Here is a 131,400-nt window from a genome sequence, read left to right as displayed (position 1 = left end):
TTGTGACATAATAGCCTCAAGCCCTCGACACAACTAAACTAACAATCCGAGCGCCAGATCAAAGTAGTTCATGGAGGCAGCCTGCACAACCTCAAGGTATGTGCAATCTCAATTATAAATTATTTCCTTTTCTCATTAATTAGAATCTATAAGAAGTACTCTTCCTTTTAGTATAAGAAACGCCCTCTTGTACTTGCAACTATTAAATGACATGACCATAATGAGGAGGAAAATGGTGGGTCTACTTTAGAAGAGCATTTACTGAATTTGCTTAATCACGAAAGTCTATTACAAGCAAAGAGCCACAATTGGTGGGTAGAATTAGGGGATGTGGACACAAAGTTCTTTCATACTAAAACTACTATCAAGTATAGGCAAAATCACATTCCAACCCTGAAACATGAGCAAGGTCAAGAAATTACAAACATTAGAGAGCAGGTGCAAATGTGCAATCCTTTGTAGAGCCTTTTAAAAAAGATTAGTTTTTTCTGCAAATTCTCACATGAGGCTTAAGTTTTCTTCCATTGTACTGCAACAAGATCTTTACTAAAATCTACTATCACCTACAACTGTAAATTAGTTTTTAAAATACATCATAATATATATTATCATAGTTTTTAAAATACATCATAATATATATTATCATAGTTTTTAAAATACATCATAATATATATTATCATAGTTTTTAAAATACATCATAATATATATTATCATAGTATACTTATTTGATATTATAAATATTAGTGCATTTTCTATAAACTTGATCAAACTTTAAGAAAGACAAGGTTAGAATGTCTTATATTTGGAAACGGAGGTGGCATTATTTACTCCAACCAACCCCAAGTCCTAAAGGGTTATAATTAAATCAAGGAACAAAAGAGCAATCAATACATAAACCCATCTTTAGAGGATTCCAAGCAACCGCCGTTTAATCATGAAGATCCAAAAGGTTGTTTGAATTTATTTATTTTGCAACAACCAAACACAATCACATGGTTGGTTGAGATGTACTTACATCTACTATTGAATTTTTCTTTTACTTTCTGAAATACAATTCAGATCTGCATTTCTTTTCATGTAGTTGCTCCTCAAATCTACGTCAATGAGGAACCACCTCTTGGGACTTCTCTGGATCACAAGAATCTAAAAACATAGGAATAGGAAACAACATAGGACTAGAATACCTTGTCATGTTGAATCCTACAGAAATAAGAAGTTTTTGGATGTTACACAGGAAAGACACATGAATTTTCAGATTAGATGGTACTTAATTGGAGTTAGAAAGAAGATGCATTAATTGGACCTTTCAAAGGAAAATTTCCATGATGTTAGAACTCATGATTGAATTCCTTCAAAATTTGGAGGAAATATTCCTATCCTATGAGAATCCTTTGATGGTAATCCTATTATTCAAATGGTGTGTATAGTAATTATTCCTTACGACTATGATCCTCTATTTTTCCTGGAAATTTCCTATGATCCAAAGAAGGACTCAACAGGATGATGTATTTGTGAGAACTATACTCAAATCCCGAGGCTAATCCAACCTCCTTCCAAGCAATTCATATGTTTTTTATTTGTATAGTATTAAATATGGCCGGCATCTTAATCCTAGTTTTTTATGTTCCTATGTTTTTGAATCCCTATGACCCAAAATCGAAAGAAGTCTTTGGACTGTCAGTTTAATCAAGGGAGTTATTGGCGGGATAGGGCCGGGATCTGTTTGCATGCAGAGCGAGGCCTCTTTGATTTGTAGATTTCACAAACATAGGAATAAGAAAAACATAAGCATTGAATGTCAGAATTTAAAACACATGAATTTTCAATAAAAGCCGTTTGATTGCACCACGGAAAAATAAAGAAAAGAACTTACTTGAAGGATTATATCCTAGCCATAATTGTTATAAAAAAACAAGGAAAATTTCCCTTGATTTTTTTTGCAAAAAGGACATGGATTTATTATAAAGATTCACCAGAGGTGTGAATCATCTCAAACATAATAAAAATTACACTGAGATCCCAGAACCACCAGACGATAACTACCGTCGCCAGAACGAGCTAATGACATGCCATTGTCGCCGCTACCATACCAGAGCCAACATGACCTTTTCGATGATAGCCCATAATTCCTCAGGAACATGCCCCTAAGGACCAACGCCCCGTAGCTGCAATCGTCACCGTCGAACCCTTTGCATTGATCTAAAGAACGTGACACCATTTCTCGTTGGCGCGCACGCACGACAATAAACCTTAACCTTGCCGCCCTGAGGGGACGACGTGAACCTGCACCAGTGCTCCACTGATTCCGTCTTGATGGATGAACTCGAGGGAAATCTGAGCTCGGAAAACCTTCTTGGAGACGATGCATCGCCATTTGCCGAACGCCGCCTTCTCGAGGATTACACCATCTTCCACATGCCTCCCGATGGTAGAAGCAGCACTGGAGGGAAGCCGAGGCGAGGAGACCTTATTCCATGCCGCGTGGCCACCTTTGTTTTGCAGCCGCCAATCCTTGACAAACAAGACACCTATCAAAACCTCTGTATGAGGAAAACTATAGCTCCCACCGCTTAATAGAGACCTTCTTACAAAACTCCCACCGCTTAATCGAGACCTTCTTAAAAAACTCCACTGACAGAGGAGGGTGACGGCGAAGGTGAACCTCTAGATTGGTTTTCTATGGAAGAATAGAAACGGCTCATACTTGGAAATCGGTTGAACTATTTCCCCTTAGAATTGCATGCAAATTAGTTTATTAAAAAAAAATTCATATGGTTTCAAATCCTACAAGTCAGAGGAACAGTATATAGGAAAAATTCCTTAAAAATAGCAATCTCCAAAATTTCATGAAATTTCTTTTGAATCAAAAAAAAGTCCTGCGTTCGTAGGAGGGTAATTAAAACTTGAAAGAGAACCGCTTCGAGGCCAGCGGATCCCACGATGGCTGACCTGAGGTGCCCAACCCAAATGTCAGTGACTCACAAGGTTAGACTGCGGGGTCCACCCCGTTTCCCGTGGAGGCGCACTTTCCTGCTTCTCTCAACCCTTTGTTTATTCCTTTTCTACCTGCACGCTCGGCGTACCCAGAAGCTCTCCGTTAATTGCCTTCGGCCACTGGTGGTTGGACTTGGAAAGTTGGAAGCACCTCTGCTGCCCCTCCCCCCTCTGTCCTCCGCCGCGGCCTCGGCCTCGCCGCCGTAGAGCAATGGAGCGGCGATCCAGAATCCGCTTCTCGCCCTCCGAGGTATATGGACATTCGTACCCTCTTTCCCCACTCCTCTTGTCGCAGCAGGGCGGTGGGCGGTGTGCTTGGTGCTTCTGGGCCCCCCGCCCCGCCGCAGTATTGGTATTGGATTCCTTGTATCGGAGAAGGAAGGAGAGCTATCCCCGATTGGATCGGAAGATGGTTTACTGTTTGCTGTGATTCAATCGATCCGATGGCCATTGCGTTTTGTGCTTTGGGTTTTCTGTGTGTTATTTCTTTGCGCTCATTTTGCCTTTCCATCGGGGGGTCTCTTGGTCAGGGAAAATTCCTTTCCAATTGAGGGAGTCTATTGGTGTATTTGTTGCTGCAGTGCCTTTATTTTATTTATTTTCCATATATTTTGGCGTTGCGGGTGAGCGTTCGGACGATTACATGTGCCATCCATGTTTTCTCATGCATGCGAATATTGATTCTTGTTTGCATTGCTTTAGGCTCCAATTGCAACGCCAACGCATATGCGTTCATCTGCAGCACACCGGGAGCTACTGGTGTAACAATGTAGTCTCTGATGAAAAATCCGCAGGTTTTGGTTTATTAGGTGTGATCCCCAAAGGTGATCAATCCACGCAACAGTAGCAATGGAAGTGCTGGAATATTACGTTGCAGTATTCAGTTTGTACCCAGCAAATGATTCACTTTGATTCCTAGAAACAAAGAAACTCGAAACGTCAGACGTAATCTTGGTTGTGGTGATAAAATTGGTTGATGTGATTCACTCTAGGTTTTTTTTCATTATGCAATGTCTGACATGCGTGTTAAGCTGAGCTTATTTGTAAATAAAGAGCGAGAAAGTCTTTTCAGCTTTCAGTTCTTTGTCATGTACTTGTGATGATAAGTTGAATTTGGTGCTTTCATGAGGCTAGGGATCCATCACCTCCCGACCACTGAAAAGCTTGGCTAGAGCTTGATTTGGATTGAAAAATCTTTCTCGAGATTCCACATCTAGTGCTTCTACTAACAAGAGGAGCAGACATGGAAAACATGAATGTTAGATTCGAATCATTTGACACGATACATGGTAACCAGTGGCGTAGCCAGGATTTCGAGTCAGTGTGGTCCAATGAATAATTTTTTTTGCCACAATATCGCTAGTCGCCGGGGTTTTCTGATTGGCAGACGGGAAATTGAGAATTTGGGAGTAGCGGCGCCAGATTCGGGACGAGTGGAAGGCGAACGGGTGAAGCAGACTGGGGCGAAGCGCTGCTTCCTTCAATCGATCTTGATGGATCAGCCATAGTTGGGCCAGCTTTGCCTTCAGCCCATTTAGCTATCTGGTTGTCTTTAGAATTTTATTTACCGTTTGGTGTGATTCAATCGATCCGATGGCCATTGTGTTTTTACTTTGGGTTTTGTGTGTGTTCTTTTCTTTGCGCTCATTTTGCCTTCCCATCAGGGTGTCTCTTGGTCAGGAAAAATTCCTATCCAATTGAGGGAGTTTATTGTTGTATTTGTTGCTGCAGTGCCTTTATTTTATTTATTTTCCATATATTTTGGTGCTGCGGGTGAGCATTCGGACGATTACATGGGCCATCCATGTTTTCTCATGCATGCAAATGTTGACTCTTGTTTACATTGCTTTAGGCTCTAATTGCAATGCCAACGCATATGTGTTCCTCTGCAGCGCACCGGCAGCTATGGGTTGTAAGTTGTAACAATATAGTCTCTGATGAAAAACCCGCTAGGGTTTGGTTTATTAGGTGTGATCCCCAAACAGTGAGGATAAATGTTAGCTGAGGTGATCAATCCAATGGAAGTGCAGAATATTACGTTGCAGTATTCAGTTTGTACCCAGCAAATGATTCACTTTGATTGCTAGAAACAATGAAACTCGAAACGTGAGACATAATCTTGGTCGTGGTGATAAAATTGGTTGATGTGATTCACTCTAGGGGTTTCTTCATTATACAATATCTGACATGCGTGTTAAGCTGAGCTTATTTGTAAATAAAGAGCGAGAAAGTCTTTTCAGTTTTCAGTTCTTTGTCATGCACTCAGTGATGATTAAGTTGAATCTGGTGCTTTCATGAGGCTAGGGATCCATTACCTCCCGACCACTGAAAAGCTTGGCTAGAGCTTGATTTGGATTGAAAAAAACTTTCTCGAGATTCCACTTCTAGTGCTTCTACTAACAAAAGGAGCAGACATGGAAAAAAATGATGTTGGATTTCGAGTAACTTGACACCTGGCCTAGCTTGACACAATACATGGTAACCTTATAAGGGCACTATTTTTATATAGCTTATCCATTTTGGAGGGGTAGGGGGTGGATAGTACTGTCCAAACAAGTGCTTAATAGTTTGATATGAATCCTCTAAACAATGTACTATTACTATGCAAGTTATTGTTGTGCTATTTTGCACATACGTTTAACTCAGGCCTAACATCAATACTACCGGTAGACTATCATCTGTCCTTATTCTTTCTTTTGGACTTTAGAGTCTGGTCTTGTGACAGAAATAAATTTACGATGTTGGCATGTTCGTATATTGGGAATTGGCAAATGGCTGTTTGTTGACGTGACATGCCTCATACCTGTCTTTCGTTCTGTTTTTCAATGCTAGCCAATGCTAATTAGACGTACTTCTTGGTACAGATTGCCCGGATGGAGAAATTGGTTTCAAACAGGAAAGAGCGAGTCTTTGATGAGAATTTCTGCCGGAAGCTTGCTGAAGAATTTAAGTAAGTGCTGAATTGTGATGGAGTGTTCTAACTATCCATTTATTTCGAATCCTTAACCTAGGGAGCATAAACTTCTCTTGCAATTTCCGAGAGGCGCTCATAGAAGGATTGAAGTATTTATGTTGTTCTCTTTTCAATATGAATGATTGTGCCTATAAGGGGTGATTGAAACCTTTTCCTTTATATTTGTAAAGTACTATCTAATGTACTCCCTCCATCCCAATTTAGAGATCGTATTAGGTTTTAGATTTTTCCCGATTAAGTGGCGCACTGGCGCTGGCTAAAAAAACGCATCGGCTTTCACCTACGCATTAACTCCCCTGCCAAAAATTACGTCATAGAGCGCGGGGTGGGTTGCATTCAGCTAATTAAGGCATATGGCGGCTGATTTCGCATGCATGCAGCAGGGGCTTTGCGCACACAGAAGAAAGGCAGGATAAATGAGCGGCGTGATTTATGGATAACAATTACTCCTATTTTCCAGTGTTTTAACTACTCCTTGGTATTAGAGATTTTGCTAAAACGACCTCTAAATTGGGAAGGAGGGAGTAATATTCTGACTGACATTTCTGATACTTCATGTCATTTTCTGCTCTTGTGTGTAGTCGTTCTGCAGCCCGAGTCGGAAGTAGAGCACTACAGCCTACACAGGTATAACCTCTTCTTACATGCACTGTGTTTCATCACCAAATTGTATGACATCTCTTTCAACAGGTTAAAGGATGGTTCCTTGATAAGTTCCCAGCATCAACTACTAAACCTACATGCTTGCTTACTATTTCTGAAGAAGAAAAGACTTTAGCCTCGGAAGCAGATGCATTTGTTTCTGAGATAAAGACTCCAGTTTCTGAAGGAAAAGTTTTAGGTCTTGATACTAGTATTTCAAACAATGAGGATGCACTTTCTATGGATTTACCCAAAGGTAGTCGTGAGTACTAGTCTGTTAATTTTATGCCGGGTGCATGTACTGTTTACTGAATTTTTTTTATATGCTGGCTTCTTTTCAGATACTACAGATAAGGTTCCTGAACTAGAAAACTTGCAATTTGAGGCTAGGTCGTCAAAGGATTTTGCATGGTGAGTACTCTTTTACTTGCAACAACTATGTTCCTCCGTTCCTCTTTCTCCCTTCATCCATTCTAGTGTCTTCTGAGTAATCGACTGAGCCTAAGAAGCAAGCAAGATATCGTAGCTTCTGTTGTGCCTCAGCTTCTTTTGTTAGAAATACCTGAACATGTGCCATTCAACGTGACTATGATGGTGAACACATTGATTAATAACACGAGTCAATGCTGCATGTGGAGTAATATGCACTTGTCTTATTTGATTCTAGCTAATGACCATGCAAGACTTAAATCGTGACTGTTTATTTCCACATCTCTTTATAATGCTAGTAACAGTGTGTTAAACTTTGGTAGTGATCCTAGACAATGTTTGCAATGGTAAACCTGGGTGTTAGATATCATTTCTTTCTAGCTGTCTGGTTAGGATAGCTTGCACTTGCTTGCTGCTGTTAGTGCTTATCCCATGGAGCGTATCTTAATCGCTGTGCATGTACCCAAAATATGTGCTAGCATACTTTGGTTGGGTACGACTAATTGTATGTTCAGGTTTTTATCATTCTTTTGTTTCTTAAATTTGGCATCCAAACTAAATTCCATCACGTGGTCATTTGTGGTATGCAGGTACGACATTGACAATTTCATGGCACACAGGACGACAAGTTCCGGCGAAGTTGTAAGGAGTATAATTGATGTTGTAGTACCTGAGCATTTTTTCTTTTCGGTCCATGGCTTATTTTAACTGCTTTGCGTTTTCGGAAAGTTTCTACGGACAGTTTTCTCTTCACAGCCATTTCGTTGGATGAAGAAAGAATACTAAGGATATTGCACTGTGTTGCTTATTTCTTGTTGTTTGTACAACAGCAAACTCAATCTATATTGCATCCTCCTTATAACCCAATACTCTTACTTTGCTGTTTTAGGAAGTCTACGTAAGGTTTGCTGGATTTGGGGCAGAAGAGGATGAGTGGGTGAATGTCAGAAAGTCTATCCGCCAGCAATCCATTCCTCTAGAGTCCTCAGAGTGCCGAAACATTGCCACAGGAGATCTTGTCCTGTGCTTCAAGGTAATGGGCAACAATTATCTGGATTAGCATTTCATGAGACCTGGTGCCACTGGGTTTTGTTCTATTCTGCTGCAACTTCCTATTGTTCAGGCAGCCCCCCTCCTTCTCAAGTTATTTATTTTCTCGTTGCAATTTTTACATCAGGAGAGCAACGATGATGCATTGCATTTTGACGGGCATGTTCTAGATATCCAGCGGAAACAGCATGATATACGGGGATGCAGGTGTGTCTTCCTTGTCGAATATGATCATGATGGAAGTCAGGTATCTTGCTCAAGCCCCTGTCTCTTTCGGAATTATTATATACTGAACCTGGGAATCTTGAATAATGTAACCATATGGGGTGTTTATGTTGCTCTTTTCTGTTAATCATAATTTCAATGCTTGCACTATACACCTAATGTAGGCTGATCTTGAGAAACTTCCTGATTTTCTTTTCCAGGAGAGGGTGAACTTGAAGAGACTGTCCCGGCGGCCAAAGTACCTTTGATGGCTTGTGCTATGGTGGATCTGCTTGTTGCCGCTATTCGCGCTTATTGACCTAACAGGAGCCTCAAACTCGTCGAGACTGAACTCTAGTGTTGATGTGTATACTAACCACCCGCAGGAACACTTTTAGTCCTCTTTGGCACATTGGTACTGTAACGGCTCCTTGATAGCCATTTTTTGTAGGACACGTGAGAAAGTTGGTGGCAATGTGGGGAGAGAGTCGGATTCTAGCCCAATGTGTTGGCGCAAGATACCATGGCAGTGCTCACCATTCCTGACCTCTCTTATCTTGTGATTTGCAACTGTCTCTGAATGCTTGATTTGGACACTCGGTCTCACGAGGAAGTTGGCGCTGGAAACCACTAGTGTTGTTTTATGCTCGGCTGTTCCACTTCCACCGGAATTTACTGGTTCTGATTACTCCAAACCGGTCCATTTTGCCTAAGCGAACTAATATGAAAAAATTAGAGTAAAGACAGAAGCCCGTCTAGCTCAGTTGGTAGAGCGCAAGGCTCTTAACCTTGTGGTCGTGGGTTCGAGCCCCACGGTGGGCGCTTCTGATTTTGCCTTTTTTTTCCTAATGTTTTTTTTTTTTGCCTCGTACATGATCAAATATCTTTCTCGCTTGAGAACCAGCCCCGTCAATGTTACGCAATTGCTTTTTTTCAGCATGTATATTTTTTCTCGTATATTACGCAATTGTCAATGTTACGCAAGCATATGATCAAATATTTGCCATCCTTCCTGGGCGGGCGTCTCCGGCAGCTATGACTCGACGGGTTGTCCAGAACTAAAACAACTGCGTTCTCTGTCCAGCGAAAATACATGTAACAAAAGAGAGAAACCCATAGGATGCGAAGGGCTAAAATTGCCACAGCCGCATAGCTAAAGTTGCCATCACCGTGAACTAAAATTGCGACACAAAACTAAACGTGCCACTTGCGTAGGAAAAAATTACCACTGCCGCAAAATTTAAGTTACTGCAGAACATGTTATCACGACCATGCTCTTTCCGATCGGACAAACAACATGATGTTCGCTCCAGGAGATGAAAGATGAAACGTTTACTCCTTATAAATTGCGATAAAAGAAACATTAATTAACACATCCAGAGACATGTATGTAACTTGCAGGATGCATCACAATATTGTTATGACTTGCCATCAGGAGAGTATCAGGAATCAACTAGAATAGAAGAGATCCCAAAACATACATCAGGAATTCTGTTCAGCAAAAATTTGGAGGAATGGCAATGGCAAAAGGTTTCTAAAAACAAGGCTCCATGTCTTGTTGTCTGGCAGGCAATACTGACAAAAAAAACATTTAGAATGTTGCTTCCGACAAGGCGTTGGTTTCACCTTGGGCTTGAGGTGGGGCCTACTACCTACTCTGCGATGACCCTTTCAGTTTGTTTGGTTGGAGGGAGTTAGGGAAAGGGGATGTGAATTAAAGGGGTAAGTAAAGTTAAATAATCTGTTTGGTTAGCGGAAATGAAAGTTTAAGAGAGATTGGACATGAGAGTTGACTCGGCGTGGGTGCGGGATTCGCAGGCTGGCCGTTGGGGACGAAGATGCCCTGACAAGGGGGCCATGGAGGACCTGTGAAACGAGTTGCATTCAGAGGTTGCTGTCGAAAGAGGGGTTTTGAGCTACTGAAAGGGCATTTCTCTCCTAAGTAGTTTTGGTGGTGATGACAACGTGTTTTGTTATCTAATCTTGCGCTAAGCATTTCAGAGTTTATAAAGAACTCGACACAAGATGAATTGTGGACTCTCAAAAAAGGAAAGAAGCGTAATGGTGTTTAGCGGCTTTTTCGGTTGATTTGAGTCGTATGACATCCGTACTATTAAGAGGGGATCCACAAGGGAAGGTAACGGGTGAATCAATTTCACGTACACATCTACACCAAATTGCACCCACTAAAAAGCCTACCCAAAAAGGTGTGAGAAGAAAACATTTTTCAGAGTGTGTTCTGGCATCTCTGGTTTCCAGGCGGCGGAAGTTCCGGGTGAGCCTTCGTGGCGTCTTTGTGGTGTGGTGAGTTGGAGAATAGAGTGAGCCTTCGTGGCGTCTCTATCTTTGTGGTAGAGCACTTCTCCAAACGGAGACGTACACCGATCCCAATAGGTGGAACTCCGGTGAAATCTTCGTTTCCACGTGTGGTATCTTTTCCCCTTTACATTCTTGCTATCTATTGTTGCTTCGGCTATTGCATTTCATTTTAGGGTTACATTCATTTTAGAGAATCTAGTAAAGCCTAGCATTAAGTGTTGTATCTTTTAAGAAAAAAAAAGCTAAAATTTATTAGTTTTCTATTCACCTCCCCTCTAGTTGACCATACCGATCTTTCTGCTACCATGTTTCAACGAGGCTCAGGAAATTGTGCTCGATCCAGGACGTCTCACTCTCTGGTCTCCACTCCGTGGTGTATTTCCATGCACTCAGGGTGCTTCACATCATGAGATTGAGGTGCGTGCAGGGTGAATTTTTTTTATCAATGACGGGTTGTTTCTGCGATTAGAGGAGTTGCTGATAGGTTGGAGCCGAGGGCTCATCATTAAGCTGGTCGTGCACTCCAAGACCATTGTGTGGATTGATAGATCTTACCAAACCCGGAGAACCAAGTATATTGAGATCAAAGCACCAAGACTCACGGAGTTAAATTGCCACGAAGCTGATTTCGTGAGAATATTGCTCATATCATCAGAGAACCTGAGGATGGTGACTATTAAAAGCTCTGACATCGAAGACACTCCTTCGGTTGTGCAGTTCCAAGAAGAGTGTCCTGATGGTTGCTCATTCATCTATTGAATTTGCATTTGCTCTAAACGCATCAGGCTAGGTTTGCCGAAGTGAAGATGAAGGCGTCCAGTGACATTGCACGGCATCTGCATTGCCTTTTTTACGAAGCCGTAAATGTAATAGTTTTTTGAGAGCCATCTTGGTTGTAAACTTGGATGGAAACCTTAATGTGTAGATGGTGGTTTTGACACCTCCCTACTTTTGCCAGGCTGCATGCTTTAATCTGTAAATGTAACCGTTTTTTGATGGTCATCTTTGTTGTATGCTTCAATGGAAACCTTACTGTGTAGATGGTGGTTTTGACGCTCCCCTACTTTTACCAGGCTGCCTGCCGTAAGCTGTAAATGTAACCGTTTTTTTAGGGCCATCTTTGGGTCAGTTCTTCTCGGCGACCGACTTCTCTGAGAAGGTGCTCTCCCCCAGCTTCTTGGAGAAGCCGTCACCTAAATTTGAATAGGCTACCAAGTTAGTTTGGCCTAAACTACATTGGAAGTCTAACTAAATTTGTGATGCGGCTTCTCCAGTAAACTAGGTAGGGCAGCTTCTAGGAGAAGCCGAAAATACGCACCCTTTGTTGTATACTTCGATGTAAAACTTACTGTATAGATGGTGATGATTAAGCTATCTCTTATCTTGGTATTTTTCTTTCGTCTGACAAGGATGTGTACCTGTTGCTAGTATTACTGTAAATCAACTTCCGGATGATCGCCATTTCAAAGCAGTGATCTATTCAAACATTCAATTGATCTGATTTTACATTACTAAAAAGCTGGAACTTAGTGCAATGAGATCCTGGTTCAACTGGAACTGTAGCGCCAACCACCGTTGATCAGCAGTAGATGCCTGCTGCACAGGCTGATTTGACCAATTATATGGAAGCAAAAACGTCTATGACGGTGGCCGCACCAAAACAATAGTCGATGCTGCATCCCATGCGCAGCTATGACTATAAACGGACCTCTCACATCTTTCTCACGGCCCTCATAAAGTCAGTGAGCTGAAATATCTGAATCCGAGCAATCCCAAATATCTGAATCCGAGCAATCCCAAGTACTCCCTCCGTCCCTCTTTACGGGCCTTCTTGCTTTTTTCACCCGTTGCGAGGCAGCGCCAAGAAGGGGTGGCCTGGACTGCCTTGCCCTCGGAGGGCCCACATGCAATGAGTAGATCTGTCCAATGAAACGTTCCAAGGCACTGGCAGACCACGCGTAGATGGGCAGACAAGCCCATTTTTTTATTCCGCATGCATGCCGTAGACATGGAGGTATTTTGGTCACTAGAGGCATAAAAGAGGAACCGCGCCTCCAAAAGCTGGACAGCGTCGTTTGAACAAGACGCCTGGAAAATCAGGACGGAGGGAGTATTCTAGAAAAAAAACCATATCTGAATCACAAATGTGAATGGGCCAGTCTTGAATCATCGCTGCTCCTTCCTGGTCGCAGCGCAGCCGCAGGGCATATCTTCCCATCCCTGGCATATTCCCCGCCATCCCTCTCTGCGCCATGCGCATTTGCTGTGTTGAGCCGTAAAACTCCATCTTCTACCCACGTCCGACACATGATGCTCGCGTCCGTTCCGCCGCCCCCCATGCCTCCGGCCACCACACCGCGTGCAGGCTGTTCCTCTACCCCGCAAGCGGCCCATGTTACACCACGCTGACGACTGCGCGCCGCCACCCTCCCGAAAGCGCTCCGCAGCGCCCACGCCGCCGGCAAGTTCGCGGCAGGCGGAGCAGCCAGCTATGGCGAAGGTATTAAGGGAACCTTCGGTCGTGGGCAGCGTCGCGGTCCTGCTAATCTTGGAGGCCGCACATACGGAAGACTCCGTGATTGCTCTTCACGTGTTTGCTTAAATGCCTCTGTGATTTTACTAGCATTCTAATGCAAAACTGAACTGGTAAAGCCTGGCCTTGAACTGTTCAATGCATGAGCAATATGGCGCGGTGTCATTCACTATAGATTGACTTCGGACATTACATTTGTATATTTGTGGTATGTTCTAAGCCACCTTGGCCTTGGGTGATTGCAGGTTATCTTTATAGCACTCGATATGCGTGTCCTGTTTGCTCTATTACAGCTTGATGTGCATAGCAATAATAGCCTCCATGACGGCGATAAGGGGGTGGGATGAGGAATCGTCAAGCACAACCTTGCGGATCGCGTAGTGGGGATTGAGCAGCAAGAGAGCAGCCAGCTCGGGGAGAGGGGTCATGGCGCCGGAGAAGGCGTTCATGAGGGAGCACCGGCCGTCGCCGCCGTGCACGAGGAAGAGAGCGCTGTAGCGGGAGGAATTGGCGGTGTCTGGGGGGAGATGCACGTACGCGGTGAGCCGTGTTGTTGGCCACGTCCAAGAGGAGGGTGCTGCCGCCATCCAAGGCCAGCAGCCAGGGGAGCTGCTGCACCGGGGGCGGGGGCACGCGCCACGGCTGGCAGACGGCACGGAGGCGGACGCGGACGACAAGGCATGGGAGTCTGCCGAGGACGTCGCCCAGGAGCTCCGGCGGCAGGTTCGCCCATGCGGATTGGCCGCGCTCACGTTTCGCCATCACTCAACGCAACGTACTCCACCTACGAAAATTCTAATTTATCGGGGCCGAGATCTACTGGAGTTTTATCGCCCGTTGGTTTGCTCGTGCGAGATTCGTGCATCTGTTTTCAGGTTCTGTGGATTTTGTTGTGCATATCCAGGAGTGGGTCCGGCGGTAGCGAGGGACAGGCGGGCAGGTTCGCAGGACCTCACGTGATGTTGATTGGGGAAGTCAATGATACACCAACACATTTTTATTTTTGTACAAATTTTTTGAGGGTCCAAATGAATTTGGAATTTGTTGAAATTTTGAGGGTTTGTCTAAGATGGTGTTTCCCACCTATAGTAAAAGTTTCAAAAAGTTTCGAGCAAGTTCAAAATCTCAGCCGATCTCCCCCGATACTATTACTGCACTAACCCGTTTTGATAGTTCTACAAATTATTTGATGGTACAAACGGACTCAAAATTTGATGGTTGGTTTGAGATGATGTTTCCGGCCTACAGAAAAAGTTTCAAAATTTTTGGAGCAGATTCAAAATGAAACTTTCATTGAAACAGTAGTGCTGCAAGTTCAAAACGACCAAGCCGAGAATGATGTGTTTTACAAAGGTTTGAAATAGAATCTAACTATTGAAACGTTAGTGTCCTGAAGATTGCCGATTGAAACATTGGTGTCTCAAGGGAACGTTCTTATACAATTTCAATCATATAGGAATAAGTTCAAATCTTGCCGATTGAAACAGTAGTGTTTCAATAAATTTTCATATATACGGTCAATGAAAATATTTTGCGTCTCAATGAAACTAGTGTTTCAATGTTAGTTCAATATTTGACCATTGGAATAATGATCGGTGCTAACGAAATTTCAATGACTTGTCAATGAAAGTTCAATGGCACACACATATTTTCATATATACGGCCAATGAAAATATTTGCGTCTCAAAAAAACTAGTGTTTCAATGTTAGTTCAATATTTAACCATTAGAATAATGACTGGTGCTAACAAAATTTCAATGACTTGTCAATCGAAGTTCAATGGTACACACATATTTTTAAAATGATACATCAAGGAGAAGCGCATGTTTGGATTTTCAATGAGATATCTTTAAAATTTCAGAGCTAGCAGTACCTAGACATAAATGCTCGCATGCATGCAGTGGTCAGAGCTAGCACCAAAGTGCAAAGCAATTAATTATTTTCCTATGCATGCAATGTGGCTGGTCCCATGCCGGCACCTCCATGTGGTAGGGACAACGCCTTCCAATGGAACCTGTTTAGAGACAGCAGATGTGGATCCGAGCCCGAGCCCGTCTGGATCTCTTGTGGTCCTCGATGGTGTATACAAATGGGACTGCCTAAGCCTCAGTCGACTGAGAAAATGTGAATTCTCAGCCGACCAGCTTAGCCCGGCCACATTTCCCGATTCGTACATGCATGCAGCCTTGCCTTTGTTTTCTTTTTTGGTTTTCTCATTGAATTCATTAATGACAGCTGGTTTCAGATTACTAAAATTTAGAAATAGCACGAGAGATTTTATGTGTGATTTAAAAAAATTATGCATGATTTTAAAAATTGCACGTGAAATTTTATGCGCGCTTCTAAAAATTGCACGTGAAGTTTTGTGCTCGATTCTAAAAATTGCACGTGAAAATTTAGCGGTTTGAAGGGTAATATCCAATTGCAAGTTTCAAAATACATTGCACACAAAAAAACATGTGCAATTTTAGCTGTCCGAAGGTGCAATATCCAATTTTACATTTCAAAATCCAAATTTGCACACAAAATTTCACGTGCAATTTTAGCCGTCCGATGGTGCAATATCCAATTGTACATTTCAAAATCCAAATTTGCACACAAAATCTCATGTGCAATTTTAGCCGTCCGAAGGTGCAATATCCAATTGTGCATTTCAAAATCCAAATTTGCACCCAAAAAACATGTGCAATTTTAGCCGTCCGAAGGTGCAATATCTAATTGCACATTTCAAAATCCAAATTTGCACACAAATTTCACGTGCAATTTTAGCCGTCCGATGGTGCAATATCCAATTGTACATTCCAAAATCCAAATTTGCAAACAAAATCTCAGGTGCAATTTTAGCCGTCCGAAGGTGCAATATCCAATTGTGCATTTCAAAATCCAAATTTGCACCCGAAAAAACATGTGCAATTTTAGCCGTCCGACGGTGCAATATCTAATTGCACATTTTAAAATCCAAATTTGCACACAAATTTTCACGTGCAATTTTAGTCGTCCGATGGTACAATAAATCTTTGTGTCACATCAAACCGGGAGTCAACCGAGATATAAATCCTATTCTTAAAATTAGAACAACAAGTAAGAAAAAATAAGAACAAAGAAAATCAAGAGAGCGAAAAAAATTAAAAAGGAAGTAATGTATAAATATCCTGCATAAAAAGACAAACGAAACTCAAAAAATAGACACCCAGGAGTCGAACTCACAACGTCCACAAGTGCCGTGAGGTACTAACCATCAGGTCAAGTAGAACATCATAATTTAATTCAGTTGTCAGTCTATGTATCCTCCTACCTTTGTAACTGAACCGACTGAGAGATAATATTTCTCAGGCGACTGAGCCGTAGCAAATGTGTTATATAGATGTGTATGAATTGACAAATGAAGAAAGCTAACAATGTTGTATTGGATGAGGCGTAAAAACGTAATAGTTGAATGTAAATAAGTTATGTATTAATAAGTGTAATTAAGCATTCATAGAACTGACAAACAAAAATCCAAAGAACCGCATGTACACCTCAGAACGTTCGAGCGTTGATATAAAAATAAAAATAAAAATAATAGAACAAAAACCAAAAAAATTACGGTCAAAAGAAAAATAACCAGTTTAGAAAAGCAAACGGACACAGCACGCACAAAAAATTGAGAAAAAGAAAACCTACACACATCTCCAAGCCCATTCAATGGTCCAGACAAGTCGACTGAGAAATATAGATTCTCGATCGCCTGAAACCAAACAAATCGATATACAAATATATAGACGGATTTGCTAACAGAGTACCGTTCAATTCGTTTGCCTAGCAGCATCTCCAACAGCATCCGTAATCCTCGGCTCGCTCCGTTCTCAGCTGCTGCCACCTCGTGGAATCAATGTGCTGTGCCACTGTGACTGACAAGGGGTCCAGTCACCGAATGAAGCCGCAGCGACCATACCGCGATATACGGAGTCCGTCTATGTTCTTTTTTTTTCAGATGGTTGCCATGCCAGACAGACACAACCCACGCATATCCAAATCCCGCAGATCGAGTCTCCAATCATTCGCAAGTTGACACTGATTAGAGGCAGCTCAGAATCAACGTCAACCGCCTCTGCCAACCGGGCTTTGTAGCTGGACGCGTTTGCTTGCTGGATGAACTCCTTCCATCCTCCTAATTAGGCCGGACCTCATGGGAATTTTTGTTCACACGAAACAATCTTATGGTTTTAAATCCTGCGAATCAAAATTAGCAACGAGTATTTGCAAAAGGGAAAAAAAAGAGAAAAACACACACTCTGTGGACAAGTTCAACATTTCTAGAACCGGAAACTGCACCTGAAAACGATAGTCGCCCTCCCAAAACTCTTTCTTATTTATTCAGTCCTTTTCTTTTGGCTACGGTTAAAAGCACGAGGGAGTATACTACACCTTGAGCGATGCCTGTGGACTGGGTGCACGAGACAGCGGGGTAGACAGACGCGTCTTCCAAAGACCTGGTCTATGCAATTACTAGGTGACAACTAGTGCTAGGCAGTACTCGCACCAAAGTCTTTTGCTTAGCCTTAACACATACGGTAATGGAGATGGCAGTGGAGGAGGAACTCATTTTGCTGTGGTCACTCTCATTGCCTACACCTGGGTACATGGCTGTAATATTTCCTACGTTCCTTAAATTAGGGTGTATACTGTTTTTTTACTGATCATTTGACCAATAATTAGTATATTACTCCCTCTGACCCATATACTTGTCTCAAATTTGCCCAAATATGAATGTATTTATGCTTAAAAAGCGTCTAAATATATGTAATATTTCGGCAAGTAATTCCGGCCGGATGGAGTAATATTTTGGTATCATTGCATCCGTACTCAAAAGTCATACGTAGATGGAGTACTTTTTGATCAAATACTCGGTCAAAGGAAACAATATACGCCATAATTTAAGGAACAGAGGGAGTATTGTCGATCTTTTATTACTCCCCCCACCCCCCACCCCCAGCAAATTTGATCCCTAATACTCCGTAGTTCTTTCATGGTCAAATATGAAGAAAAAAAACCTTGTCTTAATATTACTACAGTTATACAGTAAAGCTCTTGGATGCCAGAGCTAAGTTAAACTTGTTTTTAGAAATAACAGCGTAGCATGGTAGTGACAATTTGTTTGCAAGATATAAGACTTAAATCACTTATCATCACATATGAATGAGTCAAGGAAATCGAGGACAAACTTACTGGTGAAAGTTTATGGATGGGTTCCATATATAATGGTCAAATTAAACATATGATACCGGTCTCTCATATATATGGGTGGTGAGAGTAACCTATCCAACAGAGGCAAAAATCCTTCAACAACTCAAATTAACCTGGCTTCGAGAGAACGCATTTGCTCCATCTCCGTTCCTCTCAGCTGTTGAGGTCTTGGGCAAGTTCAAGAGGTGTATGATGTTTTATCTTTACGTTTGCATATCTTTGTTATTTTTCTTGTAAGTTGATTTTCTTGGCAAAAATTGTACGTACCCCTCTTGCCTTTGGGGCTTTATTAATTTACAGTTGCTTGCAATGCCTTCTACTATTTTAGGAAAAATACTAACTCAAGAGGCTTTGGATAAATGAAGATGTAATCACTGATTTCCACACGATCATGATCAATTGAAATGTAATTTGACATCAGTTAATAAAATGGATGCCATGTATGGAGAAAGGTGGAAAATGAATGCATGTTTAGTTCACAAGAGAACATGCAAAATGCAAAACAAAATCAAAAAGCACATGTAAGCATAAGTGTGTAGTCTGAATTTACCAGTGAATTCAGAAAAAAATATCAACAACAAAAATCATGCATCCTGTTTACAGCAGCGGGCATTTTATTTTTTAAATAAGGTCACAAAAAAGAGAAAATTGTTCAAACACGCTTAGTACAAAATCCACTCAAAAACTTAACTCTTCCTAGTACTTGTTGCAGTTTTTCTCCTTCCCCTTTCTCTCTCCTCATCAGACCAAAAGCGGCACACCCCCACCTCCATCTCCTTCCCTCTTCCCACCAGCGAGACAGACACAAGAGGGAGAGAAAGGGGCAAGCTGCCCGCCGCCGCCGCCGCCGACGCGATGGCTCGTCTGTTCCGCGAATCGCGCCGCGACTCCGCCGCCTCCTCCTCCTCCAACGGCTTCGCCGCCCCGGCCGCCGCCACCGCCGAGGCGCTCCCGTCGCCGTTCCCTGACCTCGGCGTGCCCCTGTCCGCGGCGGACCTCCGCGAGGCCGCCTATGAGGTCCTCGTCGCCGCTTCCCGCACGACGGGCGGCAGGCCCCTCACGTACATCCCCCAGGTGGGTCCGGCCTCGCCCGCCTCCGTCTCCTCGGCGTCCTCAGCCAACAGCTCCTCCCCGTCGCTCCAGCGCTCGCTCACCTCGGCTGCCGCCAGCAAGATGAAGAAGGCGCTCGGGCTCAAGTCCTCCGCCTCGTCCAAGGGAGGCAGCCCGGGAAGCGGCGGCGGGGCCAAGGCGACCCCGCGCCGTCCGGCGACGGTCGGGGAACTGATGCGGGTGCAGATGCGCGTGTCGGAGACCGCCGACGCCAGGATCCGTAGAGGCCTTCTCCGCATCGCCGCCGGCCAGGTAGGATCTCGACTTGGCTGCGGTTGTTAGCGCGTGAAGCTAGGGGATTTGAGGTTAAATGTAGCTTAAATTTTGCTCATTTGATCGCCATTCGCTTCGTTCTTTGAATGTTGTTGGTTGTAGATCTGGGGTTTGTTAAGCGTGCCGCGGCAAAGGCATGGAGTATTGATCTGCGTTTTGGTCTAGTTTGGTTGGTGTTCTTCGGAGTTCGTTGGAGGTCTCACTAAACATTCAATATTAGGACGCTCATTTTCTGTTCTTTTGTTTTCCTTATTTCCAGTTGGGCTGAAACTCAATTAAAAAAATAATACGCGGCTTTTTCTCGTGAGGTAAAATAGTTATTTTCCTCTTCTTTTTTTGGCGTCGATCTTGCAGTTGTCGGTCGTGTCTGTTGCACTGAAACTTTGCCGTTCAAAATTTGCTCCTAGCTTCCCATTTCATTTAGTAGTACTTTCGGTTGATATTGATATGTTCTCTCAAAGTAATATGATTTGTAAGAACATATGAGTAATTAGTACGAAGCAGGGACTATGTTAGTGACACGATTCTTACCTTGACATGGGGTTTTGCTTCAGTACTGAAGTGTACTGGAAGGAACACGTGAAAATAGGAAAATATACAACAAATTTGGAGAAAGCAATGAATGGCATGGCTAATCAACTACGCCATGCAAAAAGACAGTCTATATTAAATGCATCCACAGTGATAAGAAGTTAATGATCTATAATACTAGAACTTATGGAAATTACAAGACTGTTATGTACATATGTGCATGATTGAAAAGACTGGGTAAAAAATTTGTTGGCCCTGAGTATGATATTTATTATTCCCAGTCTAAGAAACTATTAACTTGACATGCCATTGCAAAAGAGCTGGATTCCACTTGCGCCTCCACGAAACAAACATGTCTCTCTTTTTGCTGTTCCTTGTAAACTATCTTAAGACAATGATTTGACTGCACCTAAAAGCATTTGTGGAATTGCAGTCTAGTGCATTGGGCTTTGTAGATGAAAGACAACGAACTGTTATTGGATTGGCTTAGAAAAGAGCATGCACTTGCCAAGTTACAACATTCACACAGTGAAATTTGAAGGGTTTCTTTTTTGTTGCTTTCTTTGCGGGGATAAATTTGTAATTCATGTGCTATCCGTTGTAGAACTAGAATTATCATCTACGTTTGCCTTATTTTGATATGACGCGTTTTGGTACAAACCACACTCTGAACTTGTCCTTTACATCTTGAATTATATTTGCAATGCATTTTGATCATGGTTGACGAATAACTTCTCATCTTCGATTTAAGAAGATAGCCAGGTCAAACTGTATTGAGTGAGCTGGTCCTGTTGAATGGGCATTCTCGTACTATTGATGTTAAGCAGTAATAGATTAGCTGCATAACTTTGGTTTAACAGATAGTTTTGTAATATTCTCTTGGTTGGTTTGTGAACATGTAAACAATGGACAAGATACACACTAGCATCTTCATTTGTGTTGACAATCACATCCATCCTTCTGAACTGTTTTGTGATATTCGTGTTGAACTTCAGGTTGATGTCAACATGCCAATCCTGAACTATATGTCTTCATGTTTCAAGCTGATAATATGTCATCTGTTCATATTTCATGTAGAGATCGTAACTTCAGACAAGAGTTTTGAGTTTTAGATAGCAGACATTATCAGTTTGACGGTCGCACTAAATTCATATGTACATTGATGAAATAAATGTCCAATTTTGTAGTTATATCTTATATATACCAAGTTTAACTCCATTTTACAAACGAAAATCTTGTAACAGCTTGGTAGGCGTGCAGAAGCTATGGTTTTACCTTTGGAGTTCCTGCAACAGTTCAAGGCATCCGATTTCCCTGATCCCCAAGAGCATGAGGCATGGCAGGGTAGGAACTTGAAGCTTATTGAGGCTGGTTTGCTTGTTCACCCATTTGTTCCACTGAACAAATCAGACAGTTCTGCACAGCGGCTGAGGCAAATCATCTGTGCAGCATATGATAGGCCACTTGAAACTGGGAAAAATTCTGAGTCAATGCAGGTCCTACGCACTGCTGTCATGTCCCTTGCTGGAAGATCTCATGATGGAACTTCTGATGGATGCCACTGGGCAGATGGTTTCCCCTTGAATCTCCATCTTTACCAAATGTTGGTAGAAGCTTGTTTTGATAATGATGATGGCACTGTGGTTGATGAGATTGATGAAGTGATGGAGCTCTTGAAGAAGACCTGGGTTATTCTTGGAATTAACCAGATGCTTCATAATCTTTGTTTTGCTTGGGCATTGTTCAATCATTTTGTTATGTCAGGCCAAGTAGATATAGAGCTGCTTTCTGCTGCGGAGAATCAGTTAGTTGAAGTTGCAAAGGATGCCAAAACCTCCAAGGATCCTAATTACTGTAAAGTATTGAGTTCAACATTAAGCTCGATAATGGGTTGGACAGAAAAAAGACTCTTGGCTTACCATGAAACATTCAATACAAGTAACATTGAATCCATGCAAGGTATTGTGTCAATTGGTGTCTCAGCCGCAAGGGTGCTTGTTGAAGATATATCACATGAATACCGTCGTAGGAGGAAAGAAGAGACAGATGTAGCTCGCACTAGGATAGAGACATATGTCAGGTCCTCACTCCGTACAGCTTTTGCTCAAGTAAGTCCCTATTAGCTGAAAAGGATATATGCAGCCTTTACCTTGTCCGCTATTGGGAACAATGCTAGTTCATGAAAAATGTCTAGATGCTTAGTTTTTTTTTTTATTATTATTATTATTATTGTAAGCACGTTAAAAAAAATGCTAGTACAGTTTTGGTGACAAAGCAGTTAGAAAGTACACTCCCGTGACTAATCCACAAGAAACTATTTTCATGAAGTTCAATCATTACAATTAATAATCTATTTCTCTTACTAGATAATTTGAGCCCTTAGATCTTCAAAGATTGACGATTTTATAAGATGTGGTACCACTGTTATTTGACACAACTTTCGCCTGTACAGAGAATGGAAGAAGCAGATTCAAAGCGCTCGTCGCGGAACCCTACCCCTGTTCTGTCTATCCTTGCAAAGGACATTGGTGACTTAGCAATTAAGGAGAAAAATCTGTACAGTCCAGTATTGAAGACGTGGCATCCCCTTGCTTCAGGTGTTGCTGTTGCAACCCTTCATTCATGTTTCGGAAATGAGCTGAAGCAATTTATAGCTGGGCTTACAGATCTAACCCCAGACACAGTTCAAGTGCTTAAGTCTGCAGACAAATTAGAGAAGGATCTTGTTAATATTGCTGTTGAAGATTCTGTGGATAGTGATGATGGAGGGAAGTCGTTGATCAGAGAGATGCCACCATATGAAGCTGAAAACGCGATTGCTAATCTAGTGAAAGGGTGGATAAAAGAAAGAGTGGATAGACTCAAGGGATGGGTTGACCGAAATTTGAAGCAAGAGGTGCTTCTATTTTCCTTTACTACCAGATCTTATTGTCCCAGTATAATAATAGTAACCTTCACACTATAGTAATTGATGTTGCATGCTGATATGGCTGGTACTACTGCATGATTAAATTAGTCTATTTCTGCATATGCTTAATGCATTCAAGCGAGCTGCAATATTGTGTCTGGAGACAAATGTATGGCCTGCAATTTTCCTTGGTTAATAGAATGCACGTTGACCCCATGCCACTATGATTTGGTAATCAATTTTAATCTTGCACACCAACTAATTTTGTTCAGGCTAGTTAGGACCATAAGACCGAATACACCTGTGTAGTGTGTACAAAACAATATATATTGACTCATGCATCTTGAGATTACTCAGTCTGAACAGTCCTGTGTGGCTGTGTGAAGGTGATGGCAACAAATTTTCTTCCTCTATTGGAGCAAATATGTTATATGAAATTCTGCCGGGATCCAGGTATAAGATTTCTGTTCCACTAAACTTATCAGTTTCTTCTATGCAGACTTGGAATCCAGGTGCCAACAGAGATAATTTTGCTCCCTCTTCTGTGGAGATGCTTAGGATTATTGGTGAAACACTAGATGCCTTTTTCGAGTTGCCCATACCAATGCATCCAGCTCTTCTTCCTGATCTGACTGCAGGTCTGGATAGAAGCCTACAGCTTTATGTGTCTAAAGCAAAATCTGGCTGCGGTAAGCACCAGGCACATCAAGATGAAATTGTTTTCTGTAACATGGTGTTCTAGTTCTGAGTTGAATTTCCGTTTGTAATTACAGGAGCACGAAATTCTTTTATGCCCCAGTTACCTCCATTAACACGATGTGAGGTTGGCTCCAAACTATTATTCAAGAAAAAGGAGAAGCCACAGAATCCACAGCTTCGAGTATCACAAAATGGAGCAACCAATGGAACTGATCCCTTGGGCCTTCCTCAACTGTGTGTACGCTTGAATACATTCCAGTACATCCGGAGTGAGCTGGAGAACCTAGAGAAGAAGATTAAAACATGCTTGCGAAATGTTGAGTCAGCTCAGGCAGATATCACTGATGGATTGGATGTCAAGTTTGAACTCTGTCAGGCAGCCTGTCAAGAAGGCATACAGCACTTATGTGAGACGACTGCTTACAAGGTCACTTTTTACGACTTGGGTCATATTCTGTGGGACACCCTTTATGTTGGTGTCACTGCATCAAGCAGAGTGGAGTTACTGTTGAGAGAGCTCGATCCTATCCTTGAGACAATTTCTGGTATGGTACACATCAAAGTGCGGAACCGTGCTATAACCGCATTGATGAAAGCCACCTTTGACGGTTTCTTGCTAGTGCTTCTTGCTGGTGGGCCTTTGCGTGCTTTTACCCGCCAGGACTCTCAGATAATAGAGGATGACTTCAGGTCCCTCAGAGATCTCTTTTTGGCAGATGGTGATGGTTTGCCAGAGGAATTGGTCGATAAGGCGTCCTCCCAGGTCAAGAATGTCCTGCCCCTTCTAAGGACAGACTCGGAAGGCCTCATTGAGCGATACAAACGCATGATGGCTGAGTCAAATCGATCTGCCTCCAGGAGCAAGTTACCATTGCCACCGACTACAGGGAACTGGAGCCCAAATGAACCGAACACGGTCTTGCGAGTTCTATGCTACCGGCATGACGAGACAGCAACAAAGTTCCTCAAGAAAACCTATAATTTGCCCAAGAAGCTTTGATTCATGGATAACTCATTCACTGTACATTTTCAACTGCCGCTATCATGAAATTTGCTCAGGATTCCATTAGAGCCTGTGGCATGATCGACCCTGTGAGGAACACCATTGTAAAGGTCAGCGAGAGAGGAAGGTGTTACTTGTGCTCTTTGGTTTTCTTTTCTTCCTTCCTTTTTCTATTTGTTGTTGATTATTATATTATTACACATGTTTGCCTGATATAGTTCTTTTGCTGACCTTTTGCCTTCGCGCCGTTGCGTGTGTAACAGATATATCATGATTCGTTCTAGTAGTTTGCAACAGGTATATCCATCTTGTGAATAAGTCTTGTATTTTATATTGGCACGGTGCTGTTTAGTGCATTCTGACTTGTATTTTTGTCACTCGTTTGCTCCTTGCGGTGTTTGTAGAATTTTTTTGCAACTTTGTCCCCCGGGCATGTTCATGGATTCTGTCGTGTGATAATTTTTTTGACCCACTTGATAATGCAAATATTTTGTGCCATTGTTTGCACTGTACGTACCTGAAACAATCAGGGGCAATCTTATCAATGCTCTGCATCTGCAGTCAAAGCTGTGTGGTAGTTTGTTCCCAAATTGTAAGGTCATAATTTGGACAGAAAAATACCTTCGCCTATGGAAACATTCGCTAGTCGCGAGGATACGTATTGGCACAATGTGTTGGTGGCTACTTTTTGATCGACTTTCCTAAGCTGACGAGACCAAATCGTGGCATCTGCTGTTTTGCTAGGCTTCGTTTTGTGCAGGGGGTTTGTATTTCTTTGCCCATTGAATCCAGCTACACGGTTACGCGCCTCTACGAGCAGCAGAGGAGATCTAAGAAAGGAAATTAAAAGCTGTTGCAGTCCGAGTTGAGTCCTCATACGTTGGAAATCGATCTGCCATCGACGCGCCTTTTTTGTTATGTGCCATCGACGCGCCCTTGCCCCGCGCCCTCCTGCAATTTTCCACCGAGATTTCCTTCCATCTCGACTCCTCTCGCCTTTCCAATCTACTAGGTTGAGCCTCCGCGTCCTCGATCTGCTCCCCGGCCTTTGCCCATGGAGATCGTCGCGCACAGAGAGGAGCCCTTTTCCGTGCTCAGGCGGAAGCGCGCCGTGCCGATGTCGTGCGGCGCAGTTGACGGAAAGAAGCTGGAGCCCTTGACCGTCGGCAAGAAGACGGCGGTGCGCGCGCGGGAGGTCCTTGGGCAGCGGTTCCAGTCGGAGCTCGTCGCGGTCCGTCGACTCCTCAAGAAGGCGATTCCTCCCTCGTTGGCTCCTGGTTTCTTGGCCGCGGAGCCACCGGCCAAGAAGAGGAAGGCGTCTCCTGCTCCATTGATCCAGCGCGCAGAGGCGCCCAAGAAGATGACGGCGGGTGAGAGGGAGGAGCTGGCTGCCGACCTGGCCGAGCTAGCGGCGGAACTCCCCCATCACATCATCGAGCTCTTGAAGAAGAACAGCCGCGGCATCCACGGCGGCGAAATGGAGATCGATATCCACGCCGTCCAAGACGCCGCCCTCGCCGAGTTGCAGATGTACGTGGACAAGTTCGCTCGAGAGAGGAAAGGATCGCGCCAAGAAAGCAGCAAATCGATGGCCGAGGAAGAAGACGAAGATGTTGACATCCTTGGTGGTGTCTCCCCGTTAAAGATCGCGCCGGCACCGGCGCAGCTCGACGAGGAAGAGGAGGTGTTCGTGGACATCTGCGGCGACGCCTCACCGATGCCGAAGAATCAAGACTCAAGCAGCCCTGCTAGCTCAAGCGATTCAAGCGATTCTGATTCAGACTCAAGCAGCAGCAGCAGCTCCGGCAGCGACTCAAGCAGCAGCAGCGATTCCGACGGAGATTCAAACGAGAGCGTCAGCATCAGTCCATGTCCGGCACCGGCAGAACGCGCCGCCAAGCCGCCAATAACCGACCTGATCGCGCGTGCAAAGGAGTCCCTGCAAAGGCAGCGGAGGGAGAAGGCCCGTCAGGAGGTGCTCGAGACGGAGAGGGCGGCCATGCCCAGCAACAGCATTGATCAAATCGACCTGGAGTTCTTCGGCCTTGCTCGGCCTCAAGATCAGTACATGGTCGGCTCGCGCAGCTTCTTGCGCCCTCTTGGCCTCTTCCTCAAGGACGACGACCACCACCACCACCTGCAGCAGCAGACGAGCTTCTTCCAAGAAGAGGACCTAGAGGAATGGATTGGCTTTACGCCTCCTGCCAGCTGCCGTACCGCGCGCTCTCACGCTGGGGATGGATTGGCTTTATTGTTTTCAATTAGCTTAATTCTTTCGACAAATAGAGCTTGACCCATACATATTAAATCGCTCTTCCATACATAGTGACTAATGCATCCGACAACAGGTCTAGATACTGATTAAATCATTTTCACACATCGCTCCGACCAGCACTTCAACCCTAAAAGTAGTACATACAACTACATTACACGCATGACAAAATTTACAACAAAATCATAACATAACACCACCAAATCAGGACCAAGTCATAATTTACAATCTATACAAATACACATTCACATCTTGCCGTCATTGCACTGCCACTACCACAATCCTATCTCCATTGACAACCCATTATATTGATCAGTCCAATGTCTCTTAATGTCGTCACCATATAATTTAACGGACATTCTTGAAACTGTCACAAAGCTGAGTGTGGAATTCAGCAGTGGGAAAACAACATGGCAACTGAGATCAATAATGTGGTCGTTAGGGACAAAAATTATGGCAATTGAGCAACGGTAAAATAACATGGCAACTAGGATCAACTAATCTGGTCATTAAGGATAAAAAATATGGCAATTGAGCGGTGGTAAAATAACATGGCAATTAACATCAAATAATATGGTCAATAGACGTAAAAAAAATATGACAATTGAGTGGTGATAAAAGAACATGGCGATTAGAATCATATAATCTGGTCACTAGGTGTACACAATATGGCAATTGGGCGATGCTAAAGAAAATATGACAATTATGATCAAATAATCTGGTCACTAGACTAAAAATATGGCAATCGCAGCGATGGTAAAATAATATCTCAATTAGGATCAAATAATCTGGTCACCAGGAATAAAAAATATGGCAATTGAGCGGTGATAAAATAACATGGCAACTAGGATCAAATAATTTGGTCACTAAGGGTAGGAAATGTGGCAATTGAGCGGTGGTAAACAATATGGCCACTATGATGAAATAATTTGGTCATTGGGGATAAAGAAATATGGCAATTGAACGGTGAAAATAACATGACAAGTAGAATCAAATAATATGGTCATTAGAGGTAAAATATGGCAGTTGAGCTCTTGTAAAACAATGTGGCAAGTAGGATCAACTAATCTGGTCACTACGTGTAAAAAATATGGCAATTGAATGATTGTTAAACATCATGGCAACCGACTATATACAACATGACAACTAAGATAAAATAATCTGGTCATTAGGTGTAAAAATTATGGCAGTTGAACAGTGGTCAAACAACATCATGATAGATAGCAATTGGGTAGTATTTATCATGGCTAGTAATTTTCTCACTAAAATATGTGCATTGCATATAAGGCGGAATCCCGTGACGCGCATCCTGTAGCATGGCTGAGGAGTGAGGAGCATCCCATCATGAATCAGGATCAATGCATAGTCAACATGTACATCAACCACTGTTGCAACATGAACAAAAGCCAATTCAGCACTTCAATTCCTAATATTGCATATCCGGTACTAAGGAACAAACTCCAAAAGAAGGAATAAGTTATCACCTCAACATCAGGGGTCAATCCAAATTAGCAACACCTGAGGCCATCTGCCTCTGGAATGCGTATCTGTGGCTGTGCATCTTCTCAGTTCTTAAGTCGCGAAATCAAAATTAATAACTCTTCTGACAGCAGCTCATAATTTTGTTTCCCTGATCTGAGTTGAGAAGATCCGGAAGGAAGGAAGGGGGGAGAAACTAGGCATTGCGCCTCTCACCTGGGAGCTTGGGCACGGGTTAGTGCCCATTGCAGACGACGACGGTGCCGAACGCATCCACGGCCACCTCGCCGTCCTCCCCGTCGCCCCAAGACACTTTCCACCTCTCCTCCTCCTCCACTTCTTCTTCCCCGCCGTGACTGCGGCCGGCGATGAGGGGCACACACAACACCTCGATGCAGAGTCTAACACGCGGTGCGGCCTCCTCCTAGCAGGCGGACCCATACGGCGACTTCCGGACAACATGGATATGGGGGAGATGGTGTCCGCGCTGCTGTCCTCTTGCTGCTGCTCCGAGAGGGCGTTGACCAGATTAGGAGCACGACGCCGCTCTCGTGGTGATGGATCCCACGTCCTTGGAGCTTGGAGGCCGAAGAGGAGACGGTGCCGGTGGCGTTGGAGCCTCGATCCGGTGGAAGCGGTGGCCCTAGTGCTCGAATCCGAGGGGTACAGAACTTAAGCAGGCCCAAAATAGGAGAATGGTGCCCGGGGAAAGAGAACGGGGCAGGGGAGCGAGAGAGCAAATCTGAGGAGGAAGAGATGGGGTACGAGCAACGGAGGAAAAGAGGATATCGGGAATGAAGAGATGAGATCGGGGAGCCACGAATTGGCGCCGCCGTGTAAGACATGCCCCACGTAGATTGATCGTTCAATCTATTTTGACCGGAGCAGCACGATGCCCAGAGGAATACCTCCGATCCAATCAACGGCACACAAGCTGAAAAAAAAAACGACTTGTAATTTGCGAAACGTTCCAGGGACCAAATCGAGCTTTCGTGGGTTCGGTCAGTACATACTTCTCGGGAGGGTTGACGCCGCCGCCGCCTTGCAAGACCCACCGCTTCAGCTTCACCATGGACCGCGAGGCGCTGCGCATGGTGTGCTCGCCCGAGTTCTGGCGCATGGGCGTCCTCTGGACCCTCTCCCTCCTCTACTCCTACCTCCTCCTCTTCCTCCGTGGCCGGACCGACACCCCTCGCCGCCGTCGACCGAGACCCCACGCTGGCGGCGGCCGTCCCATCTGTGTCGTCACCGGGGTAAGCAAGAACCGCCTCTCAAGATGTTTGCACCAGTTTATTTCCGCTGTGACACTCCGCTTCGTGGTGTATGTGTCTGTGTGTGCAGGCGACGTCGGGGCTGGGCAAGGCGGCCGCGGCGGCTCTGGCACGGGAGGGCTACCACGTCGTGCTCGGTTAGTCGCGTGTCTCTTGTGGTGCTTGTGTGGACATTTCGTCGAACATTTGACGCATACTGTTAGTTTGGCCCAATTAAGATATGATGGTTATCATGGCATAGTGCTAGTTTGGTAGTTTCTTTCTTGTTTGTGTGGAATATCTAGTCTATACAAGTTTATGCTCTCATTCTTCAGCAAGAGCCCTGGACTGCAGGATTTTTCATTTCTGCGAACCCGTGACCTCTGATGAATCTGCAAACGTTTCATCACATTATTCACCAATTAATCCATAGATATCTGATTCTCTTCTGTTCCCGAATTCTTGATTACATTCATGTTCAGTTTTTTATTCTCGTCGAGTTGGTTCATCCTTATTGGGGAATTAGTGTTTTTGAACTAAAACAACACGCGTTCTATTTTGTGTCAGCTGGTCGCTCTACACAGTTGCTATCTGAGGTACTGTTTGGAGCTTGAGTTGGGTGTATGTTTGACATTGTTTAAACATTGCCATCATTGCTGCACTCTATGTAAAACAGACTGCTCGAGAAATTCGGAGGCAACAACCATATGCCTGCCTTGAAGAGTTTCAAATCGACTTATCATCCTACAAGTCAATAAAGAAGTTTGAAACTGCGCTGAAACAGTGGCTTTGGGATTCAGATTTGAAGCCTTCCATTCAACTTTTGATAAATAATGCTGGGATGCTGGCAAAATCGCAGCGAGTTACCGAAGATGGGCATGATGAGTAGGTGCTTCACTTTAAATTATTCTTGCAAGAGAAAACATTATTCTTCAGTTCACATGTTCTCTTAGTACCAGTGTCATGTCCTTTTTATGTAGACAACTCTCTAAGTGAATCTTAATGCATGGACCTTTCAGAACAATGCAGACAAACTACATTGGTCCATTTATCCTTACGAACATTCTTTTACCGCTGCTGAAGAACAGTCCAATACCTTCCCGAGTAGTTAATCTAACATCATTCACACACAGATGTGGTAAGTTTGAATCTTTCTTATTGTAAATGCTACACAAATTGTATGGACTATCTCCCAGCCTAGGTTGAGCAACTGTGCCTTGGGCATTTCGACATTACGCAAATATTTTATTACATACATTAGTTTGCATCTATTTGTGAAATATTCGCCCTTTCTGTGGATTTCTTGGTTGTACTAGCTCTATTGTTGAAATCTTGTTCAACACATATTGCTGCCTCGGCTGTTTTGAATCTGGTATATATCTCTGTACTAGCTTTCGCAATTGCTCTTGCTGCTGATCATTCTGGCTACTTGATCAGAACTTTGTTTCCATTCCAGATAGATCATGCCACCATTGTACATTTTCCCTTCTTTTCCCTGTGAACATTCTCTTTGATTAACACTTGCAATTTACATCTCCAGTGTCAGAAATTGACGTGTCAGAGGAAGAGTTGCGAGGAGTGAAGTTTGGTCAATGTTTAGTGAGGGGAACTTACCCCTTAGCTTCAATTTATGAGTATACCAAGTGTACGCCTCTTGCTTCAGTTTTCAATCCATGCAGCTCTTATCGAATGAAATGTAGTTGGTCTCATTTTCTCCTATTGCAGTTTGTTTACTGATGTTCTCATATGAACTTCATCGACAACTTCACATCTCTTCTGGTCTCTCTGTCATGTATGTACCATTAATTTGTCGTGTTCTTCCCTTCCATTTGATCTTCATGCAACCATGCTTGATTGAAATGATATTATGTTTACCAGAGCTTTTCACCCATTAGCAACCAAGTAAATCTCTACTGAAACAAGTATTTAAGTCGTTGTTAAGTTATATTTCCTGTACGACGAGATTATGACTCATTTATCGTACATTAAAGTTTTTCTGACTACATTTCAAGCTTCTGTGCTACCTAGAGCATTTCGTAATGGTCTATTATTTGAAGTTTGTTTATTTGCACCATTGAAGTATTGCATTCGATTCTTCTAGGGCTGCTGACCCGGGTGTGGTAGAAACACGCATCATGCGGGAGCTCCCTCCATGCCTTTCCCGGTTCGCGCTCTTCGTTCTGCGCTTCATGAATCTCCTACAGCAGCCGGATACTGGGGTTGATGCTATCCTTGACGCTGCGTTGGCGCTGCCTGTAACCTTCCTCATAAATCCTCACAAAGCTTCTGTCATTTCTCAACGAAAAATGTGGTATTGAGTATTGACATCCTGCTACCAACTCCGAATTGAGTTGTTTTTTATGTTTACTGTGTTGCAGGAAGCATCTGGGAAGTATTTCTTTGGTGGGAAAGGAAAGACCGTCAGGTCTTCTGTGCTGTCCTATGACGTGGAGGTGGCCAAGAAGCTGTGGGCAGAATCTTCGGCGTTGCTCCGGGACTATGAACTGAAAACTAATTAAACTAACTTGTAAATCTGATATCATTAAAAGTAGATGAATTCCAATTGAAAGTTAACCCAAGTATGATCCCTTTAGGTATACCAATGCCACAAGATGAGTAAATTTCATAAAACCACTACTCTAGGAGAGTTCGCATCAGTTTGCCACTGTTTTAGAGGTAATTATTTTCACTTTGCCAAATCAAGCCGATTAGCCCATTTAACAGTAAAACTGACATATTGGGGCCACATGGAAGATCCATGTTTTTTTTCCAAACCTCATGTTTTTCTCTATTTTCTCGGCCCACCCCAACTCCGACTCACTCTCTGGATCCCCCCCCCCCCCCCCCCCGCGCGGCTGCCCGCCCATGCTCCGGCAGCCTCCCCATGCGGGCGCCGCCTGGCCGCCCGCGTCGCCAGGAGACTCCCCGGGCCCGCGCCGCACCGCCCGTGCGACCGGACCGCGCCCGCTTACGCCCACGTTGCCAGCCCCCGCCGCACCGCTCGCCGTCGCCGCCAGCCGCCCGAGCCTGCCCTCACCGCACCGCTCGCCGCCTCCCCGCGCCCGCGCCTGCCCGCGCTGCCAGACCGCACCGCACCGCTCGTCGCCGCTGGCCGCCTCCTCACGCCCGCTCGCACCACCGCGCCGCCCGGCGGACCGGCCCGTGTGTGCAGGCTGATGTTGCTGCTTAACGCTAAGGGAAGAAGACGAGGGTCAAGGCATTAAAAAAAGGCCAGGGGTTCTTTGAAAATGGTGAAGACCTTGCATGTGGCCTCAATATGTCAGTTTTACTGTCAAATTGGCTAATCGGTCAGGTTTGGGTAAAGTGAAATTATCCCTGGAGTAGTGGCAAACTGATGCGAATTCCTGAAATGGTAGCTCTGTGAAACCTATCCGTTAGAGGAGTGGTTTTGTGAAATTTATTCATTGTATTTTCTATGCTTCTGATACTAGTGAAGTTGGGAAATTACCAAGTTTACCCTGGCACCACTTTTTTGACATGTACCCTGGCACCACTTGGATACGAACAACTGAGAGAGAGATTGGGCCAGAACCTGGCCAAACGCCGAGCCATCAAAACGCCGTGCCATGGATCGAATTAATTCCGTAGGTTTTACACGCACGTAGCTAGACAAGATCAGAGGAGACGGTATGTGCGTGTGCAATCAAAGCTGGCCTCTTGCATCTCTTTAGGCCTCCTTTGGCAGTGTTTTTCTAGTACTGGGAGTGTATTATTCTCCCTAGATCCAGAAACTCTTGGGAATAATTCCTAAATTTTTCACAAAACACCTATTTTTTAATTAAAAAAATCTTCGCATACTAGTGTTTTGTGGTGGAAGTATTGATTGAATACCCAGTGCACTTATGCCAGCCAAAATAAGGTCCTCCCCTTCCTCTCGCGCGCACCGGCGGATTCCAGGGGGCGAGGCGGTGGAGTCGGCCAGGTCGCTGCTGAGGAAGTTCGACAGCGGCTGGGAGATGGCGGCAGGCATCGGTGGCGTTGCGCTGGAAGGGGCAGCCGGTGTCCTTCTGCTCCTTGTGGCTCATCCTTCGTTGCGGGTGCGGGGCCTCTGGAATTGGTCCACGCTACTTGCATGATCGACATCACCAGCGATCGTGCACAAACGTGCTGCTTGGACTCCTTCTCTACGGACGGAACGAACGATGCATGGCTGGTTTGCTCGGAGAACATACATTACGCCGGTCCTTGTAATTCGGGGCAATCCACATTTTCTGCACCATCGGCCTACGATTTCTTCTTCCTTTGCTCCATTTTTGCAAGGGTTTCAACGTCTCACTAGACCGGGATGCACAAATTAATTAGAAACAAGATACCATCGTCAGTCCATGATTCGCATGTCCAGATCGCATGCATGCATGTGTTTTTCTGAATCGAGCGGCACATCGTTTTATTTAAATTCTCTTCTTTCTTGCGCTCGCCTGTACCAAGATCGCATATGTTACACAAAACATAAAAGTATACTCTCGAACTTTTCTGTATCATCTTCTTCCAACTATTACCTCCGTATGTCGTTTGATCATTAATTTGTCTCAATTTACTTTGCACTTTGATGATTTGTCATGTCTCGTGACACTTGCATGCGTATGCGGCCACTTGAAAGATGAGACAATTGCTCAAAGTACAAGGTAAAGTGAAACAAATTGTCAAAACCCCCGCATGAAGTATAGGTTTGATAATTAACTCAATTTCGGTGCCCTAAGGCATACTGTAAAGTCATACTTCATGGAGATTTCTGTAATAAGGCACAAAAAGAATAAGCTAATCGGCATTTGAGTTGGCAGCTCGGCGATGAACCTCCTCGCGCCACGCCGTCTCTTGCCACCGCCGGCGGGCGACCGTGCTAGCGTGCCCTCGAGCGTGTCGGTGCGGGTGATTCCCTCCCACCCCAATTCCCGCGAGGGGTAGTTCCGTCCTTGGCACGGTCCCGCGGGTGGGGACAGTTGTTCCTGCGGTTGCGATTTCGCCACGTCGTCCCGTTGATCCTTTGACGCGTGGATCCATTGGTGACTCCTCGAGGGGGCAGGCAGACGTGGTTAATCCAGGGGAGTCGCCTCGGATTCTTTAGTCGTCCCATTCCCCTCCCTCATCTCATTCTCATCTAGGGTTTACTGTTGATTCCTTGTTTGCCCACTTCTGGCGGCGTCCTAGTTCACCTCCTTCTCGGGTTGGTGTGCCTACGGGTGCATGGCGGGGGACTGTTGGTGGCAACCGATGTTCGTTTGCTCAGGTGGTGGCGACGCCATCTCGTGCACGATGTCTCTCGATGGTGACGGCTCGGGGTGGTTACAGCCAACGCCGTGACGGTTTTGGGGCTGGGCGCAGCCGTGGCCAAGGTCGTGGCCGTGGTCTTGTCTGGAACCGTGATCAGGGCAGGGAGGCCCCGATCCGTGGCGGACAGGATCAGGGGCAGGCCAGAGGCCAGATCCGTGACCAGAACCCTCAGATTCGTGGCCAGGATCTTCAGATCCATGGCCAGGAGCAGGGGAATGCTCGCTGGGAGGAAGCTGCTCAGACGACGCGGGGGAGTCGTCTGGGACGAACCAGTGGGCAAATCCAGACGGCGCGACGGCATCGGTGACCGAGACGGCACCGGTGGGTCACATCGAGGAGGTGGTGGTTGGAGATCAGCCGCCGCCGACTCGTCCGCTACCTTCACCGCGCAAACATCCTCGTGATGCCTCGCCGCCGACTGCTCTTCCTAAAGGTGCGTGCTCTAAATGTGGGATCCTTGGTCATGTTGTTCGGGATTGCCCTAGGAATTTTTTTGAAGATTGTTCTGCTCCCATGTGTGGATTCCAAGCCAAAGGGCAGGGTTTGTTCTTCATTCCCCCCATTCCTTCTGAGAAAACCACCAAAGACAAGAATTCCTCAGTTGTTATCACTGTGGTGGAGGGTGTGGCCACTGCACGGCAGGTTGAGGCTGCATTCAATCTTCTGTTTGCTGGTACCTGGCGTTGTTCTGCTCGTCCTATTGGCCCTGATCGTTTTGTGATGCGTTTCCCTAATGCTAAAAAAGTTGAGGAGTTTTCCTTTTTTAAGGGATTTGTTCTCCAGAACACTTCTGCTAAGGTGAATGTTGATCCCTGGACACCATGTATTGGTGCTAAAGGAGAAATGGATCAAGCTTGGGTGAAAGTGAGTAATATTCCTGGTGACATGCGCTCTGAGGCCGTGGTTGCTTTTGTTGGATCCTTGGTAGGCGTCACCTTGGACATTGATCCGGTCACCCTATCCAAACCTGAATATGTGCGTATCAAGCTCGGTTGTGTGGATGCCTATAATATAGCTGCATCTGCAGAGGGATACCTGGGTACTTTGCTTTATGACTTCTTCTTTGAATGTGAATCTGTGATTGTGAGTCACAAAAAGAACAATGAGAAGGCTACTGTTCTATCTGATGTCCGCGATCCTGAAGAGGTTCACACACCTAAGAGGCATCGTTTTAATGATCCTCCACCAAAATCTACTCCAACTAAAACTATGGGGGGTAGTTCATATGGAGGGAAAAAAAAGAATGCCACTGATATCCTTGCTGTTGATGAGGAAGAAGAGGAAGAGAGTGAAAATGCTTATAATGACCTGCTTATTGATACCATGTGTCAGGAAGCTGAATCTGTGGTGACTAGGTCTGAGCAAATCTTTCATGTGCTTCATGTTGTTCCTGAAGGCTTACATCTTCAGGTGTTGCTTGATGTTGGCCTATCCCCCTGGCTCAAGTCTGTTCAGCAAAATTTTCCTGCAGGGACTTTTCATTTACCCGCTGATGTGAGGGGTGTGATCCAAGCCCTATGTCCTGGTGTTGATTGGACTAGCTCTTCCCCTTATCAACTACAACGCTTAGGGTGCAGTGTTGAGTATATGCATGAGGACCCTGTCTGCTTCTCTGATAATGGTGGGCCATTATCCCAAGACTCTCAGCAAGCTGTTTCTGATGCTGAGCTTCCTGCACCTCTTGTGAAGAAGCCTGTTGCTCCTGTTCGCTTCAGTGACAGATTGTCTAAGAAGGCACCTACTCCTACTCTCCTTAAGGCAACTGCTCTTCTGCAGAAGAAAAACTCTGAAGGTATGTGCCCTCGCACTAATTCTTTCTCGCTTCTTGGTGATGATGTGATTATTTCTCGCGCTCAAGCTATGGGGGCTTTCATTCTCAATGACACGTTTTCCACTGTTAATATTTTGAAAGAACTTGAAACTGCCAGAGATTCTCTGCTTGCCAATAGACCTGTTGCTACTGTCTCTCTCCTTGATTCTACTCCTCCCCAATTTTCTACTTCTGCTGGTTCTGTTTCTGATCATGAGGATTTTCCTCCTGTTTATCCTGGTGATGATTTTACTCTTGTTTCATCTAGAAAGTTGAGAACCAGTAAGACACGGCTGAATCCAGCTGGTGTCATTGGGCGCTCCAGTGGAGGGTCTGCTATACCTAGTAGCTTGGCTCAACCTGGGAATGGGAGAGCTACTAGGAGGGGTAGGAAAAAGAAAAATTCATGATTAGTGGTCTTTTTTGGAACTGTAGGGGGAGTGGGAAGAAGGAAATGGGTGTATGTGTCAGGGAACTTATTTGGGACCATAATCTTGATTTTCTCTGCTTGCAAGAAACAAAAAAACCTGTGGTTAATGATGCTTACCTGAGGAAGTTTGACCCCTTTGATGTTTTTTTGTGGACTTGGCTTCCTTCCGAAGGAAAATCTGGTGGTATTTCAGTGGGTGTTAAAGAAAGATTCCTTTGAGGTTCATATGACTAAGATTGGAAAATACATTGTGCAGGTTTGTCTTTGGGACAAACAATTGAATTTAAAATGGAACCTGTTATCTATTTATGGTTCTGCTCATCATAAATTGAAGGATGAGCTCCTTGGGGAGATGTTTGATTTCCTGGCCTTGCAGGATGTCCCATACATTATTGGTGGTGACTTTAATATCATTAGGCATCCTGATGAGAAAAATCAAAATTACTGTCACTCTTATCATATTGATGATTTCAATTCTGTTATTCATCATTACAATCTTAGAGAAATTGCTCTCAATGGGGGGAAATTCACTTGGACCAATGGTCAAGATCCCCAACTTTGGTCAAGCTTGATAGAATCCTTATGTCTGCTGACTGGGAAGATATTTTGCCCTTAGTCACTGTTAGAAAGTTACCTAGATCCCTTTCTGATCATAATGCTTTGCTCCTTAACTCTGCTATTCCTCAGAACAAGAAAAACACCACTTTTAATTTTGAATTATCCTGGCTTAAACACAAAGATTTCCTATCTAAACTTAGAGAGATTTGGTGTCAGCCTGTTTGTGCTAAGTCTATTCTTAACATTGTTCAAATTAAAATCAAACGATGTAAGAAGTATTTCAAAGGCTAGGGGCTAATATTTCTGGTCATATGAAAAAAGAAAGAATATTGCTTCAAGAAAAGCTAGATAATATTGAATTACTTGAAGACGATGGGCTCATGCTCCCAGTTCACTGTGGGAGAAAGGTTGATATTATGACTAAATTGCATAGGTTGTATGCAGATGAGAAACTTTACTGGTTTCAGAGATCCCATCAGAAGTGGATTTTGGAAGGTGATTGGAACACAAAATACTTCCATCGTATTGCCAATGGGAGGAAGAGGAAGAATTCTATTTTTTTTTTCATAGAAGATGATTCTGGTTCTATCTCTGATCCTGCTTTACTCTTACAGCATGCCACTGATTACTATAAAGCCTTATTTGGCACTACCCCTGTTTCTGATATTCAGTTAGATCCCTCTTTTTGGTCTAATGTAGTGAATGTCACTAGTTGTGATAACTCCTTCCTCACTAGACCTTTCACTGAAGAAGAGGTGAAAGTGGCGCTTTTCTCTATGGAAAAAAACAAGGCCCCGGCCCTGATGGGCTCCCCATTGAATTTTTTTCAAGTTGGCTGGGATTTTATGAGAATAGATGTCCTGTTTATGTTTGAGGAGTTTCATAGGAGCAAGCTAGATATACAAAGATTGAATTATGGGGTGATAACTCTTCTTCCTAAGATTGTTTGTGCTTGTAGAATTCAACAATTTCGTCCCATTTGTCTTCTGAATTGTCTGTATAAGCTCATCACTAAGGTGCTTACCATTAGATTGGATTCTGTGATGAACAAATTAATTAGCCCTCACCAGAATGCTTTCATTGGGGGGAGATACATTGTTGATGGGATCTTTTCTTTGTATGAAATTATGCATGAAGTTAAAAAACAAAACTCTACTGCAGTTCTGCTTAAACTTGATTTTGAAAAGGCATATGATAAGGTTGATTGGAATTTTCTCCTTTCCTGCATGGAAGCTAGAGGTTTTTGTTCCTCGTGGATGTCATGGATTAAAATGGTTCTATGTAATGCCACTGTATGTGTCAAGATGAATGAAATGTTGGGTCCTTATTTTATGAGCCACAAAGGGGTAAGGCAGGGAGCCCCCCTCTCTCCCTTCCTGTTCAACTTTGCAGCTGATTGTCTCCCTAGAATGATCCTTAGGGCTCAATCTAATAACATGATTTGTGATCTTATTCCTCATCTTTTCCCTACTGGCATTACCATTCTGCAATATGCAGATGACACCATCCTTTGTATTCAACATGACATGGAGAAAGCTATTAAGCTGAAATTGTTACTCTACACATTTGAGCTTATGTCTGGCTTAAAGATTAACTTCCTTAAAAGTGAGCCTTATATCATTGGTGGAGATAATGATGTTGCTCAGGCTTACTCTGATCTTTTTGGCTGCAAAATTGGGGATGTTCCCTTTATGTATTTAGGGGTACGAGTGGGAGGGTCTAGACTTCTTATTAAGCATTGGGATTTCCTCTGTTCTAAGGTTGCAAAAAGGCTTGATGCCTGGAGAGGGGGTTCCTTGTCTGCTGGGGGCAGAGCTGTTTTGATCAAATCTTGCCTTGAGAGTGTTCCAACTTATCATATGTTCATGTATAGGCTTCCAAAAACCGTGATTGAAAGGATTGACAAATCTAGAAGAACTTTTTTCTGGCAAGCAATAGTAATAAAAGAAAATACCATCTTGTGAAGTGGGATAGGGTGTGTAGACCTAAAGAGAAAGGGGGGTTTGGTTTTAGAAGAATTAGTTCTTTTAATACTGCCTTGCTTTGTAAGTGGTGGTGGAGATTGGACAATAAGAAAGGCATGTGGCAAGAAATTGTTAAAGGAAAGTATTTGAGACAATCCTCTGTTGCCTCTGTCACTGTTAAAATCACTGACTCTCCCTATTGGAAAGATTTGATGAAAGTTAAACATCTTTATCTCTCTGGTAGAGTATGTAAGATAGGTTCTGACACTATCATTAGATTTTGGGAGGACATTTGGTGGAGGGATGAACCCTTGTATGCTAAATTCCCTGAATTGTACTTGTTTCTGTTTCCTTTTTTAAACAACATCTGGGATCTGTCACCTTCTCTAGATGGTTACATGGCTCCCTGGCTGATCAATGAGCTGACTTAAATTCTATTCTCAGAGATGTTGTTTCATCTGATGCTCCTGACTCTTTCATGTGGAAATGGGACAGTAAAGAATGTTATACTGTGAAATTTTCTTATCAACAACTTTGCAAAACTATTGTTGGCCCCAACTATGAATTTATTTGTAAAGCTAGGATTCCTTTAAAGATTAAAATCTTCCTCTGGCAGATGTTTTTGAACTCCCTTCTTACTAAAGATAACATGGTCAAGACACAGTGGCCTGGGAATCCTAAATGCTATTTTTGTCATAAGGAGGAATCTTTAATGCACCTCTTCTTTGAATGCACGGTTTATAGGGTGGTTTGGGGCTGTATTGGACACGTTTTCGGGACTGATCTGGTTCCTCAGAACCCCTGGCAATACTTCATCTGGATTAGACGCTTTGTTCCTGGTATTCAATCTTATTTCATTGAAGGCATTGGTGCTGTGTGCTGGGCCATCTGGAAAACAAGAAATGCTGTTTGTTTTGAGAAGAAAGTTTTACATCACCCTACTTCTGTGGTTTTCTTACTTTGCTCTTTCCTGCAATACTGGGCTGAACTTCAGAAGGACGCGCGCATGAAGCAGGGGATCAAGGATGGAGCGACTGGCCTCATGCAATCTACGACTCAACTTCGGCGCCGTCACTAGACTTCATATCACTTCCAGTTATACTGTTCGTCGCTGAAAAACTGACTGCTCGTTGGCTGTTATACTTTCGGCCCTCGTGTGGGTCTGTAATAAGCTAGATAGTGTTGATGTTGGTGGAAACGTCTCTGAACTGTTGTTAGGATAGTCTTGGCTTTTCGGTGGCAGCAGGTTTTCGCTCCATGGTGCCCAGGCCGAGCCGGGCTGGGCGCAGTGGGTTTCCTGCTGGTGCCCGGATCCGTCTCTTCCTGCTTTTCTTTCATTCCTGCTCTTGCTGTATAACTATTTGAGACCTTGTTATTTCCGTTTTGAATGAAATGGAAAATGGGGAGAGGCCCGATTTGAAAAAAAAAATTGAGGCCCTGTTTGGCTCTCATTCAACTAGTCGACAGGGGACTTCATATTCACAATGCCAGCCAAGAACATCTTGAACATATTATTTTCAAAATTCTACAACGGATACAAGATGTTTCTGGAAGGCAAATTACTGGTTTAGCATAAATAAATAAAAACAGTCTCTCCCAGAGAACACTACGGCTTGAAGTCTCATGGATCTGAAAAGTCCTAATACTAGGTTCAGACAGAGTTGGCCAGACTTGCCCCACAGTGGACGAGGTTCAACCATAGAGAGAATGCATTGAGCAGCATGCATCTCGAAGCCTGTTCAACCGCAGAGAATAGAGCTCTGCCCGACAACTACTTGCAGAGGTTTATTTCTGACTGGGAGCCAGCTGACGACCTGACAGTTAGCCCATGTTCAACTGATCAATTGTTGTCATTCTAGGACGCTTTGCAGCTGCAGCAGCCACAGCGTTAAGTTGGAATGAAACCCTCTGACTTTGAGTATGAGGCAGAGGCTGCTGTTGCTCGTTGTCCCTCTGGTCCTGCCTCAAATAGTTTGGATTAGGGTTGGCAGGGTTTGTATCGACCTCCTCGTTGTCATCTTCTTCTGTTTCCTCAACCTGAGTTGGCGCCTTCAGTGGGGGCAAGAGTTGGTAGTTTTGGCTCAACAATGTGTCCTGCTCAGGTGGCAGAGGGATCGAGCCAGGTGGAGCAATTGACTTGGGCAGCGGAATTTTGTTCCGGCTGCGTGCCAACTCAAGGAGAACCTGCCAAAACAGAAACTGACTTGTCAGACTAAAAGTCTAAAACAGACCTATGCATATTCTTGAAGTTTCAAGGATCTGACAAAATAGTAAACAAGCACTTGAGTTGAAAGCATAAGCACGACAGTTGTTCATAGCATGTATATATGGAGGAATTTCCTGAGTTGCGCTTTTAGGAGCTAACATGTCAGCAAGTACACGATAATCAAGGCTAGAAACTCTAATATCGTTCATGAAAAATTAGGTAATATCTTCATATGCCAGCCTAACTATACTAACAATCATCCCTTGTTTGCTTCGTGTTCTTATAAAAGTCCAGCCATTCAGCCCCCCAAAAAATATAGTCTACTACCTGTAGCATGTGTTGTGGATTGAAGGGGTGTGAATTGGCAATCAGGCGCAATGTTTGAGGTCATGGTGGTGATTCTTGAAATTCTGATGTGAACCCTGGTTACAGGGAATAGATTTAATTGTTGCTTGCTTGATTCATAATGGATACGTTGCTATCCCTTCTATACGGTTGTTTGACTTGATCCACAAAACAATCTCTGAATCTAACGGAAGCTATATATAATATACAGAATATATCTCAATAAATAAGGTTTCGCTGACAGTCACTCACTTGACTGCTTTTCAATTGCCAACACTCAAATTTTTCTTTCACAAAATTGCCCCAGGCCTTCTTCGTTTCCAACGGAGGCAAGCCAGAGTTGATTATTACAGGCGGCTGCACAGAACTGGTGGAGGCGTGCTGAGCAGGAAGAGGAGATGATGTGGCTCCGGCAGCACAGATGACGCGAGCCAGAGATGGCGACGACATGGACATGGCAGTCATCGAAGGTGAGGTGTGATGCGAGCCAAAGCAGGTTGCGACACAGAGGCGGCGGCAAATGAGAGGTTAGGGTTTAGGGTGGTGCCCGCAGAGAGAGAGTCAGAGAGAGAGAGAGAGAGAGAGAAACAGGACTGCTACAGTGTCATCGGTATATCTACACTAATAAAAGTGGTTGTTTATTTATTGTGCGCCTTTCGTTGTATATGCTTTTCTGGAACTACCCGCACATGATCCCTAAGATTTGGGGCGTTTTAACAGATAAGTATTCACTTTCCTAACCATCCGCAGATTCAGCTGAACATTCCTAACAAGACACGGACCAAATTCAGCTCTAACTCATCCTTCCTAATCCTTCTGCCCCTACTGGACTCAGTGCTCCCCGGTCACCCATCAAAAGGGGAAAGGTTTTTATCTATTCAGATATCCCGAGGATAAAGGTGTATCACCTGTAAGTAACAACTCATCTCTGTCATAGTGGTAGGGTGCTAGAGTGCTACCTGAGACACTATTGGTTTGAATCCCACATCCCCTCCTATTGTTTGCTTATTAGTTTTAATGCAACACTGACTGTTATTTTGGTCCCATGGACAGCTAAGAGTGAAGTTGTCACGGACTAGGTTCATGACATGGGGGATAATGGCTTTAGAGCCTCGGCCTGTACTGGGTGACCCTGAACCCAAGAGGCGCGACAGCTCCATGAAGGTAGCCACACCTCAAGGGCAGGGTGATAACTAGATTGATTTATTCTTGACTTGCCTCATAACGATTACAAGGGGCCCTTTTATAGGGAAGACTCTTAACCATGCTCTTAACTTGACATCCAAGAAACTAATCTCTACTTTCCTAACAAACCGTATCTTAATATCCTATCTTATCTCTTGCCTAATAAAATTAGAAGATACTACTGGGATACCATCCCTTATTTGGATGCCTAGGGCTGCGCCCCTATAGGGATGTACGCCCATGACATTACACCCCCTTTTTGAGCAGCTCGTCCGAGAAGGCCCCAAGCTGATGGCTGGCCATGGTTGTCATGGTTGTGCAGCACCTATAACTTTGGAGGATGACCCATCTATGCCCCTGATGCTTTTTGAAGTGGCTGCCTGGAGGCAGGAATCTCCATGCTGCTGTAGTACGTCTCACCGTGTTTGCCTGCGCTGAGAGACATCGCCTCCCTGCCGCCTGCCCTGAGAGGCACTTCTTCTCTGCTGCTCGGCATCCAAGGCGCTTGTTGCTGCTTCTTGCAAGCTTGAAGACATGCACAGCAACACCACCTCCAGTACTTGACCTCATACCCCTGCCGAGCTTGCAGCTCGTCCTTGAGCTGCTAGTTAGCGAAGGCGTTCTGCAAGGCCAACACGCTGCTGCCGCAGGTTGCACTACCGCCAGGACTGGCTTTAGTTGAGTCGCCCATAGGGGCAGCGACGATGAAACCAACAGCGGCAGTGAAGGCAATGCCGAAGGAGAAGAGATCAGCAGTGCTGCAGCTATTGGAGATATGGATGTCGGCGGGCTGCTTTCCGCTGCTCCACCCTCACGAGGACGTTTGTACAGATTGCTTGTAATCTGTCAAGCGTAGCTTCAACCTTGGCCAACTGGTCTTGTAGTTTGTCGAATGCAGCTTGAATCCTATCATATGTAGCTTCAATCTAGGCGAAAGGAGAGAGCTTCGTGGCTTCAGGTGCAGTGGAGATCGACTGCTCTGATACCAAATTGTCATGAACTAGGTTCATGACATGGAAGATAATGGTTTTAGGGCTTGTACGGGATGACCCTGAACCCAAGAGGCGCGACAGCTCCATGAAGGTAGCCGCACCCCAAGGAATGATCACAGGGGGACCTTTTATAGGGAATACTTAACTTCACATCCAGGGAACTAATCTCTACTTTCCTAACAAACCATATCTTAATATTCCTATCTTATCTCTTGCCTAACTAAATTAGGAGATACTACTGGGATAGCATCCCTTATTTGGATAGCTAGGGCTGCGCCCCTATAGGGATGTATGCCCATGACAGAAGTCTGAACGATTTTTATGAAATAAAAGACTCAAACTGGCGATCTCTGCATGGAGATGGTGGCTTCTAACTCTAACCACCACGAAAAATCTTTGATGTGTCCCTATTGTGGAACAGATTCGTGTTATTTATCCATCATATTTGAAATTCAATTTTCCGAAATGACTCTGCCAGGAATAGGCAGCAGATAGATTGTACAAGCTGCAGCAATGATTGGTTTCGGGGCTGATATGTGAATTCAAAGATGGAGGCACCTTTCCACAAAAAAACTTCCAAAAAAGGAAAGATGGAGGCATGGCATGACCGGCAGAGAAGAAAGGGAACGGTGCTATCTCTAGGGAAATAAGAAGGCTAATGACGGAATTGTATAAGATGTTTATTTCTTGCTCAATTCTTAAATATTACAATTCATATGGTTTTATAGAATAAGCTGTTCGTGCTCCCTAATAGTTTGGACCAAAACTACGTCTCCAACTTTCTTAACAAGACATGGACACAACTGAACTCTTTCTTAACAAGACATGGACTCAACTGAACTTTCCTAACAAGACAGGGACTAAATTCATCTTCCGTAACTTCTCCCTCTCCTAGACCTCCTCGCACCATCACCTGCCGTTCGTCTGTTGGATTAAGATTGCCAATAGGAGTCCACAAATATGGTGAAAGCTTGGAATGTTCCATAACTCAAATGTCTCTAAGTGACATGCTACAGGAAGTTTAAGGTCCACTTGTCAAGAGTGCTCTCTATGGAGAGCATCCTCAGTCACTGGTTATCTCGTGCGTGCACAGGCTGTAAAGAACTCAGCACAGGAAGGAATTGGAATAAAAAAAGGGGCCAAGAACTAAATAAGGTCTGATACTTTCTGCCAGGAAAAGAGGGAGACAAGTTATGTAGGCAGTTGCCATTCAAGAAATGTAGCAGTTACGCGAGTCAAGCCAGACAAGTAGATCTTCGAAAATATTATTCGAAGAGTTTTATCTGGTTATTCATCAAACGTAGGATCTCTTAAACCTGGCATGCAAAACTGGCTATCTAAAAGCATTGGTCTTGTATATATTTCCTCTTATTTATATCCCCTGCATCCAAAAGTACAAAGACAAATTTGAGGATTGAGGGGACAAAGGAAAAATTATTCCTGAGAAGGGCGTTAAAAGTCAATGCATTTTACCCCTGAGTAAATTTCCCGCTAGGCCAACTGCACAGTAACGAGTATATAGGGATGTTTCATGGGAGCTCAAGGATCAATTTGTCCGTGTATTTTTTGGATTTCTCAGATTAGGATTTGTCATTGTATTTTTGGATGGAGGGAGTAGCACATAACTTCAATTACTTCCTGTATTTACACCAATATAAAAAGCCAAGTGAGCAGAATCCAAAAAATATGAACCCTCCGTCTAGCTATCCAACGACTGACAAATTTGGTTGGACCCTAACAAATTCAGCATTAATTAGACAATAACTTCCTCAATGAACACCTCTAGTTAACACCTCATGATATATCTCCTACCCGTGCTCTCCAAAATTCACACTCCAAGGCAATAAATCTTGGTTCTCTTCAGAATCAATGTGCATAGAATCAACTATTCATGGTGTGAATACGAGAATGTCATAAAAAGGGACAGCTCTCCATTAATATTGATTTTCCACCAGTTCAAAGTGTAGTACTGATGTTCCTTGCAGAATGGTACTACTATCAAGACAAAGTATGGTTATATCATGAGAAATAATATTAAAAGTGACTACTTTCTCTGTAAATGTATTTACTATTTCAGTGATTGCATTTGATATGCTATTATGAGGCAAAGCGAGAACATGCGGATACCAGGGTGGTATTCCCCCCTTGTGTTGGGGCTGCCAACCCAAGCTCGAACCCTGGTTCTCACAAATAAAGGCCCCTCGCCAAGTTTGTTCCCTGGTCGTGTCAGGTCACCAATTGCGCCGCCGCAGTGGGTGGAGACAGCGTTCGGGGCCTTTCCTCGACCTAAAAAAAGTCTTCTGGGTTTCTTACCCTAAGGGTCGAGTATTTTTTATTGTGATGCAAAGCAATACATTCACATGGGAGCTCAAGATGAAAACATGCATTGCACATGCGAGATTGCTGCTGTATATATAACTATACGCTGTTTAGCTTATTTTTGGAGAGAGAGAGAGAAAGAGACAAAAATATTCTGCTATACAACACATGAGAAACGATTGGTTCCGCCCCCCCTGAGATTCCTAGAGTTGAGTTACACTTACAGGGCGCCGCTGGGTGAATACACCAACAAGATATTGTCTTGGAAAAGGAACAAGTCTATGATTCAGACCAAGTGACCGAAAGCAGGTTAGTGATCTCAGTGAGCAGGAACTTGACAAAAAATCACTGAATAGTGCTAGTCGTTTTCCGGAATCTACACAGATGCAAGTCCAGAGCCAGAGAGCAATTTGGCAAAAAGTGAATTCATCAACATCCCCCAAAAAAATGTATAGCACACGGACAAGCATGGTCTCCCGCCTGCTAATCCAGTAAACGTTAATTAAACAAACTGGGTTATTGGGCTAGAACGGGGAACACCAATCCATGGGGAAAGCTACCATTTTAGCCCAGGAAACCTAGAAGGGGTTGTATTTCCCGAATTTAAAGAAGACATGCTAGGTTTCCATGTGAGATTGGTAAGTACCTCACGGGGCGGCGGCTGGGAGAAGGAGAAGTTGACCTTCGCCTGAATAGCGAGACGGACGTCGTCGGCATCGAGCTGGGCCTTACCTGCGTGGTCCGCGTAGACCTGGGCATCGCCGAGCACATCGCCGACGTAGCGGTAAGCCAGGTCTAGGAACTGGTGCACGACGCGCGGCTCGTACTCGCCCTCGCCGAGACCCATCGACCGGAGGAGCTCCCGCACCACTCGGGCGTCGCGAGGTTCGTCCGCGCCTCCGGCGCCCGCAGCCGCCGCAGTCGAAGGAAGCGACGGACGAACGCCGCCGCCGTCCATGGTTTTCCTGTGGGCCGGTGGGGCTGCGATTTCTTCTTTCTCAGATGTTCGGGGAGGTACATAAGAATTTTCCAACGAGTAAAATGCACTCACGCTCGTTCAACTTGATTATTAGCTGTATTTTGAAAATCCAAAGTTGCGCCCGTGAACTTGACGAAATATTACAGGTACGGTCATCGGTATCATATTTTATACGTATGGGTTTGTAGCCTATGCCAGCTCACTTTGGATTTTGCAATTTGCCTCCTGAAAAAAAAAGGCAAAATGCAAAAATCCGAGCTAAGCTTGCACATGCTATGGACACATACGTATAAAATATGGTATTGGTGATCATATGTACGATATTTCGTCAAGTTCACGGACCGTTACTAACGATTTTCAAAATACAGTGACTCAATAGAGAATCGAAACCAAATTCAGTGATTGTGAGTGCATTTTTTTTTCAATCAATATAATCCTTCTCCTCTTTCTGCTCTTGTTTTCTTCTGTTATGGTTACTGATCGTCCATTTTGCTACTGCATTCTGGATCAGTTTTATTAGCATGACATCCAATTTACAACTAGCATGTCCCGAGTACTGTTGCGGACACTATTGCCCGAGTAGGCACCTGCCTACTGTTTTAGAAAAGTCATGCCCGAAAAAGGACTAGGTATGTCGCGTGAGAATTAGAGGGAGAAGGAGGTAGCGCGAGAGAATAGAACGGATAAGGAAATGCGTCTATCAAGCCTCGAGCACGGGTGTGTGTCCATGAAGCCAGGAAATCCCGAATACCCCACGATGTCAAGGGGTTGACCTCGACTTGGACTCCGACCCAGTTTTGCCTGCTAGGCCAATATTGAGACCGAATGCCACAAATGAATACTTAACCAACCAAACGCCTTGAATCTTGTCATTCGGACTTTTTGCAAGCCAATGTCTAATACCTAGGCCCAATGTATACATCCAAACATCAGTGTCATACACAAAGTTACGAAACACTCCCTTCAATTCATAATAAGCGCAAAGTTAAAAAATACTATGATTTAGTAGAAGTTTTAAAGACCGGACGGAGTAGGTATATTGCAATTGTCTAAACTAATTAAGACCTCATTTGGTATGCGGCACGACTCGTTTGGGCAAGCAAAGGATGACCGCCGGGGCTGATCCAAGCTGAATTGACTCTCGTACCAGCACAGATTCGCCCCTGGACAATCAATGCATACGCTGATACGCATGCACAAACAGCATGTTTACGTGCATACTTATTTCAGACGGAAATCTATACTTCACTTTAAAGTACATGAGATCACTCGCAGTATAGAGTTGAAGTCCCAACCAAAATTAACAGCAACTTTTCTCCGACTCTACCGAACAAACTAACAGAACAGAAACTAATAGGTTCTCGGTTTTTCAGTTCAGGTCTCAGGAGACCATGCACTCTGTTGCTCTCACCTGCAAAATTGATCCATAAGCATCATACTCGAGAGGGCGCCAGGTGCACAGGCCTTTCCTTCAATCAGTTGCTAGTGCTTGCCGGGCGGTAGTACTGGTAGTAGCCCAGCACCGCGAGCAGGGCGACCAGCACGGCACCCACGGCTATGGCAACAGCTGGGGTAGCCCATGACATGTACGACTGGCCTTTCTTCCTCTTCAAAATTGCCTTCGGCAGCGGGGCCTTGCTCTTGGTAACAGCACTTCTGTACCGGACACTCTCCTTCTGTTCTTTGTTCACTGTGGCAGAAACTGGAGCCAACTCATCCTCACCTGGGGTGTCCGCTGCTTCATCAGACTTGGTGTCAGAGTCAGTTGGTTCATCAGTATCACCTGCACCAGTCTTCTTCTTTGCTTTCTTCTCCTCTTTCTGAAAAAGTTCATCACAATGGTTACATTATGGGAGTGTCTATTTGACATTTAATTTATGTACATTAATAGCAGAGAGAGAGAGCGAGATGGTAATGATTCTACCTTAAGCTTTTTCTCAGCTTCCTTTTGTGCTCGGGCTGCAGCCTTCGCTGCTTGCTTCTCAGCCTGCTTTTTCTTCCTTTCCAAAGCAAGTCTATTCTTCTCGATTTCCTCCTGTCTCTTAATCTCTTTTAACTTGGCTGCATCAACCTCTTTAGGCTTTGGCTTCTCCTTTGGAGGCTCAGCCTCATAGGCATCATCAGCTTCCACATCAGCTTTTATCTTCGCTGACTTGGCAGATGCTTTTGCAAATGGCTCATCTATGGGAGCAAGAGCTTGTGGCGCAGCAGCTTCCTTTGCTTGTTTTGAAGGCATTTTTACTGGGACAGGCTCGTGTTCCACAGGTGGTGCTGACTGTTGTGTTTCGATAAATATGGGCTTCTCATCAGGATTCCTCATCCGACCATCGCGGGTCAGCTGTCGGGCATTGAGGGAGGAGAGGATCCTCTTCTCATAGTCATCTCTAAAGGTCTTGCTGCTGCACCACTGTGCCATGAACTTCTCGACCTACCAAAGTATAATAACAATAAGTACGGACATATATCAATGAAAGATGAAGTTACAAAAGAAGATTGTAGATGCAAACCTCAGTCTTGTGGAGCTCTTGCAATTCTTCTGCCTGATTCCGAGAAGAATAATCCCTAGCTTTGATCAAAACTGCGCGGTTTTGATGGAAGGATGCGTTCTGATCAAGATGAAGAGTCAATAAATATAGCCCCCACACATAAATATAGAAAACAAACAGAAGAATTTACTAACAATATGGTAGTAATAATCATTATTTGCGAGAGACTTCGTAAAATGCATGTCTTTTTTTTAATTGATGCTTAGATTAATTCATGGGTCTACTTTATTAGGGAAATTCCTTTAAAAGGTAGAGAATAAGAATCGATTACTAAAAGGGATTCTGGATTAGTTCAGTATAGGTAGTCATTTGATTGATCTAAGATGAAAAAGAGTCCAATTTCATTTCTTTTCTGCAATTTACATTCCGTGCTTCATTTACTGTTCAGACCAAAAATGCATGTCTCACACTAAGTCATAAAATTCAATAAAAAAATAGAGAAAGTTTCAAAAACAAAGTAAAAAGACCACAACCTCTGGTATTTCAAGCAGTTACTACAAACCATGATACATTTAAGAAAAGAAGAAACTTATCCAAATCACCTAATAAGGTTCCAATAATATTATGTGACCTAAAAATCAAAGGCACAAGTATTATGCAGGAAATTCATCTGTTAAATAAATTGTCAATGTGTTGTCGTGACAGAGAGCATCAAATTTGGAAACGAAAAAATGATCTCAAGGGGAAACTGAAGTTCTGTGCAGGCAAGCAAAAGAAGATGCGCCATTGCATAAACATATTCAATGAGAACGGTAACACAACTGAAGTAACCAAAAAACTGTGTGAACTCACTTCTTAGCCCAAACATAGGAGATAACAATACTGCAGGAGCAAACATTATCATGAGCATGAGAAATGTTGAAGGTATGCTGCCTTACGTTAGCATCACGCGCTTGTCTCAATTCATTCAATGTCGCATACGCCTTATCCTTTTTGGCAGAAGCTACATTTAAATCTTCTTGAAGCGAATTAATCTCAGCATCAACAACCTTCAGCTCGTCCTCCAGGACCTTAATCTTAGCTCTGACTGTTTGTCGCTCCTTCTTCACTCCATCAATGCCTTCCCCAATGATCTAAAGGATAAGTTACAAGAAAAATGTTATCTAATATTTATTTAGTCAGGAGGTACCCAATAAAGAAGAATCTGAAGCATAGAATACTTACTTTGACCTGATCTTGTATGGCATCTCTTTCAACCACCGCATCTTGCATTTTAGCTCTCTTAGCAGCATTGGAAGTGACCTTCGGTCTAGTTTTTTCAAGAATCTTAATTTCTTTGATCAACTTCTTCTCCTCGTCTAAGGATATGCTCTCGTGACATATGCGGTCGTTCAATTTCTTGATCTAGGGAGAATCAAACATAAAATCAAAATACTGGAGGAGAAGAAGTTGAGTTATGAAAGGGTTAAGCATACCGTTTGCTCAAGCTCTTCGATCGAAGAGCATAAACCTGCACCCTCCGCCCTCATAGCATTATTTTCATCGCGGAACTTGCCTAAACGGTTTGTAAAAGGTTTCATTTCCTCCACCTTCTCAGTAAATGCTTTATTATATTGCCTGTTCTCAGCACTCAGTGGCTTCAACTCCGTGATAATACTGGAACGCTCAACCTGCAGAGAAAGTATGCATTAAGTTATAACACCATGCTTAAAGCAAACAAGCTGCTCCCCTATTGTCTAATTCAACGAGAAAAGGAAAGCAATAGGACATGCACTCACTTTAAAGAAGTTTTGGGAGATGAAACTTCTAGTTGACTTAAAATGAAGACTACGCAACGTATATCCTTTTTCTATGAGGAAGCTTTCCAAACAATACCTTCTTGGCTTTTATAGCCTCAAAAATCTTGCCACGAACTTGGATCTCATTTTGGAAGACCTTGTCAGCTTGCTCAAGTTTTGCTCTCAGCTTAGGGTCCTCAAATGATCGGACCTTGATGAAGTAGAGGGTGTGGGTTTGCTTAGGTTCAGGCCACTCGTCCACTGCGTCCTTTGGAGGTGCCATGTCATTTGTGGCATTTGCTGCAGCTTTGCCATTGTCTGAACCAAAAACAGCTGCCTCCTCACGTTCCTTTGCTGTTGCTTTACTTTCCTTGTCTTGAAAAAGGTTCACTTCTCCATCAGCTACTTTAACCTGTGCTGGTGCGGGTTCAGCTCCAACAACCTCCATTCCCATGTCCCTGCAGATAGGTATAAATAAACTATTAGTAAACAAGCAAACATGGAAGACTGTGTTTAGCATTGTGGTGGATTCTCATAATCCCGTTTGTTAACCACTTTTGTCTATCTTATTGTTTGGCTAACCAACTTTTTCCTGCTTTCAGTATAATTTCGCACAGCAGGTTATAAAATAAGTTAAGCACAGCACAGTTCAGCAACTTGTCAACCACAGACTGAGTCGAAATGGTCTAAAAGAAAATGCAACAGATCTACTTTGCTATTTTTCCCCTTTAATTCCTGAAAACTTGCAAAAAAATAGTAGTCTGTGCATTGAGAGAAAGCAATAAAAGAAAATCTGTTTCGGGGATACCCCAGTAACCCAATAACATGAACACCACTGTGTGGCAGAAATTACCAGCTAGTATAATGTAATAAATTTATTGAAGTCAGTAAATCAAAATCTAGGTTACAGAAGTAGTGGATGCACGGCTCAAATGGATGGGGACTATACACAAGAAATGAAATAGATCACCGTGGGAGATGGGCACCAAGCATTATAATCTCAAATGGATGGACACCAACCATTTTAATCTCACCAGCAACCAGACTAACAGTGCAATTAACATTTACATGTAACTGCAAATAGGTCAACTGAGGTGGGAATCACAAAACATGCAGATCACACTATCATAATCTGAACATGTGATTCAAGGGGGTCGTTTAATCTAGATCGAGTGATCGATGGAACTACACAACTCTGTCCTCCTAACCCCAAAAGCAAAGGGCATAAATCCCAGGATCTGAACATTTGTGATTCGAGGTGAAACCCAATGACACACCCACAGATCCCAGGAACAGGAAATAAAGGACCAAATCCAAATCTACTTTAAGGCTTTTACTTAAGAAAGCGAAGAGACCAGATTGCTTCACCTGAGAAGCGGGGATAAAATGAAGTGACATCTCCAAAGTTGGCAGCAGTGGATCTGGAAGACAAAACTTACTTTCCATATTGGAGAGGAAGAGGAGGGCTTTATATGAATAGTAGACACAATTGTTTTCTTTTTGATGTTTTGTCTATCATAATTGGAAATTTCTGGAACTTGTCAGTTTCTTCCTTTTGTACTCATCAAAGAGGGAAAGGTAGTTAGATATAAGCAGAAAGGATATGTACTGATGTAATTCTGGTGCGAGGTTGAGTTGTCTTACGCAAACACGCACATGGGTTTGGGGAATGCAGGTCATAACTCAAGACTCACGTTGTGTGGCCAAGGTTGTGCGGTGTACACTAAACCAAATCACAGATAATCAGATACATGCACGCTACTTGCAGGCTAGCGCGATAAATGGAATGGAGATTGCACAGCATCATCTGTTCATAGTGGTACTTTATTGAACATTATCAATGGTGGTACTTGGTGTTGTGTTCGTTTCTGGTGTGAAAAAACATGCAGTTTAGTAAAGCCAAACAGTCAATCAGCATAGTAAGTGAAAAATTACAGATATGTTAGGCTGGAAAATTATCATAGGATATCTCATGCTTCACTTGTCATATAGCCTCTTTCCCTTAATATTGGATATATCTAGTTTTTCCAAGACAGTATAACTACTTTCCACTTTAGTAATTAGAGACTATAGGGGAAATACTAGAGGTAGACGTTGCCCCGATCTAGTTGCCAAAATAAGCGATCCTATCCCTAGGTTGTCTGGGAACCCGATAAGCACACATACACCTGCACTCCAGTTGGTTGTCTGAGAGGTTATGGGTCCGAACAAACGAAACATGAGCAGCCCAGGAGCCCGATTTGAAATCCTCGCGGGCGCACGGAATTCCACATCACGGAGCAGCATGGATCCTCTTACCAGGTCGAACCCAGGCATGATTCACGAGGCACCGCGGACCCCTTCCCGGCGGCCAGATGATCCAGATCTACGGAGGTAGCTGCCGCAATTCCCAAGCGCGCATCGCATTGCCCGGGAGCGCCGAAACCGGAAACCGAGCACGGCAGATCGCACAACTAAAACCAAGCAAAAACAAGCAGGACGGGAAAAAAAAACTCGCATCGATCCACGCCAGCGCGTCAGATCACATCACGCGCCGGCCGGGCGCCTCCTCGCCGAGGACGAAGACCGCGCGGATCGGAGGAGCAGGACACGACGCAGGTTCGAGGAGACCAGGGAAGGGGAGCAGGAGTTCACCTGGGGAAGGAAGGCCGGGCAGCGAGATCGGGCCCCTCCGATCTGGCGGCGTTGCTTCGTTGGTGGAGTCGCCAAATCTGGAGAAGACGCAGGCGAGCGTGTGGGATTTGGGAGTTGTGGGTTTGGGCGGCGTGCCCGCAACAGGAAGGGTGGGGTTATAAATACGGGAATGGTATTTTTCCACCTCTTCTTCGCTAGCCGGTTTTTGGAATTTTGTTTGGTTGCTATCCGAAGGGGGGAAATTACCGGTTCGTTTCCTCTTTCGCACCCTGCGTGTTTGGCTCCAAGGGGGTGGATGATCCGACCCAAGCCCAAGGCGGCGCTTGTGTGGCTGTATCGGCGGACCGCGTCGGATCCCTCCAGCTATAGCTGGACGGGGATTTCTTGATAGAGTGGTTGCCGGTTGGGAAGCGCCCATCGGCTTGAATCAAACCATTGACTTGGAATCCGATGTCACGTGTTTGTACCTTTTATATCTATCCAAAATTACTCGTTTCAGCAGTGTAGATATTCTTCCTTCTTTTGTTGTCGCGGTCAGCAAAGTGCATAATGTCCGATAGTAGTAGTACCAAGAAGGCACAGATACATGCGGATCCCGCTTTTAGATCATTCGGGGACATGCTAAGTTTCAAGTTTTTGCTTAAAATTTGAGTTGAGATTTAGAGATTACCCAACAAGCGGGACCATATGTGGGATCCCGTTTAGATCCTATAAAATGGAAATGTGTCATAAGGGGTGGTACAAAAGTTATATCGGGTCAAACAATGACGGTCTTTGAGCAATGAGTAGCCTAGTCATAGTAAAATAGATCAATCTCATGAGCAATGTTGATCAAACAAAACTACTCCCTCCGTCTCATATGAAGTGACGAAATATTTCGTGTATCTAAATTTTTTTAGGTATAGATATATCTATATTTCGGCAAATTTGAGTCACTTAATATGGACAGAGGGAGTTCGTAGGATTCAAATACTTGCTTTTACAAGCTAAAAGCTTAGCCGGACGATGACAAAATCATCTCCCCCATTCTCTCTACCATGTACTTTGCTTATTTTATTACATTTGTCCTAAACACAATAAAGTACAAACACCAAGTAATTTAAAACTAAATGTAACAAGAATATAAATAGAAACCTTGTAATAAAATACAAGCTAGCTTGACCACTTGGCCTCTTCCAAAAATTAAATACAAGATACAAGTAGGATGAAAAAAATATTCCATTTACTATTTACCTTTAACAAAGTTTTGGAAAAAGTTACGATAGTGAAATGGAAGGCGAGTGGTTAGCATGACTTCCCCATCGATACATGTAGGCGACATTTATAACAATGTCGAGGGTTTCCGATTTTTTGCAACCACCACTTGCTAAATTTTTGTTGCTAAGTTCCCTGCCTCGGTTGCTTGTTGAGAAATTGCAAGTATGTTAGTATTCGGTTTAGTGCATGAGTTTCATTGTGTAGCATATCATATGCACTCATTCAATGTTTTTTAATAACACTACTTATATGTTAATTCCAATTGGGTTAAAACTACATTGAGACATTCTAGAACTAAGAAGATAAGCACAAAAAAAAACATTACATTTTTATTTGTTTTGTTTTCCTTCGTATTTTTTTTAACTCCGTTTGAATGTAATCACGGGCATTTTGCCTATTGTTCACATTAAAAAAGATACTCCCTTTGATCCATTTCGTTTGTCACGGCTTTGTCTACATACACATGTACCTTCACAATGAAATGCGTATAAATATATAGATACATATTTATCTAGACAAAACTGCGACAAGTAACATAGATCGTAGGGAGTAACATAATTGTCCTTGTAGAACATGTGTCAAGATCTGAACAACAACGACCGACATGAGTCCTATAAAACCACGTGGGCTGCCACACTTTCACATATTCCCTCATGCACTTTACCTTCTTTGCCCTTCAGACTGTCTAGAATAATTTCAATTGGTTTACTGACATAAGGGTATGCTAACCTCTTTTTAAGTTCCTGAAGATTCGACATATGTTTTTAGTGTATTATAACAATATTCATTTCCTCTTATACTCTAAATACATTTGTATATAAGATGTTCGATGTTGCATACTGTGTCTAGCGTGATATTCCATTTAACGTCGAAACTATTTTTTTATCACATATGTGTTACATAAGTTACATATTGTTATGTGTAAAAAAATGTACCATCATAAAATTCCGACAATATCACGTGCATTCCGTTTCTTAAGGGCTAGTGAGTATTCAGACCCAAGTTAAATGTAACGTCATGATGAATGATAGCCTCGAGGGTGTCCCGATCTTTCGATGAGATACCTAATTATCGATTTGGTAAGAGGTGACGTTGACGATCCGACTAGAACCTAGGAGGCAGCGCCTTAGCGATCAATACACTAACTCCAGAAGGTTATTGATCCCGCAGGGGCACGATCAACCTGACCACGAAGGTCTTTGTTCCTGCAAGCAATCGAAGAACAAGCAAGAACAAGATGAAAAGCAATCTGAAATTGCGAATAGGAGATATGAAGGTTCACGAATCTGAATACTCAATATAGTTGGAGTCTTGATGACGGTAAAACAGGTGGTCTAACCGACACACGCGATTACATGAAAGTAGCAAAGGCTAAACTTTATCTAATCCAAACCCGAGGCTCCATAGGGGGGCTCATGGGGTATAAATAGGAGGGGAACTAGGTGGTTTTCGGCCAGGCCCTTGAGGGACTCTGAAACGGCCCATGAATCCTCCTAAAACACGACGAAAACATCTAAAAATTGACTGGACCCTATTACATGGCCTTAGGCCCAATAAAGTAAAGTTATAACCCTCATTTTTGGCCCATACATACCCATTGGAGGCAGAATCCTCCACTTGGCCGAAATCCCATTGATGAAGAGGATGCGGCCTTCTTCTCATCTCTCCTTATGGCGGTTTCTATGTTCTGAAATCATCACTTGAGCTAGCACCCGCCACCTCGCTGCCACCTCCATGGTTTGCTGTCCAACGCTGATCCTTGAGGTCCAAGCTAGGTCCTTCATTCCTAAAACACATAAAAGAACCCATCTTAGGCAGCAGCATATTCTCATTAATATTAAATGAAGTACCGAGGAACGAAAATACCTGATAATTTAGGTGTCATGCACGAGCTCTAGTAATCGGTCCATGTATCTCCGGTACTTAAGGTGTAGGTGCCGTAGGGGCTGTGGTTGTATCCTCATCATCCTCCCCTTCTTGAATCGAAGTCGTCCTCGACGGTAGTTCATCTTCTTCTCCCAAATAAGGCTTCAAATCTGCAATATTAAACGTGGGACTAACCCCAAAATTTGTAGGTAGCTCAAGTTTATATGCATTATCATTAATTTTCGCTAACACCTTAAAGGGACCATCAGCTCGTGGCATTAACTTAGACTTGCGCAAATCAGGGAAACGATCTTTGCACAAATGCAACCAAACAAGATCTCCAGGTTCAAACACAAATTGTTTTCTGCCCCTATCTCCCGCAAGTTTATACTTAGAATTCATGCGCTCACTATTCTCTTTAGTCGTCTCATGCATTTTTATTATAAGTTCAGCACGTTCCTTAGCATCAAAGTTAACTTTTTCAGAAGTTGGCAAAGGTAACAAATCAATTGGTGCACGAGGTATAAAACCATAAACAATTTCAAATGGGCACAATTTTGTGGTTGAATGCAGTGAACGATTATAAACAAATTCAATATGAGGTAAACATTTTCCCCACATTTTCAAGTTCTTCTTTAAAATAGACCTAAGCATAGTAGATAATGTTCTATTAACAACTTCAGTTTGTCCATCTGTTTGGGGATGACATGTAGTACTATAGTATTGGGCACACCATGCAAGCGAACAATTTAGTCCCTAACTTAGCCCATAAACATCTCCAAAAGTGGCTAAGAAATTTCGTGTCACGATCTGAAACTATAGTATTGGGCACACCATGCAAGCGAACAATTTCACGAAAGAATAAATCAGCAACATTTGTAGCATCATCGCTCTTATGACAAGGTATAAAATGTGCCATCTAAGAAAATCTATCAACAACCACAAATATGCTATCCCTCCCCTTCTTAGTTCGAGGCAATCCCAAAACAAAATCCATTGATATATCTTCCCAAGCAACATTAGGAACTGTCGTCGCTCGGTGCTCCGACACCGGGGGCGTGCAGCCACGTCCCCCTTTCAGGTTCAGTAGGGGCGTCTGGGGTGGAGACCAGATGATCGCCGGCACGGCCGACGAGGCCCTACTGGGCCGGCGAGGCAAAGTGCTAGGGGTACGCGCTAGTCCAAGAACAGATGTACGCATGATTTTTACCCAGGTTCGGGCCACCCGGAGGTGTAAAACCCTACGTCCTGCCTGTCTGAGCTGATATTGATTACGGATCAAATGTTTACAGGTTGCCGGGCAAGCTCCCGGGCTTTCTCTCAGTGGGTAGGCACTCCTTACCGCTCTCTGCTGGCTGCCTGCTGGAGCCACTAAGCATCTATCGAGCGAGCTTTGTCCGAACCAATTAACTGACCAACTGACTAACCTGTCAAAAAAAAACCCTCCAGACCGTTGGCATGGGTCCTCCTTTCACAAGGGGATGCCACATGTGCCACGGTGCATGGGCTACAAGTGTCCAGCGGGGAGGCATGCGACTCTCTCTGGTGAGTTGGTGGCATGCATGGGTGCCACCTCCGCTGCTAGGGGCCTAAGACCCTAGGGTAGGATTGAACAACCACTGTTCCTTCGACCCGACGGGTAACTACCCGTCGGTCGGCTCGTTTACTGAGCCGCGCACCTTACTCCTTGCCTTGGTGGGACCGCGCGTTCCGCGCCCGCCACGCGCCCGTGTGGCGCTGTCCAGCGGGCCCCACGACCCGAGGCGGGGGCACGCGTCCGGGAGCCTCCAGTCCCCGCAAGTCGGCCCGGGAAGCACCCGGGCCCAGCGCGCCCGGGAACCTCCTCCCGGGAAGCAGCTTCCCGGGAGGTGCCTAATCGGGAATATTCCGGGAGGCCCCGCTAGCCCATTTCGGGGCTGGTAGCTTGCCGGGAAGCTCGTTGGCGCTCCCCGGGATGAGACCTTCCCGGGAACCCGGGGGAGGGGGCCACGCGTCGCGCAGCGGTGGTACCCCGGGTGCCACTGGTGCGACAGTAGCCCCCGGGCGTGGGCCGGCATCACCTGTCCCCGGAAGGGTCTCTTCCTAGCCGGTTGCCGGGCTACGCCCTTAACCGACGCGTGGGCCCCCGATCAGTTGCGGGCCCGCGCCCCTTTGCTGCCCCGTGTACGGCACCGCCAAAAGCGGAGTAGTGGGCGCGAGATTTCCGCCCTAATCCCCCCCGCCTAAATGGGGTAGTTATGGCCACTCCGCGCATTACTCCCAGTGATTAGGAGTTATCCCCGCGCACCCGTAGGGTACGGAACCGGCCGTTACCAAACGACCGGGCGTCATAAAGCTTCCACTGTTGGCAACGGGGAGCAACACTTTGCCCTTTCGCCTCCATCCTCTTCCGCATCTCGCATCCCTGCGCTCTTGCCAGCTTCCACCCTCGCTCCTCATGGTGCCCCCCACCACCAGAAAGGGGAAGGAGGTCCAGTCTTCGAAGAAGCCCGCGACCAGCAAGACCGAGGCGGCACTCAAAGCGGCCGCCGCCAAGGACCAAAAGAGGCGGGAGATGCGCGCGAAAGTAGCCTTCTTCCGCCCCGGCTACAACAGCGACGCGCTGGGGAAGCTCCGGCACGCTGTCGCCTCCAACTTCAACGAGCACGGGGAGACGCGGATCTTCCCGGCGGGCGTCGAACACCAGGATAACGACTTCCGGGTGTTCGCGCGCTTCCTCCTCTGCGGCATGGTGCCGCCCTTCTCTCTGTTCCTCCACGCGCTGATGGAGTCCTATCAGCTGCGGGTGGCGCAGCTCCACCCCACCTCGCTCTTCCTCCTCGCCACCTTCCAGTTCCTCTGCGAGGCGTTCGTGGGGGTGATGCCGTCGGTGGGGCTCTTCCGGCATTACTTTTACCCGCGCATCGACAATGCGAAGGCGATGTCGTCGGGGGTGGTTTTCCGTGCCCGCGACCAGATGAAGTCGGAGTTCATCGTCCGGTCGGGGAAGAAGATCGAAAAAGAATGGCGGGGCAACTGGTGCTGGGTCCGAGTGGAGGACCCCCAGGAGTTCATCCAGCCGCCGACGGGGCTGCCGGTGCCCCAGATCGGCTGGCAGGACAGGTACCACCGTGACGCCGACCTCCTCCCCATCGTGGAGAAGCTCAAGGCGTAGCGGTGCCGACCTGGGGCCAAGCGGTAGCGGGGAGCCACTCCGCTTGCGGGGTAACCACCCCGAGCCGTGCCCTCCCGGGGCGGACCCGGGAGCCACACGGGGAGCGCATTCCCCCCGCAAGCGTCCCTTGTAACACTCCCGCTACGCGCGGGATCCGGGGCCGCACCCAGCGGGGCAGTGCTCAGTTTTGTTCAGCTCTTAGCGAATTTAGCGTTCATGTTCAGATACTTAGCTTTCCGTTTGGTCCAACGTTCCGCGATGCTCTGCGGTAGAGTGCAGACGGGGCGCCACCTCGGTAGGAAACCATCCGGGGTACCTGTTCAGGGGGAACGATCTCGGAGGGATGCGGCAGGAACGCGGGGGCAGGATCGCCGCCGGCGGCAACCACCGCCGACGATGCTACCACCACGCTCACGCGGCAACCCTCGCCCTCAGGGGCGGACCCTGGCCTTCAGGGACGAACCCTGGCTTAGGAGGGCTCCGCTCCGGGAGCAGCCGCGAGACGGCTATAACGTCCTCGGCGCCGGCTTCGCCACACCCCGAACGGCGGGTACGGGTGACGAGGAAGTTATAGCCTTCCAGCGACAGCCCCCGCAACTGGGGAGACCTGGGTTTTCTCTAGGGGACTCGCCCCAAGGGATGCGACGACCCTTGTTACCCAGGAGCTAAACTGCTCGAGGGCCACGGCAGGGACGCGGTGATGGGCCGGAACGAGCAATGAGCGCCAGCACCGGCGCCATCACAGCGTCCTCGCAACGACCCGCGCCCGAAGAAGACTCTCTCAAAGGGAATGCGGCCGGGTCTCTTTGGTAGTGCACCCGCCGGCACAAGGCATGGATGGCACGCACTACCGTAGAGTCTCCGCGGTCAACCCCGCTCCCTGCGGAGGTGTCCTACGGAGGGGGCGACAAGGGCACTGTGGCAATGCACCCCGTCGGCGCCGGACGCGGACGGGACGCACCGCCACAGTGCCTCTGCGGCGACCCTCGCCCCGGAACCGCCCCTTTGAGGAAGCGCAGCGGGGGCACAACGGCAGTGCACCCGTCGGCGCGGGACGCGGACGGCACGCACTGCCCCCGTGCCTCTGCAGCGCCCCTCGGGGTGGGCTCGATGGGGCGGTGCGGCAGGGGCGCGGGGGGGCCTTGCCACCGCGCGCGACGGATCCGCGCGGCACCGTGGTGCCTTTTCCCCGAACGCGGCGCTGTTTCCGCCGCCATGCTTACGGGTAACCACGGCACACACGGCGGCCAGCCGACAACCCAGAAGCCTCGGAGTGCGGTGAACCCCTTGTGTTGCGGTCCTCCCGCACCACAAGGCACCGGTGTATGGTGCGTCCCGTGGGCAGCTCACGGGCACCACAGTGTACAAGATTCCTCCCTTTCCTGCAGGTTAGACTCTTACCAGATCCGAGGTGCTGAAAAAATTTCGAAACTTATGAAAACAAGTAACACAGGTAAATCAGATAAAACTCATTTCTCCTACTTCCCAGCCCCCGGCACAAAGGGGTCGATGCCAAACTTGGATGTGAGCGTTTCCTTCCCGGGCGCAGCGACTGCGCGGTGCGGGCGGCAGGAGGCCGAGCAACCGCACGCCTCGTGGTGCACGTTGCGGGAAGCCCGCCAGCGGCACGACCAGTGCCGGAACGATCCGGCAACGGGTTTTCGTTTCGGGGCCACGGCAGCCCCTTGCTCACAACCAAGTAGAGAAAGACACCTTTGTGCACTTAAAGTAGGAGGCAAGAGGAGGAAAACAAGCGAATGAACAAGGCAAGAACAAAGCTCAGGGGTGAAACACCTATCTTTATTCACAGTTAACTAGCGGTTTACACACAGGGGCTGCCCGGTTACACTAGTTCGAGAGGTATGCATCAGAGGCATCACCTGAGGGTCGGGCTCCGCCGCTTCACGGGTAGAACTTGCGCAAGTGTTCAATATTCCAGCTATTGGGCACCGGCAAGCCGTCTTCGGTTTCCAGGCGGACAGCCCCCGGCGTGGTCACCTGCACTACCCGGAAGGGCCCCTTCCATTTCGAAGTCAACTTGTTCCCGGCCTTCGTTCCTTATATCCGACGCAGGACAAGGTCTCCGTTCTCGAGCCCCCGGGGACGGACTCGTCTGTTGTGATAACGAGCCGTCTTCGGTTTCCAGGCGGACAGCCCCCGGCGTGGTCACCTGCACTACCCGGAAGGGCCCCTTCCATTTCGAAGTCAACTTGTTCCCGGCCTTCGTTCCTTATATCCGACGCAGGACAAGGTCTCCGTTCTCGAGCCCCCGGGGACGGACTCGTCTGTCGTGATAACGACGGAGTCCCTGCTGGTAGCGCGCGGCTCGCACAGCAGCCCGGCACCGAAGCTCTTCGATGAAGTTTAGATCGTCGACCCTTTGCTCGTGTTGGCTGGCGTCGCCGTACGCGCGTACTCGGGGAGATCCGTACTTGAGCTCGAGGGGCAGCACCGCTTCTGCCCCGTAGACAAGGGCGAAAGGAGTTTCGCCCGTTGCCCGACTAGGTGTGGTCCGGACGGACCACAGCACGGGCTGGAGTTCTTCGACCCAGTGCTTCCCGTGGCCTTTGAGCTTGTCAAAGGTTCTCGTCTTGAGCCCCCGCAGAACCTCTGCGTTGGCTCGCTCCGCCTGTCCGCTGCTCCTCGGGTGAGCGACGGACGTGAAGCGCAACTTAGTGCCCATGTCTTCGCAGTAGTCGCGAAACGCTGCGCTCGTGAATTGCGTGAAGTTATCGGTGATGATGCTGTTGGGAACCCCGAACCGGCACACAATGCCCTTAAGGAACTTGATGGCCGCCTGGGCGGTCACCTTGCGCACTGGTTCCACCTCCACCCATTTGGAGAACTTGTCAATGGCCACAAACAAGTATTCGTAACCGCCAACCGCCCTTGGTAGCTTGCCGACGATGTCTAGTCCCCAGACCGCGAACGGCCATGAGGACGGGATGGCATGCAGGGCCTGGGCTGGTTGGTTGCTCTTCTTCGAGTGGAACTGGCACGCTTCGCACGTCCTCACCATCCGCTCTGCGTCGGTCAGGGCCGTGGGCCAGTAAAAACCATGCCGGAAAGCCTTGCCGGCTAAAGCCCGGGAGGCCACATGGTGTGAACATGTGCCTCGATGTATGTCCTCCAACAGTGCACACCCTTCCTCCTGCGGCACGCAGAGGAGTTTTACACCATTCGCACGCCTGCGGTAGACGCTGCCGTCTATCACGGTGTATATCTTGGCTCGCCGCGCTACGCGCTCCGCGGCGTCGTCATCCTCCGGGAGGGCCTCCCATTTCAGATAGCGGGCGATCTCTTCCGCCCAGGGAGGAATTTCTCTGCCCGTGCATGCCGCCATATCAGCGGCATGGACCCCTGCTGCTGCAGGGGTTCCCTCGGTTGCCGGAGGGGCGTCCCCGGCAGCCGTCTGGGGGGTGACTGAAGGAGCCAGTTGCTTCTGACAGAACACCCCCGCCGGAGGCTTCCGGCGCTCTGCTGCCATCTTGGCCAGCTCATCAGCAGCGAAGTTGTCCTTCCGCTTGACGTGTTCGAAGCGCAAACCCTTGAACTTCCGTTCCAGCTTGCGGACCTCTTTCACGTACGGCGCCATTTGAGGGCAATCGTAGTCCTTGTTCACTTGGTTGATCACAAGCTGGGAATCACCGCGAACAACCAGGCGCTTAATGTCGAGGGCGACCGCTGCCCGCAGCCCGGCAAGCAGGCCTTCGTACTCCGCCGTGTTGTTGGTGGAGTTAGCGAAGTCGAGTTGGACGGCGAACCGCAGCTGGTCCCCTGTGGGTGACTCGATGACGACCCCGGCTCCCGCTCCCTGGAGACTGAACACACCGTCGAAGTAGAGGACCCAGGGGCCCTCGTCCAGCTTGCCGGGAAGGCCGGTCTCTGACTCACTTTCTTCTACGCCCGTGGACGTCCACTCCGCGACGAAGTCCGCCAGGGCCGTGCTCTTGATGCTTTTGGAGTTGGCGAAGTGGAGGTCGAATTCCGACAGCTCCATCCTCCATTCGGCCACTCTCCCGGTGGCTTCACGGTTGGTGAGGGTCTTCCCGAGGCAGAACCCGGACACCACCGTGACGCGGTGCGCCCGGAAGTAGTGGCGCAACTTGCGGACGCAAGGAGAATCCCCAGAAGAAGCTTCTGTACTTGCGGGTATCTTGTCTGCGCGTCGCGCAACACCGTACTGACAAAGTACACCGGTCGCTGCACCAACCGCTTCCGTGGCGCCGAGATTGCCGGCTCTGGGGTGGTCCCTGGGCTTGTGGTGGTTGCCGGAGGCTGCTCAGTCACCTGCCCCGCAGCCCCAATCCCCGGGACTTCTTCCTCCCTCTCGGCAACCAGCACCGAGCTGACCACCTGGTCAGTCGCCGCTAGGTAGAGTAGCAGCGGCTCGCCCAACTTGGGGGCGACGAGGATGGGCGGTGACCTCAGGTATCGCTTGAGTTCCTGGAGTGCCGCCTCGGCCTCGACAGTCCAGTGGACTGGACCCTTCTTCTTCATTACCCGGAAGAAAGGCAGGGCACGCTCGCCCAGCCTGGAGATGAAGCGTCCAAGCCCGGCAACGCAGCCGTTGAGGCGCTAGACATCTTTCACCTTGCGGGGGGCCTCCATCTTCTCGATGGCTTCTATTTTGGTCGGGTTGGCCTGTATCCCCCGGTGTGAAACCAAGAAACCCAGAAGCTGCCCGAAGTTGACACCGAAGGTGCACTTATCCGGGTTTAGTCTGAGCTTGATCTTGCGGAGGTTGTCAAATGTCTCCCGCAGGTCATCAATCAGGGAGTCCCTACACTTCGATTTGATGACGATGTCATCCATGTAGGCCTCCGCGTTGCGGCCTAGCTGGGGCCCCAAACATTCTCGCAGGGCACGCTGGAATGTGGAGCCCGCGTTCTTTAACCCGAAAGGCATGCATGTATAGCAGTAGCAGCCAACCGGGATGATAAACGCTGTCTTTTCCTCATCCTCGACCGCCATCTTGATTTGATGGTAGCCAGAGAAAGCATTCAAAAAACTCAACAGGTCACAACCAGCGGTAGAATCAACTATCTGGTCGATACGGGGTACAGGGAAGGGATCCTTGGGGCATTCACGATTAAGATCGGTAAAATCCACGCACATGCGGAGCTTATTCCCCGCTTTGGGCACCACTACAGGGTTAGCCAGCCAAGTGGGGTACAAAACTTCCCTGATCGCCCCGGCAGCCCTGAGCTTGCCCACCTCTTGCTTGATAAATCTTTCCGCTCTTGTGCCTGCCGTCGGATCTTCTGCTTGACGGGGTGCGCGTTCGGGCGCACCGCGAGCCGATGCTCAATCACCTCCCTGTGGACTCCGGGAAGGTCCGACGGTTCCCAGGCGAACACGTTGGCATTTTCCCGGAGGAAGGTGGCGAGGGCGCTTTCCTATTCGGCGGTCAGGTTCGCACCGACGGTAACGGTGCGCTCCTTGTCGCCGGCTTGGAGGGGCAACTTCTTCACTTTGGCGGCCTCCTCCCGGAGCCCCCGCCCCTTGCCGGGACGCGCGCTCGAGCCCGCACCTCCTCCGGCTAGCCCTTGCGGGGTGGTGCGGGCCTTCTTCGTTGCCGGGGCGTCACCCGGCAGGGCGTCGTCCTCGACAGCACCTTCGTCGCCAGCGTCAGCTGCAGCAGCGGCCCGGACGACCTCGCCAACGCACCAAGCAGCGTCTTTGAGATCGCACCCGATGGAGAGGACTCCGTAAACGGACGGGATCTTCATCACACCGTAGGCGCAATGCGTAGCCGCCATAAACTTGATCAGCGCCGAACGGCCAAGGATCCCGTTGTAGGGCAACGGGATATGCGCCACATCGAACACTATGTGCTCGGTCCTGAATGCTTCCCGGAACGGTTCGGTGGGCTTCAGCTGCTCCATCGGCAGCTGAAGCTTTTCCACCAGCCTGGCGGACAGGAGGTTAAGCCCCGCTCCGTTGTCCACCAGGACCTTGGTCACCGTCATATTGCTAATGATCGGCGAGACGACGAAGGGTATTATTCCGGAACCCAATTGTCACACCGGGTGGTCGTCAGCGCTGAAGGTGATCGGCACGTGCGACCACCTCAGCGGCTGTTGCGGCTCAGCATTCAGCAACAGCGCGCACACGTCGCGGGTGAGGCGCTTCGCCGCGGCGTCGGATGGGAGAGCGTAAGATCCCACATGGATACAGGCGATGCCACGAGGCTCCTGGAAGCCCGGCTCGTTGCCGCCGGAACGGTCGGACTCGCGTTGCTCCTCTCCGCGCACCCTGTCGCGCCCGCGAGGAGGGCGTTCCCGCACAGCGAGGGGCTGGCTGTGCCCTCCTTGGGATTCGACCCTGCCGGCACCCCCGCCGGCCGGCCTCGGACCTGCCCTGGGGTCGTTCGGGCAATCTCGGGAGAGATGCCCGATGTCGCCACAATTGAAGCAGGCGCCGGCGGCGCGGCGCTCCTCGTGGCGTTGCTCCCGCCGCTGCTTGATCCCTTGCAGGACGCGGCAACTCTACGCGTCGTGGGTGGAGTTGTTGTGGATAGGACAGCGGGACGTGTCGCCCTGCTTCCCACCAGATTCTCCCCCCGGCGAGGCCTTCTTCGTGGGCCTCGCGGCCGGAGCCCCCGGGTCCGCAGCGAGGACTTGCTTCCCGCTGCGCTTACGGGAACCCTTCTTCTGCGAGCCATTGCCCGGGCGCTAGGCGCCCCTCCTCGGCCATGGCGCACTTGTGCGCCAAGGCGGACAAGTCCTGCGTCGTCCGGATCCGATGCGTGCTCAGCTTTTCACGCATCTTGGGATCGCGGACGTTGATGGCGAAGGTGTTTATGATGGCGACGGCCTCCGCCTCCGGGATAGAATAGGAGAGATTGGAGAAGCGGTTGACGAAGGCCCGCAACGTCTCTCCCGGTTTTTGCACGATGATGTGCAGCTCCGCCATGGTTCCCGGGCGCTTATAGCCGCCCTGGAACGCGCTCACGAACTGCTCGCGCAGGTCTGCCCAGGTGGCGACGGATCCGGCGGGCAGGTTGAGCAACCAGGTTCGCGCTGATCCCTTCAGGACCATCGGGAACCAGTTTGCCCTGACCTTGTCGTCGGCGCCGATGGCATGCATGCCCAGCGTATAGGTCAGGAGAAAATCTTTGGGATTAGCGGTCCTGTCGTACGTACCGAGCGCAGGCGCTCGGAACTTACGGGGCCACACCACCTGCCGCAACTCGCGCGCGAACGCAGTGCAGCCGTCCTCTGGGCCTAGGGGAGCATCTTCTTGCTCCAGTGGGTGCCGGCGCTCCAAGCGCCTGCGCCGGCGCTCCTGTTGTCGGGCATTCAAGATGCCACGCGCATCGCCCCCTGGGACGGTGGGCGATGAATTCGAGGACCCCTCCGGGCTCCCGTCTACCAGGCCCCGCTGAGGAGGGGGCGGGTTCTCCCCCTGTCGTGAGGCGGACGGTGCGCCTTCGCGCTCTGAGTTCGGCCCGTGGCCGGAGCCTACTGGGGCGCCCTCGCCTTGCGGCTGTTGGGTGGCTAGGGTGAGACGCGCCTCCAACTCCTCGCCCCACGTCTCGTGCGCCGGCGTACCCTGCTGTGGCTCGTACTGCACCATGACGCGCGCGGCGACGATGGCTTCAGCCGGGGTTCGCACGGGGGGCAACCGGTTTCCTGAACGGCTGCTTCCCGCCCTGGCCCCGGACGCCTCCGGGCATGCAGGGTGCGAACCTCCAGGGGTCGCTCGGGACGCGGCGTGCTCCGGGTGCCGCTGCCGCGGGGCATCCTCGGGTCGCGTCTCCACCCGTTGGCTGGCCCGGGCGACGCCATGCGTGCTCGCCCGATTGCCCCCAGCGCTGGGGGCAGCCGGTCCCCTCGGCCGATTGTCGGTCGACGGGCGGGGAGGCGGTGGAGGCAGCTGCGTTTGCTGCACCCTCGAGGGCTCAGGATTCTCTTGAGCTCCCGATTCGGGTCGCACGTCGTGCGACCGCGTGTGCGCCGCTGGGGCCTCACGCGGGTCTATGCGTGAATCACCAGCCCGCTTAGAGGGCATGGTGACAAGGCTCGTCGACGAAGAAGAGTGAAGCCGATGCCGATGGGAACTTCCGCTACCGGCGATCTCCGGCGCCGTCCACTCCCGCGCCCCCTACCTGGCGCGCCCGATGTCGTCGCTCGGTGCTCCGACACCGGGGGCGTGCAGCCACGTCCCCCTTTCAGGTTCAGTAGGGGCGTCTGGGGTGGAGACCAGATGATCGCCGGCACGGCCGACGAGGCCCTACTGGGCCGGCGAGGCAAAGTGCTAGGGGTACGCGCTAGTCCAAGAACAGACGTACGCACGATGTTTACCCAGGTTCGGGCCACCCGGAGGTGTAAAACCCTACGTCCTGCCTGTCTGAGCTGATATTGATTACGGATCAAATGTTTACAAGTTGCCGGGCAAGCTCCCGGGCTTTCTCTCAGTGGCTAGGCACTCCTTACCGCTCTCTGCTGGCTGCCTGCTGGAGCCACTAAGCATCTATCGAGCGAGCTTCGTCCGAACCAATTAACTGACCAACTGACTAACCTGTCAAAAAAAAACCCTCCAGACCGTTGGCATGGGTCTTCCTTTTATACACAAGGGGATGCCACATGTGCCACGGTGCATGGGCTACAAGTGTCCAGCGGGGAGGCATGCGACTCTCCTTGGTGAGTTGGTGGCATGCATGGGTGCCACCTCCGCTGCTAGGGGCCTAAGACCTTAGGGTAGGATTGAACAACCACTGTTCCTTCGACCCGACGGGTAACTACCCGTCGGTCGGCTCGTTTACTGAGCCGCGCACCTTACTCCTTGCCTTGGTGGGACCGCGCGTTCCGCGCCCGCCACGCGCCCGTGTGGCGCTGTCCAGCGGGCCCCACGACCCGAGGCGGGGGCACGCGTCCGGGAGCCTCCAGTCCCCGCAAGTCGGCCCGGGAAGCACCCGGGCCCAGCGCGCCCGGGAACCTCCTCCGGGGAAGCAGCTTCCCGAGAGGTGCCTAATCGGGAATATTCCGGGAGGCCCCGCTAGCCCATTTCGGGGCTGGTAGCTTGCCGGGAAGCTCGTTGGCGCTCCCCGGGATGAGACCTTCCCGGGAACCCGGGGGAGGGGGCCACGCGTCGTGCAGCGGTGGTACCCCGGGTGCCACTGGTGCGACAGGAACAGGGAGAGGCATATATAAACCATGAGGATTGAGTCGTGACTTAGGTTTTTGACATGTAGTGCAGCGAGCGATAAATCTCTCAACATCCCGTCTCATCCGAGGCCAAAAGAAATGATCAGCGAGCACATCTTCGGTCTTCTTCACGCCGAAGTGACCCATCAACCCTTCTCCATGTGCCTCCTGTAACAACAAAAGACGAACGGAGCTATCTAGGATGCATAGCTTGTTAGCACGGAACACAAATCCATCATGAATGATGAACTTGTTCCATGTTCTGCCCTCTTTACAATGCTGCAAAACATCCTTAAATCTGCATCATGTTCATATTGTTTTTTTATAGTCTCCAATCCAAATATCCGAAAATCAAGCTGAGATAACAAGGTATAACGACGTGATAACGCATCAGCAATAACATTATCTTTACCCTTCTTATGTTTAATAACATACGAAAAAGACTCAATAAATTCAACCCATTTAGCATGACGATGGTTCAGCTTTGCTTGACTACGAATATGCTTCAAAGATTCATGATCTGAATGTATAACAAATTCTTTGGACCATAAATAATGTTGCCATGTTTCTAAAGTCCGAACGAGAGCATATAATTCCTTATCATAAGTAGAATAATTCAGACTAGGCCCACTCAATTTTTCACTAAAGTATGCAACAGGTTTTCCATCTTGTAACAACACACCTCCTAAACCGATTCCACTAGCATCACACTCCAACTCAAAAGTCTTATTAAAATCAGGAAGTTGGAGTAAAGGAGCATGTGTCAATTTATCTTTCAATATGAGAAAAGCTTCTTCTTGTGTAGCGCCCCATTCATATGGAACATCCTTCTTTGTGAGCTCATTAAGCGGTGCAGCAAGGGTGCTGAAATCCTTTACAAAGCGGCGATAAAACCCAGCGAGTCCAAGAAAGCTCCTCACTTGCGTGACTGTTGTTGGAGTTGGCCATCTTTGAATAGCGTCGATCTTGGCCTTATCAACTTCTATGCCCTGTGGAGTGACAACATAGCCAAGAAACGAAACTCGATCGGTGCAAAAGGTGCACTTCTCAAGGTTACCAAACAAACGTGCATCTCTCAAAGCATCAAAAACAACACATAAATGATTCAAGTGGTCCTCTAAAGAGCCGCTGTAATTCAATATATCATCAAAATAAACCACCACAAATCGTCCTATGAAAGCACATAAAACTTCGTTCATTAACCGCATGAAAGTGCTAGGTGCATTAGTAAGACTGAAAGGCATGACTAACCACTCATATAGTCCAAACTTAGTTTTAAATGTTGTTTTCCATTCATCGCCTAATTTCATTCGAATTTGGTGGTAACCACTACGTAAATCAACTTTAGAGAACATAGTAGAGGCACTTAATTCATCGAACATATCATCAAGTCTATGAATTGGGTGACGATAGCGAATAGTAATGTTATTAATAGCTCTACAATCTACACACATACGCCAATAACCATCTTTCTTTGGTACCAAAATAACAGGAACATCACAAGGACTAAGGGATTCATGAACATAACCTTTGTCGAGCAATTCTTGAACTTGTCGTTGAATCTCCTTCGTCTCCTCTGGATTCTTACGGTAGGGCGCAAGGTTGGGCAGCGAAGCACCAGGAATTAAATCAATTTGATGTTCAATCCCTCGAATAGGTGGTAATCCTGGTGGTACGTCTCGTGGAAAGACGTCGGAATACTCCTGCAAAACGTGAGTAACAGCAGGGGGCAAAGAGGGAGGCATATCCTCAAATGAAAACAAAGCCTCTTTGCAAATGAATGCATAGCAAATAGAATTATTCGCATCTAAATCAGAAATATCAGATTTACTTGCAAGCAAGCATGCACCTTTCAATTTAATTTCATTAACATGTTTCGGTTCAGATTTGCTAGTAGACGCTTGGTGCTTAAATTCTTCAGCGACATTCTGGTTCTCACTCTTATCCTTCTCTTTGCTCTTTGCTCTACTAGCTCTAGCAAGATCATCTTTCACAATTTGTTTAGGAGTCATACGTTTCAAACCAATTTTCTTACCATCATGCATAAAAGAATAATGATTAGTTCTTCCATGATGAACATAATCTTTATCATATTGCCATGGACGACCGAGTAACATAGAACATGCTTGCATAGGTACCACATCACAATTCACAAAATCAGAATATGTACCAATAGTAAAGTGTGCACGGACTGTTCTAGTTACCTTGAGCTTACCGTTGTTGTTAAACCATTGAATGTAGTAAGGGTGGGGGTGCGGCCTGGTGGTAAGAACAAGTTTTTCCACCATCTTCGTGCTAGCCAAATTATTGCAACTTCCCCCATCTATAATTATACGAACAACGCGCTCCTTGATGACCCCTTTTGTTTGGAACAAGTTATGCCGCTGATTTTGTTCGGCGTGGCTCATTTGGACGCTCAAGGTGCGTTGTGCAATCAAACTCAAGTACTGATCAGCGACTTCAGCTTCCATTGACTCCTCGTCATGGTGGGCAGCGGGGTCTTCTTGCTCTTCCTTGGCAATGAGAGCATAGGTAGCTTCGTCAAAATCACTGGCTAAATCATATACTCCATCTTCACATATGATCATAACGCGTTTGGTTGAACAGTCCCGCTGAAAATGCCCGTATCCTTTGCACCTACGACATTGGTTATCTCCGGTTCGTCCGGTGGAAGCAACGGACGCTGCTGAACTTTGTGCAGAGGCAGCGGGTGTATTTCTTGTTGCTGCTGGTCCAACCTTTGCGGATGTAGGTGTAGAGGTACTTTGCTTGTTGGTGGAAGTAGTAGGAACAGCCAAACGTGTAGGGGCTGGGCGTGTGGAAGGGGCAGCGGGGCTGCGTGCTGCCCATGAGGAAGTACGACCTGCAGAAAAGTTAGTCCGCGCGTTCGTGGGTCGTCCCTGCACTTCCCTTTCAGCTTTGCAAGCAATGTGAAACAATCGATTGATAGAATTATACTCCTTATAATCAACAATGTCAGCAATTTCATGATTTAAACCACCAAAGATCTAGCCATAGCAGCTTCCTCATTCTCAACTAAACCACAACGTAACATGTTCTTTTGCATTTCTTGATAATAATCTTGGGCAGAATTACGACCTTGCCTTAATTGTTGTAGTTTCTTTAACAAGTCATGCGAATAGTATGAAGGAACATATCTAGCGCGCATAATTCTTTTCAAATCATCCCATGTTGGTGGTATATTGTTAGGATGTGCAATACAATACTCATGCCACCAAACAGAAGCAAAATCAGTAAACTCACTAGTAGCAGCCCTAACCCTCTTATTAGCAGGAAAATCATGGCAAGTAATTTTTTGACTCAATTCTAATTCCCATGTGAGGTAAGCATCATGGTCATATTTTCCATCAAAAGGAGGAACCTTAAGTTTAATAGAATGCAGCGAGTCATGTTTCTCTCTTTGAGGTCGTGTCGGTCCCATACCTCGGCGGTTGAAATGAGTTTGACGATGATCACGGTCGTTGTGATGGTTTACGGCCCCGTCTTGTTCCGTATCCGCGGAGTAGTTGTCGTCGTTCTCCTCAACCTTGCTTGCGAAGGTGCCGTTATTAGCGGTCCGCTGGTTATGTGTATTGTTTCCTCCCGGTGTAGCGATGGTCGTTGCAGCAAGTGCCACCAGTTGCGTCGTGATTTCTGCCAGAGAAGTACTAATGGTAGCAACAGAATTCTGTAAAGATGTTAGCTTGTTATTTGTTTCAATGTGCGCGCTCTCCAAGGTTCCAAGTCTCTCATTCGCAACCCAAACGTCCTCATCCAGCTCCTCGTTACGGAGCCTAAGCTTGCGATCAAAATGTGAAATAATGCCCTTTGTGCGTGGAGAGTGGCCTTGTAAATCATCGTCAGAACCTGCCATCGTTAGGAGAAAACAAGAAACAAATCACAAAAAAAAGTCCCTATGCACTACTAGGATGTGGGGTTCCAAAGATCACTCCACTCAACTTTTAATCAAGTTCTTACTCGTTCTTACGCAACAAACAGGAAGGTGATGGCCAGCGGCGAGAACAAGCCCTCCGAAGATTAATGTATCGATGCCTTGGGGCAAACCAACTTAGGTGTACAATCTGTGGAGCTTGTAGGCTTATGTGAGTAGCAAGGAAAAGTAAATAATCAAATCAGCAATGCAAAGTTGAAAATATGCTCAAAAATGCTAGTCCTAGCTGCTGGAGTCGATAAGAACGAATTACAGAAATTAACTAAGCCTAAATACTGAAAAAGGTAGAAAGGAAAGATCAAATGAAAGGTAAAACAAGTAAATCTCTGGGGAATATTTATCTTTTTTCTTTTTTTCTTCTTGTGGCCTTCTGTTTGGCTTCTTATTCTTTTCAATTTTTTTCTTTTTTTTAAACCCCAGAAACTCACGCAAAAGAAGTTAAGACCGGAAAGCTGCACGTCGGTCTGTAGGAGAACAACAAAGGCTGTAGTAAGGAAAACTCAGAAAAATATGAGAAATATCGGTTAGAAGCGTATCAAAACAAGATTTTCAACAAGTGCAAGATCACTCGAAACGGAGGTCGGACGGTGGAGAAAACTGAGATATACTAGGTTGCCCCGGGGCCGAAAAACGGGTGCAGAAACTTCGGAGCTCGAAAAATCCACCTTAGAGGCCTAATTTTAGAGGATGTGCCTCGTCGAGAGCTTTCTGAAAAGTCCTGGAACGTCCAAATCCGACTTCGTATGCAAAAGATACGCCCGTTTTAGTGAACACCGGTCAAACCCACCCGTTTTTCTCTCCTTTTTTTCTTTCCGTATCAAAACTTTCCGAACAACTTGATCTCCAATTTTTTTTTTGATATCTTTCCTCTTTCCGAAACTCTTTCCCCAACTCTCTCCCGATTGGACTCGAACTCGGATTCGCGGCTGAAAACTATAACTTACCGACTCGATGTAGGACTCGAAGAGGGACTCGGTGTAGGACTCGGTGGAAGATATGGTGGCGGCGGAAGATTATAGCGGCGGTGTGGCAGGAAGTTTGGCGGCGGAAGATTGATGGAAAGCCTGCGTTACACGAAATTAAAAGACAAAAACAAGTTCGATCTAGTAGAAAAAATCTGAAAAACGATCCAATCTAATCCAGCAACTCGACACGATTAATGCAGCAAAGATTCAACAATGCAAAACTAATGTGAAAATTGCAAGGCTCAGATTGGTTCTAGGACAAGGTAACTAATCTAATAATTTTTTTTGGCTTTTCTTGGAGATAGGTAAAAACAGATCTAAACTAGGAATAAATTGGAAAAGTTTCACCGAGTAACCGTAAGCTCTGATACCACGTGATAGCCTCGAGGGTGTCCCGATCTTTCGATGAGATACCTAATTATCGATTTGGTAGGAGGTGACGTTGACGATCCGACTAGAACCTAGGAGGCAGCGCCTTAGCGATCAATACACTAACTCCAGAAGGTTATTGATCCCGCAGGGGCACGATCAACCTGACCACGAAGGTCTTTGTTCCTGCAAGCAATCGAAGAACAAGTAAGAACAAGATGAAAAGCAATCTGAAATTGCGAATAGGAGATATGAAGGTTCACGAATTTGAATACTCAATATAGTTGGAGTCTTGATGACGGTAAAACAAGTGGTCTAACCGACACACGCGATTACATGAAAGTAGCAAAGGCTAAACTTTATCTAATCCAAACCCGAGGCTCCATATGGGGGATCATGGGGTATAAATAGGAGGGGAACTAGGTGGTTTTTGGCCAGGCCCTTGAGGGACTCCGAAACGGCCTAGGAATCCTCCTAAAACACAACGAAAATATCTAAAAATTGGCTAGACCCTATTACATGTCCTTAGGCCAAATAAAGCAAGGTTATAACCCTCATCTTTGGCCCATAGATACCCATTGGAGGGGGAATCCTCCACTTGGCCGAAATCTCATTGATGAAGAGGATGCGGCCTTCTTCTCATCTCTCGTTATGATGGTTTAAATGTTCTGAAATCATCACTTGAGCTAGCTCCCGCCACCTTGCCGCCACCTCCATGGTTTGCTGTCCAACGCTGATCCTTAAATTCCTAAAACACATAAAAGAACCCATCTTAGGCAGCAACATATTCTCATTAATATTAAATGAAGTACCGAGGAACGAAAATACCTGATAATTTAGTTGTCATGCACGAGCTCTAGTAATTGGTCCATGTATCTCCAGTACTTGAGGTGTAGGTGCTGTAGGGGTTGTGGTTGTATCATTAGTTGGGATGTCTTCATCAAACGCTCGCCATGAAAACTTACATTTGATGCCTCAAACGACGATGACTGAGTTCTGCTCAACTTCTAGGACTATCTTCTGCGAGAAGTTGTCCTCTCCAGCTAGTTAGACTATCAAACTAGTTTAGCCAAAATCAGTTTGATAGATTAAACAGATTTGAGGGTTGACCTCTTCAAGAAGCTGTGAAGAAAAGAGCCTCCTAAAAAAGCCCCAAAAAATGTGGACCTACGTCCTACGAAGAAGCACACCCAACACAAGTGGTATTCACTATTCAGGCCGAAAGCTGGACACGTACGTAGCCACCTATGCATCGAATTTCGTAATCTAGATTGGAAGACGTATTCTTCTTGTCCACGTTAACACGCACTGACGCAGTGCCGTCAGGGGCGCCGAGCAGCCACCGCCGGGGTCACCGTGTCCTCTCTCCCCGTGCTTCAATGGCCCGCCGCCGCGTGCTCCTCTTCCTGAAGCCCTTCGACGTCTACCCTCCACGGCCGCTCGCCAGCGCCTCTTCCCCAACCACCCCGCCCCCGCCTCCGCCGCCACGCGCCGCCAACCCCAAGGTCGCATCTCTCTCCCCCTCTCTCATGTTCACCCTCTCCGTTTCGAGAACCTTGGTTGCGCTGGTGTTCACGGTGGTGTATGCACGGGCCGCACGGGTCCCTGCGGATTTCCGAGTCTCCGTGCTCTGACTGCCGGCTGGGTTTAAATGAAATGCTGGTGGAGTAGAGTCCACCCCGACCCTGAGTCCACCTCGCCACCTCGGCGTGCAGGGATTGTGAATTTCGGTGCAAACCGATGGTAGGATGCACGATTTCTTGGTTTCAGGGACCGTGCTTGCGCTGATCCATTGTTGCCTGTGCGCGTCTTTGGCTTCAGAAGGTGGCCTGTCGTATGATTTTTCTTTTCTGACACCTTTTTAGTTCCAATTGACTAATCTCCGTTTTCTCGAAGATCTTCAATGTACTAGTAGCAGCAGTAGAAGGAAGGAATATGAGAGTTTTCTGTTATGTGTTTTTTCTTCATCTAGCTACAATGCATGTTGTTTGATCCTTCCATGTGCCAGCTGCCAGAAGCACACCAGCTGTTTGTTGATATGCTTGTGTGGGGAGTGAGCTCTGGCCAGACTAGGAGCAGTGTTCCTTGTACTCAGTGGCAGATAAAGGATTTTACGACAAGGGGTGCCACGCTTAAGAGTTAAGACTCATAATTAGATGCTGTGAACAAACAGTAAATTGAACACGACAGTTTAAAATTTGTCAAAATTGCAATACAAGTATAACATGGTGTCATACCAAAGGTCTGAAATATGCCAAAAGAAAATTGCAGACAGTTTTAATAGGATCTTATGTCATTGAAAGATTACAAAAATGGTCCAAATATGTTACTCCATCCGATCCATAATAAGTGTCTCAGACTTGGTACAACTTTGTTCTAAGTTAGTACAAAATCTGAGACACTTGTTATGGATTGGAGGAAGTAGTACATAACTTCACTGCTCGATTGGTGACCTCACAACATGCAGAATCGATTGATAAATGGGCTGGCTTGTTGGGCTTAGTGTTAGGACTTAGGATGGATTATGGAGCCCATAGCTCTTCACTTCTATAGTTCTGTTGGCATACAGTTACCACCTCTAACCTATCGTCTAATGCATCTGGGTTAAGTGTAACTCCTATATGGTAAAAAATGCATTTTTGGAAGGGTTGCCATAGCATCCGCTGGTGCGAACCTGGGACCCTTGCTGGGCCAGGACGGGTCTTTCAGTTTTTTTTGCCTGAATTACTGCCTGTTACCAAGAAACCTGCCTTCGTGCTTGTCAGGTCAACATTTCATAGTAAATACTACCAGGAATAGTTGCATGATTAGCTGAATCGACCGAGTTTCGTTTCCTGCTTCCTTGCCTGAATGTATTAAGGGTGTCGTCATTTTGCAGGTCTTAAGTTATCTGGACGATAGGTGCAGAGTTCACAAGAACACAATCAATCTCTGTAAGAGTATACTACAGCGCAAGCCTCTTGAATGGATCTCAGTGCAGCGAAATCATTTGTCAAAACCAATACATGATGTGGATCTTGTGATTACTGTTGGTGGTGATGGCACACTTTTACGTGCTAGCCATTTTTTGGATGGCTCGATTCCCATTCTAGGAGTTAATTCAGATCCTACTTGTTCTGACGAGGTCAGCTCCTTGGATGATTGACAATAATGATATGTTTGAGGGCAATCACATTAGTAATGCTTGTTGACTTTACATAAGTTCTTCTTTGCATGTTGCCAAAACAAACTAATGATTACACATATGCTTGATCGATTTATTTATGTTTTTCTAGCTTCATTCATGTAGGTTGAGGAGTTAACGGACGATTTTGATGCAAGAAGAAGCACAGGATATCTTTGTGCAGCTACTGCCAGGAACTTTGAGCAGGTATGTCGCTGTTGCTAAGTCTTCTTGTTTGATTTTTTAGGGAATTCAATAAGTTTATTACAGAGATTTACTCTAGTCTGCTTTCGTTTATAGGATCAAAACATTTAATAAATTTTCTGAATGTCCCTGTTCGCTTGAACATGATATATCTTCAGATACTTGATGCAACCCTTGCTGGTAGTATACACCATTCAGAGCTCTCAAGGATATCAGTGAAACTAAATGGGTTTCAGCTACCAACTTATGCTCTGAATGATATATTGGTGGCACACCCCTGTCCGGCAAGTGTGTCACGCTTCTCATTAAGGTACTGTCTTCGAGCCTTTCCATTAAAATTGATGTTTTTCTTTGAACAATTCGTACTGCTGTTACCATTTCAGAAAAAGAAGCAGCACGGGGGAGACCTCGCATTTAATTAATTCTAGGTCAAGCGGTCTCAGGGTCTCAACAGCTACTGGATCAACTGCTGCCATGCTATCAGCAGGAGGATTCATGATGCCGATATCAAGTCGTGAGCTTCAGTACATGATAAGGGAGCCCATTTCACCGACGGATGCCGACAAACCTCTGCTGCATGGGTTAGTTAAGCAAGAGCAAGACATGCTTATTGTTTGGTACAATCAAGAGGGTGCTGCATATATCGATGGTTCACATGTAATGTATTCAATCCAGCATGGGGACACACTTGAGATCTCCTCAGATGCTCCAACCTTAAAAGTTATTTTGCCAGAATATCTTTTAAAGCAGTCATCTTTATAATGAAATAACAATATCGGTGGTGTGGTGTGATGCATAACTGCTTATTGATCTGGTATGATGTTTGAGGTGAAGTGAGTTTTGTGTACTTTAAGATAATATAATACATTCATGTAACGATGTAGAGTTAATTTTGTGCTATCAAATGAAATAGTAGATGATGATTTTGTAAGTTACCCTTTTGGAAACAAAATCAAAAGCAAGGACAGAACCTCGAGAGTTCAGAGATAGTCTCATGTCAGGTCAGGACCTCAGAGTTCTGAGATAATCTTATCAGTTCTGTAGTTCTGAAGAACAGAAAGAGTACTCACATCCTTAGCAGGATTAGGCATTAGTATGTTGTGGTATTTACATTATACTGCTACCACAGATATACCAGGCTAGCCTAGTTGTTCTTACAGGTGTGTGGACCTGGAATACATCTAGCATTTAACTCACCAAAGGTCTCAGGCTACCACCAACATCTAAAGATGATGAGTCGCTAATGTTGTTACGTGATGCTTGTATCGTCATGCTCTGGCTCTCATTTGGGTTTTGCCAGAAGTTTCTGCGTAGACCACTTGAGCTCAGGCTGTTTGCAGCAAGGCTGAGGTCTGACAACAAGGGTTGCAGGGGGGTATGACCCTCGAGCAGGCTCACGATGTTGGACATCTTTGGTCTGAGTGTTGGTGCTGCGTTGGTGCATAAGAGGGCGACATTCAGCATCAGGAGTGCGTCTTCTGTTGGGTAATTGGATCCTAGGTCTGGATCTACCAGCTCCAAGAGAGTTCCCCTCTCATGTAAGACACAAGCCTGGAACACATTTAACAAATGCCATTAGCTTCTTCCTTCAAGCTTTCAAGGTATGTACTCGAGAATAAAGTGTGCACTGTCAGAGTTTAGTATTTTGTTTCACTATAGTTCAGTATCTGTTGCTCTTCATTGGAAGAAAAAACAGTTTCACTCAATTATTCTCTCAATGACATCCTTATTTTGTTTCCTTAGAGGTAACAACCATGAAAATAACAATACACATAATATTAGCAAAAGCATAGTAGTGAATGTAGAACATGCCATTTTATGAGTTAATTCTGCTCTACTAGTGTGAAATGATTCTGAAAGCATGAAAAATTCCATCACCCAATCATGACCAAACTAGTCTATCAGAATTTTAGTTTGACAGATGGACTCATCTATATCTAGAAGAAGTTTAGTTAGATTTGATAGTGAAAAGACTTAGAGTTAGCTCATGTCTCTGGAAGAAGTTTGGCTATAAGGGATACAAGGTTGGGAGGGAGACAGGATTGAGCTAACGTTAGGCACTTCGGTTATATTACAAGTGCGAAATAAAAATTGATGTATGCCTGCTAGTGTGGCTAACAGGTTTTTTGTTGCATAAATATTTTCCCATGGCATTGATTGCGTTGAATTAGAGTTGACCGTATATCGAGTCTATCCAACGTGGTTCATATTACTGTCAATAGCACATAAAGATTTAAAAGTTACCCAATCAAGAAGATAAACAAAATCTTCCTTTGGCCTGTAGTTTGTGTTACTTTTTCCACTGACAAGTTCCAAGGCAACAACTCCAAAACTGTAAACATCAGCTTTATCTGTCAAATAACCACGCATTGCATACTCAGGAGCCATGTATCCACTGCAAGAATAATAAAAAAGGGATGAAATTAATTGTGCAGTTAAGTGGAATTTCCTAAAAAGTTATGTAGAGAAGTAATCTCCATCCATGGTTGTTCAAATGCGAATTGGTTTTTAAGCATCTCAATTTGTTGAAATTGTTAATCTAGAGCTGGATGCATTTATTTTTATCATTTATGTTTGTATGCAGGAAAGCACCCAGTCTTCCATTATGTGGTCTTCTTACTATGTTAGCTGACCTATATTTTATTTCTCTGGGTTTTCTGTGTTTCCGCAGGTGGTTCTTCATTGTTATTTTTGCTTTTAAGTGCCTTTTCTCCTAACGTCTTTTTTGTTATAGATCAAAAGAGAAAGTGCTGATGGAATTGAAAGAGGGCACTTACATAGTTCCAGCTACTTTTGTGCTTATGTGGGTGTGACCATCTTCATTAAGCTTTGCTAGACCGAAGTCTGAGATCTTGGCATCCAAATCTTTATCAAGCAGTATGTTGCTAGCCTTGATATCTCGGTGCACAATTCTTATTGCAGACTCCTCATGTAAATATGCTATACCCCTTGCTATGCCCAGGCAAATCTTATGTCTTGTTGGCCAATCCAATCTCAGTCTATATTGTTCAACTGGACCCCGTATAGAAATTATTCATCAGTTCTAACATTTCAAAATACTTAAGGGGGAAGGTCAAGAAATGTAGGCAGTAAGATTACCAAAAAGAGCACGTGCAAGGCAATTATGTTCCATGTACTCATAAACTAGCAAGAGCTGGTTTCCTTCTGTACAACAGCCATAAAGCCTGACAAGGTTTGGATGCTGTAGTGCAGATATCATGCCTATCTCATTCACAAATTCACGATTCCCTTGCTTGGACTTGGATGATAGCTGTTTGACAGCAATAATTGTGCCATCAGACAACAAACCCTGCCAGCAACGCCAATGTTCCCATATAAGAATCATGCTCTTTAACTTTGTTGAAATTAAGCACGGGAGACACAATGTCGACTGACCTTGTAAACTGAACCAAAACCACCTTCACCAATCTTATTGGCTGGATCAAAGTTCCTAGTTGCTGCTTTGATTTGCCTCAAGGTAAAGGAGCCAATCTGGAGGTCAAGTGCTCCGAGATCTGATAGAAGTTTTCGTATGGTCAGAAATGGATAGGGATGATCTCTCTGTAAATGTTCAAAAGGTAATGATGAAGCTTATGATTTCATTCAGTTTATATTGCTATATAGTAGTCATCTTCTATTGCTAGTTCTGCTGAGAAGTGGAAAGTAGATGGTGCGTACATGCATGGTGAAGCAAAGTGAAAGATCGGCACCAGTTTGTTATTGAATGTAAACTGAAATAAGCAGAACAAGATTTTTTTTTTTTTTAAATAGCACCTTGATGCATCGAGCTTTTGCGTCGCTGCTTAATCCAATAAAGGCCAACAACAAAAGCAATGCATATTGCGAGAATTGGGGTTCCAATCAGCAAAGCTTTAGATGATATCCTACTGCCAGTTTGGGGAAGCTTGGCAGCCAGAGGAATTTGAAAGTCTGAACATGAACCAAAACCACCAGATCATTAAGAAACAGAGCATCTTTCGTTCTAGAACAGTAACGCAAAGATCAAAGCATGCCACCACTTGCTGTTTATTGTTCAATATTGTACCCCTGCTCACAGTGATTAGTGGAGCACATTATGCAAAGTTCTGAAATTTATGTGTTAAAATGACATACTTGGTACTACTGATATTGCAGATATGAGAGGTCCGTAAAATCCTCTGTATGGAATGCCTGTTGTCCCTCTTCCTGCCCAATAGAAGTGAATCTCTAGTGTATGATTTGTGACGTATGTTGTGAATGTCTTCATAATTGGCTTTCCAGACCCAGCAGCAGATTGCTCAATGTCAAAATCCTCTAGCACCATTTTCCCCTGAGATCATAGAACAGCGTATTACTATTCCAGAAGCTAACAAGATACAGCTATTATTACAAAGGAATGACTGGGTTCTGCTGATACCTGTATGAACACATTGAATTTTCTTTTGCCAAGGCTGCAGTATGTACTGTCATTTGTGAATACAATTTCGGCAAAATGGAGCTTAACTGTGTAGCTCCCATTATGCATGCAAAGCCCATAGTATGTGAGCGAAAGAGGAGAAAGGCGCGCTCTTGCATACAACTGTGAGCTGGGTATGGTCAATTTTGATGTGCTTGTTGCAATGTAGCTGTCATCATTGATGTTGTTGTCCATGAAGTTCCCCGTGCTACTGAATGCCCAGTTTGAGCCTGGGTTTACATACAACACGGAAGCACCTTTTGGTACCGTGTCAGTTTCATACTTTACTCCATTGACGATTGCTTCTTTGTCACCACAATTAATATGCAAGGAGGATCTGTCTGTGAAAATGTATCGAACAATATTACATGCAGCTTCAGTTGTAGACTAAGAAGCAAAATAACTAGAGTTTGGCTCATGTGCTTAAAGCCAATGCACCTTTGCACAAGATGCAATTACATTCCTGTGAGTTATTGATTTTTATTTAGTATTTATCTGATAGCTTTATAATAATCCCGGGTAGCAATTTGTGATTTCTTCTTGTTCATTGGAAAAGCTAGTCTCGTTTGCCACCACTATGAGCAGCATATGTAATGGCATCAACAAACCATTTGTCGTGTGTTTTCATATAGAATTGCCTTGTTATACATCACGGATTAGGAACAACTATGAAGCAATACTGGGCATCAACTTACACTGTCCATTCGAAGCAGCGCATGGGAAATTCTTCTTCAAGCATGGGTTGATATTGTTTCTGCCCAAAAGGTATAATTACCCAGAGTAAAAGAAGATATTATTTTGTCCTGACTGGTCAGTAGTCTAGAGTTCTATAATCTTTTGAAACAGCAAGCTAAAGAATCTTACAAACTGATCATTTCAGGTGAATAGCTCTCCACCAGATTGCTGCAATTTGAAGATTCACAGGAAAAATATTTAATCATGTCCACAGGGGTTGCGAAGGGCAAAAAGGCCAGGGATTGTGAATTTGTGATAAAGCTTTCTTACATGCCCCCTTGAAGGCATTGAGTAGGACCTGAGCTCCCCATGGTAAAGTTATTAAAAGATATGTCCCTGCATTTGATAATTTAATGTCATATTTGATTATACAAACTACCAAGTGAATCTTTCGAGTTTAGGCTGATATAGGTTCAATGGTTGCAGTTATATTACATTTTCAAAGTTCTAAGTTTCGTGTACATATGGGCATAGAACAAATTTCCTTACGAAGAGAACAAAGTTATCTTATAGAGGGAGCAGAGAGAGCTCTTATCAGTTCATGAACATATTGAGCATTAACAACCTAATAACACTTGTAACATCTTTAGAAGATGCTTGAACGGGAAAAAAATGTGGCATGATTCCATCGATATCTGTAGGTATTGGCATCTAAGAATGATGGTTCTTCAGAGTGTGCATGTACAGAATAACTTACGCAATGTTGTTCCTTCGCAGTAACCATTCAGGTATGTTCCCGGTGAGTGAATTTCCAGTTAGATATCTGCAATATAGTTTTTGTTGAGGTGCATTCTAGAAAGGAACCAATTAAATGGCATGCCTAGTTCAGTTTACAATAAATACCACAACTTACATGTAATCCACGCTTCCCATTTTAGCAAATGAGTCTGGTATTTTACCAGTCAGTTTATTAAAGCTCAGATCCCTGCATAGAGAACATTGATGATAAAAACATGTAAATAACAAATAGATTTAACCAACATGCTGCATTGCTCTTATTTAAACGACATAATGAACCTACAGATGCTTAAGATTTTTCATGTCCCCGAAGTAAGATGGGATGCTCCCACTGATTGAACAATTCCTGAGTACCCTGCATTTAAACAGTTCATACTATATGAAAAGTTATAGACGTTAAGCTTGAAAACTTCAGCAAATCACAAACTTACAATGTTTTCATTGATTGCATTGCACTTAAATCTGGGAAAGCTGATCCACTACCTCTCAGATCACTAATCCTCCTGGTTAACAGACAAATTCAGTCAGGATTTACTGCTTGAGTTTAGAATTTACACCCAATAATTAAATAATTTGTGCTTCTAGAATTTTGAGATTTTCAAACATTCGTCGTCATACAGATCAGAGAGGTTTGTCAGTTTGGAGAAGTCCGAGGGAATAGGCCCTTCCAATAGAGATCCTTCGATTTGCCTGCTTGAGGACGAATCGCCTTAACTAAATAACATACTTATTGTATCCAAGTATTCGAAACTGTTTTGTGATTGACTCACTGACTTACAGTTTTTCAAGCTTTCTCAGTTTACCCAAGAAATCACGAACTTTTCCAGATAAATTGTTACCAGAAATCCTCCTGTTATGAGTTTGAATAGTTGACCATTATAAAAAAAGTCTGCGGGGAAGAGCAGGGAAAAAGAATGGTCATGGTATCCTTACAAGTCGGTTAAATTGGTCAACAAGGACAGAGCAGCTGGCAGGGGTCCAGTGAACTCGTTGGCTGATATTATCCTGAGTGAAGATTGGTATAGAGGTCATAAAGAACTATATTCACCAAGCTACCAACAGTTCTGTCTGTTTTACGAGCAGTGTAAGCAAAGCAAAATACTCACAACTTCTCCATTTGAGTCAGATGTCCGATTTCATGTGGGATTAGCCCATGAAACTCATTTCCTTCAATGCTCCTTCGGTTAATTTATCAAATTATTGTTAGAAAAGAGAACTCAAAATAGTGAATCAACGTTGGTTTCGCCAAACTTCATACTTACAGGTTAGTCAAGGTTGTGATCCTTGTAAGAACCATGGGAAAAGTCCCTGACAATCTGTTTCCCATTAGTGACCTGCACGACTTTTGGCATGAGATCAAGGACTTGCTGCATAATACTGTTATACAACAACGCTATGTTACACTTTCTGAAACACCACTTTTTTTTCTTCTAAAACATGGATAATTGGGAACCATAAATCTATTTCAAACGAAATCACTGGATTTTGGTCTGCTAGTTGTCAGCTATGTTGGTAATAGATGTTTTACCTTTGTGTTACATGGATACCATAAACACATACATCTTTGAAAATTGACATCACATGCTCTGCTCCCTAGCACTGCCACTGATTATTAGGCCTCTATATAAAGAGGACACTCTATGAGGAATTAATCGAGCAAGAAATAGAGGAGTAGCTCTTCTATCTTGCCCTTGGAGCAAGAAGACCCTCAATCTAACCCTAGACACGGTAGCCATGTCCACAGCCCCGTCACGGATCATAACGTTACTCATTCAAGGAACAGAAAGTTATTCAGATCCAACAAGGTCATGTTGTATGATCCTCTTATCATCAGAAAATCACATCAATTTTGTCATGCAGTAAGGGCATTATCATGGATCTCATCTCCCCTACAGCCATGTTAGATGACTAGGAATTTAGTATTGCAGCAACAAGACAGCAACGTGGAAAATGCTGCTTGTCGCTTAAAGTATTCTTCATGCATTCATCCTAAACTATTTCTATACTGCTGAAAAGGTAGGTAAGACTGCACAAAAGATGCCTGACAGTTTGAAAAATGTGCTTGTGAGTAGCCTAATTTTTTGCTATCTAAGATGATTTGCTTGCCAACATTAACTCCAGTGATGTTTCATACTATAGATAACATAGGGGCTGTTCCTTCAAGAAACCCCCCTTAACAAATTAAACTTTCAATGCCATGTTGTTCTTAGTTTCCAAAATAGCTCCACATGCTACATTTCGTTATACTACTCAAGGTAGCAATGGGGAAAGTGAAGAGTAAAGGCACTCACAGTCCTTGCAACCTCATCTGGGCCCACTTGTCAGGCACTGCTCCATGGAACAAGCTCCTGCTTAGGTCTCTGCAAAATGTGAATATAGAATTATTTGTTTTGTTATTCCCTTGAAAAACAGCTTAAAATTTATGGCTCAGATTAGTTTGACAGGCTGTTTAGTACTTACAGCTGGAGGAGACACGGGAGGTCGGCGAAGTCTGGCGGGAGCTGGCTGGTGAAGTTCATCTCCTTGAGGAATCTGCAAAGATGATCCGAACAGCCCAAAAGGTAGGGCATGTTAGAGAACAGAAATGCTCCAGGCAACATGCCCTGCCCAGTTATACTCTAGTATGATCATGATCTCCATCGGAGGAACAATTTTACAGTCATAAGTTATGGTGTAACCAAAGGTGTCCCCCCAAATGTTGTACAAGAAGAGATCAGTATGAGAAGTGCCAAGTAGTCATGCATACGTACATGCCAGTGACATGGCATGTGGTATTGTTGTAGAAGGAGCAGTCACACTTCATGCTTTCGGAGTCACAGGGATTGACCGAGAAGTTCCAATGCGCCACCCCGATTTTCGCGGCAATCCGGCGAAGAGTGCGTGCTGTGAGAACGGCAAAAAAGAAAGAAAAGGAATCAAGCATAGAAAAAGGACATATTTTCAAGCCGAGGGAAATATTTGTGGGACTTGAGCACATCTCGAGCATTTCATTCTTCTCCATGACAGGTTTTGTGCTCAAACTTTCACATTACTTGAAGTGTACAACAAACTAGAGCACATCACTTTTAACTTCCGGGTTAATTTGCATTCATTTGGAAGATATATAACCAAGATTTCTTCCTCTGTTCTCTACAGATTCTTGTATGTATCTCGAACTAAAGTGAGGCGTTGGTTCCTTCTTGCAGTACTTATGTAGCTCAACAGTCCCAAGCCAACAAGACCAAGAAAAGAGGAATCAAAGAAAACCAAAAAAATTAAGAGGGAGAAAGAAAAGAGAGGAAAGTGCACCAGATGACAGAGGCCAATGCAGTGAATGGAGTTAGTGAGCATACATATATATACATACCTTCAGCAGGGAAGAGCCTAGGATGGAGGGCGTCAGCCCCCGCGCCATGGACGACCTCAGCAAGCAAGCCAATGAAGCACATAGAGAACAGCAGTCTCCAGCCACATGGCAACCTCCATGCCCCCATCCCCAATCGACTCCAACGCAGTGGACTGTGGACAGCGGGTCTCGGAGTCGGGGGACTGAGTGGCTTGGCTTTCTAGGCAAAAGGAGAAGCAGGATTTCTCTACTTGTCTCTCAGCTCAGGGAAGGGAATGGAATGATTCCTCTTTAAATTGCGGCATGATTGAGATGCTGCAGTGCAGGTATGCGAATTGCGACCTGAGTCAAGTGCGAGCTGTAGAAAACCTGCGAAAAATAGAAGACCGCGTGGGAGCAGGGCCCCTTGTGTGTGGGCTGGCCGGCTGGGGGCGTTTCTAGTTTTGGCTGCCGGGTTTTACTTGTGCTGTTGCAGATGCATTTCCCTTCCGTAGCCTGCCATTGCCTCTTCTTTCCTTTCTCTTTTCAGCTGTTTGGGTGGGAATCATGTTAGAACACAGAAACTTTTCCTACTCATGGATGATTCTTGTGAATAATTGTAGATTGATAGTGATCTTATCTGTTTCTCCACACAAAGTGTACATTCTATTGCATTAACAAAATGTAGCTAAATTAAACTTCCATTGCATGTTGATATCGCCTATTAATCGGATAAAAAAAGCACGGGTCAATGACACTATATATATCCCTTCCCGTTCTTAAAATTTTTCATTTGACTCTATCATACAAGCACTCAGCTCAATCGCACAAATTTAATCTGTGGTCTAGTGTTACTCCCCCAAACTATCGTACTAGTTTCATATACTGCCTCAGATTTTTCTCACGCAGCATTGATAAAGGGTGTCATCATCCCTGCTGTTTCCATCGACCGCGCTGTAACACCCTGTTCAGCCTGGCTGACCACTCCAGTCCAAGTCAACCTTTGACTATCTTGGTCAGTACTTGGCCCACATGTTCAAGGCAGAAGGGAAGACCCATCATCGGGCCATCACCATCATTGTATGCTGGCAAGTTATGAGAGAAAGAACTGACCTCTGGAGATGTGTCTTTATCGCCTAAAAATTACATATTCCCTCTGTCCCGAAATAAGTGATGTGGATACACGGAGGGAGTAGCATATATTGGTTTAGAGATATGTCATTCAGTGTATATTAAATAGACCGGTTAACAACAACAACAACAACAACAACAACAACAACAACAACAATCCAGGCCAAGGCTTTGCCGCTTCTGCAGGTGGCCTACCTGATCTGGGAGGAGTACCAGGGTAGAGTTTTGGTGTGCTCCCCGGAACCGGGAGGATAATTCTGTCGGTTTCTTTTTTCTTTCCTTTTGCTCCCCCCTTCTAGGGGATCCGTCTCGATACCCTTTTGTACAGTGTTTTTTCTTTTAATCGGATGACGGAGATCAACCGTCCTTACCCTAAAAAAAATTCATAACTTATTCTTGGTGGTAATAATTCCAAAAAATCTCAACTTTGCTCATGAGTGCCGAGACCAAACATGAGAAGCTTTGACCGATAGAGAGCAGATGGAATTCATGTGGACCTAAAACCGTGCCATATGGGAGAAAAGCCTCTAGACACTGGCCCGACGAGGGTGGAAATTAAATTTAATGATGATTGTCAGATAATGCATCGGATGGCGTGATGGGAGATGTCTCTGCCAAAAGTGAAGGAAGGGTACAAGATTTGCTATGCTTGCTAAACAAGGGTCACGGTTAGCGTCATGGAACCAAGTATGTTCGTGTAGTGTGATCTTCTTTCTACAAAAGCGAAGAAAGGTGCATCTTTTACATGGCAAAATATTATGGCCGGTGTGCAAACTTTGAAGAGGGTATGTATATTGCGGATGGGTGATAGTCCAAAGGTATATATATATATATCTAAGACGACCCTTGGATTTCTTTTTTTTTAGGCAATCACCGGGGGACCCTTGGATTTCGGATGGTACATTGAGCAAGGTTGTTACAGGTAGAGGGCATGTGGTGCTCTCCCATTTTTTTTACGAGTAAAACACCGTCTTTATTCATTGGACATAGTTGTTACATCATTAAGCAGAAGAGGTGCAATACTAGGAGGTGGTTCATGCAACCACTCCATGAGGAGAAAGCTTAGCTAAACTATTGCTAATTCATGTCCGACACCATTAGCTTCTTGAGGGCAATGAGCAAAAAAAATTTTGACACAATCGTTGGCTATAAAGAAGCAGCCATCATAAACTGCAGCTCCAAGACCAGCAGATCGTCTTCCTTGATTCATCGCTTCAACGACTTCCGTGCAATCTGTGAACTGAGCCTAGCTCAGGTAGTGTGGTTCTCTGTGGTGGAACCAGCCCACCCAGGTTTAAGTCCTAAACTTGACGTTGGTGAATACATTTATCTGGATTTATTCCAGTATTTGACCGGCGCTATTCTTTCGTATGTGATGTACTCGTCAACAGCGAGGCACCTGCGGTGACTTCGTCAATCTCTCAAGAACTACCGGCTCAGTCTCTCGGAGATGCTCATAGGGATAGAGTGTGCGTTTGTGCGTTCGTGCGTTCATAGGATTGAGTGTGTGCGCGTGTGTGAGTACCGTGTTTCTAAAAAACCCGACTTCCGTGCAATCTGAATTGGACCCTGATTGATCCGACGTACGGTGAATAGGGTGAGGAACCCGTAAACGATCTGTTTTGGCCAACGGACGTGCATTGTATTTTGCAAATTTCTTCGTCACATGTGGTTTATCTTTAAATGTATTGCTGTTTTCTTTTTCCTAGAAAATACATTGTTTAAGGACAAATCTTCCTGATTGCTGGCAGAATCTAAAGAATACTTGTTTCTGTGATTGCGCAAGAAACTACTTGCAATTAGATGAAACATACAAGTACGATCCTAATTAGGAAGAGAAACGAAAATGACATGCTTGGAGGAGGGAGATCCGCCACTGTCCTGCGACCTTTTGACGACGTGTTTGCCTCAACCCAATCCTTGAATTGAAGAGGGCGATCAATTGTACCGTGAATTTGTAAAAGTAACCTTTGAACATTGTCCTAGCTAGGGATTCCAGTTGTGTGACGCATGAGTTAGCCAGTTGTGTTAGGTGATCCTAGGAGTCTTCCATCTGCATGCACGACTGCACGTCGTACGTATGCTGCCTGCACAGTGTCCTAAACCACGCCTTCTTGAAGGCAAGGCATCATGGATTCAGGTATACACGTACGCACGGTCACACGCCACCACTGATTCATGGCACTTGGAAGACGGTAAGGCAGAAGACCGGTAAGTCGCTCAATACTCCATCGACCATTCGATCATGCAATTCAACGGCAGTTTGATTTTTTTTCTGTAATTCCGTAAGTTGTTGTCGGCGAGTATATGCTTTAGCTATAGTAGTCACGGTACTTTTCAAATTTTATGTTTTGCCTCGGAGGGTCCGAATTCCTGGAGACGCCTTGCTGTGGTGTAAATATTATTGTGTTCGAGTGTGTGAATTTTCTTGCAATTTGGGACAAACATACAATGGATGATGTGACCCAAAATTACCTTTGTCCAGTCAGTAGTAGCTTACTAGTTACAACACTGTTTCTTGTGGAAGACTGAATCAATGAGATGCACATTGGAAAGAAAAAAAATTGCAGTTAAAGAAAGCCTGTATCATAATGATGATGTAACCATGTAGGTCCGGTTAGATTAGGCAGAGTTAGTCCGTACACTTCTGTCTCTTTCGCTCAGTGATCATGGCTACAATTGTCAATCCGTTCATATTCTAGCATAAGTTAATCAACCAGGAATAACAGATCCACTGGATCTTCTTGTACCTTTGAGTTTTGACCCAGTCTTTCTTTCGCTACCTTTTGCGTGGACTATCATTTGTCGCTGCGTGCTGGCCGGCCACATTGATGATTCGTATCATTCCCTCATTCCATGCCCAAAATAGTTTACACGACCGAACAGCGAAAACGACTCGAGACAAGTCAGATTCAACCTTGAGCTGTGCCCCATTTTGACGTATTTATCAGCATTTTGTTGTTATGCAACACAAGTGCCAAACTAGTGGCACGATTCGATGGGGAGATATTTCGCAAATGTTTGGATGGTGATCTTTAACAGCTGGGCTTATCATAACCTTTTCTTTTCTGAAACATGACCACATTATGCCTAAGTTCATGTGGAAGTGGAACACGTGAATCTTCTATACCTAAATAGGAGATCCTCACTAACTATTTCTCTCAACATGCAAGCATGTCACCTCATTAGGCCCACCATAATGCTATGCAAACCATGACACCCCATTAAATAATGCATGTCTTTTTTAAGCCATGCACGTATTCATTTATATTTTTGCATTAACCTATAAATTCAAACTATGCCATCTCATCAATTAAATCATGTTATTATGAAAAAGTTCTCTTTTTTATATATCATTTTGTCATGCGTGCCACCTCATCAACTCATGCATTTTGTTTTTTCCATCAAGTCATGCATGTTTTTTTCAAGATATACATGTATTCATTTTCAATTTTGAGTTAATCTATCAATTCAAACCATGTCATCTCATCAATTCAATCATGTGTTTTTGTGGATTTTTTTCTCTTTTGTTACATCATTTGTCAGATACTTCTTACGTTCCATTGTTTTAAATGAAAAAAAGAACACTTTAACTTTGTGTTCCTATTAGGTTTAGTTGATATTAAACATCTATTGATGCATTTGTTTTTTGTTCGAAATAAGATTGTTGTTTGTCTGTGTTTTCCAAGATTCCTTCTGGTTTTATGCCTGGGCATTGCAACTCTTTCATCAAGTGAACCGATAAACATTTGATACCATATTTAAATATATTTTTAACTTTGTTCATGCCTATACAAGTAAAGAATATGTCGTACAATTTCGTTACATGCTTATAATTTTAAATACTCTTCCGTTAATTAGTTTCATTCACATTAACTAAAAATTTCTGCAACAACGTGTGGATCATCATCTAGTTGACAAGAAAAGGTGTACATAGACCTTCTGAATGCAATAATCTAAAAACAATCCATATGGGTATGTGTTATGATCTTTACTCCTGAGAGACCTCAACAGCTGGAGCCGGTTTGTCACTTTCGTGGTCGCCGACTCCTGCAATAAGAACAGTTACACCTAACTATGATCTAAGATAATAAGTTGTGATCACGGTAAAATATCAGGTGAGAATCATCCTTATGGTGTAAACTCCATAGAAACCATGTTTCTAAGTTTAAAAAATATTCTACAAAAATTACATAAGTTGAAGGAGCAATGTTCTATAAACTTGTAAATTTTAAGTTGAAACTCAGACATTTGGAAGGATTGAAAAAGAGAAATATACAATTGAACAGTACAGAGTACTAAACAGTGAAAAATTTTGGATTTGTTTTTTCTGTTGCTAAATGCAATTGTGTTTGGACTTGAAATTTGCACATATATAAAACACAATTTCTGTAGATTTTTTGAACTTTTTACAACGGTTTTCATGGAGTTTTCACCAGATACGCCGCCGTTGCGACAAAATATTTGGTGAATAATGTACAAATATCATGTACTTACTCTGACCGGAATTACTTGTCTCTGAGAAAGTATTTATTTTAGTTCGTAGCGATGTACAAATATTTTGTGCTACTTCAAGTTGTTAATGGTACGAAATGAGCCTGTGAAAACCAGCAAAAGGACTATGTTCAACTTTGTTCGTTGATTGCCTTGTGAGCCACCTGTTAGTAAAAGAAAAGATACACTACAATTCCAAATGGAGATGCATATAAGAGAAAAATCCATAAATTTATGTAAATAGTACTCCCTCTGATCCTAAATTCTTGACTCAAATTTGCCCAAATTTGGATGTATCTGTTCTTAAAAAACGTCTAGATACATGTAATATTTCGACAATAATTTAGGATCGGAGGGAGTATCTATTTTATATTGGAATAGTTAAACATTTCAAAAATAGCTAACTAAATTGTTTTTGAAATTTATTTTTACATTCTTTTTCCGAGTGATTTTTCTCAGCATATTTTTTTTTCAGAGTTCTCAAAGTATTGCTTGACGATGTGAAATTTTGAGACATTTTATATCAAGTATTTGTGCAAATATTATGGAAAATCTAGTTTTTCCTAAACCATTTTGACACTGATACCATGATAAGGGTTGATATAATATTTCTGTTAATTGCTCCTTGGAACATGAAAATAATAATAAAAACAGCTAATGGCAACTTTATGTAAAATTAGTACTAGTACAACTTTGAGCTCACCGCTAAGCGCACGACCTACAAGAGAAAAGATTATACAAGGAAATCACCGTCGTTTTCTCTTCCTTTCTTCCATCGAAACTCAGGCTGCGGTGCGGCGGTGCCTCCCCCCGAAAGCCCTCCACGGCTTCGCCTCCAACAAGCAGGACTTCCATGGGCTGCGCAGGATCCACCCCCAAGGGCAGCCCCGAAGGCGGTAAGAGTCCACGATCCGAGCACCCAACCCCCTCAGATTTTCTTTCCTGTTCTTCGCTTTCTGTTTGATCCGCCCTGTTAGGATCGTGCGCTTGTGGCAGATATGTCGCGATTCCCTGTGCGACTCGTGGAATTGGGTTCTCGGGGTCTGAGGATTTGTTGGTCCCTTTGGAAGGTATGCACTGTGATGGAGTAGATAGCGCTCAATTGCGGATGTGAATGGATTCTTGGCCGAGCTGTGCTTGTCTGGGATTTCCAAATCGAGTTAGGTTATCCAGTTGAGTTCTTGGTGTGTAGATTTCCGGTGAAGGGCTTGACAGGGATTTGAGTGATGCCTTCATGGAATCGGATTCTTGGTCGAGTTGTGATTTGGGTTGAGTTAGCCGGATCGGTCTAGTTCTTGGCTCCTTGATGGTGGGTAAAAATGGCAGGGATGGAATGTATGCCCATCCGACAAGTGAATGGACTCAGTTGCTGCGTGGGTTTCCTCTTGTAAAATGATAGGTTTGGAAGGATGTGACTCTTTGGTCCCTCTCAAAAATGACTTTTTGTGGGTAAGATGGAGTCAGTGCCATTTGTATAATTCCAGAGTGCTCTTGCTTAGTTCGATGATGCTATTAAGTGGCAACATGAGTGTAAATTAGATTTGCCTTAATGAGGTGTGGAAGATATTGTCGTATGGCAGTTTCTGGCATGGTGAATCATAGTTTGGTGCAGAGGATATCAGGACACCTAAAGTGGTGAACATGAATATCCATTACAACTATTGATATTGTGTTTTTGTGTTTTGAAAATTACAGTTTGTGAGGTGATGGTCCAGTAGTATGACAGTACGAGATAAGTTGGGTGGCTTAGTACTGTGTATTTGGATTTGGATCATCCGAAGTTTTAAGCACTAACAGACTCATGATCTCATGGAGAACTTTAAAGCATATAACCCAAATTACACAGGGATGGAAAAATTGTCCTTTCTCGAGAGTTTGTTGATACAGCTAATTTCTTGTGTTTGACCTGAATGTTTCTTGGTCGGATAGCATGCACTACTATGCCTTTCTACATGATGCAGAATTTTGATGCCTGTATAATTTATAGTGAACTAATTACTTGGCATAGCAGTCAGCAAGACATAGTTTTAACTTTTAACACTTTATGCATTCATTTTATCTGGGGCTAATCTTCACAGTTTTCCGCTTCTTTGAAGGTTCTGTTTTCTTTTGTGGCAAGCAGTGGTTGTTATTATGGCAATGCAGAAGCTAATGTTATATTTTAGGACCTATTCTATTTGTCCTGGTACATGAACATGGTATATTGTGAAAGTTGGATACTGAAAGCTGGAAATATACATGATTTGTTTTCTTTTTTATTACAGTTGAGTAGAATTGCATTTTTGTGGATATTTAGCAAATTTAATAGCTTATTGTCTGGTTAACTTATAGACGTCACAATATTTGTTGATGAGTATGGATGATTTTGTAGTTAGCCTGAACCCCGATGATGTTCACAAGAACTATGTTGGCTAAACTGCTAACTGAGGATAGTACTATTTGTATTAAAGATTTCTGTGGAATTTGGTTTTTGATGAAGAAAGATCAGTGACATCCAATGCTGTTAAATCATATTATGTTTGTTTTTAAATGATACAATACAAAATTTGGAACTGTATTCTATTGCATGCCAGTACTTGTAAGTACAGTGTGTGCAGTTGATGACCTTGTGGAGATCTGTTAGATACATGCTTCACTATTCATTGACAATGTCTACTCTTCAATTATTAGATGGAAGATCATTATTTAATACCTGCATGTGCTCACTCATCTATTTGTACAGATGAAATAATATGTAAATTTGGTATTTAAATAGTTGCAATCGTGAGTTGTTGAGATATGTTGATTTTGATCTATGTTATTGTTCCTGTAAGTGAGCTAGTTTCTTGTTGGTCTAAATTTGCTCTTTGCCATATGTAATATTTTTATCCGTGGTGGACATTTAGGAACAAAGTTGTTGTTGGCAATAACAATAAGGGTAGGAAAATTGCTTTCAAATTTGAAGCTTTTCATCAAATTATGAAGGGAAAAAAATGTTCCTGTTACATAGACATGATTTCCAGGAGAGAAAAACTCGGTGCTTCTTAAGTTGCACTAGATTTACATTATCCTTTACCTGTCACGATTTCTTCACTTCACTGAGGTTATTTTTAAAATATGCAGAAGCTACAAAGAAAGTGAGGAAGCCTAAGCCCTGGAAGCACCCCCAGCCTATTACAATTGGCCAGCTCAGGCAGATGCGTGATGAGTTTTGGGACACAGCTCCTCACTATGGTGGTCAGAAAGGTACTTCTTACTCTCTGGTTTCGATCATGCCGTGTGTCTTCACACCATTTTGCTTCATATTAAATTATTAGTCGAGTCAAGCTTCCTGTTTGCATAGCTGCTCTTGCTACATGCATATGCAATTCTTGAACTTACCATTGAATCTTTGTACAGAAATTTGGGATGCCCTTCGTGCTGCAGCAGAGGCTGATGTATCCCTTGCACAGGCAATTGTGGAAAGTGCAGGTGTAATTGTTTCAAATGCTGACCTGACTCTCTGCTATGATGAGAGAGGTTTGATTTTCCATCTGATTCATTGTTTTTCTTACCACTCTTTCAACTGTGCTCGGGTCTTTTACTAGAGCTATTAACATTTCAGGTGCAAAATATGAACTGCCCAAGTATGTTTTAAGTGAACCAACCAACCTGGTGCAAGACAGCTGAAGGGCAGCCTTACAGAGACCTGTTTCATGTAAAAAACTGTAAATCACTTCAGATGCTAAAAACAATGCCTTTGCTCGAGTATCCTGGTAACAGGAGCATGCTTGATTAAAGATCTTAAGCATGCTTCTGGTAACTGTCAGCCTACATTCCTCCCCCTTATCGTTAGCATACAATGTTCTCTTCTATCGTGACTGTCTTCCTATGAGTTAGTTAAAGCTTTTTATAGCATCCTCTCTATTGATCCTACTGTAAACATGAGCCTGCTTAGAAATCTTTGGTATGGGTTAGAAATTTCAGATTGGTGTTTTCATGTTTCGTTACCATGATACAAGTTGGAAGTATGGCATACAGTTCAGAAACAATTATGTGACACTTACAATGGTATCTGTTTCGTTGCCTTCGAAGCATCAATCAAATTGGGCATTTTACTGTTTGTTTCAAGTAAGCTTGATATCGTGTGCAGGGAACATCCTTGGTCATCTTTCGTTTGTTGAACATGTATAACAATATATCATTATGTTATTTGTAGGAAGACCAGATTATGTTCAGATGTGTTGGTTTTACTTTTGGAAGGTCCTATATATGTGATTTTAGCACGCATAACTAAAGTTTGGGTTGGTAGCCCTTTAGTCATCTCGTGATATTAGATAAGCTTTTTGTTCTGGTGTATTTATGACGTGTCGGGTGTGAGTTGTTTAGGTACACTTATGAAGATCTATTGGTTGTGATCTGCTTCGTTAGTAGATAGTATGATGACTTATCGGTCGTGTTTAGGCAAAAAAATTAGTACAATTATGATGATCTAATCCATACAGTTATGAAATATCAAACAATTATGAACAATTTAGGTAAAATTATGATGATATACTGGTTGTGATTTCAGTAGATACAGTTACGAAGAATTATTGGTTGATCAAATAATAAAAAATGGTCCACCCGATTAAAAGCTGGATGTTTCTATCTTTGTGAGCATTTTTTCTCTTTTTTCGTGAGAAAAGCTTATTGATAAACCACATAATAAGTAGAGTACTTACACCAGATATGTCTGTAGAGGGGGAAAAAGTCTTGAGAGGATGTAAATACTAGAGTACTAATTTGCTCGAGTTTAGTACGAGTAGAACACTAATTAAGAACTGGTTCTTTGGCCTACACGGCTATACCAAGATCTGCCACTGCTTAACTCCAACATCAACGAATCGACCGTACGCTGGGTCGAGCAGCTGACGGGGAGCTGGTCGTCAAAGTCGAAGGGTGAGGGCTGACCGCTGACGGCCGGTGGCGCCATCGTCCATGTCCGGTGAGGCTCCGCCCCACGTACTGGTTGTCGCAGCCGTGCCGATTCGCCGGGGCAGCGCCGTGGCCGCCGTCGCGCTGGGCCAGCACAGCATCAGCCTATTCTCTGTCGGGCAGAATTGTGGCCGCCGAGACGCAGACGCCGTCAAGCCAGGCCGAGTTCACCGTCTCGGCCGCAGAGTCACCGTTGCGTAGGGGCAAGATGAGATAGGAAGAGGATAGGAACGGGGGTTTATGTGCAAAGTAGAGTTAAGTGGGTGTTTAGGAATCCCACGTTCAACCGTTATTGATCCAACAGCCTACGGTGTGAGTTTGCAGGTCCAATTTGACTGGATACTTCGCCTGACATTGGCTTTCAGTGAAAACCTGGAATTGGCTTCGCCGGTGCAGTTCCGGTGTTCCTGGCAGCCGCTGACGCCTGACATTGCTCATGCCCCAAGTGTCGTTACTCTTGAAACCAGGTCAGGGACCTCAGGTCACTTCACTCTTGTTTGCTTCTGGCTCTAGTTTGCATGCGATGCTATCGCAACATTTTTGATAAATAAACATACGAAATAAGCAAAGTTAACTCGTTTTTCTTTCTTTCTTTTTAGACAAGTATGTGCACACAAATAAATCATCAGTTGATTGTTCCATCATCAGAATTCACAAGTGACAGTATTCCATATCCACTGCACGAGTGATCTGAGCATCTCAATATTTGATTCTCCTTCCAGTCCCATCTCATGGAATTGACGCAACTTTGCTCACAAACTGAGAATAACAATGTGGTAAAAAAAAAACTGAGAATAACAACACAGCCTTCAGGGCTTCTACAACTTATTATCTGGGAACATTCAGGCTGAACGGTTTTTGGACCAAAATGCACATCTAGGATCATACTTTGCACAGGCAGAAGGACAGATCTACTAAATCGGTTAGAAGATCGGTACAATACAACAGGATACACGCGGAATTGACTTCAAAACGAAAATAATAGAATACGGAGAAAAAAAAGTACAGTATGCTCAGAATTTGACCCAAATCATAATGCAAGTGGTCACCCCTCCCGAGCTTTTGCGGGGCTAGATTACCTTCTCATTACACGGGTTAAGATTTGAATCTTGGCAACCCTTACGAATCGACACTTCAATTAATTTCCGGCTTCGCTTGTCTATAACTGCACACAACGTCATTCACTGCTTCTAATTAAGCCTGCATGGGTCCTCCTACGCATCATACTTGCAGAGGTTCTCAAACCCCATGTACTCATGACGTTGGATCTTCTGAATCATGTTCGAGACACCGACCCCACCTGCAGATTGGAAATCCAGACATATCTGTTAACATTGCTCAAACAATGGACAACTGATCAGGTGTAGCTTGGCAGTGTGCATCTTGTTATGAAGAGGCTGGGAGTTGAACTCGTGAGTTATATTTGCTTGATGCGACGATGAGAATGAATAAAATGCCCATTATAAAAAAAAATCTGATCAGGTGCCGTTAGATGTGGAAAACTTACCCAGAGAAATTGCACTGACGAAGATCATGAAAGCCAATATGAAGATGATGAGGGATGCCCTCCCTAACCAACTGATCAACTTTCTTACCGCATGCTGGCCGATAATGGCAGCAATAAACGCCACAGCGACAAAGTAAACAGCTGAACAAAAGGCCGAGAAATTGACTCAGTACATGACTAGAACTAGCAAGAAAAAAAAATGTGAACCAAAGGGATAGTACCATAAGGAACTGGAAACCGGTTCAAGAGGTAGTATTCCACGACAGACATGGAAGCCGAGAACATCATCGCGAATGTTGCCGTAGCACTTGAAACCTGTCATTATTTCAGTTAACGAGTTGTTCTTTACGGCCAAAGCTTAACTTGTCAACATGCAAAAACAGAATAATCTGGAGTGGAGTGTACGGTGTACCTGGGGAGGGATGCCGAGCTCCAAAAACAGTGGCCCCATGATAAAGCCACCTCCAAGACCTAGCAGACCACCAACGAGCCCCGCAGTGACACCGAAGAAGCAGTATATGCAGAGCTGATGAAATTTCAGGGTAGTTTGTTCACCTCCCTTTGATGATAGCACCCTCTTCCCGTTCATCAGGCCCAGTGCTTCATACAGAGTCACTCCTACTGACACCGGGATCTACATCCAATGGGCAGAAAGATTTATCATGGCGTATGATCAATATTGATACAACACAAGCGTCCCATCTTTCACATTTCAATACTCCCTCCGTCACATATTAAGTGACTCAAATTTGCCCAAATATGGATGTATCTATACCCAAAAAGCGTCTAGATACATTTAATATTTCGTCACTTAATATGGGTCGGAGGGCGTAACATAATCAGCAAAGTGGAATAAAAAAAGGACCTATAGTGAAAATTGGTCTCCAAAGTTCACAATACGAAATGACAACTTTATATAAATAGAAAAATGGGGAATTCAGATCACATGTTAATTAGTACGGAAAATAATTTATGCAACTCACAAATTTGGTGACAATGATAGATTTTGGATCTATAAGTTTGAGTAGTTTTTTAAAAATAGAGTACAATAAATGCACGTGAGATAATTCATAAATCTGATGACCAGTTATGGTTTTGAAAGCATACACTTCAGTGGTATCAAAATTTTAGAAGATCAATAAAACATGCAAGGTAATTCATAAATCTGATGATTAGTAATTCTTTTTTTTTAAATCAGTGGTGAAATATAGTAGAGGATCTATGTATATCAGAATGGATTTGTTGGTATTATTGGGGTTAAACAGGCACAGCAATTTACATACCTGGAGAAAGTTCAAGATCCAGTACCAGGTGGAGCAAGTAGAAGTGTAGTTCTGCAAATATGAGAACAACAACAGAGCATTGGAATGTTATGGTCGAAGATATTAGTGCTATGAAATGGCTGTAAAGTAAATTTGGTACAATAGTTCCTAAGCAACATAGTGATAGAGTGATAGCATCTGTGCGTATCGTTTTATGATTAACTGAGAAAGTAGGCTTCCCAGATGTGTTACCAAAACGGCATAATGGATCAGTTGTATATATTGATTTGATTCCCATTTTTAACAAATGCCATTGTTTCGTAGCGAATTTCATTGTGAGATTACACAATGAAACATATGAACTGAACTTATGCAGAAAAGACAAAAAGTAATCACGACAAAAATGTTTGTTAAAAGGGACAAGGAAAAACAACGAAAAGTAACAGAAATAATAATACAGATCAGGGTTACAAAACAACCAATGCTAAGTAGCTTAAATTAGATGAGGCTGACATTACCATTTCAATTTGTATATTTGCATTATAGTCCTCACCTTTGTGATCTGAATGGCAAGGAATGATAGCCACACCAACGTGAGAAGGCCAAACTCCCTCCAGTAAATGTTCTTCATAAGTGAAGGCTGAAATATTGGGAAATTCTAGCTTTAGATCCTTAAGAATGATGTTTCAACAAATGAAGGGGATCATGTATATTGTAATGAGATGCTTACCGCTTCATCTGATGGAATTTTCACATCAGCTGCAGCACCTGGTCCAGTAGGAAGTGGTGCATACTCTGGTTCCTCACCTGAAAAGTTAGAAAAGATCAGCAATAATGTATGCATTGGTGACAAATGAGCAGTACTTCATTTTATAGCAGTCTTACTGGTTTGCTCCAACCGTTTTGCAGCCTCCTGGAAGAAATGAAGTAGTCCATTAGTATACAAGAGGAGCAAATAAAAGAAGGGGAGCTAAATAATCATGTTTATCAAGCTGATGAGATAACTGTGAAAGATACCCTTTTTAAGATGGTCTCCTTCTTCCAAGTCTCAAGACCCTTAAGGAAAGCTTTAGTTGACGTGCCTACAGTTTAATATGGAGAAGCAAATGAAAGCCGTGCACGAAATTACATAACCAAAATACCAAATGCAGCAGTTTAGGGATGGACTGAGCACCTAGGAAAAGGATTATCAAGAGAACTGTGACCAGCCAGTCAGGGAATATAACATTGAAAATAACACCAATGCTGATCCCGAGCATCAGCATAGGCTGGATGAGCAGTGCTAGGTCATAGTCAATCACTGGCATGTCCAGAGTCGGATGTTTCAGCTTGAGATTGTAGTACACAGTTGAGACAGCTGCACCCGTGATCATACCTGACACAAAGAATACAAAATCTCAATTAAACTTGCTGAACTATCATTGTTTGTACAATGGAATTATTAATTTTGTATTATATTTTCAAAACTTATATAGAAAATCAGCAAACTAGATTTTTATTTGAATTACAGTAAACTACTATAATAATGTCAACTAAGAATTCAAAGGCGACAAAGGTAATTAGGTGTAAACAAAAGCTAGTTCCTAACAACAGGGTTGCATACGGAGAATAAAGAAGCAAAAAAGATAATGCGTATACAGGTTAAAAGTAATATCGGAGAAACAAAGAGGCATAATATACATGCAGAGGACTGTATATACAATAATTTAGACCCTAATGCAGAGCCCTGCTCACTGATTAGGTGTAAACAAAAGCGACCTTTCTTGTTGAAATAAATAAAATTGGACTTCTCTTATAATTAAGTACTACTATAAGTAGCCACACAAAGGAAAATCTGTATACACATGAATCTATGACTAGCACCTACTTTCCAACAGCAACAGGACAAGCAAGATACCTCAAAAAGAGGTAATCTAGTGCCCACACACTAATCAATCATTACAGCACAAGTGCACAACATAGTAAACAAGCTTGATAATGAATTCGAAGGGACAGCATGTACTAACTATTTGCTTTCAGAGCATGCGCACGAGAGAAAATATCCAAAGGAAATGGTCAGATCCTCACACTTGGATATAGCAGTTGATGACTTGGGATCAAAACCGATGATCAATGTCAGCATTGGCACAAAGATCCCGCCGCCACCAACGCCGCCAACGCTCCCAAATGACGCTCCGAAGAATCCGATCAATGTTCCCAGCACCACTTTCCATCCAAATTCCATTGGCTGTATAACATCCACAAAATTCACCAAATTAGCATTACGTATCCACAAACACTACATAGAACAGACCTACAAAAAAAAGAATTGTACTCCCTCCGAGACAACTAATATGGATCAGAGGGATTAGTTTGGATTTTGAGCTACACACGGACAGATTAAATAAAAAATATATATGTTCCGTCATGCATGGCTCAAACTGAATTCCAGGATACCCAGAAAACTGAGCACATAAAAAGTACAGTAGCCCATCTAATGACTAAAAAACAGTTAGAAGCAAAGTAAAGCAGAAGCCTGAAAGGAAGCGCTGATAAAAGAAATGCTCCGAAAGCTGTGGTTTGTTTTGTATTACCGGCCAGACGTGGTGGTACGAGTTCCCATCACTCTGCCACAGGAAATTAGCAATCTTGTTGAGGAGGCTGATTTCCTCCGGCTGCACCTCGGTGGCGGCGGCCTGCGAGAACCCACGGTCGGCGGCGGCGGCGACGACGACTGCAGCCGCGCACGCGACGCCGAGCGCGGCAATGGCGTGCCGCATCCTCCTCCCCATTTGTCGGCCCCAAGAAAGAACTTTTTGCACCGCTGTTCTCTTTCCCAACAGAACAGAAGAAGAGGAAAAAATCCAAGAAATCAGAGAGCTCCCGGAATTTAAACGCTTTGTTGCGGCTCCGGATTGGGGAAACGTACGAAGGCCGGGCGACTTTCTGGATTCCGGCCGGTGGTTTTCTTGGGTGCACGCGACGGGAAAGACAGCAGAAGCCGCGGTTTTCGATGCTCTGGATTGGGAAAAGAAACGGAAGGAACTTGCAGGAATCGGATACAATGCGAGGCCAATGGGACGAACTGGGATGTGGCGCAGGAACCGCGGAGAGAGAGGAACAGAGGAACGTGTGAAGGGAAGGCGACGAACTCGGGCCAAATTTAGAGGGGAGAGGGGGGCATTTTGTACATGCCCACTGGGCAATGACAAAATTACGAGCCGGTGCGTTCAAATTTGCTGGAATTGCCGTCCAGTCCAACTCTGGATGCATGTTTAAATTTCTCCCATAATATATTCGGCATGGTATGAAAACTTCCTTCTTACGAGGTACAGTAGGAACTACTCCCTCCCTCCTTTTCATAAAATTTGGCATGGCTTTGAACTAAAACGGAGGGAGTAGGAAGCACGACTAAGTACTACTGTATTTATTTTCTACCATGAAAATTGTTAAAAAATACCCTGGTCAAAAATGGAGTTTTGAAAAGGTAATCACTTGCTTAACAGGGAAATACTTCGACAGTGAATTTGTTGCAGGTAAGCTCCAGCGCCCAGCTCTAGGTCATAAATGCCGTATACATCAGACCATGCATCCACATGTAGTTCCCTAAATTAAAGTGTAAACATCTGCAAATGATCTCGACTTCCAACCAGAGTATAGCCGTCCATAGCCACAATCCAGTTAAGACGAACAAGGCCACAAGGGGACACGAGAAGAACACAAGATCCATAGTTTTTGTCTCATTTGCACAAGACACACTTCCCATTGCTCGGTTGTGTTTGGCAAGGATGTGATCATTGGTCCGGAGCCAACCGAATGAGTTGCGATAGGAAAATCCTGAATTTGAGGAAAACCCCTAGCGCCCACATCACAATATTAACGTACTGAAACTTAACTTAGTGAACAAACATGTAGCTGACCGAGAATTCTTATTTCTCAAGCGACTAAGTCGTAGCAAAACTGATTTCATTAAATTATGCAATAGGTTTATGAATCTCTTGTAGCCGGATACTGACAGGTGCAATTCATAGCATATCCTATGCGCCTTGTTGTATCATTGAAGTTACGTAAAAGAAATTGTATCATTGAAGTTAAAACACGTCATACATAGTAGGTGTCAATTTCTCTAAAACCATATCAGCTCTGAATTTCAGCTCCAATGTTGACATTAGGATAAATTCTTGCAACTTGTCAGAAAAATAAAAGATACAACCAACCATATGTGTCAAAGAGTGCTCAACAATTCCAAAATAAAATACTCCTTCCGACCTTATACTAAAACTGTGACAAGTAACATGGGTTGGAGGGAGTAGGTTTCTTTCCACGCAACATATATAATCATATTTAAAACGAAACTTAGTAAACTTTGACATGCTATTTTCGAAGATATAATCAAACTCTAACCTGCCCTTCATATTCTTTTGTTTCCATCATTTTCACTGCTTTCCGAGACGTCATTTTAGTACCTACTCCTCTCCTAGCTAGAGTCCTACGGAGAGTGCCAGCGCAGCATGTAGTGCCGCTTGGGCCCTCTAAAAGGAACAGAAAAGCTTTTCATTTTTCACGAGGATAGCTTTTGTCGAATTGTCGCCATCCACGCATAATTATTTTTACCTTTCCACATGTCCTTTTGTGCCTGCGTCTTATTCCTGGAAGGGCAATTTCACACCACGGACTATGGAGGTACATCATCTCACGAGAACGACATGTGTTCTGTGTAGTCTTGTTTTAAGCTGAATTAATTTGGCACTTAAATGGACTAGCATAACCTCATTTTAGCACTAGGACTGTTCCATACCCCCTCTATTTCAAAAGACTCGCCCTAAGGAAATCGGCATGGTCTCTAGCGTGATACTTTGACCGTTTAATGTCTTTGAAATGTGCTCTTTCAACAATATTTACAATCCTGTATCAAATAATACTATCAATATATATCATAACAAGTATAATATAAATATAAATATAAATATATATCATAAGAATTTAACAAAACATCTTCTTTTTTCTCGAAAAGGGACGGAAGACCCCGGCCTCTGCATCAATCGATGCACACATCCATAATAAAACATCACTTAAGGAAAAATAATCATGGAACAAAACAAAATTTAAATACTCCTTCCAGCCGGAATTACTTGTCAAAATATTATATATATTTAGACGTTTTTTAAACATAGATACATTCATATTTGAACAAATTTGAGACAATTAACATGGGTCGGAGGGAGTAGTATAATTATCACAACGATGAATATATCTCCTTCACAAGTAATAAGAGTACATTCTCAGACACAGCCGCAGCAGCAAAGCAATTTCTTCACGTGGAGTCCTGCACGGTTCAATCTGGAAGTTGCCATCGCTCACCGCTCATCACCGCATCGACGGCTCCCGACAAGATTGCAAAGGTTCGGCCGCCAGGGCCGTTGGGCCTACCTCACAGTACTGCTTTGTTTCTTTATGCGTTCCCACGTGCTGCTACGGAGCTTGTTGTATAGGCTGTCCGTGTAAGCATCTCACGGGCTCGTGTTCGTTTCTTCCGGATATATATGCAAATAGGGCCTGACGTTACTGGACTCATACCGGGAGACCCTTAAACATGGATGCTCGTTGGAACATGTCAAGGTGGCCATGTGGTTCACCGCAAGTAAAAACAGAGTGAAATCTCAAATACATGTGCTTGTGTTCGTTTTTAATTGATGGAAAAGTCAAAAACTTATCTGTCATGGGAAATCGTGACGACAGTGGCTGCGGCATTGCACTCACCAGCAGAAAATGAATCGTTTCGTCTACCGGAAATATTTTTTTTAAGGTACTATGAAAAACACTTCTACAGAAGCACCCTTCGTCATAGTCCCGGAAATCCCACAACCACAACGCTAGAAAAGAAATCATAAAAACCAAATTCACAGATTTTTTTTTCCTCAGCCACCAAAAACTCCCCGGCGACAGGAAACAGATTTGCACAACTGGCCTGTAGAAGCTATGGGGGTGGATGCTGCCAAGATCCATCAGCAAAGGACGACGAAATCACAGGATTTCCTGGACTGGACCATGTGAGGTCCCGTGAAATCACCCGTAGTACATCACACGTAGAGGAGCTCCTCTCAAAAAAAAAAATCACATGTAGAGGAGCTATACCATATTTAAATAAACAAACGAACACATGAGGGAACTGCGTATGGACGGTCCAGATCTATGGGAACCTTGGATGCCAGAATCCAGATGCTGCAGTGAGACGCTTTGACAAATTTGCTACTCCTACTACTCGTGGATCTGCGTATTCGTATGCTGTGACTAGGATCCAGATCCGAGTATCCGTATGGATCTGCGTGGAGTAAAACTACACGTTACAAGCACGTGAGACAGCGCCCGGTGAAGGCAAGGACAAGTGAAGATACGCTCAGCCTTCATTGTTCCTTCCCAGCTCCTTGTCGAATCCATCCATTGCTCCTCATTTATATATGTACCACTTGCAGAAATTCGTACGCCAGCAGACTTCATTGAATGCGAGATCCCATCACGAAGACCTATTCATTTTTCTACCATGTGAGCAGAACAATGCGTACTAACCGTTAAATAACGAAATTTTCTTCTTACCAACGAGCCCACCTGTCGTCAGAGTTGGAATTAACAATGTATTTCTTCTTATAACAAACTCTAGATCCATGGTGGTAGGCAGAACATGGAAATGCTCCGGAGAAGACCATGCTGCCCTGTCCCAGTGTCCTGCAGCAGGACAAAAGGGCGAGTCAGGTCCATACATGCCGCTGGCGATGTAGGAGTATGTCAAATCTGAAATCCTGCAGATCTGATAACCGGTGGATTTTTTTTTGAGGGGTGATAACCAGTGGATGTCTAGCAAAGTCTGAATGACGAGAATTTCAAGTGCAAAGACATTACGAAGCATTCACAGGCTTTGTGTTGACCCAGAATTCCTGAATCCTTATCCCCGGAACAGGCTAGCAAAGCCCAATCATGCTAACCTTTCCTGGAGGAAAGAGATATGCACAATTGTGCATCATGTAGTGCCGTAGTGAAAAGGGAAAACTGTCACTAGCGGCGTACCTCACGTTTTAATTATTTAAAAGGCTGGTGAATGAAGCATCCCATGCAGCAACTAGGCACTGGCGTTTACTGTGCAGAACCGCAGACTACACACACATGGTCTCTACCTTTTGCTTTCTTTGATCTCCAGCCCGTTAAGCCCGCCGCGAATGATGCAATAACATGCCCAGAGCTGCAAGCAACCTGAGTAGTTTAGTACCTTGCATGCATCAGCACATGGTTATCAGTATTCATTTAATCATTTTGCATCTCTTTAATATTTCAAATTGAAGAATGACTCAGATGGCAAACCTTGCACAGAAACATGGATCAAGGTTGCTGTTGGATCCAATCTTGGCACTGACAGTACTTCCTGTGGGGTCAACTTATCAGCACTATACACTGGCACAATTATCACATGCACTGGGGAGACAAGCTTTTTTCGCAGGGTGCAGAATCATTGAGTAAGCATGTTCTGAGTGCAATATCCCATACCTTTTCTTCAAGGATACCCTTTTGTGTTAGCCAAGCCATTGCATCCTCTTGCATGAAGTGGATGGCTGCTCTCTTTCCTATTACCAGTCAAAAATGGAACACAAAAACAGACCTACAAGAAAGAGCGTCATTAGATGTATGCAAATAAATTTGCACCACAAACTTTGTAACCCCTCCTTATCAGATCAGAGGCTTATCATATTCACATGCCCTTGCAGATTGAGATGGCAAGACCACACCACGTCAGACAAACCTTCATGACAAGGATGGCTACAACTTGCAACTCATTCCAGGATGTCAGCAGCAAGCACCATGCGTTTCAATCTTCTATGTTAACAATGAATGGGGCATAATTTTTTTCTTCTTCGACTCCAATATTTGTTTTTAGCTTTTGAGTGGCTACTAACATAGTAAAATATGAAGAACCAGGCACAGAAACTTGGCATCTATAGATCAAAAAGGAATAACGTACGTTAGCAGACATAGTCCTGTGTTAAAAAATGATGATAAAATGTCTTGTGCGAGCATCACCTCAGGAATCCAACAGGCACGGGCAACACAGAGACCCTCCACCCCCATGTAGATGTAGCAGCAGCTTCAAGTGGATGAACACTGGAAGGACAATAATGCACCCAACGTTGTACACCAACACAGCTCAGCTTCAAGTATTAAAATGTCCCCTCGCAATCCCTCTCAATAATGCTGCATCAACCATGCTAATGCCAAAGCCCGTGGTTGCTCTTTTGCTGATATCTACAGCTGCAACGATGGGGGCCTATTTCTGTGCGCGGTTATAATTCAGCCTATACTGTTACTATGTTGCTTGTGACAGCACCGCCATTTGATACCAAGGACCAACAACCTGTTGTACTTCTATGGCTGCCAAATAAGGTACTGTTTGTAGTTTCAATGGTTTCTAGCAGCCTTTACTGAAAAAACCAAATGTTGATATGCTTATCAACCATGCAACATGAAAGATTTCACAACGATATCATCCAATTGGGAAGCATTTTTTCATTTCTTTTACACGATCTGTATGATTGAATACTCTGCAAGTACTACTCTACTGCTAGATTCATTAACTGTAGCTACTGCTCCATTTGCTTTAAAAATAATAATTGCCATTTATTACAAGGTGGCCTAAAAATATAAATCATCTGATTCCAAGGAAGACAACAGCCCTGTCTGCAACAAAGAATAAAACGGAGATCCATAAAATGGTTGCGCTGGATATAGTCACAAAATGATTTATCCAAAGAGGCAAAATGTTCACTTCACATTTTCTAATCTATTTTCTTCATGACAGAAATCCACAAGGTGTCCCATGTTCCCAGCAGGCCAGCATCTATTGAATGGTACCTGGAGCTTTCAATTCCTAGCACAAGGGAATCCCGGATGACCAATTGGCTCGTCTTGAGCATCTTATCTTTATCCACATATATCAGCACTGCCAAAAGGGCCACTTCTGCAAAAGCTAAGTGGCTCTGTGACAGCCACATATATAAGGACGCACTCGTTTCAGGTGACAGAAAACAAAATCAATCTTGTCCCATCTTTTCTTTTACCAAGAAAAATAAAATACAGAATGAACACAATAGGAAGAATATCCAGTATTGCATATGCCCAGATGGATTAATGGTACTGGATGCTATTAGGCATCATGCATGCTACAAAACTAGGCAGTTATCTGTCCTGTGTGGCAAGAACAAAAACAGTTCTGTTTTGCTGAGCACCTCCCAAACACCTGAACACAGATGCTCATAGTTCCTAGTTCACATAATGAATCGTTGATATCCAATTAGTGTGAGGTCCTATTAGGTCGCCTGAAATCAGGCAAGGAAGTATAATGCAAGGACTTCTGTACATATTTTATTATCTATTAATTTGAGGTAAATACAGAAACATATGTTAAGCACTAGTGCCTACACAAGCATTGATGCATGCTACAAAACTAGCAAGTTCTCTGTCCTGTGTGGCAAGAACAAAAACAGTTCTGTTTTGCTAAGCACCTCCCAAACACCTGAACACAGATGCTCATAGGTCCTATAGTTCACATAATGAATCATTGATATCCAATTAGTGTGAGGTTCTATTTCGTCGCTTGAAATCAGGCAAGGACTTACTTTGGAACCATAGAGTTACACAGGCAAATGGAAATTCAGAGTTGGTAAGCCTTACAAACAGAACTCTATGGAACAGATGATAACTTACCACATTTCTAATACAAGCAAATAGTATTTTAATGAATCTCTTACCCAATCAAATATAGATTGAATTTTCAGCTCAATGCTATCATGACCGTTCTGCAGTAATCTCCCAGAAAGTGTGACTTCAGAAATCTATTACAGTGAATTTGCCATAGTGAACCAACCTTTTTATCGCGATTGTCATGTTCTTAACAGATCCTATGCTTTTAAGAAGATGCTCAAAGGGCCGGGCTCCAGTCACTTATCGCCTGGAATGTTGAAGGCACTCCCTTGGAGTGATGATCGTTGCCTTGTGCCGGTGGTGTTGCCTGTGGCCTTCTTTTATAGCTTCTAGGTTGTAGTTTAGATGGCTGAGACCGTCGTCTAATGACGACTGATGTAAGGAAAGGGTTCCGAGTTTTCCTGAGACGGCTTTCTGGTTTTGTATTAATGCGAAATATTTATGTATCGAGACACATGGTTTCCTTTAATGAAACCGAAGGGGAAGCTCTTTGTTTGTCAAAAAAAAAAGCTTTTAAGAAGATTTCACTAGCTTCACTCACAATAGTGATGGTGAATTCTGCAATTGTGTTAGTTTTCTGCGATTCAATTTCAGATTTTGTTGAAACATTACAGTACCAGGGTATCACAGCCACTGGAAGATCTGATTATCTGTTGCCTTGTCTTAATTCCGCACTTCATGAAATCACCCAGGAAATTTCTCTAACTAATATTTCCACTGGAAAGCCAATATATGTTTCTGTTTCTTCTAAGTAGATTTGTTGCGATGTCTCCAGTTGTTTGCTCTAACAATTTTCTGTTCCTGAGCTCTACTTGCACACATTTGATCGATTTACTCTAACAGCCTACAAGACCAGTTTTTTTTTTTTTTGAGGGAAAACAGTAGGTCATAGACCTACTGCAAAATTTTATTAAAACCCTACAAGACAGTTGAACAAGCAGCTTGCCAAAGCACTACTTTTTCCCCACTAACTTGAGCACAAATTCAGCAGGATAAGAGCAACTATCATCAGCAGTGCACTAGTTCTTGAGCCAAACACCGTTAACACCACGTACACAAACAGAGACTACCATACTACGATCTGATCTTAAATCCAAACACTACACTAGAGATCAAGCAAACAACAACAACAACAAGGAAGATATCCCAACACAAAGCTAACAAAAAAGCTCACGCGAAATCTTCCACCAAGATCGCCTTCTTTACCATGTCCTCCTCTTCTCTGACCCCATCGACGCAGCCCTTCTCTTGTCCCAGCTTCTCCCCCAGCTCTTCCCCGACCACCACAACCCTATCTTCCTCGTCTCCGCGCCCTACGACTACCACCTGGTCGCTGCCTCCGCCTCCGCCCTTTCCACCGCCACCGATGACGACGACATCGTCGGCGCCGCCCACACGCCCGCCTCCGGCGCCAACGAGGGCGTCGGGGATGGAGCCGCATGTAGGTCCCGCATCCTCCACGCAGCCTCCGCGCGGCGCGAGGGGGGCATCTCCCTCGTCCTCGTCCTCGTCCTCGTCGTCTGAGAGGGAGAGGTGGGGGAGGCGGGAGGAGACGGCCATGGCAGCGAGGGAAAAAGCCTCGGCGATGGACTCCGGCGGCAGAGCGCAGTCCTCCAGGCCGGCGTCCTCTAGCCGTGGCGGCAGGATGGACTCGCCGGCGCCGGCGAGGAGCCTGCCCTCCTCCGACATTTGGTGGCCGGAAGTTTCGAGAAGGGACTGGGCTAGCGAGGTCTGCAAACAGGGCTTCTCGCGTGCTCACACAGTCACACTGCACGCAAGACGCAACACACCATGCATTTCTGGCTTTGGACTTTGGACTTTGGAGCAAAGGCGACTGCTAGGACGGACTGTACCGGCCTTCTGGCCTGTCACTGCTGCATTTGGGCACGAGCTCGAGTGTTTGGCAGCCCATGAGTTGAGGAATCTCGGCCGACGTTAGAGGATCTCTTGCAGCTACATGATCGATCTGGGCCGGCCCGACTGGGCGAGTTCGGTTGAGTTGAATTCCGTTATTCAAACCGAGAACTGAACATTTCAAATAAAACCTTGGCGTACTCCAACTACTACTAAAACTATTACAGTTCATAGTAATATGATGATGTATTTGTTCGTCCTAGTGAGGGAGTATGCGGCAATGATGAATGCTAATTTGCCACTTTTGTAAGAATGAACGTGTAAGCTTAAGATTCCTCTTAAGGCAAAAATATTTTGTGTTACCTCTGTAACGGGGTCATGCTTACCAAAGACAACTTGTCTGAACGCCGTTGGAAGAGGATGAAGGTGTTGCTTCTGCAATCAGGATGAGACGGTCAAACATCTCTTCTTTGATTGCCAGATGGCTCGTCTCATGTGGCGTTTTCGTTACTTTCAACCTTCGACCTCTAATATGTTTAGAAAATGGCATGCCGAGCTTAACCGACCTATCAAACCTCTCATTTTAGCAGGTGCATGTTGAATCTGTTGGTCTATTTGAAGTTGCCGCAATGATCTTGTTTGAACAAAAGGAAAGTTTTTCAGTTCTTGCAGGTTATCTTGGATCCTCGCAACGTCTCACTACTGGATCCGTACTTGGTAGCTACTTTAGCGTGAACCTAAGTCGACTCGAGCTCGAAAGCCGGCCCATGAGCCTTGTCCAGCCACTCCCTGAAACCCAGAGTGACACCGTGCGCTTTAACCTTTAAGTGCATCTCCACATTAACCACACGCGCAATTCAAGATGCATAGTCACGTTTTGCATGTTTCTATGATTCATTTTTGTATCTACCCTGTGTGACCAATGAACTGGATTTTTTGTTTATGTTAACCGTGCAATAAAATGGTTGTGTGCGTTTCAACGTATAGGCCGGAGAGCTCCCCTTTGGGAGAGAACACGTAGATGGCGAGAAGGAAATTATTGGGAGGAAACTTCCTTCTCTTGGTTTAATCACGTAGATGGAGACGAGAAAAGCTCCCGGGTGCAGCTTCCTTCTGTCTATATTAGATCCCCGCCTACCCGGGCTTCATATATGGTGGAACTAGCTAATACTAAACTCTTCCACTTCCCTAAGCAGTAGTACCGCACAAACCAGCAAATGGCTCGAGCTTACTTGTCTCCCCCTTGGCCTAATTCCCTCTTCTGGCTCTTCTTCTGTTCCATTTCATCCATCCAAGTCAGTTTCAACGAGTGGATCGTCCTGTCCAGGGCCGCATCTTTCTTTGATGGCAGGTGGCCAACGCTTGAGCTGACAGAAGCCACCCGTGACCAAAGCAAAGCGCGCAGTATTGGCGGCGACGACGCGCCACTATGGCACAACGTCACCGTTGTGTTCTTCATCGCGCCGTCCTCGGCTTCCTACCTTGGCATGCACCTGCACGCCCGCGCACTCTCCTTCCATTGCAGCGGCTCCTATCGCCCCGCTCTCTTTCACCATGCTGGTCCGAGTACCCTTGCAATGAACACCACCGCAGCCATGGGCGTCTTCAGTGTCGTGACCGTCGCCGCCTTGGATTGGTGCCGGCTGGCGTGGTCTCACGGGCGCCCCGGTGTCAGCTCATCGGCCATATGCCGTGGTTCAAGCATCACTAAAAGGCGTGCGATCCTGATTAGTGATGTCGATTCATCGAGTGTTCAAGATTACTCGTTGAGAGAGGAACGGGAGCTCTCGAACTCCAGCACAGAGTTCTTGTCTCCTATCTTTACCTGGTTCCAAGATCAAGCAATTGAAATCGGGCTTTCACTCACGGAAACCAGAAATATCAGTTTCGCATGCAATGATTCTGCTGCTGCAAGTCTGGAATTTCCCTCCCTGCGGCTTCAAGGTTACACCAACATAAGAGTGGACCAGGCTGGAATATCTTACAGGAGGCGCCGGCTCCGGGACGAGCCTACCGCACGAAGACTATTGTCCGGTGCATATGGCCGCCGGAATGCAAGGAAAAAGCACGTTGCAATTGCAACCCGTGGGCAGGCGGCCCGGCCATGGTTGGCGAGGGCATCTGTCGCGGGTTTAGCTTTCTTCGGGTTGATCTGCGCCGTGGCAGGGCTTCTGCTCTGCTGCATACGTAGCAAGACGCCGCAGCAGAGCACGGAAGACGATGACCAGCCTATCATACGAAGACCTGAAATCCACCCAAGATTATTGGGCCCTAGGAAGTTCAGTTACGGCGAGCTCGCCGCCGTGACGGACAATTTCGCGGAGGAGAGGAAGATCGGGAGAGGGGGATTCGGTCCGGTCACCGAGGCTACTTGAGAGCGGAAGACCGTCATGTGGCCATCAAGGTCCTCTCTCAGCACCAGTCCGTGCAGGGTCTCAAGGAGTTTGAAGCGGAGGTCACCATCGTAAGCCAGCTTAGGCACCGCAACATCATCCAGCTCATCGGCTGGTCAGAGAGCCAGAGAGGAGGACTAGCCCTCGTCTACGAGTTCATGCCCGGAGGCAGCCTCGACACGCACCTGTACAGTCCTGACAGAAACTTGACCTGGTCCCAGAGGTAATTCTCTTGCATCCAACTCTTTCTACGTGGCCTAATTTCATCTGAAAAAGCTCTGTCGTCTATACTCGTCAATCAACGCAGGTACGAGATCGCTCTCGCCCTGGGGTCCGCCTTGCGGTACCTCCACACGGACTGCGAGCAGTGCGTCGTCCACGGAGACATCAAGCCTGCAAACGTGATGCTCGACGCGTCAGGCAACGCCAAGCTCGGCGACTTCGGGCTAGCGAGGCTCGCCGACCACGGAGCGGAGCCGCAGACAACACAAGTCGTTGCAGGGACTGTCGGGTACATCGACCCAGAGCTCATCAACAGCCGCAGTCCAAGCACCGAGTGCGACGTGTACAGCTTCGGCGTCGTGCTCCTCGAGATCGCCTGCGGCAGACGGCCGACGTCGTTGTTGATGCAAGAGGGTCAGGCTCAAGCATCGGCGACGGCGCTGCTGGCGGCGGTACGTGAAATGTACCACCGGGACTTGGTCCTTGACGCGGCGGACCGGAGGCTGGACGGCGGGTTCGACAGGCTGCAGATGGAGCGTCTGCTGGTGACGGGGCTTTGGTGTGCCCAGCAGGACCCCATCCAGCGGCCATCCATCACGCAGGCTATGGATGTCCTGCGTTCTGAAGATGCAAAGTTGCCTGTGCTCCCAAGGATGCCGGCAGCGGCAGGTTCCGGGGAGGTTCGGTCTTTGGAAAGACAGGCTTATGGTGATTTGTCGAATGAGAACTCTGCTTCTTTATCAGATGCAACTGCGTACTTCACTGACGAGGATTCAGCTTATCTGATTGTACAGGAAGAATAAATGTATCGCGCAAGTCGTCCAAAGTCGCGCAAGAATAAATGGAGTAGATAAATGTCACGGAACTTAGGCTTGCAAAATTTCTCCTCAGGCCTGGTTTGGCAGGCCGGGCTTTTAGATAAAAACCAGTGTAATTTAACCGGCTGGTTGTATACTCACCGATCCACTTGCGGCCTATTTGGCAGTCCGGTTTTGAGAAGCGTAAGCCCGCGTAAAACGCAAAATACACCTCGTTCGGGCTTGTTTTCGAGATGCGTGGAGGCGGTCGTGTTTGTTCCCCTCGAGCCGGCGGCGCAGCGCAGCAAGCTCTCACGCAAGGGGATCAGGGGAGGAGACGAAGCTCGACCCTGGCGCCACGCCTTCCAGCCATCGAACCCACGCCGTCGACAGTTCCGCGGGTGGCCGGCGAATCCTCGGGCGGCGCTGACGAGTCCGCGACAAGTCCTGGCGACTCCAACGAGTCCAGCCGCCGCTGGTCCTGCCACCGTCTCGATCTCCTAAGCTTGCCGCTCCTCGCCAGGTCATGAGGCTGGAATTTTCGAGAGAGGTTTGTTTCCGTCGTCCCCTTCTCACGTCTAGTGTTCTTGCTCCTCTTCCCAACTTGATTCTTCCCGAAATCCTTCTGAAGCAGCTCGCGCTGGACAAAGCCCTCGATCTGCTCTACGGCATCGTGGTCGGGGAGGGCATGCATTAGTGACACGAGGGTCTTCTTCTTCCCCTTTGGATCTACCCTTTCCTCTGATGCTGCCCTCCTGATTGAGGCCTTAATCTTGTTTCTCCTCAACCAGATTTAGCACCGAGCAAATACTGGCTAGCGATGAATCTTTGTTGTAGTGATGCAAAACGTAACAGCCGTTTTTGTTTAAAATTGCACTGTGTTTTTGATTGATTGCAGGGTGTTATAGTACTGTCTTCTTGATCAGACATGTGTTCTCTTTGTTTGTCATGTGATATTCATGGTGTTCTTTCTTTTTGTCATGTGATTAATTTTGTTGCCTAATAGTACCACACTGTACTCATTTCTAGTGGTTCTGGTGTTCTCACTGATTACCTGACTACTTCAAATAGACTTGATGAACTGTGAACTGTAGGATTTTGTGATGAAGTGATTAATTCCCTGCCTGCCGAACAACACATTTGAGAAGAGATTCTAGTGTATTTTTGGGGTATTTGGTGTTGGGAATTTTTTCACCGAATACTCTAGGAGAAAATACTCCCCAACACCCTACAATACCATACAGCCAAACAAGGCCTCAAACATGCAAAGAAATTAGAGTTGCAGTGGCTTTATTCTGTTTTGCAGTAGAGTTTTTGAAAGTAAATAAAAAATAAAGCGACTGCAACTCTAATTTCTTTGCATGTTTCTATTCATTTTTTTTACGAAAAGACAGCAGCGCTGTTTTTCTATTGATTAAGGACATGGTTCTATTCAGATAAATCATTTCTAGAGACGTGCATGCACACTAGCATGTGAACTGGAAAGAGACTTAGATACTTTTATATGTGAAACTGTAATTGTATTGAGTTTCATGCTCCAACGAAACCGGTTCACCTGAAATCTCATCCGATACAGAGCATGTAATTTGCAATCCAGCCCATCGGCTAGTACAGCTTGGTCCTCGCCAATTAAAGCCCGTAAAACCGAAGAGTGAGAGGAAAAACAAATCAACAATTCACTTGGATAGAATGCTGCCAATAAATTAGCATCACTTAAAAAGGTAGGACTGCACGTACATGCTTACTGGAGTTAGACTGCATGCACTGCATTCTTCAAAAAGAGGTACTGGTACATCACCTCCAGTGCCTATGCGTTGACTGATCCATGAAGTCTAACTCCAGTAAGCATGTAAAGGAGTCCTTGTACTACCCCTCCAAAGCTTTCTTTGAAGGAAGGTAAAAGGTGGAGAACACAGATCTAATCAGGAATTCCAAGGCTCCTACTAGATGTAATCATGTAAGTTATCCATGTGGTACGGCCGACCCGCTCCAGCGTTGTGGATTGGATCATCCGCAGCGTTGCCCACTTTGTGATGAGGAGCAAGAAATGATCAATCATCTCCTATTTGGGTCTGTCTTGGCACTCAACGCTTGGGGCTATCCCAACTGGACTCCTTCCGATTCAGACTCTTTCTCCTCGTGGTGGCCTGCGCTTCCAGTGTCTGGCCAGGAGAGGAGGGACCTGGCAATTTCAACTACCTTGATATGCCGGTGCCTGTGGAAACAGAGGAACACGGTGGTCTTGAATACTTCAAGCGCGAAGAAGATCGTGGAGGTTGTTCATCGAGAGGGGATGGAGTCAGGCGAAGCTGTTTGGTGGCTCTGTCTTCAGTAGAACGGATGTGTCTAGGCCGGTCTGGCCGGAGTGGAGAGACGAGGGGTAATTGTAATTTAACTCAAATTTGCCCTAGGGTGTGTAACTGCTCGAAAGTTTTTCTCTTCTCTGATGATGATACACCTGTTTGGGTGTATTCTACTAGAAAGAAAGAAAAAAATCTCGTCAATCTCTCCCAGTCTCCATCAATCCACACGGATGTGCACTCAGCCGAACAAGCACTGAAGGAATAAAGAATCTGAATCTATCGATCTGTCCAAGCCTTGATATCAACATAGCCCTTTCTCTTTGGCCCTATGAAGTTTTTAGATCACTCGTGAGCACACAGATGCAAAGTTTTCTCTCTCGAAATGCATACCATTTTGTATGAGAAGAAGCACACCTAGAAGGCAGAAAACATCTAGAGACAAAAAAAAAAAGAACTTGGTACTCGAAACTAAGCAAAAGCAAACCGAAACCTTTCCTACGCTAGAACCAAAGAAACAAAACAAAAGGAAACAGAAAGAAAAACTTCTGCTGCTGCTGCTTCTCCGAGCCTTCAAGATCATAGCTGCTGCATACCGCTTGATATAACACATACCGCTTGATATAACACTGAATCCAGACAAAGAGAAAGTTGAAACCACAAGTTTCCACAACACATGATAATTCCGGACCAAAAACCTTTTGGCAAAATTGCAGTTAAAAGGTAGGATTCAGGATACAGAGAATGCTGGGCAATATAATCTTCACAGGAGTTTTGCCAAGATAAATGACTCTGTAAGCTAATAAATAAAATTTCTATGTTACCACAAATCTGTTACAGTAGTACCCACTATTTTTTTTGACAGGGATATTAGTACCCACTATTTAATTAGTAACATAGATCGATACTTGTAAAAAACCCGAGAAAATGAATCCTACACACCTCGAGAGTCGAGAGGACGAAGCTTCGCTCTGTCAGGGCGTTCATCTGGAAACTAGAGATCATCTCTTTTTTCGGTGCCCTTTCTCACTCAGCTGCTGGAGATATCTTTGCCCCCAGTTCACCTCAGCTGGTAACGTTCATGCTAACATTAGAAACCTGAAGGACCAGCTCAAAATTGCTTTCCATATGGAGATCACTAAACTTGTTTGTTGGAGCATCTGAAAAATTCGTAATGACTGTGTATTCAATAATACCTGACCATCTCTCTACTGATGCAGGCAGGTCTTTCATAGATCCAAGAGAAAGAGATACTCCCAATTTAGAAACTGGATTGACAGATTTAGATAATCCTTGATAACCATTGGTTATCACCTCTGTACATAACTTTTGCTCTTTTAATATAATTTGCTATAGGTCTTGTGACCTAAAGCTTTCCCTCAAAAAAGAGGACGAAGCTTCCTCGTATCGAAGGAGAAACTACCAAGGCACCGGAGTCAAAGTCAAGTAGACTGACGTCTGCTAATTAATTAACAACTCGGCCGGCTTTATATATTATAATTATTTTTTTGTCGACAAGTCAGGAGACCAAGCTTTATATACTGCGGTACTACTAACTAACAGTCCATCTCAAGTCTCAAGTCTCAAGTCCTGTGTTTGATCTACCAGACTCATCCATCCATTTCTTTCAACAGTTGTACAGTACCACACGAACCAGCAAATGGCTAGAGCTTGCTTCCGTCTCCCTTCCCTCTTCCTGCTGTTCTGGCTCCTATTTTGTTCCATTTCATCCACCCAAGTCAGTTTTAGCGAGTGGATGGTCTTGGCCACGGCTGCATCTATCACAGAAGCCATTCGTGACCAAAGGAAAGCGCACCGTAGCTGCCAGAACCGCGGGCTCAACGCCACCGGTAGCTCCTTGTATTCTGGCGATGAAATGGCCTTCTTCCCGCATTTTCCTTTGGAGATGCCACCAAATAGCTTGGGGCAGAACCTCCCGTTCCCAGGCTCCAGCCCAAGCTGGAAGAGCGACCACCGCTTTCTCGAGGTCGAGTTCGACTACTTTCTGAACATGGAAATGTGCGATCTAAGAAGCAATCACATCGGCATCGATGTCTATTCCGTCAACTCCACGGCATACAAGAAAACAAACCCGCCATATTTTCAAGAATCTCAACTTCCTACTATGCGCAATCTAATCTTCATGGACCTCAGCACGAACCTGCTCAGCGCAGAACCTAGTGCTCGAAGATTATTGTCCCATTTGTCAGGCATAGATGACTGGAGCTTGACAAAACAGCATGTTGCAATTGCAACCCGTGGGCAGGCTGCGCGGCCATGGTTGGCGCAAGCATCTGTCGTGGGGTCAGCTTTGATTGGGTTGATCTGCACCGTGGCAGGACTTCTGCTCTGCTGCATACGTAGCAAGACACCGCAGCAGAGCACTACAGCGGCTATCCAGCTGGAAGACGATGACCAGCCTATCATAACAGAACCTGAAATCCACCCAAGATTATTGGGCCCTAGGAAGTTCAGTTATGGCGAGCTCGCCGCCGTGACGGGCAATTTCGCAGAAGACAGAAAGATCGGGAGAGGAGGATTCGGTCCGGTCTACGGAGGCCACTTGAGTGAGGAAGACCGTCATGTGGCCATCAAGGTGCTCTCGCAGGACCAGTCCGTGCAGGGTCTCAGGGAGTTTGAAGCCGAGGTCACCATTGTAAGCCAGCTTAGGCATCGAAATATCATCCAGCTCGCTGGCTGGTCAGAGAGCCGGAGAGGAGGACTAGCCCTCGTCTACGAGTTCATGTCCGGAGGCAGCCTCGACACATATCTGTACAACCCTGACAAACACTTAACTTGGTCACACAGGTACACCAGTCGTCTATTCAAAACCCTTCAAAATTCCAATAGGAGTATTTTTTTTACCAGACTAGTGTATTCGAAAATTTTGTGCCAAAAACCAAAACTTCATTCTAAAATGCTCCAAAATACTGCTTACTGCTGCAGGTACAAGATCGCTCTCGGCCTAGGGTCTGCCCTCCGGTACCTCCACACGGACTGCGAGCAGTGTGTCGTCCACGGAGACATCAAACCGGCAAACGTGATGCTCGACGCGTCAGGCAACGCCAAGCTCGGTGACTTTGGGCTAGCGAGACTCGTCGACCACGGAGCGGAGCCACAAACGACACAAGTTGTTGCAGGAACTGTCGGGTACATCGACCCGGAGTTCATCAACAGCCGCAGGCCAAGCACTGAGTCCGACGTGTACAGCTTCGGCGTCGTGCTCCTTGAGATCGCCTGCGGCAGACGACCGACGTCGTTGTTGAGGCAAGAGGGTCAGGCTCAAGCATCGGCAGCGGCACTGCTGGCGGCGGTACGTGAAATGTACCACCGGAACATGGTCTTTGACGCGGCAGACCGGAGGCTGGAAGGCGTGTTCGACAGTCTGCAGATGGAGCGTCTGCTGGTGACGGGGCTTTGGTGCACGCAGCAGGACCCCATCCAGCGGCCGTCCATTACGCAGGCTATGGATGTTCTGCGTTCTGAAGATGCAAAGTTGCCTGTGCTCCCAAGGATGCCTGAAGGTTCTGGGCAGGTTCAGTCCTTGGAGAGAGTGGCTTACGGTGATCTCTCCGAAGAGAACTCTGCTTCTTTGCACGGATCGAATGCAACCGCGTACTTCACTGACGAGGATTCTGGTCATCTAATTGTACAACAAGAATAAATGTATCGCGCAAATCTTCCATAAATTGATTTGTCTTGCAAAATTCCGAGCAGTAGTAACAAAACTATGGGCCATATGTCTGTAAGTTGATAATGCTTATGAAGAATTCGTAGTTGTAAATCGGCTTGTTTCTATGAATGTTCGCTATTCAAGTAGTGTGCAATAACTCAACTATATTAATCTCCCATAAAAATTCCATGGTATGTTACTCCCTCCGGCCGGAATTACTTGTCAAAATATCACAAGTATCTAAACGCCTTTTAAACATAGATATATATTTGGACAAATTTGAGACAAGTAATATGGGTCCGAGGGAGTACCATGATTTCCAACGGACATAGCTAAAACCAACCTAGCAGAGCACGAACAATGCACCGAAACAACAGGAACGAACGAAAGCAAAGCAAAGGGCAGTTTCAGACGAGAGACCCTTACTCCGGCTAGGATCGAGCTTAATGCCCGCGGGTCGGCCGCTTTCTCCGCAATTCCTCTCTCGGCAACGGCCGCGGCGTCCATCGGAAGCAGCTGTGGCTAAGGGATCAGCGGGGTTAGGGTTTTTGGTCAGATACAGCTAGAGGCAGGAACGCGAGTGCTTAAACCGAACGGAAAAAGGGGACAGGCAACCGATTATTCACCTCCTCAGATGTCGGATTGGAATTTCTTTTCCTCCCTTTCTTATTTCGATATCGCCGGCGGCGAAGGGGATCGCCGGAGTCGGGGGTGACCGAAATCAGTGGGGGAAGACACAGGACTCGAGCAGCGAGCCATATGGGCCGATGTTTTACGGCCCGTCCCGGCCCAGTTCTGCTAAGTGCTAACTCTTCCACTCTGTGCAGCCCATTTCCTCTGACTGCAACTTCCCTTTCCTCACCGACGCGTGCGCATGGCAGCCGGCGGCGGCGGCGGCGGCGGCGCGATGGAACAAACAAACCAAAAATTAGCAGCGGGTGAGTGATTATTCGGTTCTGGCATTCTTATATTTATGCATTGTAGCTTTACATTGCGCCGCATTACAAAATATGAGAAGAGATTGGGTCGAATCCTTGCACTCAGAAAGAAATATTACAATAGCCATGGGCGCCGGCGAGGCCTTGCCGGGGTTCCAAGAAAAGAGAGGCATCAACGGCTGGCTCATTCAACTGGCCACTCTAAGTATCCAGTATCCACCTACTAGCTCGCCAGCTACCTACCATTGGCATTGATCCACTGCAATTCTTTACCCCTTCTAGTGCAATCTGTGACCCAAACGGAGAAATCATGGCGATGGTACTGGATGCCGTCGCGTCCTACCTTGCTGACATGCTCAAGCAAGTGGCGGAAGAAGAGCTTGGTATGATGCTGGGTGCCTCCGGCGAGATTGACAAGATGGGCGCAAAGCTCGGTGACCTCAAGAATCTCCTCACCGACGCCAAGAAGAGGCGCATCACTGACGTAAGTGTTCAGGGTGGGTGATGGAGCTCAAGCGCGCCATGTACGACGCCACCGACATCCTCGACCTCTGCCAGCTCAAGGCAATGGAGCGGAACTCGTCCGCGCCAGACATGGGGTGCCTCCACCCCTTGCTTTTCTGCCTTCGGTTCTTCGCTCATGAAATCGGCGGCCGCGTCAAGAAGCTGTTAGGTACCGAGTTGGGAGGGGAAGATGGGGATCGATTGCTTAGTTACAAGCCAACTCTGTGGCTGTAGCAAGAAGAATAGCCATGCAACTAAGTATGAACTACAACTAAGCTTTTCCATCCGGTTCCGTGATTCACTGGATAATCTTTTGAGGCCACAGGTAGCGCTTTAAGTAGTTGATGCAGCGACAGAGCGCAGCCACTCGGGTCCAGCAAAGTTGCGGTTCGGCTCACGCCTCCGAATCGGCCTAGTCTCTTGCCCACTGTCAGGTGGGTCTGGCATGTCAGGGGTGCTGACATCTCCTCCTCCTTGCGAAGAGGCTTGACCCCAAGCCTCAGCTCCAGGGAAACGAGCTTGAAGGGCGAGCTTGTCCTCCCAGGTGTCCGCCAGAGCCGCTGGATTGGACCAGCGAACACGAACTTGCTCCACCATGACGTTGTGGGACTTGCGCCAACGGGTCTTGAGCACCAGTACAGGAACAGCGGGAATGTCAGTATGGAAAGGAAGCTCTGACTCGACCTGTGTACCTGAGAGGAGGGCACGACGGAGCTGTGATACATGGAAGACGGGGTGCACCGAAGAGCCAGGTGGAAGATCCAGCTTATAAGCCACCTCATTGATTTGGTCCACGATTGGATACAGGCCGAAGTAGCGGAAAGCCAATTTGTGATGAGCACGAGTAGCCACTGAAGATTGAACATAGGGCTGCAGTTTGAGAAACACCTGATCGCCGACAGCAAAAGAACGAGGCGTGCGTTTCTTGTCAGCTTGGGTCTTCATGCGCTGACGAGCTCGATTGAGGTGTTGCTGTAATAGTTGCTGCATAACAGACCGTTCCTCCAGCCAAGTATGCAGAGCAGGAACAGAAACCGTACTTGACGAGGAAATCCCCCAATGGCGAGGTTCATGCCCGTACATAGCTTTGAATGGTGACATCCCAATGGTGCTATGATGAGAAGCGTGGTACCAAAATTGAGCCTTGGGCAAGCATGAGTGAAGTAGCACAAATAAGTCTCTAGGCACTGATTAACTCGTTCGGTCTGACCATCACTCTGCGGATGTTTGCCGTATCCTCAAGCCGAAACCAACTGTAAAATTGTAATCGCACTATTAGATCAGCGGGAAGAGCGTCGGCTACTTGGGCCAGTTGAACTTTCACTCCGAAGACTTGTAACATCCCAAAATTCCAAAACCTTTCATATGCATTGCATCCATGAGCATCATGCCACATTTGCATGTTTGAATTCAAATTTGAATCTCAAAAAGTTTTTAGAAAGGTTTTTATTTCATTTTAAACCCTAGGGTTTCACCCATTTGAGTTTTGGATCTTAAAACGAATAGGGTTTATCTATAAATGGGGTTTATTGCATAAACAAGCTATCCCATAATTTTTGGATATTTATTTGGAGTTGAAAAACTATTTTATTTAAATAGTTATATAGCCCTAAGGGCATTTATAGGGCAAATGTATTTTTATATATTTTATTTTGAGGGGAAATTACTCCCAAAAGTTGAATCATGATAAAATATGATTTTAAAAATTTTCTGGAATTTATTTGGATCAATTTGGAGTTCAAAATTAAAAGTTATCAAAGAAAAACAGAAAAGGAAAAAAAGAAAAGGGAAAAGAAAAAAAAGAGAAAACCGGACCGGCCATTTTGGGCCGAACCGGCCCCGTTCCGACCGCGCGCGAATCGACCGAGCCGGCCCAGCGCCACGCGCGCCCGCCGCGAGCCACTGACATGCGGGGCCCGCCTATCAGGGTCTTCTTCCCTGTAGGGAAAGCGCCAGCGAGTCCCGCCGCCGCTGACTCCGCGCGCCGTCGCCGCCGTGACGCCCGCCCGCTGATTCCGTGCTTCCCGAAGCGAGCCCAGCGCGCCCGTATAAAGCCCATGCCCGCGCCGTTCTTTTCCCCCTGCTCTCTCTCTCGCTTGCGCCCCCAGGCTGCCCGAATTGCTCGCCGGAGTAGCTCGCCGCCGCCGCCCGTTTTTGGTCACCGCCGACGACCCGGTACGGCATCGTCCTTCCCTCCTTTTGCTTTCGGTTCCCCTCACTCTCGTGCACCCCCTGACGCGCCCCCTTTTTCTTTTCTCGCACCGTAGCACTCGCCGAAGGGAACCCGAAGCTCCACCGCCGGTCGCCGCCTCTTCGTTGTCCTAGGCAAGCATCTCGTCGCCCTCGAGCCTCGCCGACCCCGTCATTGACTCCGTCTCGCCGCGACGCGTCGTCCCCGCCGCTTCCCGAGCCCGCAGCCTCGCCGGAACGCCCCGCGTCGCTGCCGTCCGAGCCCGCGCCGCTCGTCGGAACCCTAGACGTCGCCGGAGGTAAGGCAGACACCTCCCGACCGTCGGATCTCGTCTGAGGGCTAGGATTAGATCTCCTTTTTGAACCGGTATGGGTAGATCTGGACCGCCCGTGTTAAGTTAATGAGATCCAATGGCTGAGATTAAAACCCATCCCGAACCGGTACCGGCCAATCACAGAGCGCCACGTGTCCCTGATAAAATGAAAACATAAATCCCGGTTTAAATTGAATGGCAGTTTTGCAGAAAAGCCCCTAGAACTTCAAATGATCATAACTTTTAAACCCTTTGGCCAAATTTGACAAAATTTACCTTTCTGGAAAGCTCTCAACCTGTAGAATCTTTTCGCACAATTTAAATTTAAATTTGAATATTTGAATCACAGTCAATTTACGGAATAGGGTTTAATGCCATTTAATTGAAACCAGTGCCCAAAAATTTGTTTTATTGACCTCTGTCCATTGGGACAGGGAAATAAATATTTTGAATTAAATTAATTTGCTGATGCCAATAAAACCTTGTTTTAGGGTTTAATCCCTAGCTTTTGCATTTTGTTTTTAAACCTAATGCATTAATTTTTAATTACCAATGCTTAGGACCAGTTGATCACCCGAATAAAATAAACCAATTCATGTCACGTGTTGCATTGCATCATAGCATATCTTATTTTGTCGTGATGTGAATTGTGTGTTTATGTATGTATGTATGTGTATGTTTGTTTGTTTGTATAGTTTTCTCGTAGAGCGAACCTTGTGATTGTGACGAGTGTTTGAACTCCAACTGCTATCAAGGCAAGTTCATTTTGACCATCATCCTACTATTTTATTATGCACTAGTTTTTATTAGTTGCATTGTTAGGATTATTATTATATCTATGCTAGCTATGATCTCTCCTAGTACTATAGGATACCCTTGCCATGTACTTACCACCAATTGTCATCGTAGGTAGTTCAATGCTATGCTATGATAGTATACGAGGGTGGTATTATTACAATGTGATATTATTGTCAATATGACGTAAAGTATGTTTTCCTGCTGTATGGCAAAACAAGTAATTCAATGAACCATCCTGGGTGGCCTGCTTTGAGTATTTGAGATGTATGCGACGTCAGGTCCATTTCTATGGATCCATTTCTATGAGTCGTCTCGCCATTTCTATGGGAGCGCCTGCGTCGCAAATGTGGGATGCCACCCGGGGTAACCAGAGACTGGACTAGTTTCCTGTTTAGTAGTTTCCAGTACAACCACATGGTATTATGGGCTCTGCCAGGATGGATGTAAGAAATATGAACCCGGATCCGAGGTGACATCGGTATGTAGCAGTGTAGGTGGGGGCGCGTCCCTCAGGTGGTCTGGGGGATTATGTTTTGAAAATTCCTATAGTCGATGCCGTTGCTACTCTACCCTGAGGACAGCAAGGGATTAACACGTCGATTTCTTGTGGGGAATGTGTACAACCTCTCGAGAGTGTCAAACTAAGTACTTAGCCGTGTCCCCGGTTACGGACAATTATGAGCGACTAGATTTGGGGGCTGTAAGGAAGGTCTCACTCATTACAATTTCCTAATAAAATTAATGGATTGAACTGGATAGGAGCATTGATGTGTCTACTCAATGTGCCTAGGTTAATAGAAGCATGGGTGTTTCTACCCCGTGTCCAATAGAATTAAAACTATGTGATTAAAAAGGATATGATTGAACAATGATGCTTTTATGCAAATAGCCAAACCCCTCCTAACCAAATTATGCATGTACTTGGTAGGTCCTTTATAACTCTGATGAACTTGCCAATACATTCAATGTATTGACCACGTAGTGGCTGCAATTAACAATGCAGGTGGATCCGACGATGAGTGAGGTTTGCGTTATGTTGTGGGTCATGTGCTTACATTCCAACATGCTCTCACCTTGGAGTAGTTGTGGCCCTTTTGTTCTACCTTTTTCTGCTGCAGTTTTGAAAACAATGTTTTGTGATGTTGAAACAATATTTGTTTATGCTGGCCCAAGGGGTCATGCGAGGTTGCAAGTACTATTTAAATCCTGAATGATGCGATGTAATAAAGTACTTTTGACCTTTGTTTCTGTATATTTCATCATGAAACTGTGTGTGCTAGTGAGTCGATCCAGTGACTAGCACAGTAAGCACAGAGATCGAACCCTGTAGGGGGGCGGTCGCTTCAAGACTAGTCATCTCTCTCCTGCAACGTGCGATCCGTGCAAAAGTGTCACACTGGAAACAACACGGCAAGGTGCGGTTTGCCGTGGAAGGAGATGAGAACACGAAATACTTCCATGTTGCCGCGTCTCAACGTATGCACAAGAATAAGATCACGATCCTAGAGTGTGACAGCGTTGAATTCTCCACCCACGAGCAAAAAGAAAAAATATTACACGATTTTTACTCCAACCTTCTAGGCACGGCCCACCAACTGTCCTGGGCCTTCCACTTATCCGACTACTACCCATCCACCACTGCGGGCCTCCAATCCCTGGATGCCCCTTTCACTGACGACGAGATCGCCGCTGCTTTCTTATCGGCTAATCAAAACGCCAGTCCGGGCCCTGATGGGTTTGGGCCTGGCTTTTACAAACGCGCCTGGATGAGTGTCAAAACGAAACTGAAAGCCTTCATGACTTGCTTCTATAACCGGGGCTCGGATCTGTCACAGATTAACCGTGCCCACATCGCCCTCCTTCCTAAAAAAGACAACGCTAGAACAGATGATGCCTTCCATCCCATTTCGCTTCAAAACGGCCCTATGAAGGCGGCAGCTAAACTGCTGACAAATCGGCTAAAGCCCATGATTCCATCCTTAGTGGATGGTGACCAAATGGGTTTCATCTCTGGGCGTAACATTGCCGATAACTTCGTCTACGCTGCTGACCTCCTAAGCTGTTGTCACAAACGCGGCAAACCAACGATAGTACTCAAGCTTGACTTCTGGAAAGCCTTCGATTCTGTCTGCTGGTCCTCCCTCCTGCAGATCCTAATCCACCGCGGTTTCCCATCGGCCTGGTGCCACTGGATTCACGACATCCTGCGCACTGGGAAAACGGCTGCCCTTCTAAATGGTGTCCCTGGGCCATGGATTACATGCAGAAACGGCCTCCGCCAAGGTGACCCACTGTCACCATATCTCTTCATCATTGTTGCAGATCTGTTGTAGCGTATGATCAGAAAGGAGCTGCAATCTGGTGTTATTAGCCACCCCATTTGCGATAATGTGCCAGCTGCCGTCCTACAGTACGCTGACGACACTCTCATTCTGGCGAAAGATCAAGTACGTCACAGAGGGGGGGGGTGAATGTGACCAGTTTTAATTCTTTCTTCAAAAATGAAGATTAAAGATAGTCACAGTACTTTAACAATAGGAATGACACTTAGCAAATTTAGAGTAGCAACGGAAAGAAGAAAGATGAATAAGTTTATACCAGCAGCAATGCAGATAGAACACAATGAATCAGTTATACTTCAACAGAGAGTAAAAGTTAAGGAACGAAATCACTTGGACTGAAGACACAGGGATTTGTTTTCCGAAGTTCAGATTGTTGGCACAATCCTACGTCTCCGTTGAGGGGGCTGAGTCACACAAGACTCGCGGACACACAAGTCCACCTAATCCTCCTGAGCTAAGACCTAAGTCTCGCCCAGTTACTCGTGGTAGATCTGGAGGTGATCTCCGGACCTTCACAGACTGGTTGATGACAAATCACAATCTTCGATTGATCTTCAACATTGACTCCTAGCCATCTAGGTGATGCCAATCACCAAGAGTAACAAGCTTCAAGTGCTCGGCTAGAGAGGGGATCCCATTCTTCACGCTCAGTTCAGCTCTAAGGGTGTTATCAGGTGTTCTTCAAAACAACTCACTGGGGATCACTACCGAACTCCTTCGGGGTGGGTCGTCTTATATAGCCTTGGCCACGGCTGATCTAGCCGTTGTGACCCGTTGGATAAAGTGATCCTTGAGACTCTAGCTCACACTTTATCACTTTGTCTCACAACGGTTAGATTAGGTGGTCAAGCACGAAAGCGACAGATTTTCAAACACATTTGAAATCAGAGTGAAGACTTCTCGGGAAAGTTTCTGTGAAGCCTGAAATGCTTCATTCTTCACTTCGGCGAAATAAACTCACATAGAAAATGGTTTTCGCCTAAGCTGAACAGTAAGAATAGGTTTCACCTGAACCAGCTCCACACTTCAAACCCCCCCCTTAATAGTACGGGGTTCCTATACTCAAGTGAAGAAAAAGCTACGAAAAGACCTATGAAGAATGCTACGCTTCATGTTCTTCACCGTTCTTCATACTTCAAACCAGTACCTGTACTTCAATTTTTAGGGGTCATCGATGCTGGTTAAACCAACTCTTCTGAGGAACGAAAACCTGAAACACTCCGTGTAACTCATTAGGTCCTCAACCATGTTGTCATCATTCATCAAAACCCATACAGGGGCAAGGTTTCCCTTTCAGTCTCCCCTTTTTTGGTGTTTGATGGCAACACTGGTTAAAGCTTCAAAGATAGGAAAAATAAGTGTGAAGGTTTTAGCTTCTGAGTTATATGAAGACTGCCCTTAAGATATGCACTATTTAAGATTGCGTTTGAATGCAAGTGCAAAGAGCTTTAGGAGTGTGAGGAAATCTTCATATTCTTCAGAAGCAAGGGTGTGCATCAGGTACAAGATTAGAGCAGAAATAATAAGAGTTCATACATGCTCATAAATTGAAGTAAACAGATGCAGCACCAACAAGTATTGAAGTAAACATGCATGCAAGAGAAATGAAAATGCATGAAGATTAAATTTATTACAGGCATTGCAGAATCATCATGCAAGAGGCAATATAAATTGTACTTCGACACGACCAAAAGTTTTAACCACGAACAGATAGGACTAAAGTTTAAAAAATGACGAAGAACCATATAAAAGCAAAAACTCCCCCTGCGTCAATAAAAGCAAAACCTCCCCCTGACTCCTTCTCCCCTTTTGGCATCAAGACGCCAAAAAGGTTGAAGACTACTGGCTTGGAGTA

The 131,400-nt window shown here is 45.3% G+C and overlaps 10 protein-coding genes, 2 long non-coding RNA genes, 1 other non-coding gene and 1 pseudogene across 17 annotated transcripts; 7 read left to right on the top strand and 7 right to left on the bottom strand.

The window, feature by feature from the left end:
- The first annotated feature begins 3,073 nt into the window (after positions 1-3,073).
- Positions 3,074-8,920, top strand: LOC100829241 (protein SAWADEE HOMEODOMAIN HOMOLOG 1). Its single transcript, XM_003577961.4, has 9 exons — positions 3,074-3,244; positions 5,859-5,944; positions 6,550-6,595; positions 6,659-6,866; positions 6,952-7,021; positions 7,630-7,681; positions 7,929-8,072; positions 8,217-8,336; positions 8,515-8,920. The coding sequence occupies exons 1-9, from the start codon at positions 3,206-3,208 to the stop codon at positions 8,560-8,562; spliced, it is 813 nt and encodes a 270-aa protein (XP_003578009.1). The 5' UTR covers positions 3,074-3,205; the 3' UTR covers positions 8,563-8,920.
- A 122-nt stretch (positions 8,921-9,042) lies between these two features.
- Positions 9,043-9,115, top strand: TRNAK-CUU. Its single transcript has one exon. It is a non-coding gene; the product is annotated as a tRNA-Lys (tRNA).
- Positions 9,116-19,139: 10,024 nt separating this feature from the next.
- LOC100828941 lies at positions 19,140-25,275 on the top strand. 2 transcript variants are annotated; one of them, XM_024463020.1, is made up of 5 exons: positions 19,140-19,733; positions 21,530-22,393; positions 22,738-23,181; positions 23,693-23,831; positions 23,967-25,275. In XM_024463020.1, exons 1-5 carry the CDS (start codon positions 19,227-19,229, stop codon positions 24,890-24,892), a joined length of 2,880 nt encoding a protein of 959 aa, XP_024318788.1. In that variant the 5' UTR covers positions 19,140-19,226; the 3' UTR covers positions 24,893-25,275. The 2 variants fall into 2 exon arrangements, with proteins under 2 accessions (XP_024318788.1, XP_003578008.1); XM_003577960.4 differs by having other exon boundaries at positions 19,142-19,733; positions 23,693-23,882.
- A 3,382-nt stretch (positions 25,276-28,657) lies between these two features.
- Positions 28,658-32,670, top strand: LOC100843390 (retinol dehydrogenase 13). The gene is made up of 9 exons (XM_003576392.4): positions 28,658-29,899; positions 29,988-30,054; positions 30,464-30,492; positions 30,573-30,781; positions 30,916-31,034; positions 31,437-31,541; positions 31,622-31,688; positions 31,998-32,151; positions 32,275-32,670. Exons 1-9 carry the CDS (start codon positions 29,717-29,719, stop codon positions 32,413-32,415), a joined length of 1,074 nt encoding a protein of 357 aa, XP_003576440.1. The 5' UTR covers positions 28,658-29,716; the 3' UTR covers positions 32,416-32,670.
- Positions 32,671-41,426: 8,756 nt separating this feature from the next.
- On the bottom strand, positions 41,427-48,024 carry LOC100828639 (transcription initiation factor TFIID subunit 9). Its single transcript, XM_003577959.4, has 2 exons — positions 47,644-48,024; positions 41,427-42,134 (listed from the first exon to the last, which is right to left on the bottom strand). Exons 1-2 carry the CDS (start codon positions 47,953-47,955, stop codon positions 41,772-41,774), a joined length of 675 nt encoding a protein of 224 aa, XP_003578007.1. The 5' UTR covers positions 47,956-48,024; the 3' UTR covers positions 41,427-41,771.
- Positions 45,732-47,635, bottom strand: LOC112268888. Its single transcript, XR_002960376.1, has 2 exons — positions 46,152-47,635; positions 45,732-46,059 (listed from the first exon to the last, which is right to left on the bottom strand). It is a non-coding gene; the product is annotated as an uncharacterized LOC112268888 (long non-coding RNA).
- A 1,145-nt stretch (positions 48,025-49,169) lies between the features above and the next one.
- Positions 49,170-55,032, bottom strand: LOC100828335 (proton pump-interactor BIP103). The gene is made up of 8 exons (XM_003577958.4): positions 54,875-55,032; positions 52,338-52,698; positions 51,938-52,132; positions 51,687-51,866; positions 51,401-51,595; positions 50,484-50,582; positions 49,901-50,404; positions 49,170-49,796 (listed from the first exon to the last, which is right to left on the bottom strand). Exons 2-8 carry the CDS (start codon positions 52,692-52,694, stop codon positions 49,452-49,454), a joined length of 1,875 nt encoding a protein of 624 aa, XP_003578006.1. The 5' UTR covers positions 52,695-52,698; positions 54,875-55,032; the 3' UTR covers positions 49,170-49,451.
- A 21,844-nt stretch (positions 55,033-76,876) lies between these two features.
- On the top strand, positions 76,877-79,939 carry LOC100843089 (probable NADH kinase). Its single transcript, XM_010239779.3, has 5 exons — positions 76,877-77,094; positions 78,468-78,713; positions 78,879-78,959; positions 79,115-79,266; positions 79,340-79,939. Exons 1-5 carry the CDS (start codon positions 76,969-76,971, stop codon positions 79,716-79,718), a joined length of 984 nt encoding a protein of 327 aa, XP_010238081.1. The 5' UTR covers positions 76,877-76,968; the 3' UTR covers positions 79,719-79,939.
- Positions 79,940-79,943: 4 nt separating this feature from the next.
- On the bottom strand, positions 79,944-88,866 carry LOC100842785 (probable LRR receptor-like serine/threonine-protein kinase At1g07650). 4 transcript variants are annotated; one of them, XM_010239776.3, is made up of 24 exons: positions 88,211-88,866; positions 87,615-87,747; positions 87,325-87,396; positions 87,156-87,224; positions 86,127-86,198; positions 85,971-86,042; positions 85,798-85,869; positions 85,643-85,714; positions 85,483-85,554; positions 85,296-85,367; positions 85,148-85,219; positions 84,980-85,051; positions 84,824-84,889; positions 84,397-84,462; positions 84,256-84,294; positions 84,087-84,145; positions 83,353-83,732; positions 83,070-83,265; positions 82,731-82,886; positions 82,353-82,471; positions 82,056-82,266; positions 81,734-81,968; positions 81,201-81,351; positions 79,944-80,507 (listed from the first exon to the last, which is right to left on the bottom strand). In XM_010239776.3, exons 1-24 carry the CDS (start codon positions 88,335-88,337, stop codon positions 80,145-80,147), a joined length of 3,018 nt encoding a protein of 1,005 aa, XP_010238078.1. In that variant the 5' UTR covers positions 88,338-88,866; the 3' UTR covers positions 79,944-80,144. The 4 variants fall into 4 exon arrangements, with proteins under 4 accessions (XP_010238078.1, XP_014758670.1, XP_010238079.1 ...); XM_014903184.2 differs by lacking the exon at positions 82,731-82,886; XM_010239778.3 differs by lacking the exon at positions 81,201-81,351 and having other exon boundaries at positions 80,322-80,507.
- Positions 88,867-94,487: 5,621 nt separating this feature from the next.
- On the top strand, positions 94,488-97,882 carry LOC100827721 (ubiquitin domain-containing protein 1). Its single transcript, XM_003577956.4, has 4 exons — positions 94,488-94,689; positions 96,896-97,018; positions 97,172-97,291; positions 97,377-97,882. Exons 1-4 carry the CDS (start codon positions 94,647-94,649, stop codon positions 97,439-97,441), a joined length of 351 nt encoding a protein of 116 aa, XP_003578004.1. The 5' UTR covers positions 94,488-94,646; the 3' UTR covers positions 97,442-97,882.
- Positions 97,883-99,517: 1,635 nt separating this feature from the next.
- Positions 99,518-104,645, bottom strand: LOC100827421 (sulfite exporter TauE/SafE family protein 3). Its single transcript, XM_003577955.4, has 12 exons — positions 104,071-104,645; positions 103,565-103,724; positions 102,672-102,872; positions 102,515-102,579; positions 102,383-102,410; positions 102,228-102,304; positions 102,051-102,137; positions 101,519-101,569; positions 100,648-100,869; positions 100,457-100,550; positions 100,236-100,376; positions 99,518-100,028 (listed from the first exon to the last, which is right to left on the bottom strand). Exons 1-12 carry the CDS (start codon positions 104,266-104,268, stop codon positions 99,943-99,945), a joined length of 1,410 nt encoding a protein of 469 aa, XP_003578003.1. The 5' UTR covers positions 104,269-104,645; the 3' UTR covers positions 99,518-99,942.
- Positions 104,646-107,575: 2,930 nt separating this feature from the next.
- Positions 107,576-108,532, bottom strand: LOC100828032. The gene is made up of 3 exons (XR_002966362.1): positions 108,374-108,532; positions 108,083-108,199; positions 107,576-108,000 (listed from the first exon to the last, which is right to left on the bottom strand). It is a non-coding gene; the product is annotated as an uncharacterized LOC100828032 (long non-coding RNA).
- Positions 108,533-112,177: 3,645 nt separating this feature from the next.
- LOC100826908 lies at positions 112,178-113,069 on the bottom strand. The gene has a single exon (XM_010239773.3). It carries the CDS (start codon positions 112,907-112,909, stop codon positions 112,391-112,393), a length of 519 nt encoding a protein of 172 aa, XP_010238075.1. The 5' UTR covers positions 112,910-113,069; the 3' UTR covers positions 112,178-112,390.
- A 213-nt stretch (positions 113,070-113,282) lies between these two features.
- Positions 113,283-122,653, top strand: LOC100842477 (annotated as a pseudogene).
- Positions 122,654-131,400: the final 8,747 nt, after the last annotated feature.

This window comes from Brachypodium distachyon, chromosome 4, assembly GCF_000005505.3.
Source record: "Brachypodium distachyon strain Bd21 chromosome 4, Brachypodium_distachyon_v3.0, whole genome shotgun sequence".
NCBI lineage: Eukaryota > Viridiplantae > Streptophyta > Magnoliopsida > Poales > Poaceae > Brachypodium > Brachypodium distachyon.
This window is presented reverse-complemented; position numbering and strand designations above follow the sequence as displayed.

Bases quoted from the DNA above. Each gene is read 5' to 3' on its own strand.
- LOC100829241 (XM_003577961.4), top strand. From the start codon at position 3,206: ATGGAGCGGCGATCCAGAATCCGCTTCTCGCCCTCCGAG. The intron at 6,867-6,951 runs GTAGTCGTGAGT...GCTTCTTTTCAG, and splicing joins TTCTATGGATTTACCCAAAG to ATACTACAGATAAGGTTCCT. The intron at 7,022-7,629 runs GTGAGTACTCTT...TGTGGTATGCAG, and splicing joins TCGTCAAAGGATTTTGCATG to GTACGACATTGACAATTTCA.
- LOC100828941 (XM_003577960.4), top strand. From the start codon at position 19,227: ATGGCTCGTCTGTTCCGCGAATCGCGCCGCGACTCCGCCGCCTCCTCC. The intron at 19,734-21,529 runs GTAGGATCTCGA...ATCTTGTAACAG, and splicing joins TCCGCATCGCCGCCGGCCAG to CTTGGTAGGCGTGCAGAAGC. The intron at 22,394-22,737 runs GTAAGTCCCTAT...TCGCCTGTACAG, and splicing joins TCCGTACAGCTTTTGCTCAA to AGAATGGAAGAAGCAGATTC.
- LOC100843390 (XM_003576392.4), top strand. From the start codon at position 29,717: ATGGACCGCGAGGCGCTGCGCATGGTGTGCTCGCCCGAGTTCTGGCGC. The intron at 30,055-30,463 runs GTTAGTCGCGTG...ATTTTGTGTCAG, and splicing joins GGGCTACCACGTCGTGCTCG to CTGGTCGCTCTACACAGTTG. The intron at 32,152-32,274 runs GTAACCTTCCTC...ACTGTGTTGCAG, and splicing joins ACGCTGCGTTGGCGCTGCCT to GAAGCATCTGGGAAGTATTT.
- LOC100828639 (XM_003577959.4), bottom strand. From the start codon at position 47,955: ATGGACGGCGGCGGCGTTCGTCCGTCGCTTCCTTCGACTGCGGCGGCT. The intron at 42,135-47,643 runs GTACTTACCAAT...CTGTTTTGGCAG, and splicing joins CCCAGCCGCCGCCCCGTGAG to GTTCTCCTTGAGTTGGCACG.
- LOC100828335 (XM_003577958.4), bottom strand. From the start codon at position 52,694: ATGGGAATGGAGGTTGTTGGAGCTGAACCCGCACCAGCACAGGTTAAA. The intron at 51,867-51,937 runs GTATGCTTAACC...GATTCTCCCTAG, and splicing joins TCGAAGAGCTTGAGCAAACG to ATCAAGAAATTGAACGACCG. The intron at 50,583-51,400 runs GTAAGGCAGCAT...CATCTTGATCAG, and splicing joins GACAAGCGCGTGATGCTAAC to AACGCATCCTTCCATCAAAA.
- LOC100843089 (XM_010239779.3), top strand. From the start codon at position 76,969: ATGGCCCGCCGCCGCGTGCTCCTCTTCCTGAAGCCCTTCGACGTCTAC. The intron at 78,960-79,114 runs GTATGTCGCTGT...ATATATCTTCAG, and splicing joins CTGCCAGGAACTTTGAGCAG to ATACTTGATGCAACCCTTGC. The intron at 79,267-79,339 runs GTACTGTCTTCG...TTACCATTTCAG, and splicing joins GTGTCACGCTTCTCATTAAG to AAAAAGAAGCAGCACGGGGG.
- LOC100842785 (XM_010239776.3), bottom strand. From the start codon at position 88,337: ATGGGGGCATGGAGGTTGCCATGTGGCTGGAGACTGCTGTTCTCTATG. The intron at 87,397-87,614 runs GTACGTATGCAT...TCATCTTTGCAG, and splicing joins ACATGCCATGTCACTGGCAT to ATTCCTCAAGGAGATGAACT. The intron at 85,715-85,797 runs GTAAGGATACCA...AACTCATAACAG, and splicing joins TTGACCAATTTAACCGACTT to GAGGATTTCTGGTAACAATT.
- LOC100827721 (XM_003577956.4), top strand. From the start codon at position 94,647: ATGGGCTGCGCAGGATCCACCCCCAAGGGCAGCCCCGAAGGCG. The intron at 94,690-96,895 runs GTAAGAGTCCAC...TAAAATATGCAG, and splicing joins CAAGGGCAGCCCCGAAGGCG to AAGCTACAAAGAAAGTGAGG. The intron at 97,292-97,376 runs GTTTGATTTTCC...TTAACATTTCAG, and splicing joins TCTCTGCTATGATGAGAGAG to GTGCAAAATATGAACTGCCC.
- LOC100827421 (XM_003577955.4), bottom strand. From the start codon at position 104,268: ATGGGGAGGAGGATGCGGCACGCCATTGCCGCGCTCGGCGTCGCGTGC. The intron at 103,725-104,070 runs GTAATACAAAAC...GATGTTATACAG, and splicing joins CGTACCACCACGTCTGGCCG to CCAATGGAATTTGGATGGAA. The intron at 102,411-102,514 runs GTATCTTTCACA...CATTTCTTCCAG, and splicing joins AGGAGACCATCTTAAAAAGG to GAGGCTGCAAAACGGTTGGA.
- LOC100826908 (XM_010239773.3), bottom strand. From the start codon at position 112,909: ATGTCGGAGGAGGGCAGGCTCCTCGCCGGCGCCGGCGAGTCCATCCTG.